At 34.6% G+C, this 143,053-nt stretch overlaps 17 protein-coding genes across 20 annotated transcripts; 10 read left to right on the top strand and 7 right to left on the bottom strand.

The window, feature by feature from the left end:
• The first annotated feature begins 1,642 nt into the window (after positions 1-1,642).
• Positions 1,643-3,426, top strand: LOC125204372. 2 transcript variants are annotated; one of them, XM_048103023.1, is made up of 3 exons: positions 1,643-2,770; positions 2,919-3,000; positions 3,186-3,426. In XM_048103023.1, exons 1-2 carry the CDS (start codon positions 1,982-1,984, stop codon positions 2,988-2,990), a joined length of 861 nt encoding a protein of 286 aa, XP_047958980.1. In that variant the 5' UTR covers positions 1,643-1,981; the 3' UTR covers positions 2,991-3,000; positions 3,186-3,426. The 2 variants fall into 2 exon arrangements, with proteins under 2 accessions (XP_047958980.1, XP_047958979.1); XM_048103022.1 differs by having other exon boundaries at positions 1,647-2,770; positions 3,087-3,426.
• Positions 3,427-17,170: 13,744 nt separating this feature from the next.
• LOC125208053 (transcription factor MYB62-like) lies at positions 17,171-18,441 on the bottom strand. The gene is made up of 3 exons (XM_048107601.1): positions 18,274-18,441; positions 18,055-18,184; positions 17,171-17,966 (listed from the first exon to the last, which is right to left on the bottom strand). The coding sequence occupies exons 1-3, from the start codon at positions 18,422-18,424 to the stop codon at positions 17,444-17,446; spliced, it is 804 nt and encodes a 267-aa protein (XP_047963558.1). The 5' UTR covers positions 18,425-18,441; the 3' UTR covers positions 17,171-17,443.
• A 6,230-nt stretch (positions 18,442-24,671) lies between these two features.
• On the top strand, positions 24,672-26,531 carry LOC125204379 (acyl-acyl carrier protein thioesterase TE3, chloroplastic-like). Its single transcript, XM_048103035.1, has 5 exons — positions 24,672-24,905; positions 25,318-25,418; positions 25,725-25,834; positions 26,039-26,134; positions 26,235-26,531. Exons 1-5 carry the CDS (start codon positions 24,706-24,708, stop codon positions 26,352-26,354), a joined length of 627 nt encoding a protein of 208 aa, XP_047958992.1. The 5' UTR covers positions 24,672-24,705; the 3' UTR covers positions 26,355-26,531.
• A 49-nt stretch (positions 26,532-26,580) lies between these two features.
• LOC125206768 (endonuclease 2) lies at positions 26,581-28,171 on the bottom strand. Its single transcript, XM_048105994.1, has 9 exons — positions 28,061-28,171; positions 27,805-27,979; positions 27,617-27,718; positions 27,482-27,537; positions 27,320-27,403; positions 27,149-27,241; positions 26,996-27,057; positions 26,832-26,905; positions 26,581-26,752 (listed from the first exon to the last, which is right to left on the bottom strand). The coding sequence occupies exons 1-9, from the start codon at positions 28,169-28,171 to the stop codon at positions 26,658-26,660; spliced, it is 852 nt and encodes a 283-aa protein (XP_047961951.1). The 3' UTR covers positions 26,581-26,657.
• Positions 28,172-29,828: 1,657 nt separating this feature from the next.
• LOC125208033 (adenylate isopentenyltransferase-like) lies at positions 29,829-31,161 on the bottom strand. The gene has a single exon (XM_048107576.1). The coding sequence runs from the start codon at positions 30,988-30,990 to the stop codon at positions 30,100-30,102; it is 891 nt and encodes a 296-aa protein (XP_047963533.1). The 5' UTR covers positions 30,991-31,161; the 3' UTR covers positions 29,829-30,099.
• Positions 31,162-47,020: 15,859 nt separating this feature from the next.
• LOC125208344 (zinc finger protein JAGGED-like) lies at positions 47,021-49,791 on the bottom strand. 2 transcript variants are annotated; one of them, XM_048107933.1, is made up of 6 exons: positions 49,532-49,791; positions 49,310-49,404; positions 48,914-49,048; positions 48,662-48,746; positions 48,238-48,583; positions 47,021-47,136 (listed from the first exon to the last, which is right to left on the bottom strand). In XM_048107933.1, coding segments are annotated over exons 1-5 (645 nt in total). In that variant the 5' UTR covers positions 49,534-49,791; the 3' UTR covers positions 47,021-47,136; positions 48,238-48,255. The 2 variants fall into 2 exon arrangements, with proteins under 2 accessions (XP_047963890.1, XP_047963889.1); XM_048107932.1 differs by lacking the exon at positions 47,021-47,136 and having other exon boundaries at positions 47,882-48,583; positions 49,532-49,790.
• A 6,923-nt stretch (positions 49,792-56,714) lies between these two features.
• On the top strand, positions 56,715-59,079 carry LOC125205676 (50S ribosomal protein L15, chloroplastic-like). The gene is made up of 4 exons (XM_048104741.1): positions 56,715-56,872; positions 56,954-57,302; positions 58,330-58,481; positions 58,680-59,079. The coding sequence occupies exons 1-4, from the start codon at positions 56,789-56,791 to the stop codon at positions 58,899-58,901; spliced, it is 807 nt and encodes a 268-aa protein (XP_047960698.1). The 5' UTR covers positions 56,715-56,788; the 3' UTR covers positions 58,902-59,079.
• Positions 59,080-64,193: 5,114 nt separating this feature from the next.
• Positions 64,194-66,572, top strand: LOC125205675 (caffeoylshikimate esterase). Its single transcript, XM_048104740.1, has 8 exons — positions 64,194-64,491; positions 64,592-64,621; positions 65,014-65,143; positions 65,216-65,362; positions 65,468-65,598; positions 65,808-65,945; positions 66,036-66,134; positions 66,212-66,572. The coding sequence occupies exons 1-8, from the start codon at positions 64,252-64,254 to the stop codon at positions 66,428-66,430; spliced, it is 1,134 nt and encodes a 377-aa protein (XP_047960697.1). The 5' UTR covers positions 64,194-64,251; the 3' UTR covers positions 66,431-66,572.
• A 9,849-nt stretch (positions 66,573-76,421) lies between these two features.
• On the top strand, positions 76,422-78,230 carry LOC125208392. Of its 2 annotated transcripts, none has more exons than XM_048107998.1 (4): positions 76,422-76,576; positions 76,958-77,165; positions 77,243-77,306; positions 77,591-78,230. In XM_048107998.1, exons 2-4 carry the CDS (start codon positions 76,975-76,977, stop codon positions 77,861-77,863), a joined length of 528 nt encoding a protein of 175 aa, XP_047963955.1. In that variant the 5' UTR covers positions 76,422-76,576; positions 76,958-76,974; the 3' UTR covers positions 77,864-78,230. The 2 variants fall into 2 exon arrangements, with proteins under 2 accessions (XP_047963955.1, XP_047963954.1); XM_048107997.1 differs by having other exon boundaries at positions 77,588-78,230.
• Positions 78,231-83,106: 4,876 nt separating this feature from the next.
• On the top strand, positions 83,107-83,573 carry LOC125203234. The gene has a single exon (XM_048101546.1). The coding sequence runs from the start codon at positions 83,155-83,157 to the stop codon at positions 83,449-83,451; it is 297 nt and encodes a 98-aa protein (XP_047957503.1). The 5' UTR covers positions 83,107-83,154; the 3' UTR covers positions 83,452-83,573.
• Positions 83,574-86,786: 3,213 nt separating this feature from the next.
• Positions 86,787-89,271, top strand: LOC125204506. Its single transcript, XM_048103182.1, has 3 exons — positions 86,787-86,976; positions 88,377-88,582; positions 88,716-89,271. The coding sequence occupies exons 1-3, from the start codon at positions 86,875-86,877 to the stop codon at positions 88,978-88,980; spliced, it is 573 nt and encodes a 190-aa protein (XP_047959139.1). The 5' UTR covers positions 86,787-86,874; the 3' UTR covers positions 88,981-89,271.
• An 8,843-nt stretch (positions 89,272-98,114) lies between these two features.
• LOC125203264 (LOB domain-containing protein 41-like) lies at positions 98,115-99,071 on the top strand. The gene is made up of 2 exons (XM_048101576.1): positions 98,115-98,326; positions 98,408-99,071. The coding sequence occupies exons 1-2, from the start codon at positions 98,137-98,139 to the stop codon at positions 98,923-98,925; spliced, it is 708 nt and encodes a 235-aa protein (XP_047957533.1). The 5' UTR covers positions 98,115-98,136; the 3' UTR covers positions 98,926-99,071.
• A 5,942-nt stretch (positions 99,072-105,013) lies between these two features.
• On the bottom strand, positions 105,014-106,782 carry LOC125204387 (zinc finger protein CONSTANS-LIKE 16-like). Its single transcript, XM_048103041.1, has 2 exons — positions 105,701-106,782; positions 105,014-105,426 (listed from the first exon to the last, which is right to left on the bottom strand). Exons 1-2 carry the CDS (start codon positions 106,643-106,645, stop codon positions 105,196-105,198), a joined length of 1,176 nt encoding a protein of 391 aa, XP_047958998.1. The 5' UTR covers positions 106,646-106,782; the 3' UTR covers positions 105,014-105,195.
• A 7,427-nt stretch (positions 106,783-114,209) lies between these two features.
• On the top strand, positions 114,210-117,018 carry LOC125204095 (protein FLX-like 3). Its single transcript, XM_048102650.1, has 4 exons — positions 114,210-114,337; positions 115,574-116,110; positions 116,305-116,438; positions 116,599-117,018. Exons 2-4 carry the CDS (start codon positions 115,584-115,586, stop codon positions 116,721-116,723), a joined length of 786 nt encoding a protein of 261 aa, XP_047958607.1. The 5' UTR covers positions 114,210-114,337; positions 115,574-115,583; the 3' UTR covers positions 116,724-117,018.
• Positions 117,019-122,135: 5,117 nt separating this feature from the next.
• LOC125207320 (ethylene-responsive transcription factor ERF118-like) lies at positions 122,136-124,208 on the bottom strand. Its single transcript, XM_048106610.1, has 2 exons — positions 123,666-124,208; positions 122,136-123,486 (listed from the first exon to the last, which is right to left on the bottom strand). Exon 2 carries the CDS (start codon positions 123,286-123,288, stop codon positions 122,383-122,385), a length of 906 nt encoding a protein of 301 aa, XP_047962567.1. The 5' UTR covers positions 123,289-123,486; positions 123,666-124,208; the 3' UTR covers positions 122,136-122,382.
• Positions 124,209-124,767: 559 nt separating this feature from the next.
• LOC125206767 (UDP-glycosyltransferase 75C1-like) lies at positions 124,768-125,391 on the top strand. The gene has a single exon (XM_048105993.1). It carries the CDS (start codon positions 124,768-124,770, stop codon positions 125,389-125,391), a length of 624 nt encoding a protein of 207 aa, XP_047961950.1.
• An 8,093-nt stretch (positions 125,392-133,484) lies between these two features.
• On the bottom strand, positions 133,485-138,467 carry LOC125205885 (alpha-xylosidase 1-like). The gene is made up of 3 exons (XM_048105059.1): positions 138,130-138,467; positions 137,381-138,063; positions 133,485-135,647 (listed from the first exon to the last, which is right to left on the bottom strand). The coding sequence occupies exons 1-3, from the start codon at positions 138,351-138,353 to the stop codon at positions 133,777-133,779; spliced, it is 2,778 nt and encodes a 925-aa protein (XP_047961016.1). The 5' UTR covers positions 138,354-138,467; the 3' UTR covers positions 133,485-133,776.
• Between the last annotated feature and the right edge of the window lie 4,586 nt (positions 138,468-143,053).

Here is a 143,053-nt window from a genome sequence, read left to right as displayed (position 1 = left end):
TTGACGAGCAAACCAATAAACCATTAGAATTGCATTAATATGAGTGTGAATAACACATAAATAGTTAGCAATATAACACTCCCCTAAACAGCAATATAATAAAAATCATAAGCATAATTTTTGTTGCTAATATTATGGTATGTTCTATTTTAATTGCATAGAATTGATGCTTATTCATGCTTTATACTCCACCTATCCTATAAAATTAGTTTTTCTTTTTTATTTTAGGGTGTCCCACAAAATTAGCCACCATCTATGTTTGGCAACTTTTTTTTCTCTCCTATTTTCCATTAACAATCCTACAATCACTTTTTCTTTTTACATCTCTCATATTTTATCAATTTTATACTAAAATTCATGTATTTTTATGCGACATAGGAAGCATACGATAATATCACTAGGTTCACTAATGGTAGATGTAAAGAGCTGTAGTTTTGTTGTTGTCATCATGATTTTGGACCAATTAGAGGTGTCTATCAATTGCTGATTCACAGTGAAGAGGGTGTGTGTGTTTTGATCTTTGAGTTTAACTCTTCATGTGACATCAATTGAAATTGAAATTTTGTTGTTGATTTTTGTCACATTATGCCTATACCTACTATAGAGACGATCAATTTTAGAGTTTCACTAGTTGGCTCTAGCATGATACATCAGGTATTTTCAATCCTCGTTAGTTTGCTATTGTATCTGGAAAAATACTGAAACAGTGAAAATATCGATTTATGGTTCAACCAAATAAACTGGTTGAATATTCACCAGTTAAATTAACTTATTGTAGCAAATATATAATTAAATATATACTCCATCCGTCCCGCTTTAGCAGTCTCATTGACTTTTCTGTCCTCTTTTTGTAAAAATGATAAAAAATAGTTAAAGTAAAGAAATGGTAAAGTTAGAGAGACAATAATGTAGATAAGACACTCATCTATATTATTCTCTCTTAATTTACCATTTCTCCTCTTTAACTATTCTTTTTATCATTTTTACAAAAAAGAGGGCAAAAAAATCAATGGGACTGCTAAAGCGGGACGGAGGGAGTATTATGAAAATAAATCAAATGATTAAGAATGACAAATACATAAAGAAAATTAAATTATCAACCCTAGTAGATTTTGGGTTTATTATTAATTTGAAAAGTAATAGTTTGATGATTTTCTAAATATTAAAATTACAGCTTCAAAATTCTTGCATTTTATTAGAAAAATTACAAAAAAATGCAATGATTTACATGACAACGAAAAAAAAGGCCAAAAATTTGTAGGAATACAATCAAATTAATAAGGATGGCTATTGGCTTCATAAAGAGCATTTGATATTTGATCTCTGAATTAATTTTCGTCTTTATACTTCCACCTAGTTTGTAAAAGCAAACTATATTCAATTTCATAATTACACAAATTAAGAGGTTGTTATGATCGAAAATTATATATGCCCTTCGAATTTAACACGCAAGATATGGATTGCTCTATAATTCGGATATATCTTGAATAATGAAATATTAGAAAAGAAGTAACCTTTTTTTAATCGTTATCAATCCGGAATAAATTTAATATTTATTTCTAAAAGAATCACATATAATATTCATGAATTGTAAAACAAGTTGACCCATAAACATAACCTAAATTGGAAAGGGAAGAAGCGCAGGAGATCATGCTAAAGTCGTGTTGGGGAGAAAAGGGATAGCCGCGCACCCAAACCATAGAGCGGAACTCAAAATGATTAAAGTTGAACGTTACGCGAGGCTCGGATGGTGGTGAATTGACGAAAGTAGCCTTCCACCTCCGTATATAAAAGTGGTTGCTTCCCCTTCCCGGCGATTTTCCCATAATTTCCTCACACCGCAAAATAGGAGATTGGGAGAGAAAACAAGAAAACGTATATAAGTATAGAAGCGAACAAACAAACCCTTGTTTGCTGAGAAATCAATCGAATTGAAGCTTGGGGATTCCCCGGAGTGTGTGTATTTCGTGAAGAAATCTTCATGGCTATGGGGACGGAACGATCCAAGGCGTTGCACAATTTCACGATGCCGTGCGGTCTGCGCTGGGGAAATCACAGGATCCTCCGCTGCATGAGGGTCAACTCCGACGGCCAGACCTCCCCGCTCCGCCGCCACGCCGCCGGATCCTCCGATCACCCAATCCAGCAGCGCCGCACCACCAGGGAGCGGGACCAGGACGGATTCGCGCACCCCTCCTACGGCGCCCGGAGATTCTCCGACGACGCCGGTGACGGAATTGCTGCGATCAGGGAGAAAGTGATGCTCGATCTCCAGACGGCGGCGGATAAGATGAAGGATGCGATTTTCAAGGACGGCCTCGAGGAAGGGGAGGTCTCCGCCTCTCTGCCGCCCCCGCCCCCTCCTCCTCCGCCGCCGCCGCTGCCGGCCGAGGGCGAGGGTTACTGCCCCTGGAATTTGAGGACGCGGCGAGCTGCGAGCAGGACGGCCGCGCTGGGGAGAAGCGGTGGTGGCTCATCCTCCGGCGGCGGGAGCGATGGCGGCGGCGGGAAGAGTTTCCGGTTGGATTTGCCGCGGGCGGCGGGATCTTCTCAGATTCGGGCGGCGGCGGGGTCGGGGCAGAAATCGCCGATGCATAGGAGTGACGGCGGCGGCCCGTCGGCGGCGAGCGGTGGGAAGAAGAGAGAGCGGGAGAAGTTCTCGGTGGCGCTATCGAAGAGGGAAATCGAGGAGGATTTCTACGCGATGGTAGGGCACCGGCCGCCGCGTAGACCGAAGAAGAGAGCTCGGATCGTTCAGAAACAAATGGATGTAAGCATCCTCCAATTTTTCAAATTCCGAATTGAACAAACTTCTTCTTCGCCTGATTTGTGTTTCATTGATCCTCTAAATTACGTGCATCACTGTTCCATTGATTGATCCAATTCTAACGAATTATTGAATTATTGAATTTGGGCAGACCTTATTTCCTGGATTGTGGCTCACCGAAGTTACACCAGATATGTATAAGGTTACTGAAGCTGCTCCATGATACTAAAGAGGTAAAATTGAAATCCTTTGCTTTCAATTGCAAGGTTATGTTGTTTGAAGTCCAGTTCTAGAGTCTGATTCATTGCTCAATTTGCAGTTTTCAATGGAGATAGGATTGTTCTTGCTCGTTACTCTGCTAAAACATGGTTGATTGTGCTAATATAGAGGCCTATTACACCAGCATTGTGAATTTCAGGTTCACGCCAAGTGCTGCATTCATTCCTCTTGGTGTTGAAGGGAAAGGTTTAGCTTCTTTGGGGATTCTGATTTTTGTTTCTTTCACTGATTATAATTGTTCATATATATGTTTCTTTTTTTCTTGGAATAAAGTTCACATAGTGGAAAAGTTGGTGAGGAGTTTTTTCTCTCTAGTTTCTCTTATTTGAACACTTATCCTTTATGATATATCCAATCTCAAAATTCTCGTTTTTAACAAATTGCAAGCCTTCCTTAGTGTCTTTTCCCTATTGATTGGACCCCCATTGTTGACGCATTTGGTGCTTTATGATATACTTAGTGATGATAGCCTGTGATTTATGCACATAGTTGCTCAGTTCGTATCAAATTTCTGAGAAATTTGATTGTTTGTTCCTGTTACATGTTAAGTAGTACTTGTTAGTTTGTGGGATATTTATGGATGTTAATTTGTGCTTGTCATTGGCATTTCTCATCAGAGATGGGAACTAGAACTCCTTTAGGCTTCAATTTCTTAGCAATGCCCATTAAATTCGACTGATGGAGAAGCCTCAAGCTTGTTCTTTTCTTTGTTTCCGCATAAACCCATCCTGATGAAACAGAGTTGAATTAGGCTGATTGACTGAAACTATTCATTCAAGTATTCAACTGTCTTTCCCAGCTACATATTTTGTGCGTTTGTATTGTCGATTTGGTCATCACCAGTGAAAGCTTCATCTCGGAACAGAAACATTTGCTGATAAGTTAGAGATGGACTTTCTGGTTCTTGAGAGTGAGTTTTCTTGATACTTCATATCTCTGTTTCTCCCATTTCCTTCCATCTTCAGGCTTCTGTCAAATAATAGCATTTTCCACTTTGATCCTAAGCCCTGCTTATGTTTCTTGGTGCATCCGTTGCCTAATTTTGCCTCTTCATTGATCTGTTTCTGCACCATTAGTAGATTTCAGATATCATGTTCTGAAATTAAAGCCCGCAAGGCAGAAGGAGGTACGTCGTTGCGACATGGCAGACCGTTGTAGGTGTTTTGCGTAACTTAAAAACATTCCCTCACACTGATTCTTAATTTGATGATCTTTTCGTATAAGATCACTATTCTGAATATTGAAATTTTGGGGTATAAATTTGTCTGTGTACTTTGGTTCCCGCCTTCCCTAGATTTGTTACTAATTATAAATTCGGATGCATCTTGAGTTGATGTGGTTGGATGTGATTTGTTTAACTTTAAAAGGAAAAGAAAAATATTTGGACTGGTAAAAATAAAATCAAGTCTAATTGGTTCGTACTTTTAAACCTAAAAAAACTTATGTGTCAATGTGAAAGAGGTGTTTTTAGTTGATAGTCTACATATGCTAGGAGTATTTATTTTGACTACTGGGAAGCAGTCATGCATTCCACCACTATGTCTATTAAGAGGTGCGCATTATTTTTTGCGTTTATTAGGCTAATCTTGATTCCCAAATTAATTATGTCACCTAATTTTGCTATCATTGATTGATTTATATCTTTCATTCCTAGTACAATTATTATTTGGTGACAGGAAATATGCAGTCAAGTCTCAAATAGCACTATTTTACATTGTTACTATTAAAGTTATTCGCAGTCGATATCCAAGAATGCGTTATCACCTAATAACAAGCATATCACTTCTGAAAAATGCAAAAAATATGAAGATATACATTAGAGACAAACCATAATTATTCAATATATTCGAAAAATTAATTATCGAGCTCGTTAGTTTACAAACCAGTTTGAGCATGATGGTGGCTGAACTCAGGATATGAATTAACCTGTAAGTTTAGGGGTGCCAAATTTATGTGTTAAAGCACATGATTATTTGAATCCCTATGAATGGAGGTGAGGTGCTAGTCAATATTATATGTGAAAGTAGAATTCAATTTATATACAATAAATCAGTGCAGATTCTTTTCTTTAGCGTGTACCGTTTTAAATGCTACGGACATTCATGTAGATTTGGGGCTTATTTAATGCAAATGAAAGCAACGCTAATTATTTCTTAATACTTAAATATTGGGCCTTGGAATGGGCTCTTTTGACCTCAATTGGGATTACCGTTCCAAGTAATTTTATTATTCTAAGGCCCAATTTATATTTATGTGTTACAGTTATGATGACTCAAAAATTGGCGAGAAGGTATTCATATCTGAGCTATCATGTTAACTCTATATTTCTCTCCTTTGTTTTGAACAAGGGAAAATAATTTGGAAATTTAATTTTATTGTCGCCTTAAAGAAATGAAAGATCTCACCATACCGGGGATATATTTGATTTAATGTTACTATGTATTGCATACTGCGTATTATGTTCCATTATTACCGATTCATTAGATATTCTTTAGATTGTATATCATGGAAAAATAAAAGCAAAGTTTTCAAAAATATAGTGTTTGGAAATTAATAAGAAAATACTAACGTAATCAATATTAAATTTAGTTTAAATAAAACCAATTCAATTCAATTCAATTTATGTAGATTTTTCTTTATTATTTATATAAGTATATTAGTATATCATTGTATTGGATGCCTTAAAAAATGTAACACACGATGTAACAGAAGAATCAAGCTATTTGGTGAAATATACGAATTAGTGACAAACTCCTAAATAATTATTGCCACTATATAATTGCCTCTCTCCAAATCGGAAGGAAATTCATTAATGAAAAAATACAGTACATTCAAATTCATACCGGAAATAAATTTTGTAGAATAAACCTTTTAATTGACCAGTCAATGTTGATGTAATTAATCATTCAAGCATAACTTTCTCTACATTGATCATTTTCTTTATTGACTTTATTCCATCCAACAGAAAAATAATTACTACGAAAATAGCCGGCCCTATAGATTTAGCTAATGTGGTATGCTAGGATTTTATTCATTTATTTAATGCATACTATTATAGCATATTATATCAATGATTATATTAACAACGAAAAAGAGAAGAAATAACCAAACGTCTTTATAACTAACTCACTTATCGGTTATCACCCATTCTTTACTTAAATCAGTGGAATTTCAGATTGCAAACCCAAGAAGTGAATGATACAGTAGGGGCGGCGCGCCGGCCGCCCCGGAATCGCCTTAGCCGCGGCGAACTATAGTGGAGGAAGCTTCCGGCGCGGCGTGGACATCTGGGATGGGGCGGAAGGCCCTCCGCCACTTACTCGCCGAGGACGCGCCGAGAGTCGGCTAGCCGCGGCGGTCTATTGTGCGGTGGGTGAGCCGCAGCGGTGCGATTTTGAATTTTGATATGAAAAGTAGGGTTTTGAATGGGTTAATTTTGGACTTTTTTTAATGAGGAAGAATATAGATTAATTTTGAGCTTTTTTTAATGGGTTTTGATTACTTTGGGCAAAATGATTTGGTTTTTGGGCATTAGTTTTAATTCTTTTTTAATAAAATTATTTTTTTTTTTCTAATTTTTTTGGCCAATAATTTTAATATTCATTGTAAAAATAAGTAAAAAAAAAAATAAAGTGAAATGTGGCCAAATAAAGCGTCCCCTATTGCTGTGGAAACTTTTTTTTATAGCCGTGGACAAATTAGAAGTGGCTGAGGACAAAAAAAAGTGGCTTGTCCGGGAAGTGTCCTCCCTATTGTGATGCTCATTTTTTTGTCAAAAGTTGAAGGCCTAAAACATGCAATGCTAGGTCAGATAGGCATAACACTTTTGCAATCATTGATCAGTACAATTTATTGGATCCCATTCAAATCTTGTCTTGATGTACAACACCACACAATTGAACTATACATACACATACTCACTTAAAAGCAAACCAACATATTTTCAACTAATCCAGAAAAGAAGCCCCCATAATTCAAAGCAAAGGGAAGAAAACAACAACTAGCTTAAAAGGGGGATTCAAATTAACCAAGCAATCATAAGAATCCTTTAAATTTGGATGCCCTTTTTCTTTTGGTTGCTTAGTTTTTAAGTTTTACTACTAGTCTAATTTCAATTATTTTATTTGCACATGAGCACAATTAGTGGACAAACACAAAATTATGTGATTATGTTCGATAATAAAATAAAATAATGAGTGAATAATTCTTTACATGTGACTGTGGATGCCCATAATGTCCAGATCAGTGGATATACAATAATTCAATCACAAGAAATATGTACATTTCACAGGACGAAAATAATGTACTTATATAATTTTATTTTCCGTAACTTGGTTTAATTTTTTTTATTCAGGCTGCATTGCTTTTAATTTGGGCTCTACTTACTATAATCGAATCAATTTTTTGAATTTATAACAACATGTGAAGACAATAAATATGTTGGAACCCGGAAAAAAATTCCAAGCATTAACCTACTATTACAAAGCCATAATAAAAACACGTTGATATCATAATTTTAGGAATGAAGTATGGTATGTACAACAAAGAATGATTATATTAGTGGTAGACATACATACGCTACTTGAAATATGTATGGTTAAAGAAAATGAATAAGGATTAATAAATGTAGTTTGAATTTTAAATTTAATAGAATTGCTTTAAAATTAGTTTTGTTCTATAGGAATAAAAAAGTGATACATGAAATTTATGATATATTTTCGTATGATTTCAAGCTTGATTTGAAATAATTATCCAATATTTAATAAAAACTTATTTTTTATGAAATAAGTAGATATAATATTTTTCTAAATTATTGCATAGTAATGTAATTTACTTAAATAAAATGATATTTATAGATTGATTTTCAATATAATTAATTTATTTGTGAGTATACTTTTTTCTTTTTCATTTCCGGCAAAAAATGGTTCTCTAGCGTTTGAGGCATAGATACATCAACTTGAATTATTGCATTTTAAACAAATTAGATATTATTTAATTCAAAACTCTAGTGATTTATTGATGTATTCGAACTGTAACTTGCGTACCAATAATGGTTTTTATTAGAGAGATTGGTATTACTAGATTTGGAGGGAGAGCAACAAAATATTCTAGATCCATCAATATGAATTAATTATATACGATGTACGTGTAAGTGAGATATGGAAATGAGGGGACATACACAAACATGATGGACTAACCTTATGTTAGCTAGGCCAGCTTAAATGATAAAAGTGATTATAATAAAATTACATTACAGTATACTATGATTCTATATTATTTCTAAAAGCAATTATTTAAATTTCATGCACGCATAAAAAACTCTTTAGTTTAATAGTTCATTGGGTGGGCTTAGAAATTAGTCATTAGAGATTGGACCACTTATAAGGCCATAGAAATTACTTTGATAGAGCCTATATTGATAGGTACTTTTACATAGTACTAACTTTATAGTAGTATTTAGATAAATTTAAATTTTTTATTAAATTTATAAAAAAAAAAAAAGTTTCGTGAGAGCTCTAGGCCCTTAACGCTTGTGCTTGGGTCCAGCCATGAGCTCACTAATACCTAATTCCTATTGCTTTTATTTTGGTTGTATTTTAAATTGTAGTAGTACATATTATAATAACATCTACCAGAACCAAAAATAACTAATACTAGTATTCAAGTAACAATGACTAATTTTTACATATATTATTATGATTGTGATCACTTCTTATATTTTCCATGGCAAAATGACTATCTTTAAAGTTGCACAAAATTAAGTGAAAATAGCTAGCTGATGTATGGAAATTGGAAAGTAAAAGGTTTTAGGTTGTTCTACATTAATTTACATACATAAATTAAACTCCAATATATTATATACAAATTAGACTTGGAAAAGCATGGTGTTCAGTTGTCGTAATCTAGGAAAATTATCAAAAATTCCAATTCTTAGTGCAAAAGCATCGCACATGGTGTAACAAGAACAACACTATGTCTAGTATATTGTCTGTCCAAGCTGGACTTTTGCACATATTTTTTAAGCATAGTCATGTTACTTGACCCCTCTAATCACATTGTCTTTGGGAGACATCACTTTAAACATTTTATTTCTTCTACAACAATGATTGATATACTCCAGTATAATATGGTTTTATGCACAATAATATAACGAGTGTGCTCATCCTTCATCCTTGTCATGATAAGGAAACTTCCTTGCTCTATTAATGGATCAGTTTGTATAGATAGCCAAATGCTGCTTCCACGAAAGATATTGATCTATATATGTTCAATGTGATAAATATAATTATTTAGTTTGAAAATATTTTTGAAGCTTATGTCGATCGTATCGACCTAGCTCAATTTTGATAAATGTAATGATCCGAAGTCCATTAAAAAGTAAAAGGAAACAAGTTTGATTGACAAGATTAAAGTAATATATTGATCTACCAAACTGATTGGAATGATAACATGTATATATATAAGTACTAGTATATTTTAAGACCCTTTAGGTTGTGTATGTTGCACAAGATATAATTTTGTAATTTAATTTATGCATCTTACATATATGAGTATGCTGTAAAGGTTGACTATATCCAACAATATTATAATTTTACGATCATAGTATATGTTAGAGTGAGATGGAGATGTGAGCTGCATTATCATTACTGTCTCATATAAATTTATTTTGCATTACCCCTACAAAAAGGAAAAAGAAGGAGAAAAAAAAAAGAACATAGATTTTGTCGTTTAATGCTTTTTATCCATTTAAACATGTTATTTGTTGTGCATCATTAGATCTTGATCATGATTCCAATTTCCATAATCATTTTCTTGATTGATATGAGGATAGATGATCGTGTTCCACAACCAATCATCTGATCACACGTGCTACTTCCAAAATGTACAGAGGCACATATAATCATGTTTGAATTCCATTATTGCAACCATGTCACATTGAACTATAAATTATTACTACTCCTATCATTTACTTTTTAATTAAAAAAAATTAATGATTATATATGAAGACTTGAAATCCTTTATAATTAATTTTTAAATAAAAACCATTTTAGTAGGAGCAATATTTGCACTGATTCGTTTTACTATGTTCCTTAATTTAAGGGACATAATTTCTTCGATAGCTAATCATATACAGTAGTGTTATTATCACATACATGCATGATGATATTATGTTAGCCATATGGTGATGTATAATATTTTCTCACCTAAAAAAGTGTCTTTTTGTGCCATTTTAGTCTTATTAAATTAGTTCATTTTTTATTTTGAATAACTTTTTCTTCACTCATTACACTACCAATAATGTTGATTTTAATATCTAATAACATTACTTTGATTATTTTTTTTCCTTTTCTTTCGTAGTTTACTAATTTCACATTAAAATTCATATTATCTTAAATAAAATTATATGCAATCTCCTGCAATAAGGCCAAAAAAATGCAACAGCGTCATTTTGTGGTCCTCTTAGGTATGATCATAGATAACTAGACTGTAAATACCAAAGAAAATGCCCAAAGTGGGCCTAACAAAATTAACGTTGTATTATGGGCCTCACCAACTAGCATTGTACAAAGTGGGCCTGCAAAATTTAATTGAGGAAAATGAGAAACCCCACAAACAATCTAACTCATTATTTATTGTTGTTGAGATCAGTTAAAGCAATTTTATTGAAGATCTTACAATATTTAAGAGATTGTGGTTGTGCCTTTTTACTGTTTCCGTGAAAAGTCTTCCCTTTAATTTCAAATTACTTAAAAAAGATAAAGTGGAGGAAAATTAATTTTGAAGCTGTTGATTTTGAACCAAATTTTATCCCAGCAGGAAACATTTTCTATGGAATCCGAAAAGGAAACTTAGCGTAAAATCTCCTAAGAATTTTCGAAACTCACGTGCACATTCTTTAAAGACAAAATTTATGGATATATTTTCTTTTCATTGATAAATTTCGATATAAAAAATCACAAGTCGCATTCTTAGTCCCGACATTATAAGTAGAAATTTCCAGTTCGAAATTTGGGCATGACTTGTGTATTAAAATAAAATTTTAACAAAAATGTTATGGATTTTTCAGTTTAAAATTGTGTTCTGTAACTAAAGTACTTTAGAAATGGAAAAGTAAAAGACAATGTGGTGTCGTGTCGCAAAAATTTAAACGGGAGATATAATTAGTTTGGAGTTTACTTTTTCTCTAACCGAAAACTTCGTACAATTAATTTCTCAATCAAGAATATGATGCATTTATTTAATTTTAATAATAGTTGCTAATTTTTTTATATACAAGTGGCTCTCTTTTGTTTCTACGGAGTAGAATATAAATCGTTTAGATTCTATCAGATAACTATTTAATTAACTTTTCTTTAGGAGTCATAAAAATTCTAAATTAGGCCACCAATCTGCATGAATATTTGTTTCCAATTTCGGCAGATTCGAACCATTGAAGCATTATGACTATGATTAATAGATATTTACAAGAAGCTGATCATCATATGTTCGATGATGTCAAGATGATTGACCTTTTGATAATTTCAATTTTAAAGTGACAGTTGCTACAACATATTCTCCGATGGAACTTCATTTTTATGGTATTTTATCCAAGAGCTAACAAAAGAGCACCATATGTAGTGGGAAATGATAGAATTCACTTCAAGTGACCCCTACTACTAGATCTAGATGTCATTCCTCCATCATAATCTCATTCAACTTTTAATAATGTCCTCACGAAAATTTCCTGTCCCAATGGATTAAAATTATATCACAAATATCACTGAACTATAAAAATTGATTAACTTAGTGGAATGTATTATTTACAACTTTTAGATGTGATCAACTAAGAAAAAAAAAAAAAAAAAAAAAATCTCAAGTTTGAATGAACTAATTTTAGGTTTCTTGATAATTGGAATCTAACTTTCCGATTAATAGACAATTTCTTATTACCCCCATTAGTCTTTGGATATGTGGTATAATCATGTTGGAGGGACTTTTGCATTACTTCTATATATTTTTACCCTTTTAACTATTTTTTGAGGAATGGGGAAAAATTGTCCATTGACTATATATCCACTAATATGAATCATTCAAAGGGTATCTGGAACGATATTAAATGCTTCACCGGGTTCCTTCTTTGTGATTTTGGTTGTAATGAGTTTTTACTTATTTTTATTATTTTTCTTCTTTTTCTATTTTATTTATTTTTTTATTCTCTAAATATAAATTTGAAATAAATTAGTTATAAAAATCTGAAACTGCAAATCAATTAAGGAAATTTAAACAATAATGACCAATAAATATGTGAATCGACAACTAATGAAAACAGCAATTCCCTTTTGAATGGTGAAAATTGAAAGTAAAGTGAATTGACTGTAACCAAAGTCACAAAGAATGTAACCGAAAAAGTATCTAATACTATCATTTTAGGTTCCCTTTAAATGATGCATATTAGTGGATATATAGTCAATAGACAATTTGTCACAATTTAAAAATATCTAAAAGGGTAAAAATATCCGGGAAGTGTGATGGCACTAATAAAATTGTCCATGTATCGAAAAGGTTATATCTCAATTGTCCAAAAACCTAAAATGTATAGTTCACTCTTTTAAGTTTAGATGCTCGAAAATTGTGTATAGAAAATGTGAATACACATATATTGTAGAGAAAATTAATATACGAAAAAAAAGGAACACAATCTCCATTGATCCATGATGAAATGGAATATGCGCGTGAGAAATTTGATGATTGCAATAAAAGGAGAATAAACATACATATAACATATTGATTTGATAGAAGAGTTGGATTGGATGCTGGATGGATAATATGCCTCTGATTTCACATGAAACCTTAGCCTGAGAGGATGATATGCCCCCATTAGAATTCTTCTTTTTTCAACGAAGTGACTACGCACACACGAATATCCATCACCTTAAATATATTAATAAAATCATCTTATATTTATATGCAGATGCTGATTCCGTCATTGAATCACGATTCATAATTAATTGACACCTTCTGTGTAGAGGATAAGATAGCATTAGCTTATCAAATCAAATTTCCAATTTTAGTTCATTTATTAGTTTAACGCCATGTTTAAGAATTGTCAACCATTGTATAACCACTTTAAATTCGAACCTAAATCGTAAAACAAAATATAGTCTTTAATGTCTATGTTTGATTTGAAACCTAACAAACCGAATTTGCTAGTGTTAATAATTCGTTTAGGGCATCCACAATGGTGGCCCTCTTGGGCATGCCCAAGCCACCATTTTTTGGGCATGCCCAACAAACTTGACCCTTGCCCTCAAAACTTGGCCACCACAATGGTGGCCCTCCGGGCCACCATTTTTTTTTCTATTTCAACAATTAAAATTGTTTTTATACATTTTTGGTATATTTTAATATTCCTAGAATAAAAATTATATGCATATAATAAGTAAAAAATGTATAATTAAAAAAAATGCATACTTTAAAAATTACTTAAAACATTTGAAATTTTTAGGGTTTAGAATGGAGGAAGATAAAAAAAATGGAATGAATATAGTATTTATAAATATAATTTTCGAATTTAAAAAAAAAAAAAAAAAAATGGAAATTCGGTGGGCAGGGCCGCGGCTCTCGGCCCTTGCAGTGGCGGGCCGAGCCGCCTGCCCAAGAGCCTCGGCCCGGCCGAGCGCTCGGCTCTCTCTCGTCCACCCCCCCGAGCCGCGGGCTGCCCTCGCCTCAGTAGTGGGGGGCCGCGGGCTGCCCAAGCCCGGGCCGAGAGCCGCGGCTCCCCCACTGTGGATGCTCTTAGTAGTTCTTCTTTTTAAATTTTGAAGGTTTTTCAGAATACCCAGAAGGGAAATCAAGGACGCGCGGAGCCAATTTAATTTGGTTAGGATCGGCGAATTCTCCGTACTCTGATTTTCCATAGAGTGAAATGCTATGATACCTAGCTTATGTGAGCATATATGTGAAAATCACTCTAATATGATGTACATTGTTATTTGTTTTATTTTATATATTTATTTTAATTTTAATATATTAGGGGTAATATATAAATTTGCAATTGTTAATAAAAATCCAAGTTCAATTATAGAGAAAACGAATAAAATAGAATTTTTTTTTTTAAAAAATTTTATACGGAGTAATTAGAAATGTCAATAACAATTTGTAATATATTAGAATTAACTAAATATATTAGAAATGAATCACTCACAAGGAAGGGTTATCCACTCTTATATAGATAACATAGGATAATTACCAAGTAGATGTAAACAGGATTTAAGATATTTAACACACACCCTTCTTATATACGAAATGGATAAATTTGATGTTAATATATATTTAATTGTATATATGTTGCTCCCAACCAATATTTTCACATGTATTAATGTACTTTTAGTCAGCAGAAAATCATGGCTTCCTCCACTTAGGCACTGCAATATAAACATGAATAGTAAAATTACTCACCTTAAATAAATTTCGAGAATGTTTTGTTGACAATATTTATTATTCTGGAATTCATGAATTTAATTATAGGGAATCTAGAATTACATAGAAGAGGTTTAACCATGATGTCAAATCATGTCTCGTAAAGTTGTTTGCAAACTATATTGACGTAAGAATCAAACGCAGAGTACGTAGTTTTTTACGTAAGAAACTAAGAATTAAGTTAAAGTATTCGAGAATATAGCTTTTACTATTAAATTTAAGTGTGGAATGCGGGGGAGGATCCCTGCTGTGGTGGAAACACAGCAGGGGCTGCTGTGCCAACTAAACGGCACCGTTTAGAGTCAATTACTACACCCCTTTCCATTATCTATTTAATTAGTTACGGTACTTACTTTTACTACACCCTTTTTCATTGTCAAATTTTTTTATTATGCTTATTTTATTCAATTACTCAAGTTGCAACTTTATTCTTCCCAAATAGCTTCAATATATTTTAGGTGGTTTACGTTGAATAATAATTTTCTTCAAATAACGATTAATTAGAACTACATTACAATTTATGAATTATTTAATTTACTATTTATAGTTTCATAATTTTCTATTCAGTTGCATGATCATTTAAACTTTATCTATTAACTATTAATATTATGATAAATTAATGCAATATTAATAAATTATTATTTAATAGTATTAGAGTTGTGATAGCAATTGGAGGTTACCAAATTCAAAAAGTCATTTATATTAAATTTTATTAATCTAAATCACTAATTGTATTATTCCTTAACTTATTTTTAGGTTAATATTGTTGAGAGTTAATATCATAAGGTATTTTTTTGGACTTCTTATTGATTTTATAAATTGAAATATAAAATTATAGTAATATTTTAATTTTTCTTAGTTGTCTCACATTGCTAAAAATAAAAATTAACATGAAAAAAAAAATCAAATATGATAAAACAACAATATAACATGGTCTCTTGATAGAGTGATGTTATTATATTTGGAGTGTTAATTAAAACATGTTGATGTATAAAAAATGATACTATGATTTTTTTTCATATCATACTTTTTAAATTTATTTTGTTATATTAGTTCCAATTTCACCATTATGGAACAATTAGGAAAATTGAAATGTTATATTCGATTAATTGAGTTCCAAAGTTATGGAAATGGCCAAAAATTCAATGAAGAATTATAATTTAATAATATTTATCCCTAAATTCAAAAATAAAATGAGTTTTCAAATTTGATAAATTTTTAATCAAAAATATATTAGAATTGTAAAAGCAGTATTCAATATATAGATATTACATTTATATAATACTCGATATAAGTTAAAATAATTTTAAGTGATAAGATTTATTTACTAAAAGTTAATATTCCACAAAGTATGATTACTCCTATGTAAGTAAAATCAATATTCAATATATTATAAAATAATTGTGATTTAACCGCCTGTGTGGGCAATATAGTAGTGCAATATTAACTTAAACCATTGATCACATAAATCATGCAGCAAGTGAAGTTAATTTAAAAAGTAATCATGTGTAAGCTATTATCCAAAATATGTTGAAGCTATTTGGGAAGAGTAAAGTTGCAGAAGTTAATAAATGAAAAAGTAAGTACAGTAACGAATTAAATACTTAGATAATGGAAAGGGGTGTAGTAATTGACTCTAAACGGTGCCGTTTAATTGGCACAGCAGCCCCTGCTGTGTTCCCACCACAGCAGGGGATCCTCCCCCGTGGAATGCTTCACAAAAGAGAGGGTAAAACAAATTGGTCTTTACTCTTTAACCTCAAACTCGATTTCTGTCGCACTAACTAAGAAAAAATGATTTCGAATTATTTCTCCATATCGAAATAATGATTAGACAACACCTTCATCTTGTGATGTGAACATTCACTTCAAATGTTGTTTCCACGACTGACTCCCCATTTTATCTTTTCCATACCACTATTGTGGTCGTGAATAATACTTCAATAGTCGTCTTTCAACACACATATGGAGTATATATTGTGTAATAATCATTAAAAATGTCTATATTTTTGGAACACTCTCTACGTCAATTGTTAAATATCTTGTGGGTTTTGAGAAATACGGTTAGTATAATCGTGTGAATCCTAATTTTATATCACTAGTACGTACTCCATATTGTCATAATAGAATATAAATATAATTAAGATTTATCTATAATACTTAATTAAGTACTGTAGTAAAATAAAATGAGACATTTAATACGAGACATATATTTTTTTCATACTTAGGGTTAAAAGCCATGCTGGCAATAAAAAATATATTGATAAAGATACCAAAAAGACAGTTCTACATATATATTCCCACTTATAATGATCATTTTACGATATCCAAGTGAAATTATTCTAAAAGAAAATTGTGATAAGTAAGGAAGTACATTTTAAATATTTTTAAACATTTAAAAAGTACTAGAAAGAGATACTAGTACTACTCTAGATATATGTAAGCAGTATTCCCTCCGTCCCACTATAGTAAACCGTTTTGATTTAATTTTGAGCACTCGTTTTGAGAAAATGAGTGCTCAAAACAAAACGTCTCTACTACAGTAGGACGGAGGAAGTATGATATTAAAAACTAGAAATTGATGATGTACAATGTACTAGATCAAAATGCAGTCCTGCCGAGTCAAAATAAGCGAACAAGCATTAAAGTGAGACAAACACTTCATGTGAGAACAAAGTTTGATTAGACCACACAAAGGAGAAAAAGTAGAAAGCCTTACATTAAAGATTAGAGAACACCCCAATCTATTACTACTACATAGTTAGAACTAATATAAAACCTAAGTTCTTGATTAAACCTAATATACATCACTTAATACAGACCTTTTTGTTGGCCCTACTAAAAGCAAGAGCCACTTAATTACCTATCAGATTAATTAAGAGACTTCCTAATTAGGTAAGTAGAAATATCTATCTACATGGATCTTCCCAATTCTGATCACTTCCTAAACTGCCACAACTCATCCGTGTTCCAAAAGGTGCTGCACAGATCCTCCCCGAACCAATCAATCTCCGCCACGTGGCAGTCTGGGACAAGGATCTCCTGCCCCTGCATGTCATCGTAGCAGCTCGGAAATCCCACGTTGTAATAACTTTCCTCAATTGGAATTTCCGGCTGATTTTTCACCGCCGTTAAGTTCATAGAGGGGCTTGAGATTTGCTCGAGCAGGATATTATTAGTGTCTGAAATTTTCACCGGATTCAGACAGAGAGAATCCGGAGGCGCCAGCTGGCTTATGGCCGGCGATGAGGGGACCGCGAAGGGAGGTGACATTGGCGGCGAAATTTGCTCCATTTTCTCCATTAATCTTGGCATCCAAAACGTGCGGATTGCTTCGAGGAATTTCTTGCTGTTGGAATCCACTTTGAGCTGTCGGGCTTGCTTCTGCACCCTTGTTCTCCAATAATTCTTGATCTCGTTGTCTGTTCTTCCTGGCAAATGCTGTGCAATTTTCGACCACCTATCATTGTAATTAAATTAAAATTATATACACAACAAAATTGTCAAATTCGAATTTATAAATGTGTTAGTATGTCAAAAAATGAGACCTATTTCCCCATTTGGAGTGGAGTTCAAGAATCAAGAGCTGCTCATGAGGGGTGAGGTTTCCTCTCTTAATGTCAGGCTTCAAATAGTTGAGCCATCTTAATCTGCAACTCTTTCCTGTTCTCTTCAGCCCTGCACACAAAATACATATGAAAATAAATTATTTATTTTTAGTCTTTTCATAAAGTTTGTATAGAGATTTAAGGAATGATGAAAAATACCAGCAAATTTGGCTAAGGAATTCCAGCGGCCTTCACCGTGAGAAGAAACATACTGGATGAGAAGATTGTCTTCTTCAAGAGTCCATGGCCCTCTTCGTAGCTCGCTCTCGCATTCATACATATTCATGTTGCTTTTTGAATTACTGTTCATTTTAGCAAAATAGAATGAGTTGTGATGAGGTAAGGTGGTTTTCAGCCCAGACCCCACAACATATTTTTATAGTGTGGTTGGTGTTTTAATTGAGATTTAAATTAAATTAAAATTAATGAGGTAAAGAAAAGATCATGGGTAGACCCCAGTTGAAAAGATATTATTTTGTTTTAGTATTAGTAGTACTAGACTTTGGAGATAGCCCACATAGTAGAATTTTCTATGATTTGAACTGAAGAGGAATACTCTTTGAGTGAGCATCTAAGTCGGCGGAAACTCCACCTACTTTATTGGAATAACTAATTGAATATCATATATGAGCGTGTATTAATTGGATTTTATTTATTCATGAGCATCGATTATTCAAAGAAATAACCAATTATAAAATACTAACTTGAGATTAATTAAGCAAAGTGTAGAGAAATTGGGTTTGACTGAAATCAATGATAATTGGTTGAATTTGAATAATCCTAAGAAAATTAAGGATTGCATTTCATTTTGTATATTTCGATACAATCAATACTTTTAAATTTACTAGATATTGGTTGGTCGGTAAAATCGTGAAAAGGGAACTTTAAAAAATTTTAAATTAAAAGGTAAGAACAAAGGCAAATTAAAACCACACACCAAGGGTGGGATTTATTGCGTGATTAAACAAGCTGCACGCTATTTGTGTTTATCCGGTTAAAGTGACATTTTATGTGATGAGAAAATAAATTATGTTGAATTAATGTATTGAAGTCAGCTGTCACATTCTTGTGGATTCATTTTTCTTCACTTCTTTAGATTCTAATCACCTCAAAATATTTTTGATGCTTAAGTAAATGTGGAAAAAACGAGGCCTTTAATTTGGTCCAAGAGAATAAGGATTATTTAATCTAGGAAATATATGTTTGATTTATATTTTTTGCACTAATGTTAGATTATTGACATTTCAATACCATGTTTTCATCTTTATATCATCACTTTATCAGAATAAAGTATTCCATTGGGAAATTAAGGTAATAAATATGTTTAGTATTAATCTCACAATACAACGTACGAGTAAATGTAATATACTATAGGGGAAATTTTGAATAAAAAATAAATTTAGTTGAATATCTTCATTAGAAATCCTTTCCCATAAACAATTGTATTAATTTGACTCTTTTATACTCCACATTTGAACTACTTAATTATACTAATCTACGTGAAAGCTTTGACGTAGAAGATTAAAAAAAAAGATGGTCTTACAAAACACATCATAGAGAAATTAGCACATTACTATAGTAATCGAAATTGTGCATTAATTGAATGACATTTATACACACACATACCTCTGAGATTGATTTGTCAACTCATTCAGATAACTGATCAAAAAACGACAAGCAAGATTTGAGTCCAACATAATTATATTATAAACGAATCAATATGGAATGATGATGTACATTGTATATAAATGTATGCCGCAGCCTCTCATTAATTAAAATGGAAAGAAATAACAAGGAAATGAGCAGGAAAAGAAAAAAAAATGAATGTTTCTAAATGAATTTGTTATGTCGTTTTGTGAAATCGATTTCTGTGGCTCTTCGTATGCAGGGAAATTCTACTTCAAAGAAACGTCCTTGACTAGCTAGTCCGGTTAAGTCTGTATTGTACCTTTTTAATTCCACAAACAACGTGCTATAATTCACGTTAATGAGTTCTTTCTGTTGACTATTAATCATTAATTAGATTAACTACTCAATTAATGGCGTATTATATTAAAAATTCAAATTAAAATCATTTACTATTATGAGAATAAGAACTATTTTCAACTCTTTGATCATGAAATTTACGTTAAAATACGCCCTATATTAATGTTTCTTAAAATTTATACTATTAAATAGGAGTATATATTTATATTTTTATACATGTAATTAATTTCTTTTATGTTGGTGCTTCTTGTATGTTAAACAATTTTATACATCACGTGTATTTTTATGAAAATTGTAGATCATAGAAAGATCAATAGGACTATAGGAGTATATTAATTGCTAATCTTAAATCGACTTAATTTGGCGATGTTCAACGGTTGTCTTAATCATGGCATCATGCTGTTTTTTCGGACTCACATTTTGAAATAAATGAAGTATGATGCGATCTATATAGAATTTTGTGTCATGAGAAAATCATGAGCTGAATCAGAAGAAAGTGAAGCAAAAACTTTTATTTATTTGTATCCACACCACATTGCATTTTGCACGTAATTGTATGAAATCTTATACCCAACGTGCTTATATATGGAGTTCCAAGCATGTATCAAAATGTGTACTTAGGTGTAGAGATCTCAATTAACAAGACACACCATACTTTTATTAGATGAGTATAGCCAGAAAAGAATGAGAAATATGAAAACTCTTAATTTCTATTGATAGATTTGTCAAATTTGACCAGGATTGAACAATGAGCAGGCTTAGCCTGACCCTACCCAAATCAAAAGGCTTCGGTCCACAAACCACCGTTAATTAGGTCGCACGACAAGACGCTCAGGCTCAGAGGCTGAGCCCAAACTTTGACACCTCAAAATTGTACTTTAACTAAATAAACCAAGGATGGAAAAGTTGAAAATGGATATATAACTAAAAGTGAGAGAGGATGAGAATCAATTATTGATGTGAGATAGCTTGACTTGATCAACATTAAAGAAGGAGTTTTCTAGTTTAGGTAGTAGGGTATGTGCACTGTTGAGATTGATGCTTTGTTTTTTATCCATTTACATCTCTTATGGGAAATTGATACTTTTCATGTGGCCTGGGAAGTGTATTTCTTGTATATGATTCATATTCCTGCAAATTTCAATAATTGATTCAGTGGAGAAGATATAGGTGGACAATGTAACGTGTATGGTGGAGTCCTTGGATATGGAGGATCAGATAGTCGAAAGTTTTTAGGTTTCCATCGCAGCGATGACATATTGTCAGGCGGCTGTCGACTTTAATAATGTGAAAATTTTAATACACGCATGATAAACAATTTTGTCCTTTTTTTATATAATCTATTTATGGATATATGGAAGGTTGATACTTTTCATGTGGCCTTAGAAATGTAATTCTGGTATTCATTCAAATTGCAATAATTGATTCAATGGAAAAAGATATAGGTGGACGTTAATGTAACATGTGAGGTGTAGTAGTCCATGGATATGGAAGATCGAGTAGTTGGAACTTTTTCCCTTGTTCATATCGGAATGATGGCGCTGTCGGCCGCCTGTCGATAATAATAATGTGAAAATTTTAATACACGCATAATATCGATCGTATCATAATACAATCAATGAATGTGTACAATCTCGAGCTCAACAAACTTTATTAGAAGTCTACTGAATTATTAGCAACAAAATGTATATGAATTCAAACAAATAAAGTAACACATTTGATTTGAAATATAGTGAGGTAATTCATTGCACCTGTTAAAAGATGTTGAACACGTTCACATATTCAAAGAAAAAAAATGAAATTACGATGGCTTGTACGGCAGTACGGGTATCATTTTGCATTTATTTGATTGAGCGTTGGTTGTGGTGACTTTAGAGTTGAGACTATAATAATTAATAAAGCTCTTCTTTCATAATTAATAACGCTGTCACACACACTGAATGCGACAAAAAGTATGATAATATCATATGGTAAAATTTCTTGCACCCAATGCGGTTTAGTGAAACAATTGATCAAGTTACTCAATCATTAGTTACTACTTACTACACATAAATTAAATCATAATCGGCTTCTAATCTATAAATAAACAAATAAAATAAAATTACATAAAATAGTTCGCGAAAACCTATGTTTAATACTTAATGTTGCTACTGTTTTAATGAAATCAAGATCGATGAGAGAATTGAGAAATAGCAAACGAAAGAAATCAATTTAAATTTAAAATTATATGGAGTATATCAAAAATAGAGATAAATATAGAATATAACTTTATACTATAAAGAGTTGAATATAGTATAGTGAAAGCATCATAAGTTTAACACTTAAAATGTACTATTAATTTCAGTATTTTTTCACATTTCGATTCATTTTTCTATCAATGAGTCATATATACGTAGTAGTTATCAAAGAATCATAATAGTACTACAAAAAAAAGAGGAGATATATATTGTGCGTGAACCAGCTTGATCACCAAAACATCAAATATAAAAACAAGCCTAAATAAAAACATATGGTAATTATCTAAATAACAGACCGGGTATAATTGATTGAATATTCAATTAACCAATAATAATCGAAATAATTAATCGATTAACCAAAAATAATCGAAATAAACTTTTGAATTTGTTGCTTGGTTTACCGGTCCCTCTTTATTATTCAATCTGCCCTCTTTCCTCACTATTATTGATGGGGGAAACTCAAAATTCAAAACATCCAACTGTACAAATTAAAGACAATTCTTCCAAGGTAAGAAGTTCAATATGCAAATGAGGTTGTTTTGGCTCAATTTGAAACCGTCCCACTTTTAATTCTCAACATCGATTCTTTACTTTGCATTTTTAACCCATTACTTGAAATGAATATATAATGGTGAACATTGTGACATTTTAAACTTTGAAGCAACACACTCAAACAATTCCACCACATGCCATCTTGATACATTCTAACATATGGAGTAGTACTTATTACTAACATTTTAATTGTTTTATTCAGTTATGAAGTACTCCATTAGTTATTGATTATTAACTTTAACTGATTTTTTTTTTTTTAAATAATCGGAATCAAATCAAAATCAAAATGTTAGCTAATGATTAATTGTTAATTATCTTATTTGGTTTGATTATCTGTTAATTAGTAACTAACTAATTGCATATGAAATACAGTATATTTGCTTATAGTCATTAATTGTTACTCCTATATAACTAGGCTGACACACAATTGTTTTTTTATTTATTATATTTTCAATAAAATAATAATTAGTAGGGGTGTGTACTTTAGTGGGCTAGAAAAAAAATTTAAATATTGTTTGGTTAAGTGTGTTGGGTCCAATAGTAAATCTAAAATAATGTTACACATAATTAATGTTGGCATATAACAACATTAATTCGCAACAATCTCAAGTAATATACAGCCTTGTTAAATTTTAGAGTGAACTGCAAAAATAGTCCTTAAACTATGCGTTTATCTCGCTAGTGAATTCTATACTTTAAAAATATCCCAAGACAGTCATAGACTAAGCGTTTATCTTGAAAATGACCCGTTTTCACTGTTTCGTGACGAAAATACTCTTTCACGGGGTTTTGGAGGGTTTGGGCAATTTGGTATTTTTACAATTTAAATCTGATATTATTTCAAAATTATCATTCTTCCTCCATTTTGTCATCCTTCACTTTGTTTCTTTATTTCAATATTATATTTAATTTTATAAAATTAAATTTTAAATTTCGATTCTTAAATATCAATAAAAAAATTTAATTATTAAAATTACTATTAAATAATAGATTAATAGTTTTAATCAATATTTGATAGCGTCTAATATTTAATCAATAAGGTACGACGACACCTTAGTTTTAATCATAAATAGATCATATAACACGATTTATTCCGAATAAATATGCATCTAATGTAAGACTAATATAATTTTCGTTTATTAATTTGAAAACAATCAAAATTAACTAGAAAATTCCAAAAAAAATTCTCATATATCAAATTTTTAGTCAACTTCATAATATTTTTAGTCAAATTCTCTTATACATTAGATGCATATTTATTTCAGAATAAATCGTGTTATATGATCTATTTATGATTAAAATTATTAATTATTGATTAAAACTAAGGCGGCGGCGTACCTTATTGATTAAATATTAGGCACTATCTATGATTAAAACTATTAATTTTTTATTTAATAGTAATTAAAAAAATTATTGATATTTAAAAATCAAAATTTAAAATTTAATTTTTAAAAGTAAATCTAATATTGAAATAAAGAAACATAGTGAAGGATGGCAAAAGGAAAGAAGAATGATAATTTTCAAATAATATCATATTTAGTACATCACAAAAATAATGCTATCAGATTTAAAATATAAAAAGACCAAATTGTCCAAACCTCCAAAAACCCCTCAAAAGGGTATTTTTGTCACGAAACAATGAAAAAGGACCATTTTCGAGATAAAAGCTTAGTCCAGGTTCGTCTGTGAATATTTTTAAAGTTCAGGACACATTGACGAGATAAATATATAGTCCAGGGACTATTTTTGTAAGTTCACTCTAAATTTTGTAAGCCCGAAACTTTTTGTCTCGCTACACACCCAAATTCTAACAGAAATGGACTGTTTAACCAATGTGGGCACGCACGTGCCCGTGCAACGCTCACGTGACAACTCCGTCGCCGTTCACTATTCGCGGCCCTCTGTATATTTTCCGGCCGATCCCCGGCAGAAAAACAGCCTGCCTCGTGTCAGCTTGTCCTACTCACGGGTGACGAGCTGCAATGCTCTGCCGTTTGACTTCGGAGGTGGAAAAGGGTACTACTCACAATTTCTTTTCCTCTTCTAATTTAATTGCTGTCAGGTTTCTTTTCCTCGAGATCGATGGCCTGTTATGACTCAATTCTTGATTTGAGATTCCTGGTGCTCATTATTCTACTCTATCTAGTCTTGATTGTATCGAAGATAATTAGATTTTTGCAATGCTCTTAATTTCTTGCTGTCTAATATCTGCAAATTTTGCTTCTATTGATTGTGCAACGGTCTGTCCATGCTGCTAATTTCGTCTTTGTATTTCAGAAGAAAATCTAAATGTTGTGTTAAAACCACAATTGGGGCAAAGTTCAATTTTTTGGTTCATTTTAACTTAATTTCATGCTGTGTTGGCAGTGGCTTATCTGGCAATGCCTAAGTCGGAAATCTTGATGCTTTACATCATTTATGTTTCCAGAATGCAAGGGTTCCATGAAGTTGAACTGAAAGTTCGAGACTATGAGTTAGATCAATATGGTGTTGTGAATAATGCTGTTTATGCAAGTTATTGCCAACATGGTGAGACTGCTTTTCTAATATCACTGCAAAGTTATAAGTATTACATTGGTTACTGCAGTGCGCATCCCTCATGTTCGAGCAGTAAAGGTTGAGGCTTTTTAAAGACTAAGTTAAAGTTATAGAACAAGAGTAATTTAGTCGACATGCTTTTTAGAAATAAACAATCGGACACACTAAAAGGTTGTTTGACTGAGCTCCAAAACAGCTTAAAAGCTATTAAACTAAGCTTACCAAACTCCTTCTAAGATAGAATTGTAGAAAGTATTATTTGGCTTTAAGTAGCTTGCCTTTGCAACACATAAGCAGGTCGTCATGAGCTTCTGGAGAGGATTGGAGTGAATGCGGATGAAGTGGCACGAACTGGTGATGCATTGGCTTTATCAGAATTGTCACTCAAGTTTCTTGCTCCTCTAAGGGTATGATATCATCTAAATATTATGGTGTGTTTCATGGATTATGCATTTTTTCCGCCACCAAAATGATGGTTGAATTTGTTTTATAGAAAGTAAAAGAATGAGTCACTAGCATTCTCATTATGGTTGAGAAGCTTATAAACCACTTGCCATTTGTTATGCCAATGTGATTTTTCTAATCATACCTTATATGTCGTATTTTAACAGAGTGGAGACCACTTCGTTGTGAAGGTGAGGGTGGCCGACTCATCTGCTGTTCGACTCTTCTTTGAACATTTCATCTACAAAATTCCTAGCCTAGAGGTATCTAATATGTGATCTTTTTTTAATCATTATTTGATACTAGCATTAGCTGGAAGCTTTCCAAGTGGCTGTTATTAATGCTCTAAACGTCTCTGCCCAGCCTGTTGTGGAGGCAAGAGCAACAGCAGTTTGGCTTGACAAAAACTATCGTCCTGTCCGAATCCCTGCTGAACAGAGATCTAAGTTGGTTCAGTTTCAAAGGCACGAAGAGGCAAACTGAACTTGGTGGAATCCATTATTGGAATTCATATGGGATGTCAATTGTGGGAAGAGACAGCTTACAACCAATTGTTTCATCAAATTTAACCTTTTTAATTATGTATGATGCTATTTATATTGATGACTCTTTGAACTCTTCTTTGAAAATTTGAAATAAATAAACTGTGATAAATTTGAATTGATCAGAACTTATGACATTCTTGCAATAAAATGATTGTTTGGGACTATCCTCAAATGGAAAGCTCCTTAAAACTGTAACAGAATTTCACCAATTTATCTGGTTGAAGGCAAAGTTTAAACATAATCATCCAAATATTCGGTTGAGCGTGGCTGCCAAGCGAACTCCGCCTTGAGCTAACCGCAGATTGACCACTGGCCTACGTGACAGAAAGTAGTCGTCTGCACAAGTAGCAAAAATTATTATATGAGGAGGATTACAAAAGATCGTTGCAGGAAAAACAGGTATGTATGTGCCTACCTCCAAGCACTGAATCTTCCTCGACGCCTTTGTATGCCCAGTCACATGCTGCTTTGATACCTTCAGATGCATATCTGCATTATAACCAAGTGTGTTCAGTTTTTAGTTTGTGAAACATCTGTTGTTTCAAAATTGATTTCCAAGGCATTTGTGCTTGCACTTACACATCTGGGCAAGATATTTTGCTGCAGGCTCCCCACGCCTTAGCTTGGTTGGACCATACGGTCTGGAATATTTCAAGGGACAGAGTGTCAGCACGACTACATAACATTGACAGAAATGGTGGGACTCTGGTAAGGTAGAATAAGGTTACTTACTGTTATGTTCTTGTCGAGTGCACTGATTAGTTCATCCACTTCAGAATTGTAAAATGTTTCCTCTGCTGTCTCAATAATGCTAGAATCCCACACCTGTAGAATTACATTGAGTGCATTTCTATGTGAAAAATGGGATCTTGAATATGCGGGTGTGTTTCGTGGAAAACTCACATGATGAAGATTTGCTTTCCTCTTGTGCCAATGAACATCAATAGTGTTAGCCCCTTTATCTGAAGTAAATCCTACATGTAGAGGCTGCATGTTTTCGGGAACGAATATTTAATAACATCGTATATACTGTGAGCTCGAAAAGAATGAAGTGGCAGCAATTACCTGATGAATGTCCCCCATGAAATGTGACAGGAAAAGAAGTGCTTCTGTCAGATTATCTGAGGATTGTAGAGTTCAGATCATTACATATTCAAGAAAGGCAAGTATTGAAACTCAGAATTTTTTCAATAGAATTACATGTAGACGAAGTATCTCGATAGCTCAGGAGCTGAGTGGTGTAATTGTTGATTGCTCCTGCCACACATATGTCTTGTATTCCATCTTCATCCTTGCAATCCCCTATGTGCAGAAAGAAAATTTATTTCATTCACATTTCAAGAATCTTTTCCTGATGATAACAAAAGGGGCTGGAATTTCATGCTCACTGTTGTACTGATAGTTGCAGAGATCGTCTGGGGTGTTGATATAATGGAGTGGCGACGACCAGTGATATCTAAACTTGACACGGTCTGCCCACGAGCACAGGCTGCCGAGATCATTTTCTGCATATGATGGCAAAAGTTGTGATACAGCATCTTCTGCTGCTTTGCTCAACCTTGGCTGCAACAGAAACACAGCCATTGAGACGGGGTTTTCGTGTCATGAAACTGAGTAAAAGGTGAAATTCAGGAAGGTAAGAACCTGTGCAAGTTTGCAGACAATGAGATGGCCATCGATTCCCCAACAATGGGCAATTGGTATGTAGAATACAAGTACTGCAAATGCTAATATCTCAATTTTGCATAAAGCCATTTCTTAAAACTGTGTCTTAAATTTGAGGTGTATGCAGCACCTTTATAACAGAGTAGCAAATAGCATAATAGTAAATGGTTTACACCAAAATTAATGTTTTAGGATTTAGTATTCTGTAAAAGTCCAATTTGAATTGGAAGATTATTTATTAAAATGTCATTAAAATAGTTTCCATAATCTTGGACAAAATTTTAGCCCCAAAATATGCAAATCCACCTTTTTTCTAATTCAGGGGTAACGGTAAGAAAATTAATTAATGCGTTCCTATTGTCACAAATTTGAAAGTTGCAAAAGGATCTCCGAATTTAAAATCAAAATCTCCAATATGAGATGGATATAAAGGATCCAATTAAAATCAATAAGTATCCTTGGGATGGTGTATTAATTGAATTTGTTATGTATTTATGCATTAACTAGTGTAGATGGATACGTCTTAAAAATCTATCATAATCCAGGTCAATAGCACTAATCACAATTCTAAACAACATTATTCACATGTTTCTTTAAATTAATGAATATGATCTTATGAATAATTATAAAAATTAGACTTTGAAATGTGGAGGAATTTTATTGGGCAATGAAATGACGTGCTCTTACACGCCACGACCTGAGAGGCTCAGTGTGCTCTATGTCCTACAATGTCGCTGGTATAGAGTAGTCCGATATGAGCTTCAAAAGTGCCGTGTTGTGCATGATCTATGCAAATAATTTTCTCTTGAAATCATAAAATAATCTACATTTGACTCGTTTTGATTGCATAGCATTTGAATTATAATTCTTTTTTTTTTGCGTAAATGAACATAAATTTAAAAACCGCGCTACGGGGGGACTTGAACCCGAGACCTTTGGCATCAGGCATCAACATCTCTATCGTTTGGCCAACTCACACACACAATAATGATTCTATATTACATACAGTGACAAAACCTGTAATATAAACAAGTCGGTATTGAAAATTTTATTATAATAATAATAATAATAATAATAATAATAATAATAATAATAATGAAATATTTATTTTACATGTAATATATGTACAATTTTTAGCTTTTTACGATATACTAAAATGATAATATTGACGAGTCAGTCGTATCTTGAAATTTTCAAAGAAAAATAAATAAATTTTGAAAACACTAAGGGAGAAAGATGATGTTATAATCAATTTCATTTGAATTGCTAATTTGCTAAGAATTAAGAAACATAATTTTATCGGGAGAAAACATTTGCTTTTCAACATCCTCAATATACACTAATAGAACAAAATTAAATTATTTAGAGGAAAACAAAATTTTGATGAATTTGGGCTTCAATTACTTCAACTTCCAAGGCTTTATTCACATACTCGTTAATGACCCCAACAATCAAATAGATAGTGGCCCAAAATTAATAAGCCCAAATACTAAAGATTAATAAAACTTTTTCGACTTTAGTTCATAAGTACATCATTGATCATTGGAACAAAGATTATAAAACTCAATATCAATGAACAAGAGTAGGAATAAATTAATAAAAATCTCTCTCGATTTGCTCGATCGAAATGCCGAATCCTAATCTTAATTCACAAAGCTCGATTTAGTAGTCCAAAGCAACATGTATATTTTTAATATAATTATATATCTAAGGCCTTCAATTTCTGGATATATATAGGTCGAGACACTCACAAAATTGTTTTAGTTTTATTCAGTCTTCAAATAAAGTTTACTACTACTATAAATTATGATCACAAAAACTATTTATGAACAATAATTTGTTTTAATAATAAGCAAATGCAACAAAATTGGTGGTCGTCCTCTGCCACCAGCAGCCTCGTCTCCGCCCCCAAAAGTTAATAAACTATAAAAATCCGAATTGAACAAAAACAATAATTAAAATGATAGTAGTAATAAAGTATTAGTAGTAGTAAGTAGTAGTAGTATATTCCAATTTAGCTATTCCCCCATCAAGAAGCGCTTCACAATATTCCTACTCGGTTCGACCACCTCTCTCTCCCAATGCTCCGCCGTCTTCCGCCCGGCCATCGCCGCCCTCAGCGCCTCCGTGGCGTCAACCCTCTTCAAGTCCCACCCGGCCGAGTCCCTCAGCCTCAGGATTTTGGCCAGCTGCCTCTTGGCCAGCTGACACGTGTTGTCCTTGATGGCCCGCACAGCCTCCACGTAGGCCTCCCTCTCCGCCACGTCACCATCCCCGCGCGCTTTTGTCTGGAAATATCTCCTGAATTCGGGGACTCCAATCGCCCTCCCCAGGCCGCGCCCACTCACCGAGTCCGACTCGCCGCTGCCGAAAAACTCCTCCAGCTCGTCGAGCATCCCCGCCTCCATCATCTCGTCCACCCGGCTGGCCAGATACTCGGTCAGCACCGCCGGCGAGGCGTCCACCCAGATGAAGCAGCAGCGGTACCTCAGGCCTTTGCAGATGGGTGAGTTGGAATGGGTGAAGACGTCCGAGTCGGGGCGGAAGGACTTGGCGAGGAGTGCGTAGATGAAGGAGTTGGATCCGCCGACGATGATGGGGGTGTTGCGGCGGGAGAGGATTTGGGAGATGAGGGAGGAGGCGGAGAGGCGGAAGTCGGAGGGGGTGAGCTCCGGGTGGGAGGGGGAGGACTGGAAGGAGCCCAGGAGGTGGTGGGGGATTTGGAGGCGGTCGGAGAGGGGGACCTTGTTGGTGGTGATGGGGAGGCCGCGGTGGGTCTGGATTTTGTCGGCGTTGATGATCTCGGAGGAGGGGAAGAAGCGGGAGGCGAGGTCCAGGGAGAGCTTGGTCTTGCCGCACCCGGTGGGGCCCATTACTATAACTACCTTCTTGTGGCGGCGGGATGCCATTTTGCTGAGTTTGTTACTTGTTTGTTATTAGGATGAATGAATGAATGACACTAGTGTGTATGGAAAAAGGAGTTTTTTGTCAGAGGTTGGAATCATTTGCGGTTACATTTATAGGACTAACTTCTGCCGTGGAAACAAGGACAGATCCCTTCATTCATTCAGATCACTCAATTATGGACAATCCAATCATACACACACAACATTATATATATATATATATATATGCTCTTCTTCTTCATTCATACATACGCATTCTCAAACTTCATAGATTCAACTTTTCCCATTGTTTTTAAATTCTGTAATTCTATTACGAATCATTTAATTCAACAAGCTTAGAAGATATGATCTCTGTTTATAACAAATCAAAATAAGTCCATCGACGCATAAATATTGTGGATTCTTAATGGGCTGCTTTTGTAACAAAGTTTGTACTAGTACAACAATGATTTCACCGACGGAGACACGATGGCGCATGGACATGGAATATTAATAAAACAATATTTTTGTAATTTGAACAATTAAATAATACTTTCTCTGCTACCTATTAATTAATGTCCCATATTTTATTTGTGCGGGCTTTAAAAATTATTTGAATTTATCAAGAAAAGTGGGTGATAAAAGTTGGTGGAATGTGGACTTTTTTTATAATAATTGTGAATAGAATGATGTTGGGGTTCAGTGGTGCACACCCGAACTTCACCCTCATGGTTTTACTCTTGGGGTACTTTCCAAAATGCCTCATACTAATGGAATTGGAATGACACATATATATACTTGCAACTCTTGTTCTTTCGCTAATGTGGGTTATTGTTTGCCCCTATAAATGAATTAGGAGAACGGAAGGTGAAATGAGATTATTTATCGGAGATAATCCAAATAATCTCGAAATAAATTACTAAGATTAAACTCCAGTTATTAAAAAGAGGAAGTCTCATGTAAGCGCGTGGTGATGGTGAGCGCATCCGTAAACATCAATTGTTTGAACGTGAAATTTATGGAGAAAACAAGAATTTTTAGTAAATACTAAGTGCCTATAACTTCAATTGCAGTGCATAATTTTAAGAATTTCAGTCAGCATGGATCTCATGTCATCTTAAACGTCAAACTTAGGACTAAACGTTGAATAATCTACGAATTCCATGAAAATGGTCCTAGTTTAGGACCTATATATATAACTAACAATACTAGGAGTATTATTTAGAGAAAGTGACTGCTGCACCTATTACAGTTTATTTGACATTTATTTCATGTCACCAAAATTCAATAAAAAAGATAAGATTTGGAAAACTAAAAGGCTAATTAATCATCGATCGATATCGATACAATGCCCAGGACTTTTAATTCCACGCAACCTAATATATATGGTGTATGTGGTAGAAAAGTATATACTCCATCTGTCCCAAGGAAAATGACCCCTTCCTTGGGCGGCACATGATTTTATGCAACTTTATGCAACTAAAAAGGAAAGTGGATCATCTTCAGTGTGACGGAGGGAGTACATGATTTAGGATATAATCAGATCCTAATCAACTCGATGTGTTGTGCAGAAATAGTTATTTTGTTCAACTTTTTAACATCTAGAAGATCTTTGAGATGATTAATTACTATCAACTTATGTCTTAAACATATTTGCGTGTCAAACATAAAAGGATCATAATTCATTATGCTTATCTTTAGCTAGGGTTCAAGACTTTCCTTCAAATCACGTGGTCAAGAGTTAAATTAATGTACTATTATTGAATGGTTCAGACTTCAGTCCACTTCAAAATGTTCAAGCTGTGCATGCATTATATGATCAACGATAAAGTTGAAGTACAATTAAGGGTTACTTATATAACAAAATCATAGTCGTTTCGATTAATGGCAGTTTTGACAGACTTCTCGTGAGAATGCGATAATCATTTTCAGCCCTCGGATTTCAAATATTTACGTTAGATCATAGATCATATGCATATTTTTATTTGATAAATGTGGAATTGAAATCCGTTCGAATTCTAAAGGTGAAAAAGTATAGTTAATTTTTTATTGAAAGCAAATATTTTGTGTGTTCAATGTACTCAGATACAGTATAATCAATCTCCTAATTCGGACATATCAAATTATAGTAATTAATTATAACAATGTTTAATTATACGTAATTCATCTTTTTTATGTACGGTGGGTGCCTTCACTGCTACACATGAAACCTAAATTCGTTCATCGTCATATTGTTTAGAGTATAACATATTCAACATGACTCACATTATTTATGATTTATGAGCATATATCATGAACACCCCGATATTAAGTCGGCGCCAACATTTTTTTATTCTTTGGTTGATGCAATTTTTTGGGGTATAGATATTTAAAATTGATTGTGTAGTTAATCAACTGAACGAGAATGAAAGTACTTCATCCGTCTAACAAAATTGTTTCACTTTGATCGGACACGAGTTTTAAAAAATATAATAAAAATTGAGTTAAAAAATTAATAAAACATGAGTCCTACTTTTATATATTAATTTTATAATAAAATATGAATAGACATAAGTTAGTGGAATACGTAGTCCACTACCAAAAATAGTAAAAAGTGAGATGAAGACAAATTTTTAAAATAGAAAAATGGGACAGATTTTGTGGGACGGATAAAAATGGAAAAATTGGACACTTTTTGTTTTAAAAAAGAAAGAATAAAATAAATAATTTAAAAGAGAATATGAGTAGAAGAAAATAAAATATGAGTGATTACACGTGTCGCTTTTTGTTATAAATAAATTACTTAGCTACGAGGGAAAACAAAAGGTTTCTATAAATGCAATTAATACAATCATATATTCTAAAGTTTGCACACTATACAATCATCTCAAACCGACAGTTGAAAGATATCGACTGATTAATTCCTTATTCAAAGTTCAAACTGTTCTATTCATCAACTTAATTACTAGCAATTTTTGTTGACATTTCAAATTCAATTGGATTCAGTTGACGCGTCACTGTTTCTTTCTGGGAGAAAATTCTGACACTGTAACCAATATTCTCCTACAAAGACGACTCCATTTATCACTGTCGATCAAACTAGAATATACATATGTAAATTAGGGGTAATATATTATATATGTGTGTATACCGTTGAGAACACTCATTCTAGCTGCTTGTCCTATAACGACTAAGAAAGGATTCTGTTTTATTTACTATTGTATAACTTTAGATAACTCTTCTCTTTTAGGTCTTTTAAGGGGTGTGTGATTCATTTTCATGGTATTAGACCAAGTTCGAGTTAATGTTGTTGAATTTTGGGATCATATATTCATTCAACTTGTTTAATTGTGAAGGGGACTACACGCCTAAATAGCCTTAGGGTTAATTACATATGGTAAGATTTACCCTAGCTGCAAATCAGGAAAAGAATAATTACAATTAATTATGAATCAATTCTCTAATCTTGCGTATCTTCTTGATTTATTTCCAACACTCCCCCTCAAGTTAAACAATGGGATCACCCATTTTCAACTTGCTCAATACTCCATGAAAACTTCTTGAATCCACTGCTTTAGTGAGGATATCTGCTAACTGATCTTCTGACCGAACAAAGGGAAGATCTATCACTTTTGCTTCTATGTTTTCCTTGATGAAGTGGCGGTCTACTTCAACATGCTTGGTTCGATCGTGTTGCACTGGATTTTCAGATATACTGATCGCTGCCTTGTTGTCACAAAAGAGTTTGCACGGTTCCTTAGACATCAATCCAAGTTCTGTCATCAACCTCTTCAGCCAGAGGATTTCAGTCAACCCACTCTTAATTCCACGAAACTCCGCTTCGGCACTTGATAGAGCTACCACCTTTTGTTTCTTACTCCGCCAAGTTACAAGATTTCCCCCCACAAAGGTGAAATATCCTGCAGTCGACTTCCGATCATTTGGGTTTCCAGCCCAATCTGCATCAGTGAACCCATGCACTTCCAAGTTCCCATGATTCTCGAACAAAACTCCATGCCCAGGAGTCCCCTTTAGATACCGCACAATTCTCAAGGCCGCTTCCTAATGATCGACTTGAGGCTTATGCATGAATTGACTAACTACCCCCACGGCATAGGCAATGTCTGGCCTAGTATGAGAAAGGTAAATAAGCTTACCCACAAGCCGTTGGTATCTAGTCTGGTGTGTCAGTTCAGCTCTTCTGTCAGTCGAAGGCCGTGATTCTGCACCATTGGGGTCTCTGCAGGCTTACAGTCAAGCATTCCGGTTTCCGCCAAGAGATCCAAAACATACTTCCTCTGACTTATAAATATCCCCTTATTGGACTGCATTACTTCAATTCCCAGAAAATACTTTAGGAGACCCAAGTCTTTCATTTCAAACTCGGTAAAAAGGTTCTTCCTCAACTGACTTATTTCCTCATCATCATCCCCTGTGAGAATCATATCATCGACATAAATGATCAGACATGTGATCTTTCCTCCTCTCTGCTTGAGAAATAGGGTGTGATCTGAATTACTCTGCTTGTATCCATATTTCTTCATCACCTCAGTAAATCGTCCAAACCATGCCCTTGGTGACTGCTTCAAACCATAGAGCGTCTTTTTGAGTTTACAAACCTCCCCTCCCTTGAACTCTCCATCAAACCCGGGTGGGGCCTCCATATAGATTGGTTTGGTAAGCTCGCCATGTAGGAAGGCGTTAGTTACATCAAACTGATGTAGTGACCAATTCTTTGTTGCAGCAATAGAGAATAGCACGCGGATTGTGCTCATCTTCGCTACTGGTGAGAAGGTCTCCGCATAATCAACTCCATATGTTTGCGTGTAACCTTTTGCTACCAATCTTGCTTTATAGCGTTCAATCGATCCATCTGGTCTTCTCTTGATTGTGAACACCCAACGACATCCCACTAATCTCGATCCCTCGGGTCTCATACATACTTCCCATGTCTTATTTTTAATTAGTGCCTTCATCTCTACAATCATCGCCTCCCTCCAATGTGGAATTCCCATTGCTTCCTCGTAGACCTATCGACAGTTCTACTCTCTCCCTGACCACTAAGGCTGGTGTAATAATATTTACACTCCAAAAAATTACAATTCATAGTAGTTATTATCTTCCTAGATGAGAGATCAAAGCACCGATAACCCTTTTGGTTGATTCCAAAACCCCAAAAAAAAACACATTTTATAGCGCAAGCGGAAAATTTTGCTCTTTCGTGTTTAGGAACATGAACATACAAAGAACACCCAAAGACTTTAAGTCGTAGTGTAAGAGGTTCGGGTACTTTGGCTAAAGAAGATAAAATTGGAGCGGAGTTTTCATATTCAATATTTTTGTAGGGAGCCGATTTACCAAATAAAATGATGTAGCAACTGCCTCGGGCCATAAAAATTTTGGGACTTTTGAGTCAAAAAATAAGGCATGAGTGATTTCTAGAATGATCCTATTTTTTCTCTCAGCAACTCCATTTTGTTCGGGGGTATAGGGACAAGAGATTTGATGAACTAACCCTTTATCTTTGAAAAAATTTGACATTTCTCGATTGACAAACTCCCTCCCATTGTCAGACCTAAGTACCTTGATTTGTGTCTAAACCTGAGTTTGGATTAATTTGTAAAACAAGACAAATTTTTCATAAACTTCGGAATTATTTTTCAAAAAATATACCCATGTCATCCTTGAACAATCATCCACAAAAAGTAAGAAATATTTAAACCATGATCACCAATAACGGGTGCAGGGCCCCAAACATCAGCATGCACCAGATAAAAAAGATTCGCAAGAAATATCCTTAAGATGAGAAAAATGAGGAAAGAGTAACTTTAAATAACCATGAGATGGGTGACCATAACGTCTATGCCACAACCAAGCTTCTCGAGTCACAGATCCGTGAGCTAGCATTGCGGCACTACTTTGGTGAGCCATCTCATCAACATAGTAGAGACCTTGACGCTCAGTGCCACGCCCAATTATCCTCCTTGTCCTGATATCCTGTAATACACAGAAATTAAGATGCATTAATAGTGTACAATTCAATTTCTTCGTCATGTGGTTAATTGACATCAACTTATGTGACAGTTTGGGAACATAGAGGCAATTTGTCAATTTTAATGTAGGCGAGATCTCAATTGTCCCACTACCCTCCACTGATGTTAATTCTCAATCTGCAGTCTGTATATGACTTTTCATGGAATCACTAAAATTTACAAAATCACTCTTATCATGTGTCATCGTATCTGTTGTCCCACAATAAAAAATCCACCCTTTCTCCTTATCACTAGGTCTATGTTGTACAATACAAGCAATAGGTAATTTTTGCAGAATTTCAAAACTATTGGGACTAACAAAAATATTATCACATGATATGGGGTCATTTTTTGAATTATGTAGAGTATAAGATCCAGATTGTAAGGCATGGGGTATTGTTGAATTTTGGGATCATATATTCATTCAACTTGTTTAATTGTGAAGGGGACTACACGCCTAAATAGCCTTAGGGTTAATTACATATGATAAGATTTACCCTAGCTGCAAATCAGGAAAAGAATAATTACAATTAATTATGAATCAATTCTCTAATCTTGCGTATCTTCTTGATTTATTTCCAACAAATATGAATCTCTTTGTCTGTGCGTGTAGAAGTCTGATGCGCTTTCCGACCCACACATACGGGGGAATGTTGAAAACCTTCACTCTTGTGACCTGGTCCCACATTGATTTAATAATTATCCTGTCTCATTTATATAATTTTGGATAACTCTAACATCTTAGAAGCCCTTCAAATATTGAGTGACTCATTTTAAATATACTACATCCATCCCATAAGAATATGCATTTTTGGTTGGACAAGAATTCTAATGTACAATTAGTAAAATAAGAGAGAAGTAGAAAGAAAAAGTAATTAAAATATTTTGTTAGTAGAGAATGAGTATTACCTTATTAGAGAGAAAAGAGTTTTCAAATTTAGAAAGTGTATATTTTTGTGGAACAACCTAAAAAGAAAAGAATGCATATTCTCGTGGGAGAGAGTATATTGTATTAAAACCTCACCATTGTGATTGCAACGCAATGACCATTGGAAAAACTTATAATTGTGACTAGTGCTCCATTATTATCTAATAATTTGATGAAAATCACTTAGGACTTGACAGTGGGTTCCATCAAATTAAAGTGGGAGATAGTATTGATATAGATTTGGGAGTTCGGTAATTACTTCTCTCAATCATTAATGATTAATATATGCATATTTAAGATGATAAATGTGCGCGTGCGAACTCGACTCGAAATTAAAAAAATTTATTCTTCTCTTTTTTATGGTCCATTAGGCATTAACAGATATATATATATATATATATATGTAAGGTGGATTAATTGAATGGGTGCCGAATTTAATAAGATTTGAACTGAAAGAAGCCTTGAGTTTTAGTTGGAGATGCTAGCAAAGATAAGATTAATTACAGACTCGTATAGTATCGTTATCAAATCATTAATCATGAGATGAAAACAAATTAAATAGGGTAAAGTCAAATCAAAAGATCGATATCTCCTACGGAGTATTATTGAATTAATCATACTGGCATCAAATATTAACAATTAATGGGAAATCTTGTCATGATTTTGTGCTTAGACGGTTCCTTTCACCTTTCATAAAAATAGAAAAAATCACATAATTTGACATGAAAGATGCAATACTGTACAAAAAAACATGCTACCGCTAAATAAACAAAAATGTGGTAAAATAACTAACGAGCATATATTTGATTTGATTTATTTTAATAAATTATTACAAAAGCAATAGAAAATAATAATAAAAATATAATTAAGTGTGTGCAATAAATAAACGAAGGTAACTTTATTACAGCGTTTAGAAACATTGTATCAGTATTCATGCAGTCATGCTTTATTGGACATTTGCAAGTTTCCATATTCTGAAAATTATTTTGATTTTATTAGGCCTATAACGTATGTCCATGTTTCCAGTCTCTGGTCTAGCCTGGTTTCTACTAGAGGCCCATCTGACGGGCTTTGTCAGCTCCGTTTATGAGTAAGTTCGGTCCATGTTAAATGGGCCCAATCACATATAACCAGGCCAGCACAAATGTTACTCCCTTCATCCCACAAAAGATGTCACACTTTTTTTTTAGTTTATTCCATAAAAGATATCACATTTCCCTTTTTGGAAAAAGTTCTCTCTCATATGAATATAAAAATTATATTTTCCCTCTCCATTTAACACACAAAATAAGATCTCCTAAAATCCTGTACCGTCCCACAAGTGTGACATCTTTTGTGGGACGAAGGGAGTACTACTATTCGTATGTAAAAAGGCCCATATTCTTTCCCTTAATCAAAAGTACAGGAATAAATAAATTTATACTATAAAATATTAAGTGGGTCCCTGTTCTTGAAGAGTGGATCTCAATCAGAAACGCATCTTTTGGATCCAAAAAGAAAGTGTTAAAAGAAAATTTACACTTAAGCTGTATCTTTCTGAGAAATGGATCTGAGAAGAAAAATATTCTTTCAAGTTTTCTTCTTTTTATTTATCTTTTTGTTTTGTCATTTTTTCTTCGTTATCTGAAGCTGACCTTTTAATTTTCTTTATAAGGTAGTTTCCTGAAGTAATTAGGCTCTCTAGTATTTTCCTTCCTCCGTCCAACAAAAAAACGGAAAAAATTATAAATAACATCAGTTTTAATATGTAATTAGTAAAGTAGAAGAGATAGATGAAAAAGATGGTAAAAATATTGTTTCTAGATTGTATGATTCACATTATTAGCATGTTTAAAATTTTCTACTTTTAGAATTAGTCTAATTTTGGTGGATGACCTAAAATAGTCTATTTTTTTATTTTTTTTTTTCGGATATAGGAGTAGTATATTAGTAGTAGGTTTGGGTTCAAATTTGCTAGTCTACAATCTGCAATCTAAGATCATTGTACAAAACTATCTAAGTGCTATATTCCTCTTCAATTCAATTAATAATATAGACATGTTGGAATCTAGGGTTTCGGTCTCAGGTTACTGAGAAAAGGAAATCTAGGGTTTAGTCATGAGGTGCACTGCACATTTAATTATTTCTTCAAATGTAGATTAGTTCCAAAAGTGACTATTATAAACCTCGAAACATGATCAAGGAAACATATATAGGTGATTTGATTTGATTTGATTGTATTTGATCTTTGCATATTTGAGTGCTCAAATATATGGACCACGTATCATTACGAATCTAAGACTACAATATATTTTGTACAACCTTTCTACATTTAAATGTTGTTTCCTTTTCAGCAATGAGTAAAACATATACTTTTGTACTACAACATTTCTAAATTTCAAAGCAGAGTCAAGACTCTAAAAGTCTCCAAAAAACCTTTGATCAATTGGATCGTTACAAACCTATGGTAACCACAATATCAAAACATAAGACCAAATTAAAGTCGTATATCAAAATTGATAGTACGAACTTATTATAGAGCATACCAAGGGTTGAGTTGTTCGTATACAAGTAATAGAAAATAATACGGGAGCTGAGTTTAGAGCGCCATCGGGGCCGAAAGTACAAAGTTGGGAAACGACCAAATGTAATCCGGATAAAAAAGATATGAGTAGTCCTCTAGGTTTTTTTGGGTTTTTGCAGCTGCAATGAATGACAAGCACAGGCATGCTTGCAAATATAATTAATTAAATAATCAATACACTCTGATGCATTTGTTTCAGCATAAAGCACACGTCTGTTTCAAGACAAAATACATTAGGTTAGATCAACTATCTAACAAAGTACCACACTACAAAAACATGATGCATATATTTCGATGCAAACACAACATGATACCATTAATAATAATAGTGTCATGTCAGCAATTAAATTGCTAACAAACTCGTGTACTATTTTCTGTCTCTTGACTTGAATAACAACTGCTGGTACTTATACCAACCAATTATTAACAATTACTATAGAAAAATTAAAGGAGCCAAATGTATCTTGAGTAATTAAGCATCTGCTTGCATGATTATAGTACTAATAAACACGAATTGAGAATGTATAAACTAAAATCGGAAATTAATAAACCCTAATTGAGGTGGATGCATACATGAACAAGTTTTTTCCAACTAAATAGAGTCCTCCATTTTAAGTCTATATATATAAAATGCAACATGTTGAAAAAGCGGAGAAGAAATCAAAAGAGAAAAACAAGAGAAATGAATGGTGCCGTGTTTAATCAAAAACCTAGAACACAAAACTAGTACAGAGTGTGGCTGTATATGAGATTAAAAAAAAGATCATTTTGGTGAAGGATTGAGAGTAGGGCAGAATAGTGCCAAAGTTGGATATAATAGGTATACTTATTCTGGTTGATAAAGTGGCATTGGTTTTGGCTAAACAGAGAGGTACAATTATGGGAAGAGAAATGTATTGTAATTGGTCACATAAAGAGGAGAAATGGAGAAAAATTATGGTACATGAAATAGCAGCTTTAAACATGTCTACAAATTGCAACACATCTTTGTAAGCTAACTCTAATATAGGGTTGTTGTCTTTTTGCTGCTGCTCGCCTACTTAGCCTACTTTTCATAGCTTTCATATAAATCATGCTGAAAAAGATGCCACAACCGTAAACCTCTTAAAATATCACAACACTTCAGGTCTTGTTCCTTTCACACATTAATTCTCAACATTTCTAGAGAGAGAGAGTGAGAATAACGTGGACATCTCTCTTGTTTTCTTCTAGTTTAACAGTAGATCCATTCTTCAGGAAATTCAAGTTTATGAATATAATGTGTGTGTGATGAGACACATACACTGATTTTTTATTCCACTAATTTGGAGCTTCAACTTTTAATTTGTTGTTTCGTTGGGGAAATTGTGTAAGAATTCGTTGAATACTCAACTGCGATACAGATGGTCTAAGTAGGTCATTGCCAAACAACATACACAAACAATATAATTTTATGGACAACCTCAGGCATTGTCGCAACGATTTCCGATTAAAATATACTATGCGGTTTTAAATGGCATACATTGGATCTTGTAATTGGATTCTTGATTTTGTGGAATCTTATGTAACCCCTTCGTCTTTCCAAAATTATACTCCCTGCGTTACAAGATACTAGTAGTTGAGACATTTTTTTGGATAGTAAGATTTAATAAATAGATGTGTTAAAGATTAAAGTGAAGAGAATAAATTTAGTATGAGAGACTAAAGTATGTTTGCTAGAAATGACGCAACATTCTTGGAACACTCCAAAAAAAATACTCTCTTCGTCCCTCTGTAGTAGAGACATTTCTTTTCAGCGCATGATTTAAGAAATTGTATTAAAAGTGAGTTAAGTGAAGGAAGAATAAAGTAAAAAAGGAAAAAGATAGAGAAATGAAGAATGAATAAAGTAAGAGAGAATAAAAGTTGGTGCTTTTTACCAAAATAGGAAATGACTCAGCTACAGCGGGACAACCAAAACAGGAATACGACTAAGCTACAGAGGGATGGAGGGAGTACGACTTAACTATCCTAAGATGGAGGGAATATTAAGTAGTGACGTTGAATATGTGATTTATGACTGATTACTTTTTTAATCTATGAAGAATGTTATACATGCAAATTGTAAATTTATTAGCCATCTTAAAATTCCCTCGATATAAGAACGATTAAATTGAGAGTTCTTATGTGATGTGCGCCAGAAACAAAGATGTGTTTTGTTAGTATAAGTAACACTTATCAAATCATTTATTTCTCTCTGGGATGTTGCAATTCATTCATGCCCACATCCGCTTAAGAAGTATGAGCTACTCATTTCTGTATTAGTGCACCGACGTTCACTCTCTATTTTTTTTCTTGGAACGTTACATTCACATCAACTTTGACTTGGTTCATCCCCAAACCAAACCGTACTATGAGAGGTTCGGCTCTAATAGTAACCCGACATCCTAACTTGCGGTTGTCCCCAATGACCATGACAAGTTTTTTCAGTGTGTTTTTTCCTCACTCACACGCTCCTGAGAATTTCTCAATGGGTCATCCATCATAGAATTGTCTAAGGCTAATCATGCTCAACTTTGGACTTCTTATGAGATTGGTGCCAAAAAAAAAAAGAAGGATACTGTCTTGTTCGTATGATTAACATCAATCCAGCCTATTAATCTCTTTTCTGTGTAGTCTTAAACACGTAGATTCTCAGAAAAAGAATTTATGTTTGGATTCATTCATATTAGAATATGTATATGATTATTATTCGCAAGTAGCATTTAGTGTTCATTTGTCTCAATAAAAAAGTTGGAATATACATGATTTTGAATTGGACAAATTAAATTAAACTTTTGCACATCCCAATGCACCTTGCATTGTCTTAATACGATTCATCAATTACCAATTCAAGTTTATTAATTTCAAATTTTAATATTTTAGTTGGAATTGACGATGAATGCTTATATATGGTAGAACAACTTATGTACCGTGGCTTATTTGGATGAGATGGATAGTATATAAGAGGAATATTGGTGGGAAATGGTTGTCGGAGCATGAATGATTAGGGCACAGAAATATGGACAAAGAAACAGGCAGCATAACCTAATGTATACTAGTGTAATAGATTAGGATAGACTGCTCTTTAATTATCTCCTTAATTCTGTTAACATAAAGACTGAGTTGACCTGCCAATTAGAGTTCATTCATATATTGTTTTTGCACTTCTAGGTACCTCACTTTCATCTGCAGCTTTACGCCGAATTCTCTGCCCTCTCTCTCTCTCCATTCTCCAACTATAAATTCCTCCACTAGATTTTATGCTGAGCGATTATGCAGCCCTAGGTTTTACTTTATCTTTTAATTAATTATTTAATTAGTATGCAACCTTTAAGCAATAATGTACAGTTAATCTTCTTTTTATGGAATAGGTTTACTTTCTCATCTACTTTTATACGTGAAGTCATTTTTTATAATGCTTTCTAGTCAGTGTTTAATCTGTATTGGATTAATCTTGACAATGCAAATAATGGCAATTAATTCAGTACATTTAATCGTGTAATTAATGCTCTGGATAAGAAACATTGTAAACTTGCACCTATTTGTATACACATGTGTAGGGGTGTCAAAATGGATATTGAGTATTGGATACCCGATATCCAAATTTGAAATATCAGATAATTGGATATCCGATACCCGATTTTTCAGGTTTCGGGATCAGATTCGAGTATAAGATTTTTGGATTATTGGATATTGGATTACCCGATATCCGATTGGGTATACCCAAATTACCCGAATTACCCAATTTTCTAATTTTATTTTAAAATTTAATAAATTATTTATTTATTCTATTATTTTAAAAATTAAATAATTACATTTTGGTAGTTTTTTTTTCTCTTAACTTCGAACTACTTCAAATTTGTATCAAAATTCGAACTACAAGTTGTATTTCTAAAAGTTTGTAGTTAGTTTTTTTTTAAATAATTAAAAAATAAAATAAATTTAAAATTGTGACTGGATACCCGATTTTTTGGGACTGGATACCTGAGTCGGGTATCCGGGTACCCAAAATAATATTCGGATCGGGTATCGGGTATTAGATTTTGAGAATTTTGGGATCGGGTACCCGAAATTTTCAGATCGGGTATCCGCGGGTACCTGATTTGACATGCCTACATATGTGTAGTAGTTTTATTTTTTTAAAAGAATTATATTCACGAGCTTTTGCACTAGATAAAGAAAGATAGGGATGACCGTAGGAAAGATAATACGGCTCTGTTCGACATTATTGAATTGCATGCGGAATTGGAATTAGAGCCTTCAATCCCGAATCTAAGAATTGGCACCCAAAAAATTTAGAATTAGAGAATTGGATTACAATTCCAATTCCTCCCAATTCCATAATTTGGATTCCATATCAAAGGTAGATCATTGGAATTTAAAATAGTTATAAAATTGGACACCTCACCCACTACACACAACACACACATGCACACACACTATATAATTTCTTCAAATTCAATTTCATATCAATTGCATCATTTTTACGGAATTGAAATAGAATTATAATTCAATTCCTTCAAATTCAATTTTAATGGAATTTTAATTTCAATTCAATTTCAATTCCATGTACCGAACAAACCCTAATGGATAATGCAAGTGGGAGTAAATGACTACCTTTTTTAACTAACAAGTTTCTACCCCACGAGTTCCGTTTGCTGGATTCGTAATTCCAACCTAAACATAAAAGCACTTGCGATTACGAATTTCAGATTCACCCTGAAAATGATAAAGATCCAAATGAATAAGTTAAGAAAGATCTACTTCACATTCAAATCTGAATAAAAAAGGAAGTATTGTACATGACGTGATTTATCTTACTTTGCAGATGATCAAAAGTGCAGTAATTATAAAAACCATACATAAATAACTGATGACAAATTTGAATGTGATTTGAAGCTCATATTTTGCAGGTTCCACTTGCACATATCTAATGATTGATCACGCATGGTCGACCACTCATGATTTGATCCAATAACCCATCAGACGACACTTGCATGGACTCTTTTCCAGATTTTCTTGAAAAGTTTTATGATATTCTACTAACACACAAATTTTGAACAATCAAATCTGATACAAATAAAATACAACTAAGAAAATTAAATACAAATAGAGAAGAAAAAGAAGAAAGAATTGTGAAATAGAGATTTAATAAAAAGAGATCAGAAAATGAGACGTCAGGAAAATAATATTTTATTCTTCATTCATTGATTAATAAACTAAAAACATGGCCATATGCTTGCACCAGAGCCCCATTCAAGCTTTGCTGCATCCTCAAACCCAACCATGTAATTTCTCACATCTGCCCTATTAATCTCTCCGATCACCCATTAATTCTGCACTTAATGGCACCATAATCCGTGATTGGGTAATTTGGGAAAATGAACACTTAAAAAAACGGCTAAGGACCATTTTTTATGCAGTTCAAGATGTTAATTTGTGTTTCTAACAATATCATCAACACTTCAAAAACTGTTCATTCTTGGTGTACCAAACAAATTTAGGAGACACAATTGAAAACGTACAAAAGATTAAAATAATTTGTCTTCAAGGTGGGAGACTAGGAGGCGCAAATTGTGGTTATATTTCAAAAAAATTCAACGCAAGCAATTACGTCTCTATTTTCGTAGCATGAGTTGCTGACTATCTCTTCTTGTTAATAGACTCTATTGTTGAATCTTGTAGTGCTTTTACATTGGGTTTTTTGGTAAGAGACAAGATAATTATTGGTCCATGTGATCGACATTTCTATGATTCCATGTTAAATTGTATTGGTACCAATACTATGTTGGACTGAATTGACATTAAGCATTGAATCTAAGTTTGTTTATGAACCCATATTGGATTGAAAATTTCTATTGTATTGTATTGAGTATTAAACTCTTTATTAGAGTTTAATTTTACTTTTACAAGAAAGTAAATAATACACTAATCCCAATCTTTAACTCATTCATATATTAATTACTTTCGATTTGTTATATTGATTACTTTTGATTCTAACAATTATGAGTATAACAATATAAAGAAATTGTATCAAAACTCAACTCATAGCGACTTACGTCTGATTAGAAAACAAAACAAATCTTCAAGAAAATGAAAAATGAGATATTAAGCTATCATTTCGATTAATATGGAACTAATGATTAAAAGAGGCAATGGTATAGGGTATCAAAAACAGAATTTTTCATCATAGAATTTTATAACTTCAAGGACCACATGTTTTAAGACAAGAGCGGACCCATTGATTCGACGGGTCTCTACAAATCGATCTTTTTCTTTATGTCGAAACCAATCTGGATTTGTTATTCAATGCTGTATGATCAAAAACTAGAAATGTAGTTGGATTGCAAAAACTGTACAGTGTTCGAATTAATTGGCTTAAATTAGTCGCCTCCGAGTTATATTATACTAGTAATTTAAAAAAAGCAAAACTGTTTCTAAATTTTCATTTGGAGGTGGATAAGTTATCGGCTAAAAATAAAATGCTAAGAATTAATTAATTGTTAGTGTATTTTACATCAAAATGTAAAGTTATTGTGCATTTCCAGTGGAAGACTATACCATCTGTTATATGAACAAAATGAAATAGATGGATGTGACCGATTTAGCCTATAGGTACCTCCAATAGCTAGCCCTTGATTTCTTCATAAATATTCCACTTAGCTAGCCTGCACAGGAGAAAACAAAAAGTTCATCAAATACATTCAATATGAACATTATCATGTCTCACCGTTAATTTCTAAATACATGTCACATGTATTCGATATTGTCTTCTTATAAGACTATATCTTCAAATTGTTACTTATCTATCATAATACGCAAATTCACTTGCTAAATTCACATCACTTGATAAATTTAGACACTAGATATCAATATTAAAGTAATCATAAGGTATTTTGAAACAAATATTTTCATTACTATTATTTTTATTTTAAATTAAAAGATAATAGTATCATTTTCATTCCATTTTTCATAAAATTATAGGAATAATGAAGGCATTTACCATATCAGTTTCTATTTCGCCAATTTGATCTGATAGGTTTTCTTTATGCTATATACTCCTACTTATTTTCAAAATTATTCTTAAAAAAATCTTTCTTGCATGTCCACTTAATGTGTATATTACTCTCACAGTGAAAAATGAGTAGGCATATTATGGTGCATCCACTTTAACTATCCAAACGCACTTAATAAATTCCAATTGTGGCCAATATACCATGAATCCATATATAGCTACACTTTTGTGTTAAAAAAATAAAGCATAACATACGATTATGAAAATGTAACAAAAAATATCAGACACACCAAAACATCAATTAAGTGTATAGAAGGATCGTGTTTGTGACGATCACGCATATGATATAAGTGGCGTCACCAATACACAGATGAAATGCAAACTAACATACCTTTTTTAATCAAAATAACATATTTATTTCATGTGTAAATAACATTCAAAATCATATTATTCCATGGACAAAACTGTTTGAGTTGTTGGAAAATGGTTTCTTCCTAAGTTCTTGTCCACCTTCAACTACTACATACCTATCCCCACCAAATAACAACATTCTTCTGCACCAAACAAATTAATTGCAATGCAAAAAAAAACATAAAAAAACACGCACCAAACACACACACAAACTCTCATTCAGTCCATTAAACTATTGATGAGAGCTGAAAAAAGGGTGTTATCCAAAATCCAGAACTCTTCCTCTCTCTCTTTCTCTTGCAGAACAACAACACACACAGAGAGAGAGAAAGCCAAAACAAACCGAGAATGGATCCTTCATCTACTTCCGGCCCCAATTGAGCCCCTCGTGATCCTGATTGTTGCCTCCGCCATCGAGCTGGCCCCGAGGGGTAACGGGGGCGCCGACGCAGGTGTAGTAGCTCCCGTTGGTCGGGGGGCCGCCGTAGCACGGGTTGGGGAGGACGTGGCCCACGTAGTAGTCGTTGTGAGGCGGCGGAGGCACCGGGATCAGCTGCGGAGGAGAAGGGAACCCGTACGGCGCAGGAGAAGTGGGGAACATTCTAGAAGGTGGATACATGGATCTGAAACCATCGTCCATGCTACTGCTTCCTTGATGATACCCTCCTTGCTGAATTGGCTGCCCTCCACTAAATATCCATCCCAATATTTAATTAAAGTGATTTTATTACTACTACATGGGACTTGATCGAATCTGAATTTATTACCTCGAGACGTAACCTAAGTGGGGCGGAGGTACATCGTTGCTGAAAACAAGCTGTCGAGCCTTGTTCAGTGTTTCTGTCTCCCTCTCTGGAACACAAAATACCAACTAATTCAAAATCAAAAAATGATTAATTTCAACAATGGCGGAGTGTTCTAGACCACATATGACCTAATAAGCTATTAGTATTTTAAAAAATTGAGACTTGTGCAACTAATTGTGGTAAAGAAAGGGGAATTAATGGATGAAAATTTGCCTTGGCGGTGGCGATTCATGTGTCCCCCAAGGGCTTGAGATTTGCAGAACTTGAGGGAACAAAATCTGCACTCATAGACTTTCCCAGCTTCATCTTTTTCCTCATCAGCGCCGCTTTTCTTTTTCCTGTATCCGCCTGTAAATATACTAATTTAAGTAAATTTCGTGACACTCTTTTCATATTTGTATTCCAACCCTAATTTCCCCTTTTAGTCAATGGGTATTCAAGTCACCATTCTTTTTCTCTTTGTCTCATTATTGTCTAGGGTTTCTTTTTCTTCTCAAATCCCCAGAAAACAATTTAACATTAACCAAGAATTGATTTTTATTCATTTTTACACACAAGAAAAGCATAAAATAATCAATTTGAGTAACAAATTCCTTGAAGTTAATGTACCAGCAGATGAAGAGCTGTCGCCGGAGACCTGTAAGCCGTCTCTGGTATAATCTTCAGGTAGATTATTGAGGTCTAATGAATTTGCTTCTGATCTCCTGAAAAAAAAATTAATGAAAGAGGGAGTTAGAACAAAAAAGAGGGTCCAAGAAAAGTGTAATGTTAAATGAAAATCAATGAGATGCAGAGATAAAAGGGGGTTTCAGTGGGGTGAGGTCTACATACATGGAACCGACAGAGAAAGACAATTATAATAAATATTTATCAAAAAAGGGGAAATTGAGATGGAAGAGAAGTAGATAGAGAGCTTGGGAAAATTGTAAGACTTTGAGTTAGGGGACTGAAATGTGGAGAGGGCTAGTTGGAGTGATGGTGAAGAAAGTGGGCTTGAAAGTTTTCTATCAGTTTCTTCTGCCAGCAGACATATCCCCTTACTTTCTCTCTCTTTCTTTCTCTAGAATTGAAAGAACAATAAAGGGACAGAGGGTCTCGTGACTTTTAAAAGGAGGGAGTGAGGGTTTTGTGTGGGTAGGGTGCATGCTAGTGTCATTTGGTTTGTATTGAGGTGAGGAGAGAGAAAAATGAGAGGGACGTTGCCTTATTTCATTGGCTCAGCTAAGGTAGCCAGGTTTATCGCCCTAGACATACTAGGGCATCATGCACAATGACAAACAACAATAATCTCATAAACTTTGTAGTAGTTGTAGTGTTATTTATTGTGCAAAAGTGAGGCATATGTATACGGGCCTCCTTGTGCCCAATTCCTTACCACACGACCCAACAACTTCACACAGCCCAGCCTCAACCTCTCCAGCTAGGGGCGGAGCCAAGGAAATCATCTTGAGGAGGGCAAACTTATAATACTAGTATAAAGAATTTGAGAAGAGGCATTTAGTGAATAGATATGTGACATATGTTTAGTAATGAAAATAAAGATCAAATATATATGCCCCTCCTGCTAGTACATTGGATCCGCCCATGCCTCCAGCCATGATCGAGCCAATCACCAGCATCGACCAAGTCGAGCCTGATCCGCAACCATCTCGACCGAAACAGAATATCACGCGCGGCCTCCATCAAGATATATGGATTATATTGGAAAGATATGTGGAGATCTTAATCTTATATCCCTTTGTCTGCCATTAATTGTCACAAGTTGACCCGACTCGGATTTTAAGCAATGTAAGTCCTATTTTTATATGTCGATTTCATAATAAAATATGAGTTAAATGAATTAATAGAATTTGGGGTCTATTAGAATTAACTAATAGTAAGCATGACATGTATTGATAGACGAAGAGGGTATTATAATCTTTCAGATATTATTTAAATTTTGTAATTAAAGTCTCAAGGAGATTGGTAAAATCTCTTAGAAATAAAATATTGTTATTCTCATTCCAGTTCTAGACGATTTAATCCCTAGCACCTAAACTAGGGTATCACAATAATTTGCCGTGTTATTGCATGACAATAGCAGCAGAATATTTATGGGTTTAGGATTAACGGTTGGATACATGCATTATTATTTAATAGTAGGAGTAAGTTGTTTTTATTTTCGTATTTTTATTTATATTCGAAAATTATAATGTAAACTTTGACTTGATATATACAGACTCCATAGACATAGTCATATTGCCTAACCAATCAAGTAATAATTCTCTTTGTGTTCTTTATTAATTTCCGTGATTGTGTATGTTATATTGCAACATAATCATTGGAATTGGTATGTGAAATTTGAATTTGAACTGGATTGGTATCTACTGATCATAAGTTATGCAAGTTGAAAGTAATGAGCATCTGCAGGCTGTGCGGTGATCTAGGTTTTTTTTGGGGCACATTTTCTTCATTTGGGCTTGATGCATTATTTTTTATTAATTGTATATAGAAATTGAAGTAACGCTAGCTAGGTAGTGTCGTACTTGTGGAGATGAATTTGGTGACTGATTCTCGTATATTTCAATTGATTAAAGTAATTGTTTTATGCTTCAATTTGTAACAACTCTATGCACATGACAAATGATGAGCATGATCACGCTATGTAGGGTATTCGTGTGAATGAGAGTTTATTGTGGTGAGGGGGCATGGGAATGTGAGCTATATAAGGTAGTTGGTGGCCTAACAAAGAATATGGCGCAATATACCTTATGGAGCTTTGGAGACAAGGATGTTTGAGTGTAGTCTTCAAGAGATGGTGGTGGTGGAGATTATTATGATTCACAACTAGGCTATATTTTTGAGTTGTTTCTATCAATTAGTTCTTGCAATCTCTTCGGACCTTAACTTTTGGTAATTTATCACTAATCAATGATTGTTTCAAATCAATCCAAATATCCATATTTTCGGGATACACTTAAGGGAAGATAGTTTTGTTAATCGAGATGTTTAGTGACTTTCCAGTTATGTTACTAGAGATGCATGATACACACTTTCAATAGTTACGTACGGTTGATTTGAAAAGTTATTAAAAAAAACTCTTAAACTCCTTTTGGAATTGAGGATATATAAATTAGAATTGGAATTTTCAATTCTAAATATAATGTTTAGTACATAAAAAATATTTGAATTACAATATAAACTCACACAATTTTACAGTTTGAATTACATATTCAAACTAAGAAACTTGATATTCCAAAAAAATAAAATATTTAGACGTTTTAACACACTGCACACCCATGTGCTAGCACACATCCACCCATTACACACACTCACTGCATACACATACAGATTGCACAAACGCACACAACACACTATACATACACTCACAAACAATACGGACACTACACACACTCACACGCATACACAACATACATATTGCACACACACAATCTTACACATAGCATGCACACAGAACACGTGTATACATATATAATGCACGCCTACACACACTACATATCCACATTGCAACGCACATACGGATATAATACATACAATTAACATAAAACACACAAGTCACAAACTGTGCACCCTCACACATAGCCTTCACATACACACACTAAAACAACACACACACAATATTCACATTGTGACCACATAAAAGAAGCTAAGTCTTCTCTACTTTAATTTTACTCTTACTTTATTCTCTCGTCATTTTAACTAGTATTTAATTTCTCTATTCTAAAACGCGTGCAAAAATGAAGTGACTCAACTACCTTCGGACAAAAGGAGTTTTTTTTTTTCTACTTATAGGGAGGGCTGATAATTTTCTACAAGGCACGAAAACACACAAATTAACGAGTTTGGGTCAATTCTATTGGATTTTTGGTCTAATCTAGTTAACTCATTAGGAACATGATAATTCTGGATTGGGTTCGGGTTTGGTTGAATTCGGATAACTAATTAAAATAATACTAATAATAATTCTTTAATAATTAAATTATTAATATTCACTTTAAAAAATAATACGTACTCTAATTTTATTCTCTAGGTTTGTGTAAATCAAGTTTTATTCATGTTAATCATATTTAAAAATCATGTTTAAACATGTAATATCGGATTTTTATTGTGTAATATCATATTTTAATTGTGTAAATCAGGTTCGGGTCGTTATCGTGCAATGTCATCTCATATTATATCATGTCGTTAACAAATCTGTGTCGTGTGTGAATTGTGTTCAAGTTTAGAGGTAGCAGGCCATGTTTGTATTTCTATTGAGAATTCTTTAACATGACGCAAGACTTATTAGATTGGATCTTATTATATTAATCCAATAACAACTCCGTGTGATTTGCCACCCATATCATATCGTGAATTTGTACCATATTAGTAGATATAATAATTACACAAAGATGCAATATACAAATATTTTTTTTATCTAAATTAGATATTTTTCATTGGCCGGCGAGCAAGGACTAACTTTATCTTGAACCAAGTGTAAAAATATTAAATTAATAATCCGTTATTTCATTTTCCATTACATGCCCAAACTTAAGTGTAGTCCACCCAGCCCACTCACTTTAAGCCCAAACGACAACGATTGTTCAGCTTGGCCCAAATTACCGGACCTGATGTAATACCTAAGTTTGACCCGAGTTTGATCTTTAAGTAACACACACTGTAGTAATACCATATGCTTCGTCCATGAGAATGACTCATTTTTTTTGTCATATAATCTCAACAAAGGTCATTTATTTTTAAAAATAAAAAAATGAGACATTTAATAGGTGATACCACAAAATAAAGAAATAGGACACAAAAGTATCATTTATATTTATAATTTCCTTTTTATCTCTTTCAAAAAAAAAAAGAATAATAAGGAGTATTTAGTAATGTATCACTAAAAGCCCATAAAGCTCCAAACCAAACCAAAATGAAATTTTACTTTATATTTTGGGTGTAAAGTGAACCCAGTGAAAGAGAGAGAGATTAAAGATAGGGACACCATATTTGAATAGGATTCGAATCCTCTGATCGATGTGGAAGATACAATTTTCAATAAAGGAGATTGTGCATAAGAGCATTTGCAGCAGTGAAGGCTGCGGTGCTCGTCCGTCCGTGTCGCTGAGCACGGTGCAGTCCGTCTGCCGATGATGCTCGTCCGTCCATGCCAGCGGCACGGCGCTGCTCTTAGCTAAGAGCATGTCCATGCCGCTGAGCAGCACACGTGGCGACATCTCATTCGCCAACGGCATAGCCGTTGGCTTATTTAAATTTTTTTTTTTAAATGCGAAATTAATTGAAAAAAATGTTTTTAAATAAAAAAAATATTTTCCCACTTCCCAAAAAAAAAATATCCGTTTTCTTCTCACTTTTAATTTATTTTTCAATTTTTTCTCCCCAAAATTCACATTTTCATCTATAAATACCCCCACTTCAACACAAAAAAATCACGTTCTCATCTATTCTATCATCATCTACATTCTCTCATCTTTTTTCCTCATACTCTCTCATCTAAATTCCCACCACACTACACAATGTCGAGTTATTGGATTTAATCTCATGAACCAAACACACTACAAATTTAATCCTGGATACAATCTTGCAAACCGAACACCCCCTTAATCTACATACTTAATTCAAATCATATTCTTTTTGTTTGTTTCACTTGTCCAAGAAACTCACTAACATGATGTTTCCAATAATGTTGGATGTTTGAAATTTGTTCTTATCCATCAATTTTAAGAAGGGAAATTGGTCTCTAAAATCATGAACTTTGACCTAAAATTTAGTATTTCCCATGAACTTTGAAATTGGTATATAATATCACGAACTTTGCATTTTGTTTGGTATTTCCACGGCATGTTTATTGCTATATTTGACTAACTTACGACTTTTTATCATACTTGCGCACAATTAAATCAACGTGGTTTTCAACGTGACTTTTTATGCTACATGTTATGAACTTAAAAAAGTGGTTTCAAATATTATAAAACATATCAAGGCGGTTGCATATGTTAAATAAGATTTTGATGAAAATATATTATTTGAGTGAGTTTGGGAAATACCAAACAAAATGTAAAGTTCAATGATATTATATACCAATTTCAAAGTTCATGGGAAATACCAAATTTTAGGCAAAGTTCATGATTTTAGAAACCAATTTCCCTTTTAAGAATTGCATAAAATTATTACATAAATGTTTACTGCGATTCATATTTTCTATTATTATTCTAAAACTTCAATCTTATAGTATTGAATTTTCAAGACCATCGTTAAATGTAAGCTTAGAGCATCCGCAGCGGTGAAGAAGACGCTGCTCGTCCGTCTGTGCCGCTGAGCATGGTGCCGTCCGTCCGTCCGCTGGAGCTCGTCCGTCCGTGCCCGCGGCACGGCGCTGCTCTTAGCTAAGAGCACGTCCGTGCCGCTGAGCAGCCCTACGTGGCACGCTCTGATTGGCCAACGACATAGCCGTTAACAGAATTCGATTTTTTTAGTTTTTTTTTTTTAAAATTCGAAATTTATTTAAAAAAATGTTTTTTTAAATAAATAAAAATATTTTCCCACTTCCCAAAAAATTATATCCGTTTTCTACCCACTTTTAATTTATTTTTCAATTTTTTTCCCAAAATTCACATTTTCATCTATAACTATATTCATCACTTCAACAAAAAAAAAAAAATCACATTCTCATCTATTCTATCATCATTCATCTACATTCTCTCATCTTTTTCCTCATACTTTCTCATCTAAATTCCCACCACACTACACAATGTCCGCATTCGGCGATCACCCTCCGTGGCACAAGTGCCGTTGGAACCACGATTGGTTCGACTGGCGTCTGACATGGGCCCGAAACCCAATTTACGGTGCCTCCTCAAACTCAAGGTTCGCAAGCTCCGGGTGGCTACCGTCCTTACCCGGTGGCACGATCAAAATGCCTCCGGGTTCGGGTGGGTACCCAAACCCGGATCGGGAGGGAGCCAGCCAGCCTCTACTCCTACTCCTACTTCTGTTCCTACTCATCCCTTCTACTCGTGGCACCCGCACCCCGCACACTGAGTCAACTCTATATGAACGATACATCTCGGATGACTCCGGATCAACTTGCAACACATGAGCAAATGATCCGGGGTCTCAAGAGGCAATTGGGGATAGAGGACTAGTCTTCCATGTGTGTAATTTTTAATTTGTAGGATTTTAATTATGTATTTTTTATTTTCTAGGATTTTAATTATGTATTTTTATTTTTTTAGTATTTTAATTATGTAATTTTTTATTTTTTAGGATTTTAATTTTGTAATTTTTATTTTTTAATGTATTTTTATAATGTAGAAATGTTTTAAATAATTGGTGTATTTAAATTGAATAATAGAATGGTGGGACCCTTGAGCTTGTCCTTAGCTAAGAGCACGGATGTGGGTGTTGTGCTCTTAACTAAGGATAGGGAGTAAAAGTGGATCCGGGCCCACCTCCATGCTCTTAGCTAAGAGCACGGATGAGGATGTCTTATATAAAATGGTTTTTTACACCCCAAACAAAAAACGATTGAGATTACTAACATTTGAGTTATACCGCTAATTTCAATTGATCAATTTAAGTTTAACTAAAATTTAATTTATATAAATAAGTTTTCCACATGCTATGGTCATAATTTAATTCTTTGTGTAAAATAATTAGCTACTCCACTAAAGAATTTTGGTAAATAAAATCATTTTATCACTCGATTGTGCAAGAAATGTGAGCGAGAAAAATAATTTAAAAAATTCACAATTAGTTTATTAAATATATTAAACTTAGTTTAATGTGAGTAATAAATCAATATAATTTGAGTTGAATTTTTGTAGAATAAAAGTATAAGTAAATTTAGATTATAGTAGTAGTAAAAATTATCGAATCTGGAGTACAGAAATGGATTGAGATTTAGTGTGTCTATTAAAAAAGTGGAGGATATTGCAGCTTGAATTTATTGATAAGAAGATAGAAATGCGAGAGTAAACTAATTTGTTCAGAACGGCGTCGTTTTGAGCCTCTGCTGTGTTTCTCCCAAGGCAGAAAATCGTATCCAAATTGTAAAAAAACTGAAAACATTAACATTATCTTGTTTCCATGGCTGCTTCCTTACTCTCCATATCCTCCTCCACCCCTTCCACAGCTACTCCTCTTCTTCGCTTATTCTCTTCCCATTTCAAGGTATTTTCTCCATCACATTCCCTAAACAACAAAAGTTGACACTTTTTTCAAGTTTAATTTTGTGTTTTTTTCAATTCACAGGGCAATGTAACAACTCTGAGGGCGAACCCATCTCAATTTCCGTCCATAAGCCTCTGCCAACACAAGGCCAAACCGCGGAAGCCGCTTACTGTTCAGAATTCCGCGGCTTCTGCTGCCCAAGAAGCTTCTGGAAGTGCTCGATTTCGGCTGGATAACTTGGGCCCGCAGCCGGGGTCACGGAAGAAGGCGAAGAGAAAGGGTCGAGGGCATGCGGCTGGGCAGGGGGGAAGCTGCGGGTTCGGAATGAGGGGTCAGAAATCGAGGTCCGGTCCCGGCGTCAGGAGGGGATTTGAGGGCGGCCAGATGCCCCTCTATCGAAGAATCCCCAAATTGAGGGGAATTGCTGGAGGTTTAATTTCTCTTTTAACTAGTTTCGCATGTGAATTTTCCCAATTGTGTTTAATTCTGTGATAAATATGACTATTATCGGATGATTCTGATAGGCTTTGAGAGTTTGTTCTCAGCTTGGTTGCTTTGAATTTACATAGTGAAAATTAAAAATAAATTGAAATTGCTAGTGACACAATAGAAGAGTGGATTATTTTTGTTTTCCTCTGGAATTGAACTTTTCATTACATTCACAACTTTTAAGGGTAGAGTATAAGCAATGGCGTTGCTTGATTTTTTTTGTTTAAGGTCATCTCAAGTACTACAGTCTTAGACTGAGTTCCATATCATAATCTGTGTGTGTGGAGTGGACAGTATTCAGCATTGGGGCTAAGTTGAAGAGGGCTTCCTTTTCGTTCGACTTCTTAATAGCAAAAATATACTTAGGATAACGTTCTTGCCTAATATGTATATATTAGTTTTCTAACTCTTGTTGAGAATCAAAGTAAGAGGATAGATGATATTTATGTGTTGGTTGGTTACCTTGATTCGAAACCTTCTCCGAACTTTTTGTTTAAGATGTGTTTTAGTTTTTACAAAGAGTAGCCTGTGAGTGCATTCACAGATACAAGTTGCAGGTGTATGCAATCAGGGTATGCTTGTCAATGATTGTCTTTTTTGGCTGTATTTTTGTTTCAAATGAAGTTTGGGAATAGGTAGTTGATTATCTTTATTCAACTTGTTGGAAGTTGGTTGCTTGATTGGATTTAATTTAGCTACTTTCTTCTGTGTGTTCATTACCATGATTTTTGGATTCCATGAATGCTTATTAAGCATTCTCAATTTTGGACACTACTATTCATTTAGCCTGTCGTTTCTAGTAAGCTAGTGCCATTCAAAACTTTGTTTAGATATCAGTTTGCAATATCTGAAGCTTCATATTTGATGACCAATAATAGTGCATGAAGCATCCTCTGATACACTCGACTGAGACCATTATATATTTAAGTTGTGCTGATACTAATATGGGGTTGCTTTCATATATTCAGGCATGCGTGCTGGACTACCAAAGTATCTACCGGTGAACTTGAAAGATATTGCAGATGCTGGATTTCAAGATGGGGAAGAGGTTTCCTTGGAGTCCTTGAAGAAGAAAGGTCTAATAAACCCATCGGGTCGGGAAAGAAGGCTCCCTCTCAAGGTAATGTACAGTTATATGCTAAAATGTTGGGTAATTTTACTTGAAGAAGTTATACAAGTCTTTCGAAATCGTCTAAAACAGCATACTAATTTCATCTCTTTCATGATTACTGGATTTGTAAAGGAAGCAACGTATGTGGTCCCTTATCATATAGTATCTGCATATTATGTGATCTATATTATATTACTCTTGTTTCAGATCTTAGGAGATGGGGACTTGACTGTGAAGCTCGACTTCAAGGCCCGAGCTTTTTCAGCATCAGCAAAAGAGAAGATTGAGGCAGCTGGTTGTTCATTAACCGTGCTTCCTGGGCGAAAGAAATGGGTGAAGCCATCTGTAGCGAAGAACCTTACCCGCGCTGAAGAATACTTCGCCAAGAAACGGGCCTCAGCTGACTGGGTCGACACACCTTCTGCTTGAGCCTCAATTTTGCCAGCAACATAAGATATGTAAAGCAACTATTCATTGTTGTATGCTCAAATGTTAACTTTGTTAGTTTTCGACCAAATCCTAGTAATTGTTGAATCTTTGTAATTGAATCATTGGGTTCATACGGCAGGGTATTTGGTACTATGTTGGAACGACCTTTTTTGTTTCAGATTTCCACTTCTCTCTAAGTTTATTAAGAATATATACCTTTTAAGGTATTGAGGGTATTTTCGTCTAGAAAAAACTTAGAAATAGTAAAAAAGTACTTCAAATGATATTGACCCACAATTGATGGACCTCAAATAATATTTTCAAAGTTCACGGATCTAAAATGATATTTTGGCAAAGTTCGTGGACCAAAAAAGATGTTCCCTCTTTTTTTTTTGAGATAAGCTTTACATTAAGAAAAGGAGAAAGAAAGGTTTACGTGGAATTTTTTGTTTTATGAAGTTTGCTTAAACAGAAACGGTGTCGTTTGTGAGTGGTCGTGGCATTGTCATTATTTCCACCTTATTACTTCCTCCATCCGCGAATGGGAGTCCGCATTTGCCATTTTAGTCTGCCTGCAAATAGGAGTCCGGTTCACTTTTACCATAAATGCTAATAGGGTTCCACCTTCCACTAACTCATTTCACTCACATTTTATTTAAAACTAATATATATAAGTGAGACTCATATTCCATTAATTTTTTGCCATCCACTTTTTTTAACATTTCTTAAAACTCGTGTCCCCAACAAATGGAACTCCAAATGGCAGACGGAGTGTGTAATTTTAATCGCACCAAAACATATCTGTTTCCGTCAAGGTTGAATTATTTTTATTGACCAACTATGTACTTCAATAAATAATTTGAGAATTTAATAAAATTCGGCAACTAAATTGCATTCAAATGTGGCGCGTCATAAGATTATGACATGAAATTTGATTGCTGGATTCAACGTGAATTATCGCAAATTAATAGCTCTATTATGGAGTATCAAAATTTCAACACTTAAATAATTCTTTGATTTAAAAGTTCTTTATAATTATTGGGTCCATGTCTTAGTCTGGGTTGGTTCATAAATTCAAGATTTCCAATTTTGTTAGAGCAAGTTTTCAGAAATTCCTTTTTCAGTCAATGGAAACAGGGAAAGGGCTCATTTAATTCCTTTACCATATTATATCATCCATATTGAATTATATAGATAGTTTTAAATTATTAAACTGTAGAGGTGGCTATTCTTGACTTGATGTATTAATATAATAAGGATATGATGCATTTAATCACTCCTAGTGACTTATAGTCATTTATCACATAGTACATCGTAATAAGGATATGATGTATTTAATCATTTCTAGTGACTTATAGTCATTTATCATATAGTACATCATAGGGAATGATAACCATATTTATGGTGATAACTTATTTTATGGGTTAAAAATATCATTTTTATTAAAAATGATATAAAAATGATATTTGTACACTATAAAATGATATTTTTTCAGCATGCACAAAATGATACTTTTAAGATATATTTCATCCATAGAATGATAGATTATTAGGTTATCACCATAAATATGAGTTATCATAGATCACATCCCAATACATCATATATGTAAATGGCCAAAAGAACATTCAAATTTTGGTTTAATCTATAATTTTTAAAAATTGTTAATTGATATTTTCACCAATTATTTCATAATCTATGATATGGGGGAAATTATAGACATGCTTTTGGCAAATGAAAAATATCATGCGAATAAAACATTCGGCTATTTAAATGACGTTATAAATGCATTTAGTCAGTTATGTCTTTAAATTTTACATATGTACGTATTACGTTTATAATGTTAGAAACATGGTATGGTGAAATGTTTTGCTATGAGATAATTGAGAAAAATGTCAAAGTTAATATAATTGGCACATCTGAAAATTGCGGGATAAACTAGAACTTGATCAAACTTCATGGCTTTTTTAACCATTTAGAGCACAGTAACGTTGATGACCCAGACTCGTCTAGCCAAGACGAACCTGCATCGAACCAGCGTTCCAGTCGTCGCGTCTCGCAGAGGGGCTCGCTAGGGGGGGAGGGGAGTTGGCGAGCCAATAGTGTTGCCGGAAGCAGGAGTTTGGTGATTGGAGAAGAGGCCGATTATGGAATTGAACTAGTTAGGACGTTGGATGATAGATCTATTTGCCGGAATTCCTTCGTAAGGTCTATTAAGAGCATCTCCAGTGGGCGGATGTCCCCCACGGACCTCCACTAGTACTTTCCAAAAACACCTCCTGCCACGTCACTAGGACTTCTCGAACCACTGCCACATCACTAGGACTTCCCCTGCACAATCCGCCCTTCCCATCGCCCTTACCGTGAGGACTTCCCGCAGTAAAAAAAATCACAATTATTTAATTACGCTACAGAATTAAAATTTCGACATGGAATATGGGAAAATTGTGAATGCTTCATTAAAAAAAACTTACATAATAAAAAAAAAATACATAGTCATAAAAAAAATGCAACCCAAAGCCAGTCTCGGCTCACTCTGACTCCTCCGCGTTGTCCCCGTCGCCCGTGCCGCCCCCGTGGTCCCCGTCGCCCCTGTCGCCCCCGTCGCTAATCTCGGCGCCATCATCTCCAATAGGTGGCATCCCCAAATCGCGCCGACATCCATCGATGACATCCTTAAACATCCTTTTGTACACAAGATCGGTCGTGCTATGCCACCTATGCATGGTCCGTATCAAGCTAGTTGTTAGCTGCGCGCGGACGAGACGGTCATACTCTTCTGGGGGATCAGGGGCCTCCGATTGGACCTCGAAGGACCCGCTGCGGCTGCTGCTTCCCCTAGCCATCCGCTGCGCAGCCTTTTTCCTAATCGGGTGACGACGACAGTGGGAGTCTGATTGAGGTAGCGGGGCCACTTCCTCAGCTTCGGGGAGCTCGTGCGAACCAGCAGTGCCGATGTACTCACCGGAAGCGTTGATCTTCGTCCGCTTCGGCTAGCCCGCTTTGACACCCGCACAAAACTTTTGGGAATCCTTCACCACGAGATAGGCCTCCCACTGGTCGAAATCTTTGAACTTCAAGGCTCTGTCGGGGAACTGCGCCAAGGCACGGTTCTTCACATCCTCCTCGGACATACCGCTGGTTGCCTGGCGGAGGTTGTTTTGGTAGAGGCCGGCAAATCGACTAATCTTAGGCCTCAACCGCTCCCACTGTTTCCGGCATTGCTCTGGACTGCGACGCTTCCCCCCAACCGGTTTGTGTGTGAGGTAGGCTTCACTAATGCAATGCCACATTATGTCAATATGCTGGTTAGCACCGACATAGGGATCCTCGACTACACCGACCCAGGCCTTCGCAAGCGCGACGTTTTCCCACGCGCTCCAGACCGTCCTCTTTCCCATCTCCTCCTCATCCTCCTCCTCTGCCACCGTTCGCAAGGAAGAACCCGGGGCTTTCCCCTTGCCCTTGCCCCTGCCCCGGCCCCTGCCCCTTGCCGCTGGCCCCACCTCATCGGGAGTCTCCCTGACTGGAGATAGCCCCAACTTCTCAAAAGAGAAAGTTTCGATGCCGGTGAACTGAGTCTCCGGAACAGTACTGGAGGGGAAATCACTAAACAATAAATCCATATATGGGCGATAGACATTTTCCCCAGGTGTCTGAGGGCCCTTGCCACCCCCTCCCCCAGGCATGGTCTGCATCATTCCCGGCATCATCCCACCCATCCCCATCCCCATCCCCATCATATTTGGTGTCATGCCCCCCATCCCCGCTGCCCCGGGCATCATCCCACCCATCCCACCCGCCATTTGGGGATGCATCCCCGACATTGTCAGAACCGTTGCCGCATTTCTGCTAAAGTTTTCCTCCAGCCCGGCGGGAAACGTCGATGTGTGTGACTCGCTCGTGGCGGGGGAGTTCCTGTCGTTCTCCATTCAGTAGAAATGAAATTTGTAGATTTAGAGAGAGACAAGTGGTGTGAATGAAATGAAGTTCAATGAGCCGTATATATAGAGTTTTTTTTTTTTAAAATAAATATTAAACTCGGACGTCCGCGGCTGACGTCCGCGACATGCCACAATGGCGGACGTCCGCCCGCCCGTCGCCCTTACATCCGAGGATATCCGGTGTCCTCCCTGGAAGTCCGTATCCGCCATGCTTCGTTCCAATGGCGGACGTCCCCGGCGGAACATCGCGGAAGTCCGACCGAACGTCCGCCATTGGAGATGCTTAAAGGAGATTTTACAAAACTCCAAATTTTGCTGCCGAAATGCTCTAATTGTGATTTGTTGACCAAATTCCATTTGAGATTTTTTTTTTTTTTTTTTTTTTTTGCGATACTTTTAAGCGAAAATTAAACATTGAAAACATTTTTTGCAATTATCCTAAAATTGAAACATTTTTACTGAAACACCTCAAGGATTGGCCAAAATTGAATATTTGGTCCTCTAATTTAGTGTGAGAATAGCAACACATGCAAGAAGATGTAGGCACCAGCTTTCAACTAAAAAAAGTTGGTGTAAAAATGTGGGGCACACGCATTAAAACAACTTCAATCTAACAGCATAAAACATGACAAAAACATAATTACTTATGAATATTCTATATCAACATACATATGAAAATTTTCAAGCATCCCAAATTCAAATTATTACCGAGAAACACCGTCCACGCTCCACCCCAAAGTCACAGACGCCGGCAACGTTGGACTATTCTAGAATACTTGAACAAATAAAAGATGTTCAATCAATGGCGGATCCACAACATGGATTCCGTGGGGTCAAATATAAAAAAATAAAAATTAACTACATAATATATAAATAATTATTAAAATTAAATATCAATATATTTTAAGTAGTCATTGAATATCGTATATACATTAGCAATTCAAAATTTTTAACACCAAATATTTAATACTCCCTCTATTCAACAAAGTTTATCCCAATTTAATTCGACACAGGTTTTAATAAATTGTTTGACTTTGTATTAAATAGAGGTGTGTAGTGGAATAAGGGTCCTACGTTGGGAAAATTGAAGGGTATATTTAATATCTGGAAATATCTGAATTGGGACAAACTTTATGGAATGAAAAGAGTACTTGATAATTTAGAAAAATAATTAAATAATTTATAAATATAATGAAACTGTAGTTATGAAACGAAAATTATACTCCAATTAAGTAATTAATATCTACTCCATATTGCTATTCTCTTATTCCGACCACTTTCCTCCACTGACTGAATGAACAGTGAACACGTTTTAAAATACTTATAATGCATTTGATTATTTAATGGCAGAATAAAGTGGTTTAGTTTCCACTTTGTCCATCTGCTCTGCATCAAGATTCCCCAATCCCATGGACCTCGCGCTCGCCTCAACCTTCCACCCTCGCCTCCAATCTACCCACTTTCGCCGGAATATTCCGCCCAAATTATTGCGCCAAAAAGTGATCCAGGCGGCTCAGAAAAAGATCGATGGGGTGAGCGACGAGCTCAACTCCATCGCATCGCAGAATTTGGATCACGCCCCCGCCAGAAGGAGGGTGCGATCGGCTTTTGCCAACGTTCAGCAGCAGCTCGATCATATACTCTTTAAGGTTTTCTTTTCTTCAAATTCAAATTTAAAAAACACAAGTCTTTATTGGTAGTAGTACTTATTAGATTACTAAAGATTGTCAAATATTGCTTTGTGTGCAGATGGCTCCAGCTGGGATCAGAACCGATGAGGTGAGTTGTGATCTTCACAAAACTAATTACAACAACTCCTGAGCTGAAATATTGTTAATAGTAGTTTTATTGAAAAGATTTTACTCTAGAAGCCTTTTCTAGCTACATTTTGTTGAGTTAAACGGTATCATTAATTGATCCCTGCTGCTTCAATGTCATAACACTCTAATCAACATTCCTGTATTTGCATAAAGGCTGAAAATTTGATGCTTGGAAGTTGAATTTCCAACTGATAAGTGTATGGTGATGATTTGATTCTATGTGGTTTTGATTAGTTGGCGAGATATGAAACTCCATTTTGTGACATCAAACAGCATGTTTTGTGTACTGTCTATTAGTAATGGAAGCTTATTCAAACAGCATTGATGATGACATGATTAACTTTGATTTAGTGGTATGAGGTGAATTCGGAAGGTCAAGAGATTTTTTGTAAAAGCTGGTTGCCAAAGCCCGGTGTACGGATCAAAGGAGCCTTATGTTTTTGTCATGGATATGGTGACACCTGCACATTTTTCTTTGAAGGTTTGTCATATCTCAAAAGAAGATTAGCCACTTTGATTTAGTGAGCTTTTCTAATACTATATGGAATCACAGGCATTGCCAAGCACATTGCTGCCTCTGGTTATGGTGTGTACGCCATCGACCATCCTGGTTTTGGCCTCTCTGAAGGATTGCACGGCTATATCCCCTCGTTTGATGCTGTGGTCGATAATGTCATTGAGCAATTCAAGATAATGAAAGGTAAAATCTACCAGATTCAATCAATTGGACTGTGCTTATGAGAAACTTGCTTACTCCTAATGTAAATTCAAAGTCCAGTTATTAATCTTGTGTTCTGATGCACAGGAAGGCCTGAGATTCGTGGGCTGCCCCGTTTCATATTTGGTCAGTCCATGGGAGGAGCAATTGCTATCAAAGCACTTCTAAAGGCACCAACGGAATGGGATGGCATAGTGCTTGTTGCTCCAATGTGTAAAGTAACCATCCCTCTTTTCACTACTATAATCTATATGTACCCAAATTTATCATATGGATTGGACATGAGATGTTTATTTGTTGATCTTGAGAGTTGTGTGTTGTTTCTGTTTAGACAATTTGATGAAATAATTGACCATATAGTTACATACATAGGTTGATATTGTGACAATGTGAGTATAATCTATTTACTAGTTGGCATGTTCTTCAGATATCAGACGAAATGAAGCCCCCCGTTCCACTCCAGCAAGTACTCATCTTCCTATCGAAGCTCATGCCACAGGCGAAGCTCGTGCCCCAGAAAGACATAGCTGACTTGGCTTTCAGAGAATTGAGCAAGAAAAATTTGGTACTATATATATATATGGCCTTTTTCCCTTTGTAGAATAACAGCGTTGTCGTTGAGCTTGCAAAGCATTTCCCTGACTTCCTCTTGCAGGCTCCATACAATGTGATCAGCTACTCAGACCAGACGCGGCTCAAGACTGCTGTCGAGCTCTTGAATGCCACAAAGTACATCGAGTCTCAGGTCGACAAGGTGAGTACTATATAAACTCGAAACCACTTTGCCTCTGTGTTGGGGATGATCATTTATGGGATTAGAATCCATGCCAGGTCTCGACTCCAATGCTGATTCTTCACGGGGCTGCTGATAGGGTGACGGATCCCCGGATTAGCCAGTTCTTGTACAACAACGCATCGACCAACGACAAAACGTTGAAGCTATATGAAGGTGGATTTCACTCTATTCTTGAAGGGGAACCGGATGATATAATTTTGACAGTTCTCAATGACATTGTTTCATGGCTTGATTCTAGGACAACTTTAAAATAGATTTCTTTTATTTATTAGTATTAGTTATTTTAGTAAAATCTAATTGACATGGGCTTTGATATTTTTAACTATAGGGCCGAGAGAAATATGAATGTGTAGCTTAGTTAGTTATGGAATGTGATGATTTATCTTTTTGTGCAAACCCCTCACTTTTACAAGGAACAAACTTATTTATTGAGTCTTAATTCGGTGTTCCTCGAGCGGAGAGGATAACCTATGGCAAACCCTAATTCATCTTTTAATACATACACACGTACATAATAAATGATGGTGGGGTCTATCACTCATGTATGTATGTATGTATTAGGAGATGAATTTGAATTTGCCGGAGGTGATCCTTTCCGTCCCTCTCGAGTTGTTCCAGCTTTAATAAGACAATATTTTTGTGACCATTTGGTTACATGTATTCGGATATAGAGTATTTATTAAAAGTCCAAGAAAGTGCTTCAGTCAAAAGGCCCCCAAACATGCGTAATCCAACTTGGAGCCCATTACTTCGATTTATTAATTTATTTGGAGCCCCACTCACAGCTTCAGTCAACCTAACTAAACTTAAATTATGGAGTACTACTATAATTTTCAGATTTTAATTGTATATTATTAGATTATTGTAATTTGGACAGAGTGGTAAAAATATTAGGTTAATCTCCTAACAGTTTCTAAATCAAGTCTGCTTTTTAGATTTAACATTACAGTATTTAAAGTAGAGTTTTCTCAAATGGAAAATTACAAACTGCCATGATGTTTTTGTGTCGGTGAAAAAATGAATACAGAAATATTTTACCAATTTACCTTTATATAGTGTTCAATTTCTTCAAGAATTTGGGGAGGTCCCTTGTTGGATTTCATATAGGATACTCATTTTAGTACTAAAAAAATATGATTACTAAACAACTGTCCAAATTAGAACGACAAAGATTAAAAAGGTTGATTGAGAAGTTAGAACCAAAAAGACTCTGGTGCAATTCTTGTACTACTACTAGTAACTCCTACATCTACACAATGATTTTTTTAAATTCTATCATGAATATTGCTATTTTTCACTTGTACAATAACATTATAAAAAGTTAAATACTCATGCACAACGATTAACTCAATTTGCTTCTATATATAGCTACATTCATTTTGGTATAAAAATCAAATTATTATCCTTTTAGCAATGCGCATTTTTGCTTAATTTATTTCTCTTATTAGTTATTGCCGCGTATCATGCAATGTTTTGGTACTCGATCATTAATAATGGATATCATATTTCGATATATATGTAAAGCAAACTATTGATTATTGTATTCCACCAAAAAAGGCTATATAAATATTTTTGTAAGTAAATTGCATTTGAATTCAATCGCGTAATTTAGTTAAATCCACCAAATGAAAAATTGTGGTCCAAAGGGAAAGTGTTTGGTATTGCAGCAACCTATCAATTTCAGATTAAAAGTCCATTAAATGATCTGCTGCGCTTTACCATTTTCTGTGGTTGCACATGCACTATTATTCCACAAAAATGATTTATGAAAATTGATGTCATATGTGGGATATCCTTATTCCTGAACGTGAAATTTCTCTCTATTTTATTAGTCTATACGTGTACTCCACCATTTAAAATAATGGCAAATGTAGATTTCAGACAGTAATTTTAAGATTGTATTTTATAAAAAATAAAAAATAGCGAGAGAGAGAGAGAGAGGATTCTCCGCCCTGACTTAGATAAGAGTGGGAAATTACATCATAAAACTCTTTATGATAGTTATAATTTGAATTAACCTGTATATAAAATATTTTTTTATCGTTTGATTGTACTTTAAATTAAATCATGCTATATAATCACTAATGAGTAGTAAGTGTAGTAGTATCAATATTCTAAAGAAAAGATCCGTTTGTATAATGACGTATTAACGTGTATGTTATTAATGTTATATAAATTTATAACAAGTTAGAATGGTTTAATTGAGACGACAATTGAGATTAATTGTGGTAGACAAGAGATTGTTTTGACATACTACATAAGTCTCAACCACAAATATATTTCCTCGATATTTAATTTTAACATGCGGTGCCTAACTAAGACAGCCAGTCTCTCCCACCTTAAATCAATGCCTAATCACCAATCAAAAATTCTAAGTGGAAATCATGCAAAAACATCTCATCCAATCAGTGGCGGAATCATCTAAAATTAGCCCAATATACATTTCAAGAAAAATAAAACGTTGAGGATTTTATAAAAACCAACCAACTATATATTTCAAGGATATAAACGTTGAATATACATTGAAAACTAATGGCTACTAAGTAGCAGCCAATGTGACATCTCACATGTCGATGGGTTATTAAATTTATGTATTTTGGTAGATTTGACAAGTCGATGAAAATAATTGAAGATATAATTTTAATGCTTTATCATAGTGGTACTCGTGTTTGGTAGTATTAATTATTAGGCTATATATATCATAGTGGTACTCGTTTTAATGGTAGTTCAGACCTTAAAGAAATCTACCCTAATCAACCTGAAAGTTTTAAAATCAAAGAAAAAAAAATCATATGTGCATAAGATGGAGCATGAAACCATCTCATAAACTATGATACACCAAGACCACTTTGAAGTTGGAACGAAGATCTTTGGTGAAAGAAGATCAAGAAGCCCAAATTATCATAAGAAAAAATATATTGAGAAAGTTAATGAAGTTTGGTATTAATCTGGTTAAAAATATTAAGTTACCAACATTTTTTTGAGTAAATACCATTGTTAAGCTAAAATAAATGGAACAAATGTACTCCATGTATTGATATAACATAAGAGTTGTTGGAGCACCATCAATGTATGCCACGAACCAGACTTCGAATCATATAAGGACTCGATCACATCGTTATTGACTCTAAAGTTATGCAACATACCGCAATTCTAACTACCTCATAATCCAAATCGATTATACACCAACTTAAGAAATTTAAAATATTACTACTCTAATTGTGTGGTGCTTTAATGCTCCATGATTGCGGGTGTAAGAGCACATATAATGCTTTTGTGCTATGGGATTTAGGTAAAAAATTTGGAGCTCACGTTGCTAGCTCTAATGATATAATTACATTAAACTTGAATTCGATAAATTTATAAATTTAAAAAGTTTCTCTCTTAGTATGATCTTTTTTTTACTTTAAACATGAGCCGCGTCAGTTGTGAGGCCGAGCTGCCCACCACAGTGTAAGACAGAGCCAGAGTTCGAGTTGTGCCTGAAATCATCCCCACCCACTTTTACTTCATGTTCTTAGGCAAGAGCACAACACTCATATTCATGCTCTTTCGCAAGGACAAGCTGAAGGGTCTCACCATTCTATTATTCAATTTAAATACTTCAATTACTAAAAACATTTCTATAAAAATACATTAAAATATAAAAATTATATAATTAAATCTTAAAAAATAAAATTTACATAATTAAAATCGAAAAAAATAAAAATACATAATTAAAATTCTAAAAATTAAAAATTACATAATTAAAATCTTAGAATTTTTTTGTGTTGAAGTGAGGGTATTTATAGATGAAAATGTGAATTTTGGAGAAAAAAATTGAAAAATAAATTTAAAGTGTGTAGAAAACGGATATAATTTATCGGGAAGTGGGAAAATATATAATTTTTTATTTAAAAACGATGTTTTAATTTAATTTCGGATTTTTTTTTAAAAGAAAAAAGAAAATTGCCAACGGCTATGCCGTTGGCCAATCGCGTGCCACCACGTAAGCCTGCCCTGTCATTGGCACGGACGGACATCGCGCAACGGCGGACAGCGCTCGCCTTGCCGCTAGCACGGACGGCGTCCGTTGGCAAGGGCGACCGCTGCGGATGCTCTAAAAGCTCTTGAGCCGCAACATTTCCTATTTTCTTAAGAAAATAGTTGTATTAGTTATTGTATAACTGTAATTAAGAAAAGGGCTTTGTAATTAAATTGACGGGTTAAAAACGTTAGACATTTATCATCTTTACAGAGAGAATCATATAGTTTCTGTTGCAAAATGTGATGTGAGTTGACCTGGTATAAAAATCTGAATTTGGAAATAAAAAGAATTTCAAATATGAGAATATGATCTTTTTTTTTACACTTTTGTTAGGTAAGATTCTTTGGAGTGAATTACAGCTGCTGTCAACCCATGCTTTCATTCTCCAATATACAATCAATCTTTCGGCTGTAAATCAAAATCTTTTACAGATGATGGCAGTGAGAAAGAAGATGCATGATAAATCATTACACTTTCATTTAAAATTGAATTTCACCTTTCTTTTGTTTTACTCTATGTTATTATATCTTTATCGTTTTCTTTTATGCCTTTTGCTTGTTTTTATGTGCTTGTAGTTGTAGAAATTTCAAAATCATGTTTGCCATAAAGCCCTTTCGAATTATTATGTAGCCATAATTGTCAATTTGGATAAATGCATTTGTCTAACTGGATCAGTTTGTAATTGATTATGATTGAGATGAGAATCTTATCATTCCATGTAGGCTGTAGCATTAATCAAATTAGGCAATTAGCGGCAGCTCTTAAGAGAATTTTTGTGGATTGTTATTCTCTTATCCTAATTTTGAGTATTAAAATAGTTTAAAAATTTTATTGAGAATATATGTGTATATCATGTCATTAAGTTACACTTGTATGGAGATTCCATTATAGTGTAGCATGTCGGAGGAGCGGAACCATGAATATTAAATAGAGGGAACATCTTTTTTAGTCCATGAATTTTGTCAAAGTATCATTTTAGGTCCGTAAACTTTAGAAATATCATTTGAGGTCCATCAACTATTAGTTAATATCATTTGAAGTACTTTTTTACTATTTCCACATTTTTTCTAGACGAAAATACCCTCAATATCTTTAAGGGTATATATTTTTAATAAACTTATCATATACTCATATTTTTTTATAAATATCTTTACTATATATTTTTTATGAATTTTCTAAATATAATTTGACCTTCAATATTATAACTTAATTTCGTGACATGCAAGAATATATCATAATTTAATTTTTTATTATTAAAAAAAAGTTCTTTATTGAACCTTCAATATTAACACTTAATTTTGCGACATGCAAGAAAATATCCTTATTTAATTTTTTATTATTAAAGAAAGTTTTTTATTCAATTTTAAAATTCTTTAATATAAAAAATTGAAGAAGCAATTCTACTTGCATGTCACAAAATTAAGTGATAACATTGAAGGTCAAATTATATTTAGAAAATTCGTTAAAAATATATTGTAAAGATATTTATAAAAAATATGAGTATATGTATGATAAGTTTATTAAGAATATATACCTTTTAAGGTATTGAGGGTATTTTCGTCCAGAAAAAGCTTAGAAATAGTAAAAAAGTATTTCAAATGATATTAACCCATAATTGATGGACCTCAAATAATATTTTCAAAGTTCACGGATTTAAAATGATACTTTGGCAAAGTTCGTGGACCAAAAAAGATGTTCCCTCTATTAAATAAGTACTCCCTCGGTTCCAAAGAAGATGACCCCTTTTTTTAGCGGATTTTATGCAACTTTATTTTGTGTGTTAAGTGGAAATAGTAAAGTAAGAGAGATGAAATAAAATTGAGATAAATGGATTTCCAAATTTAATAATGGATTATTTCAATTGGGACGAATAAAAAGAAAATGTGAGTCATCTTCAGTGGGACGGAGAGAGTACTTAATATTAGTAATAGTGTACGGAGATAGTAGCTAAAGCCTAAAGTTGTAGTAATTGATATAAATTTTAAGCACAAGGACGTTAAAATAATTTAATTTTGTAAAATACTAGTGTAAATTATAGTTAAAAAATGAAAAAGGACCCGGCTCCCTATTTGGCGAATTGGCTCCATACCAAAAAATTACCAAAATTAAGTTCGGAGATTATATTATCTACTATATCATTATATGAAAACATTACAAAAGAAAGTACGGAAATTCTACTGGTGAGGATATTTAGGCTCTTAGTTATCGTGAGACTAAATATTAAGTCATGCCGAACGACATTAAATATATGGACATTTATTTGGTAATTGATTGGATATTTTTAGTCGGCTGTCGGTTTAAATATTTCTAATCGAATAACAGTGCACATATCTAAATTAACCTAATTAGTTAGGTCGAAATAATCTGGTTTTTAAAGTATTATTAATCACTCAACGGTACACCATATCAAAATTATTAAAGGGAGATACATGAACATTATTTAGAAATTTATAAGCCAACCATTTTTATTACTCTCATAGGAGCTAAAATTTGATTTTAATAACTCTATAATAATATTGCAAAATCAACATATCACCGTCTTCTTACTTTGCCTCCAGCTTCAGATTCCAGTGCGATTCCATTCCCTCTAATGGAGGACTAAGAGCATCTCCAACCATTCCACTAAACTCAAACTCATTTTGATGTAAATCTCATACTAAATATTGATTTTACTCCAACCATTTACACTAAACTCCAACTTAAAATAATATTTTCTATGTTATGTCTTTTTTACTCACAAAATTTGAAAAACTTTTAGATTTTGGTTTAGTATAAATTTTAAAATAGGTAGTATTTTTTTTTCTCAAAAACCAAAAATAAGATTGGTTTTTTAGTACTATTGGATCTAAAGGGGAGTGTTATATTGCTAACTCAATACCTAATTGCCAACTACAACTAAATAATAGCCATTAGATATTCAAATTAAGGGCCTAGATCATCAACCAAGAAATATCAATACGATCAACAAAAAACGTCAATAAAGCCATAGGATTAATTCCATAAAATATCAATAGGGGTATTAATGCCAATTAACTACATGTTTAGTTATAACTAACTTTTAAAAGAAATCTCAAAACTTTAAATTTATATAACATATATCAAATTAAAGATAATTTTATAAGGATTCCAACGATATCATATATGCATATGTTCCGACGTCAAAATTTGAAAAAAAATTCAAAAAAATTTCAATTTTTTCGTAAAGCAGAAATGTCAACATACTATATAAAATATGTCAATATAATACATGTAGAATGTCAATATAAATAATGGGTTAACATTCTTAAAGCATCGTGTTGACATTCTCAAAGCATTGTGTGACATTTTCATCTAAAACCCTAATTTGACGTTTTTTTTTTTATCTTTTTTATTTTATTAATAAAAACGAAAATTACACGTGGCAAATTGTAGACCACACGTTTTCTAAAATCCTATGGCCTTAAATTAGTTGTAGTTAGCAATTAAATGATGAGTTAGCAATTGATCACTCCCCTGGATCTAAAAAACCTATCCTATTTTAAATTTTAGCATAGCCTTGGAGATGGTCTAAAAACACAACTAAAATGCAGCATTTTTTATTAATAGTACTCCCTCCGTTTCTTCATAGTTGAGTCATTTTTCCATTTCGGGAAGTTTCTTCATAGTTGAGTCATTTCTATATATGGTAACTTTTTTCTCTTTCTTACTTTACTCTCTCTTACTTTATTCACTTTATACTTTATTCTCTCTACCTTTTTCTGTCTCTTGCTATTTTATCTATTTATTTAACACACCTAACATTCATTTCTAAAACTCCGTGCCGAAAAGTTCCGCCTCAACTATGAAGAAACGGAGGGAGTACCAATTTTTAATTGTTTATAACACTACCAACAACTATATATTTCATCCATCCTACAATTACTTGTACTCCATTATTTTTCATTTTGCCCTATTCATAAAACTTAGTCCAATTTCATTTTTCATTTTCTCTTTCCTATTTGTTCGATTACAATTAACAATATCCTACTAATTGTTTTTTCTATATCACACTTTATTAATTTATAGTATTAAATTCTAGTATCATCCACTGATATGATTATTGAAAAGGGATGGATGGATCTTTTGTGTCATACTCCCTCCGTCCACGAATAACAGTCTCGTTTTTTCATTTTGGTCCGTTCACGAATAAGAGTCCCGGTTCATAATTACCATAAATGGTAAAGAGACCTCACATTCCACTAACTCATTTCACTCACACATCATTTAAAACTAATATATACAAGTGGGACCTTTATTCCACTAACTTTCTTTCACTCACTTTTCTTAACATTTCTTAAAATCCGTGCCATTTAAAAATGGGGCTCTTAATCGTGGACGGAGGGATATTTGATATTTACATTCTTATTTAAATTTGCATGTAGTAATTGATAACTTCAGTAAAAAAAAATTATGTGAAGTACTATCATTAACTTTAAATTTTGAATATAAAATATTCAATTTGAGGATTATTAATCTACTACTAGTACTCCAGTATTTGTAAATATACTAGAGTAGACTGTATTTGAATATTTAAAAGAATAAAATAAACATTAAAAAAATGTTACTCCAAGAATAGCGTGCAATTCCCACCTAATCACCTATGTCCCAAAGTTGGTCTGTGATACTAGCAAGTAGCAAACGATGCAACCCTTCCCCACGTGTCTCATTTTACAGCCTGTAACTCGTTAGTCGTTACGTCATTTTCAGAAGTTAAAATTTTGGTTCATATTTTTACCCCACTGTTTTTTTGTTAACGAATAAAATAAATAAATAAATATATGTACTCAAAAACAAATGAGACAATTCAAATTGACAAAAGAAATAAATTAATATCGCTACCAATATTTGGGTGCGGAAATCCACCGATTACTAATTTTTCAGTTAGAGTTTATGATTATATAAGATGTCAATAAATTAATAATCATATTTGTCATTGTACTAGTAAAATTTATCACCTCGTGATTAAGTTGTTATTTTATTATGCAATTATATTTATTTAAATCGTTTTTATAATTTAATTTTTTTCATATATAAATTTAACTAAATTATAGTATAAAATATATAATTCAAAGTTATATGTAAAGAGATAAAATTAGACTAATGAATATTATGAGTTAAATGTTTCATACTAGTATTTCTAATTTTTTTTATAAAGATAAATCATGATACAGACCGAACAGGAAAACTCATCCCAAAAGACATAGACTATTAGGAGAGAAAACTTATTTAGTTTATATACCACGTACCAGTTGTTCTCACCACCGATATGAGAATTGAACCTGTAACATTCAACCCTCTTTAAAGGACCAACATCCTCGTTAATCACGGCCACATTGGTCACGGTTGGTTCATTGTTAGGCCACCACTATGAGTTCTCGTTGATCACGTCCACGTTGGTCACGATAAGTTTGTTGCCCGGCCACCACTCCGAGCCGTTTGGGGCTTTGGTCTCTAAATGAAAGCCCACCGGTTGTTCTCACAACCGATGTGGGAATTGAGTTCGTAACAAATCGACAATAATAACTTGAATTCCCGACTTATCGATTGAAAAGGAAGCATCTTAACAACTGACCTGTGTTTCATTGTCTTGATACTAGTACTACTACTATTTATATTAGGTGCTAATTGAAGAGGGAAAAATAAGTATAAAATCAGTAAATATGCATAAATAAATATCATTATGATGAATTTAAATTACCATACTAATCGCATGTGGGTGCATAATTCTAATTTCTAGGTTTGAAAAATAATCCCAAACTTCGGAAGTATTTAAAAAAAAAAAAATCTTTCTATTCCTATTTCAATTTTCACTATTAGGAGTATAATCTATATGGGATAATTTTATACCATAATATGAGGCTCTAATGCATTGGTACATCCAAAGCAACATCGTATTTTAGAAATATCGACAGATAATAAGGTTACTTCGGCAAGTCCAATATGTGGCGGATTTGAGATTCCTAAAGCGGTGTAGAAATCGAAATTGTATAATCCAGACAAATGCAAACATACATATGATATTAAATCTGAAAATCCATAGACCAAACAACATTAGATTAAATAAATTGGCGTTTAATTGTAATACTACGGGCCCACGCGCTGATATAATTAAATTGGAGTATTTATTATTTATAATTTATTTCATCGATCTCATCTCGACTCACTGTATATAATCCCACGACTCCTTCACCCCTCTTCTCCTCGCCATTGCCATTTGCTATCTGTTTTGTCTCTCTATCTTTTTTTTTTTTTTTAATTTAGCGCTCACTTTTATCATTATCATTATTTTTATTTTTTTCTTTTATTTTTTCGTTTCTTCTCAAGGAGTCTCGCAATTTTTGTACAGCCTCTTCAGGTAACATTCACCTCCTCCGCCTCTTTAGAAGTAATTGAGTTTTTTATGATTCTGAAGCTCGGTTTGAGGTTCATGTCCGATATCTATAGTTAAGGTTATGAAATAACAAGTAGATCTGGTAGGCTAGGTCTGCAGAAAAAGTTGTTACTATAGCTTTGTGTTTTGTAGTAAATCCTAACGCTAAATCGATTTGTCCGCAAACTTGTTATCTCTCCAAAAAGTTAGGCGACTTATAATTTTGAGCCGACGTTGACCAGGTCATAAATTTATGTGTTGAAGGCTGATTGGGTTTCATTTCATGTCATAAAATTTCCGTTATTCACAGATCTGCAAATTTATGGGCTTGAAACTAACTTGATCCGAATTTTTGGTAATTTACAGGTTTTCCAAGGTAGGAAATGAACCGCTACGCAATCCACCAAAACAGCTTTGCTGCCTACGAGGAGATGAGAGGCAACGCCGCCGCCGCTGCCTGCAGATCTGTGGAGATGAAAGAAACGGTCATCTGCCCTAAGCCGCGGCGGCTCGGCTTGCTCCACACCACTCTTCACGACCCGTCTTACCCGAGGCCTCTCAGATGGCACGCTAGGTAATTTTTCTAATTTTTTTTAATTTAATTTCATTTTTGTGGTCTAATTTTTCTTCTTTTTTTTTCCTTGTTGACAGCCATCACCAAGAGGTTTTTGATTCCAAAGCTGGAAGCGAGCTTCTGGACATCATCCTAGCAAAGGTTCGCCTTTTCTCTTAATTTACCCTTCATTATAAGTAATTCCAATTTCTAGAAAATTTTAAAAAATTAGGACATACATCATCATCCATCCATCTCTTACCTAGTGCTAAACAACAAATCAGGAATATTTCTAATTCTTTGTTAGGTTGCTTTATGTCAAAAGTGCATCATACCAGATTCTATGCCTCTTAAATAAAAATTGTTTCTTTAATCACTAAACCAAGTATCTATCTCTCCACATGACTCTGATCTAATCAAAATTTGGTACTGAATTTCTTTAGCAGGGTGGTGGTTGTGGTAGTGATCAAGCAGTGCCCCCATTTTTTTCCGGGTCGCCGCCGAGCAGAGTATCTAACCCACTAATTCAAGACGCGCGGTTCGTGGCCGAGCATAGCACCCCTGTCCCCCCACACGCAACCCCGGCCCCTTCCCCCTCCTCTACCCGCAAGGGGGGCTGTGTCCGGGCGAATTTTGGGAACAACCCGGCCGTGAGGGTGGAGGGGTTCGACTGCCTGGACCGGGATAGGCGCAACTGCAGTATCCCTGCCCTGGCATAAGGTTTAGGAGTTTTCAAGATTTTGATCTGCTAAGTTAAGTGGATGATCATTCAAAACATGATTAGGTAATAGTAGTGTATATATATGGATGTTGTTTGCTGTAAATAAAGGGGTGGTGTATGTATTGAGCAGGAAATAATTTTAGGGTTGTTCGAGTTGAGGTGGGTTGGGCCCCCCTTATGCTGTAAGTAGAGAGGTGAGAAGGGGGGGAATATGAAGTGCGTTTTGATGTCAATTTTGAGTAGGGCGGAATATGTATAAAGAATTATGGATATATAGCTGGCGCTGAGTCAAGATGTTCTGTAGTCAACAAAATTGAGTTTGTAAAACATTTTAATATTATAAAAATTTCATGTTTTTTTGGGTATCTTGTGATATTTTGTCCTGGTTTTGTTAATCGTGTGGTGAAGATATGATGATGCCTTGCGTGGTAGGCACGCGAAGCGTGGATAAGCCCACTCATGAATCATGATGGTAGTGGGCCCAATTGGGCTGGGCCTCAGTATTAATTATGGATAGTCGGCATCTAGTCAAGCATGTGTTATTTATTTAGTAAGAAATGTTGCAGATTTTAATTGACTAATTATTTAAAATTTAACCAAAGAAAGGCTTACCTTAATTAAATACTTGATATTGACTAATTTTCTAAGTATATCAGAAACCATACAAATATTTGACTTTAATGTGAAATATAACTCCGATCTTCTCCGCTGATCTGATAATCGAGATACATAACATTCAATTGATTTTTTAACTGACTTGACTATTACATAATCCAATAATCTGTTAAACTTATAGGAGTACCACAGCAATAAAATAGCTGTCCATGTTTGGTGTGTGACTTGACTATTACATAATCCAATAATCTGTTAATCTATTACATAACATTCAATTGATTTTTTAACAGAACAGTGATCCCATAAACTGTGACAGAATGTGAGCTTTGGTCGAAACTATTCTCAACTTTGGTACTAGTAGCCCACATGGGCATTCACTTTACTGTGTGTGTGTGTTTTAAGTTTGGTGTGTCTCATTTAATGAAAGCAAGTTGTGTTCAATTTCAAACAAGAGATGGACAAAATTGTAACGGTCATTATCGCTAATGAGAATATAATGAAGCTGATCGGAAATGGAGGGCTGCTATAAGCTGTAAATGGAATTGTGGAATGGCACTCGCAACCTCTTATCTATATTTCCAAAACTAACCCTACTTATTCATTTTAGTGAAATTAATTGTTAGGGTGAATTAAACGTGTGTATTTGATTTTTTGTAACATGTTTTACTTTAGATCATTAATTTCTTTTAAAATAAATTGAATTAGTTTGGAATGTTACTTCGAATTGATAGAAAACAGAAGATGATACGGAATGTTTGAGTTCGTATACTGTTCAACAAGATAGAATAGAAAACAAGCCAAATTTGAATGGGATTACTCCAAAATTGGGTGTACGAATATGATGATGCAATTGACTTCTTTGAAATTAACGTGGCTAATTTAACGAGTGAAAAAGGGCAAAGGAAATTAAATATTGTTGTGGCTAAATAGTGAAAAAGGGTAGAGGAAATTAAAAAGGGAAGGAATGGATCCCAAAGTACTACTACTAGTATACAAAGTATATAAATTTTTTTATACATCTATTTAATTTATCAATTGTCGTTAATATCACGACGTATATAGTATATGCATATTTTAATTTCTTGTCTGATTAAAAGAAATCGATATTTAAACGAATAACCGCTGGGCTGGAGCCACCGCGGCGTGCCACATTACTACAATTAATTGAATTACAATGAACGAGATAAGTTTGAAAAGGTATGTGACATGCTATAAATACATATGTGTCACAATCAAACTCGCAGATTTAATGTATAACTGAGATCAATATTATTCGGAGCAACGTGACATGGCCAGTCACACAACTAATAAACGGTTACAACAAAAGATAAAATTAAAATCTGCAACATTTCTTAAAGACTCAATTTCGAATATACATAGGGCTATACACTTTTATCGAATTTCTCAAAGAGTGATAGGTGATAAAAGGCCAACACATAGCCCGAAATCCTAGATCTGACAATGAACCAAAAGTCACTATTAGAAATTGTTCACTTATCAGCGTTAACACACTCCCCCCTCACGTGTGAGTCGAATTGACACATCAGACTTCTATCACATGGATAGGCAAGAGAAGAGATAAAGAGATAAAATCTATCATCGACTTGGACCCGCTCTGATACCATATTAGAAATGGACTCGAGTATTTGGAGCTCGAGAATAAAAGAGATGAGGCAATAACTATCATGCCTCTACATGTATTTATTGGAGCTCGAGAATAAAAGAGGCGTGGCGTGGAGAAAACATATTTGGTGGAAACATATATATTTATTGGATTATCATGATCGTTTGTGGAAACATATTTGGTAAGATTGGAATGTCTGACTTTCGTTCATGGCTCTATTAGGATATTAATTAATAGTATGATAAAAAAGAAGACTGAGAGAGATTCGATTGTGAGAATAAAGTTCAAAAAAGAAAAAAAATGAAAGTAGGGTCAAAGCATTAAAGTGAATAATCTCACAAACAAAAAAGGAATAAATGTCAATGAGTTGGCGAATGTCAAGTAAAAATTTGTGAAAGATTAGGCGCGCAGTAAAGTTTAAAAAAGAATTATCTTCGATTCTCCAAGTTTTCTTTTTTTGTCATTTTCTTTTTTGCAAATAAATATTTATATATAACATGCACTCAAGTGTGAAGAGCTTAATTACAATTTTCCAGAAAAATCAAGACAACAAAAAATGCAGTGGAAATACTATTCTTATAGAGTCTAGTTTCGATTCAAGGCTTGTGAGAGTGATCTGTCCGAAATACAAAGTTGAATTTCAAAAACAAAGTAGAGTATATCGGCCCTAGCATTGCACGTTCGTGGCTCAAACTTTCCATATTCGTACCACGGGTAACAGTATTGAGCGCGTTCGGGTCTTGGCGTTACGAACCCTACGTGATACGCATGGCATGAATTTTTCATATTTGCGAACCATGCCTTGACATTGCATGATGCCCTGTCTTGTTTCCATTTTGGTGTCAAAATTTTGAAGTAACATCTATCTAATATATTAATCCTAAGAGCACTCCCAATGCATCGGCGATAAAAACCGGCGTTAAAACGCCGGTTATCGCCGAGTTTTCGCTGGCAATGGGGTTCAGTCGGCGTTTTTCCGGCGTTAATTCTACCGAATTAACGCCGGTTCCCGTTTTAACGCCGATTTATCGCCGAGAATACGCCGGCCACTGTAGGGCGCGTTCGGCGTTTTTTCAGCATTTTTTTTAATACCCAACGGCTATTTTTACTCCCCTATATATAATTCCTCCTCCTCCTCCATTCATCACACACAATCTTCTATATTCAATCTTCAAAATTATGAGTTCAAATAGGAAAAATTCCTGAAAAATTCCGAGATGAGGCCATCCAGATGTATAGTGGCCAGTCGAAGGGCTTCAAGTATTGGAAAATCTATGATAGGCTGAAGGATCTCCCCAAATTCCGGACGGAGATGCACAGCGCGCTGCACGGGAAATCGGTGCGCTCGCGACTTAGCGGTGCGGAGAGTGAGGGCAGCGCGATCCCCATCGACTTGTCTGAGGATGGTCCGCACGAGCGCCCTGTGGGAGCGAAGAAGGCGAAGGGGAAGGGCACATCGTCAGATGCCCAGTCGGAATCCCCGTTCTTACAACAAGCCACGTTCTCTTCCAATGCCGCCACTCTGGCGCAGTTGTACACGCTGTACTTCACCGGCGGCGGAACCCCAGAAGAGAAGCAGTCCCTCTGGTCGACCATCCAAAATATGAAGATCAAGATGGGCCTCTCGCCGGACGCTCCTCCCTCTTAGTTTTTTAAATCCTTGTTTTTTATGGTTTTTTATTTGTAGTTTTTTTTTTCTCGTTGTATTATATTTTCCAATGATTAATACAACGACGAATTGTTCATTTATAAATCTATTTATTAAACACATTTGTAGGGAAAATTAAATAATATTAAAAATGATGATGTAAAAATGAAATGTTGAGTTAGAGAGAAATAAGGGAGAAACCATTGGAGCAGTTGGCTAAAAGTTGGCTAAAAACTGGGGATAAATTTTGGTGCTGATGTGGCAGGAGTTAGGGAGAAATAAGGGAGTTTTTAGGGAGAGCATTGAGAGCGCTCTAAGGGCATCATTTAAAATTGGAGAATTTTGAGATTGCAGCCTCTTTATTAAAACCAAATTTCCAACATATACCACCGATTGAGAATACTTCAGCGTGAAGAATGTTTTGGCAAATAATTTCTAGAGTTGGATGTTTCGTACACAAGTTTCTATGGTTTATTATAAATAAAACGTAATAGCGTCAACTAGATATTATTTTTATTTGAGTTTTGTTTTCCTCCAACCTTTTCTTACTCCAACAACATATAGCTGCATGCACAGCAGATACGTGTTTGCATTACTATCTCACACCAAACATTTCTATGATGCACTACCTCCGTCGTTCACAAAGAAAAAATGTTTTAATTAGTGAAAAATGATAATCCATCACACAATTGGAGTTACTCTTATTATAGGCACAAGATTTAAGAAATATAAAGAATACTGAATGGAGTATTTTTTTAAATGAAGATAGTATAAATTATGTTTTCATGTGACTTGTAAGTTAACATATGTAATTACTTATTTAAGGGCGTTGCACATAGTGTGTAAACCTGTGGCCTGATTTCAATTTTTTAAAATAGTTAAAATCATATTTCTTTAATATAAGAACGTAACTGATTTCGGTTAATGGGTATATAAGTACCGTAGGAGTAATAAATATGCATACGTGTTAATTCTAAATTTTTTGGTTTATCTTAATTATTTAATTTTTATTATTTTACTGACATATTGGTAAATCAGTTTAATAAGAAACGTAATAATGAGTGATACGTACGAATAAAGTGTGGATATAAAATTAGTAATGATTAATAAACATGTAAAAATATTTTGTGTTAGGTTTATAAATAAAATATTTTTGGTGGTCAGCTTTAAACAAACTTAATAATTGAGTTTAAAGTTTGAAGTGGAAACAGAAAATGAAAAATCGAAGTTTAGCGGTGGAAAAAACATACAACCCCCAAGAGAGTCCTGCCACGTAGCATCACACAACATCAAGCTCCAATATTAAACCGCCACTCTCCCATTTTTCAGCTATATATATATGAATACAAATTAAGGGAATTTAATATATCGAATAATAATTAGGAAACACCTATGATTAAAAATGAAGAGGCAAAGCGGCAATGATGGGAAATGTGATGAGGTTAATAAGAAAGTGAGTAGGAAAAAGAGCAAAGGCGTGGCGGCGAGCGACACGAAACAAGTGGCGGTGGAGAAGGCGGAGGAGGAGGAGCGGAAGGAGGTGGAGGAGGAGTGGTGGAGTGGGGTGTATGAGGAGATGCCATGGGCCACCAGTTGGATCCCATTTTGGGAGGTCGAGGCCTATGATGCTTTATATGGTGATGTTTTGTGGGATTTTGATATTTGGGATTTCAATGGACTTCCTCTCAATCCATCTTAATTTTCTTCTGTATTTTGCTTATGTACTCTCTGCAAAATGTTTACTAAGTAGTTCGCTCTTCCTTGATGGAATATATGTACATTTAGGGCTCGTTTAGTTATATGGTCTGGATGTTAATTTCATGGCTTGGGTTTCAAGATACACTTTTCAAGATGTTGATTGGTGCGTAAATAATAATTGTAAAGAATAAAAATGACCTTATGCGTAAAAATTTTCTATAAATTGAAATAATGAATCATTGATTAAATTATCTAATTTTCAAAACATTAATTAATTTAAATTAATTATAATTGATTAATGACATATATTCGATGAATAATTAAATTTATAATCAATTGGCCCTAAATTTAGGCTAAACAGAAGGCCGAACAGTATAAATTGGATGCCCTAGGAGCCAAGGGCGGACTTTCTGCTTTATTCTTGGGCCTCATTGAAGTACTTTGAAAACAAACCAAACAAATTTTGTCATTTATATGCAAACCATGAGAAAATAGGGTAGGGAAAAAATTGCTCTACTATGCAAGTTTGTAGGAGTAAGACTTTTGCAACATCATCAACTCTGAATTGAAAATGTAGTGTTATGTTGCAATTTAAAATGACAATGAACACCCGTTGCTTTTCTAAGTTAACATACAAATTCCCTATTTCAGAAATGTCAATCAGGATAGTTTAGAGAATTTTGGTACAATCCTGCTTGAGTTTCAGGCTGATCGAGCTAGTTTTTTATTGTGTTATAAATTTACTATCCCAACCATTAATATTCGAGTTCGGGTTAGTCCAACGGACTAATTAGGTTACAACTATTAAGTACAATTATTTTATTAGTTTAGCTGGTTTTGAATCAATCCTGTTTAGATTCATGCTAATCGAACTAGTATTTTATCGGGAACAATCTTAAAGGACTCGTTTGATTAAAAAAATGGGATTTGAGAAGATATATAAAATAATATAAGAAATACAGGTTCCATGTCAAGGATATGCAAATATATGATTTTTTTGTTGTTGTTTGATTGAAAAGAAATTATCTAAATTTGTAAAGTATTTTATATAATATGGCTTAATTTAACAAATTGGTGGGTTACATAAACATAGTTAAAGTTATAATTTTGGTAAGACTGGGTAGGGCTCTTGTCTTATATTGGGCTTTGAGTTAAGTTTAACTATGATATCAAACAATTAGAAATGTCGATATATAATTCTCTATCTTGATATTACTAACTTATCAAACACGCACTAACACTAAATATTCGGGTTTCAAATTAGTCCAGCAGACTAATAAAAAACTATTAATAAAATTGTGTTATTTATTTATAAGTGATAAAGATATACTCCTATTTCTTGAGTTGTGATCAATGTCGAACCAATTTTAAAGACCGAACTAGAGACCAAATCTGGGCCACTAGATCTAGTTTTTTTGATGAGATGTGCTGCTGTGAAAATTTTTTCGGCTTCATTACTAGCCCATTTTACTTCATTGTATAGGTTTATTACTTCATTCTGTACGTAATACCTTGAAACTACAACATGTTTTTACTTGTTTCCAGTAAGTATTGAAATGATTCAACATATGCTTCATTCAAATTCATTGACGTGGGTTTTTGCTTGATTAACATTTAAAAATGCAATTTTTTCAAGTGAGTTTATTACTTCATTCAGAAACGTTATTACTTCATTTGATAAGATTTTTACTTCATTGGATAAGATTTTTACTTCATTCCAGTAGGACTTCAAATGCTTCTACACATACTTCATTCCAATAATTTATTCCATTATTCCATGTGTTTATTAAACCATATTAGCGCCATGGCGGTGGTGATAGATATTGTAGAGAGAAAGAACGGCACGCGACGGCGAAACCACATTTACGTACTGGAATGAAGTAAAAACCTACTGGAATGAAGTAAAAACCTACTAGAATGAAGTAATATATTCTGGAACGAAGTTAAATCTTCGTAACATGTTAGTATGACTTATTTACTTTCGGATGAATTAAAATAGGCTTATGATGAAGGCGAAAATAATTTATAAATTTCTATATCTTATCCATAAAAAACTAGATCTAAAAGCCCTAATTTGGTAGGGTTCGGTGGTTCGGTCTTTAAGAGTGGATTTGTGGATAATGAGACTCCCTATTTCTTACCGTTAATATATACACAATTACGTCATTTAACAAAATTAATATTATAAATAAAATTATATTTAGCATAAATTACAAATAAAAATCGAAAATATAAAGTGTATATAAGAAAGGAAAATTCGTAAGAAAATAATAATATAAAATTTTTTTGTTTATCTATTTCTTTTTAGTTTAAGACAATTATAAAGTTTCATCCTATCTCTTACCTAATAACTTATATTTTTCAGAAAGAAAAAAAAGAAGAAAATGTGAAAGAATTATATGAATGAAAGATTGTAACGGTAACACATGAGAAACGAAAAATAAGTAGTAAAAAATATTACTCTCCTTGTCATTTAAAATAGAACCTATTTCTATTTTGTTTTATCCCTTTAAATTAGAAACTTTTTAAGTTAGGAAATCTTTCTCTCTAATGAAATGGAATCATTTTTTTACTAATAATACTTCAACAAGTTCTTCTTATCTCATTTTTTATTTTACTAATTATGTATTAGATCCCGTATTATTGTCAAAGTTTCTATTTTTGAAGGACGAATATAGTATTTTCGTATAGCCAAGCATGCTAGCGCGGTATCTAATTAAGTTGTGATTTTTTAATCATAATCCTCTAGTTTTAGCGGGCTAATTGGAGCAGCCGTTGGGTCATGATGAACTAACATCCCTATTTCCAACTGGTGCATTCTACTATCTCCATCTTTTATAGAAATTTTTAAAATGATACGGGTTTAATGCGCAACTGATAAAATAAAAAAGAGGTATAAAGAAAAATGATTATTGTATTGTTAGTATAGAATGAGTCATACCTCATTATGATAAAAATAATTCTATAAAATAGAAAGTTTCAATTTTTAATGGATGAATCAAAATGAAAATTATTTTCGTTTTTAAAGGATAACGATAGTAATTTTTTATCTACATTTTTCGTGAGACTACATTTAAAATTTGTGTTTATTTGCCAATAAAAAAATATGGAGCATTAAATTCTAAAATGTCTAGATTGGAAAAAAAAAGAAAATTAATTACTTTCGTTCATAATTAATGTGTGATTAATATACCCGTTTGTTTTTCAATTAAATTCCATTAAATATAGTTTGACCAAGCGTGCAACGCACTTGCTCAAAATCACGTCAGGTTAAAGAATTTACATAAAAAGCGCTTTTCGGATAACAGCGTATTATTGTTTCTTCTTTTCCTACTGTGCTTTTCCATTAATCTGCACAAACACAAACACTCTCTCTGTTATTTACACCTCAATTACCCTGAGACAAAGGAGCGGGGAAGCTGATATGGGAGAAGGCAAAGGGTCGTCGCTCGTTCATCTCCTTGTCATTGTTCTCAGCTTAGTTGCATTTGGATTCTCGATTGCTGCGGAGCGCCGCCGTAGCACTGTAATTCATCCGATCTCTCTTGTCTATCGCCTTTTCTGTTCATTTCGACACATTCCAACTCGATTTTAGTTGATGATTGTGAAATGCTGTTGTTTCTTCTTCTGGTATCTGTGCCTTTTTGTTTGTGTAACCTTACTTGCTTTCTATACTTGGCCTTGCCAGTGTGTGCGGTTTCACCGTGTGTGTCCTTTTGGGGAAGGATTGTTTTTGTTATGTTTTCATGAAATTAATAGCTTGTGACACTTGATGAGAGCATTTTCACTTGAAATCTGTAACCTTTGATTTCTACAGGTTTTGGATTGACTATAATTATTTTAGAAACCCTCGGAAAGTAGAGAAGGGTTTTTAGATTTTGTTTATAGTTCGTAGAATAATTCGTTGTCGATTGATTAATTGTTGGTTTGCAATGTTGCTATTTCTGTGGTTAATTATGGTCCTTTATATTGAATGTCCCTTTTCTTTTCAATTTTTGTCATTTGAGAAATTAATTTCTGATTCCGGTGGTAGGCATTAATGTGATTTCTGGTATTTCGTGGATGTATTTAAGCAAAAGCAAAATTTGTTGTGGCAGATTGATGCCTCAGTGTTTCAATATGTTAGGTTTGTTATAAAGATTCCTTTTTTGTACGAAGCAAAACCTTGCAAACTTTTGATTACTGTACTTAAATAAATTTTGAAGAAATCATGTTGGGCTGGATGTTGCTAGATACTTATCGTTTATGAGCAACCTTTGGTAGCCAAGAAATGTGTAGTTTACTTCTCCTATCTCGGAGTGCAAGTTTTCTTTTTCCTCTGCTTACTCAGTTGCTGCTCTTGGCTGTGTATCTCCTATAAAACATGTTGTGAGTTTCCACATTGCTGTGTACCCTTAGGGCTTCAATTGGTTTTAATTGGCCACAGACTCAGATATTTTATGCATTTATCCTAAACTAAGATTTTAACATAGTATTTTGTCTTACTTTATTGTCCCATGTTGTTCTGGTTTTAGCTAGGTGTTGGTACTTGGTATAATAACCGGTTGATTCTTATTCTGGTGATCTTCTGCTTCACTGCTTTATGTTTTTACCTGTCCAAGATACGTATGCGTACGTCTTTTCAATAAAAACTTTGAATTACTTGATATTTATACAGTCCTAACTTCGAAACATTGTGAAACATGTTTTTGTACTCCAAACTATATTAGTGCTTTTTTGGTATGTTGGACTACATATATTCTTAAATACAGTTATCAAGATCCCAGAGACATTGTTCTAGCATGTTGCCTTGTTAAAACTATTGACTAATGCTAGCATTCAATATCTTTACTTCATAACCTGCTTCCTAACTTATTTACTTTTCATTATTTTAGCTGCGCAGAAATATAATTATGACTTGCTTTCTTATCTCTCCTTGCATAACAGGGTGAATTACATACGGATGCTGCTACTAATCAAACATACTGTGTTTACCACTCAGATGCTGCTACTGGCTACGGAGTGGGGGCTTTCTTGTTCCTTCTCTCAAGCGAGTCCCTGCTCATGGGTGTCACAAGGTGCATGTGCTTAGGAAGACCTTTGACACCCGGAGGAAACCGTGCTTGGGCCATAATATATTTTCTCGCCTCATGGTATATATAAATTATGTGTCCCTTTATTTTCACAGGACTCGGGAATTATGATATGTTGAATCACAGCATAGTAACTATTGCTATATCGCTTACTTGACTGGATTTGTGAATGATTATTGCTGAACTTTCACAGGGCGACATTCATAGTGGCCGAAGCTTGTCTGATAGCTGGTGCCAAGAAGAATGCTTACCACACGCAATACAGGAACATGATCTACGCAGATAATTTCTCTTGTGAGTCGCTACGAAAGGGCATATTCATCGCTGGAGCTGTCTTTGTGGTTGCAACAATGATTCTCAACGTCTACTACTACGTGTACTTCACGAGAGCAACCACTCAGCCAGCGAAGAAGCTCAACCATGCTGGTTCGGCTGTTGGCATGACAGGGCGTGTATAGGGAGGTGAATCGTGAAGAGTTTTTCTTGCTAGTGTGAGTGACTGTTATAGTATGTATACCTTAGGCGACGGAGATGTGATTGTTCTTCTTGTCTACAATATCTGTTGACTGATTAATGGTGAAATTCAAGCCAAAATCAGATCAAGCAGTGGAATCTGATTTTGGCCTGTTTAGATTTTGTCTGATGATGTGTCGTTGGGTCTGAAACAGAAATGATGTCTGGAAGGAATCTATGATATTTGATATAATGTCTTACAGTATTGATCAGTGATTAATACTATTGTTATGCAAGTTACCTGTATCATTGAGTGAGTGAACATCGAAAAATTTCACATGTAATACTCCCTTCATTTCCCATTAGGAGTCTCATTTATGAGCGACACGAGTTTTAAGAAATGTTAAGAAAAGTGGGTGAAAAAAATTACTAGAATAAGAGTCTCAATTGTATATATTAGTTTTAAATGGCATAGTGAGTGGAAATGAGTTAGTGGAATGTGGGATCCTATTACCATTTATAGTAAAAGTGAACTGAGACTCCTATTCGTGGATGGAGTAAAATAGAAAAACGGAACTCCTATTCGCGGATAGAGGGAGTACTACTGTGTATGAATTCTAACCATTCTCATCAATTATAAAAACTATAGAATTGCAAATAAGTTAGGCCAAAGGGGCCCAACCCAAAATCAAGTTTGTGCTGGCTCAATAACAAATAATCAAGTCCCACCAACACCTCAAATGTATTCATTTTCAAATGTGATTTGTTGGTCACTTGTTTGGTTACCTCGGTTTGTTCATTCTGTGGGGGTTGGTCACTTTTGGGCCACCCACATATATCATCGTTTATGGTTGTAGTGGATGATGATGCCTCTTTGGTTTCTTATAGTTTGGTAGTAGTGCTCGATATGTGGGCTTATTATTTAGTATGGTTTTATATTTTTCTAGTTCAAGTAACTTTTGGACTTGGACTTACTTGATCTTTTGTGAATAAAATTCTTAAAAAAAAAAAAAACTAATTTGAATAGACATATTAAAATGGCATAGATAAACTATTTTTTGGGGACACAGTATCATTCTCCCAATAGTAATACTCCGTTAATACCATAGCTGGATAGCCGACCAACCCAACAGCTGGATCAACCGAATCTATCGTCTCTGCAAATCTATGTTATTTTTAATTGTCAATTAATAAAATAGCAGTAGTACTACTATAAACTTCATATACATTAGCCACTGCATTGTTTTATAATCGTATGTACGAAGTGACATGTGATCAAGATTTTGTGCAATGTTGAAAAATGAAACGGGTGACGGGTCTTAGAGACAATTTAACTTTGCTAATGCTGGTATTAGGAAACTTAATTCTAACTGCTTCACATTCAATATATCATCTTTTATATAGATTTAAGAAGTTGGTATGGATTTAAAATTCGATGATACTTAAACTATTAACTAGAGATTTTGAGTGCTGAGGATGATTTTGATATTTATTTATTACTAATAAAATAAAATAGTAGGTAGTACAATAATAAGCAACTTGAAGTCTTTTATAGCAAATGGCAATTTACAAAACCACACAACACGGGGACCCTTGGACTAATTAGAGGACCAGAAGCCTATACATTTGTTTGTTTATATTATCGATTTTCGACATGTATTATTTTTCTTATTCATTTGGTCTACCCAAATATATTATCGTACGAAATCAAGTCAAGCATATGTCTATCACAATTCACAGCCATAGTTGAATATATGTGACAATGCAAATAGCCGCCCATCCTCCACGTCATTTTTAACGTGTGTTTTGTTAATTATTGAAGGGCCTACTAGCACTAGTACAATCTCATCATGTGAAGGGGTCAATTATAAGAGTTTATCGTTCTCCCTCTTGAATAGAATCAATCACAACTTCGTAATCTATTTATATAGTACTTCCTCCGTCCCAGATTAAAGTCACTTTTTGCCCTAAAAGTCCGTCCCAGTTTAAGAATCATTTTTAGAATTTTCCATATTTGGTCATAGAATTTTACCTCATTTTTCATCAAAATTATATAAAAATGTCATTATCTACCGTCCCAACCATCTCATTTCATTTATTACACACTTCAACTCTTTCTTAAAACCCGAGGCATAACAATAAGTGACTCCAAATGTGGGACGGAGGGAGGAGTATTAATTATCCTACTTGATTAACAGTCACATATAACTCAATATCAAGGCTGGGAATTCGGTTGATTCAGTTAGAGTCAATTGACCACAACACCCCAAGTTTCCAAAAACGAAGAACTGGAACCGAAATGAATTAGGTTCCTAATCTATATACACAGTTTGATTCGATTAATCAAAGAGAAACCAAATTGAAAAAATAAATTAAAATTGGTGTTATAAAACATTGGACAATGTGAATATTAAGAGGTTCATTACTTTTTTATTTTTCCCACAAATTTATCTAAATGACTTTCCTACAAAACCGTTCAGGTATTAAAAATTTAATGATTATTTAAATAAAGTGAGGGTTATAACCTACCTAAACTCATAGAAAATCACAAAAATATAACCAAAGATCGGACTCATTCAAATCTATAGTAAAATTCTCTAAATAAAATAAAAATAACTTAAACACAGAAATTTTAATTAATTATTTTTGCTAAATCGATTCTACTATTAGTTGTAACCGATAATTATCTCGTCCTTAGACATGGAACCAGGACTGAACCGATCCCGACTGATCCTAGATCAGTTATTTGATTATCATCGATCTTTTCAATTCGATTATCGGTTAACTGAATAACCTATATGGCTATACCTAGTGCTACACAAGATTAATTTAATTTTTTTCTAAAACCTGATTGTGACTTTATTTGATTCCAACAAATTTCTCCATCGACGTGTGGCGTTTGGAGAGTGGGGCCCATCCCTAGCAGTAAATTGTAAATAGCTCCCTCTACTCTCCGCCATAAAAACACAACAACAAAACCAGCTAAAAAAACCGGAGATTTCCTTACATTACATGTATGATCAACGACTCCACTCTCTCTCTCTCTCTTCTCTAACATGTAAATGGAACATTTAGCCGTCAATTCATCCCATTCTCTCTCTATCTCCAGAGCGAGAAAACAGCATCAAAAGTGATTTTAGTGAAGATCAGAAGCCTCCGTATATACCCCGCCGCCGGCAAGAAGAAGAAGAAGACTCGTTGGGGGGCTATTTCGGTAATCTCGCTATATGTGGGCGCATCCCGATGTCACTTTCCGGTAGAAAAAGACTGTTTTGCCCACCGTCGCTGGCGCTGCTCCTGCTTATCATACCTCTTCTTCATCTCTGTTGGATTTCAGCCCAAATCCAGGTAGGGGCAATTCGGTCATTCCCCGCCCCCAGAATCAATCAAACCCAGATTTTCACAGAGTATTTCAAATCCAGAATTTCCGGTCTCAACACCACTGCCACAAACACTACTTTTCTTGAAAATAAAAGGAGAATTCCTAGCTGCCCAGATCCTCTCCACAATTAGTGTTACTACATTTAATTTTCCATTATTTTTCATTTCTTGGATTTTTTTAATCCAAAATACCCACGTTTTTTCTCGTATCTCAGTTCACGATGATACAATTTGTATCCCCTTTTCCAGATTTATTGTTTATATTCCACGGGCTAAACCGTGGGTATTTTGGGAATTCAAGATTCTTCCTTTTTTTGCTTCATATATCAAGTAGACGATGAGGATCATATAATCATGATGCACTAATAATCTCTAATTAATTAGTTCTGATTTGAGTATTATTCTTAATCTTAATGGAAAATTCCAAATTTTGGTTATATATGTTTTCAAATTCTAAATTATTTCACTATCACTGTGACCCCCTCAAAAAAAATGTTTTTTGAAAGATATAATCAGTTTTGAGAATATCACAGATACTATTGTTTTAGTGTTTTCACTGTTTCGTCGCTCAAGACCAAAATTTCTTTTTAGTGAGAATTAATTGGGGCACAGTTTACATTTTTGGTATTGCTTAGAGCATTTTGCTCTTCTATGAGTGAATTTTTTTACACTTTGGTAGACTTACCTCATTTTTCCATAATTGGTAACTGCAGATTCTGCACACACTTTACGTTTAGTACGCCACATACATTTATACAAAAGTTACCTTTGCAAAAAATTTACTTCTATTTACTGTGATCAAAATTTTTATGTGTATGATTGAATGTTGCTTGAATTTTCCTTTCAAGTGATGCCGTTGCTAAACAGTTTTGATTTAGATTTATGCTAATGGGTCCACATGGGAATTTTCATGAATTTCAGTGGATTTTTTTAGTTATTTTTGAGGTCTTAATTTTGTCATGGTGTATATATGGTTTTTGGCATATTAAATTAAATTATATATGGACAATCGGAAGAGAGAGAAATAGACCCTCGCTCAATCAGATGACCTTTTTTTTTTCTTACTCGTATTTAGGAATTGGGATGTCAAGAATTCTGGTGATATTTTAATTACTTGATGTATGTCTTTGGTAATTCTTGTCTGCAGCTGCGTTACTTGAATTGGGTGAATTTTGGGCGTGTAAAAGTTGTTTTGATTTAAAAGCTGTAGTTGTAGTTTACTTGGATCTGTTGTGTATTGAATTGTTGCTTTAACAATAAATTTGATTTTCACTAATATGGACACTACTTGTACTGACACTGACTTCAGAAATATTGTTATAAACGTATGGTAAAAGCAAATGAATACGGTTTCTTTAACAAAATAAATGCACCTTCCACAAGATTATAGACCATATTGCTATGTATCAATAAAGATTAGCAAAATTATGTGGATTAATCGAAAATGAATTTGTGGCAATTTTTTTCATGAACTGATGAATTGTAAGATGTGAGACTATACAATTCAACTTATTACTCCACTAATTAATTGTGCACACACTTATTCACTTTATACTTATAATGTCTTAACAACTAAATTTAATTCGTCATCCATTATATGAGAAGACCAAGCCATTGATCTAAAATGGTGGTTTCCTAGTATAATAATTTACAATAAAGCTTAAATACACTACAAATTCACAAGTACTCTCGGAGACTGTCACAATCTTGATATGTCTAAAACAATTTCTCATTACTTTCAAATGCATATTAAGTTTATGTAATAGTGTAATATATACTACAAATGGAGTCAAAGGAAATTTGTCACATGGGTGTCTTAAATAAACATAAGATGATTGAGAAATTACATGAAAGAAGAAATAAAAAAGAAATGGTGAAGCTATTATTTTACCCAGAAGAAGTTAGATAGATTGACAGGAAGGAGCAGAGGGTTTCAACTGTGACATTGAGAAGATGGATCATTACATCCATAAATCTGATGCAACTTTAAAGGAAGACAGATCCATTCCACAACAGTTAAAATTTGGTCCACTTCACAATCAAACGCCAAAGTTTGGCTGAAATCCATATAAATATACAACCTCTTTGTCATTTTCTTGTAAAAATTGGATGTAGACAAAATACATTACCAAATGGAAACAATGCTTACAGGATTACGATTTACGTCAAGCTCAGGGGTATTATAGTAATATTATTGGTTCAGCATTTCCTCCAACCCGGATATTGCACTAAAATAATAGTAGTATGATAAAGCTAAAATCAATTTTTCTTTACAATACTAAACTAGTACTACTATGGAAATATTTCTCAAAATATACTGTACTATTTCCTCCATGATCAACTGTCTCAATTGTTTTTTTTTTTCAGTCCATTCATGATTAAGTGTTTCCTTTATTTTTTTACTACTTCAAATCCCACTGATTCATCTTAATAACATTTTATTATTCAACAAAAGTAAGAATTATTTTCTACCTAAATTTTTGTACCACTTTCTATTATATTTCTTAAAATCTTAAGTCACTTAATCGTGATCGGAGGGAGTAGTATTCGGAGGACAAACTATAAATTAAAATCCATACAACTTAGATATGCATATACTATTGGTACCAAAAAGGAACATCATACCCCGCCGATCCCTTCTTTAATATTTTTTTTTACTTAACTAGTATTTTTGGATAGGTTAGGTTATGTAAAACTTGTGTTTCATAATATAGATCTAATGAAGTTTAAGTATAGAGTTAAATAGGGTTAGAAAATTACTTAAAATGCTAAGTAATACTAGTAAAAAAAATAGAAATAGACAAAAAAATGTTGGGATTCAATTTTGATAGACAAAAAGTACAAAAAAAAGGGAAAATAAAGAGATTTAATGGGGTTGTGCGGCGGGATAGACAAGCCCAGGGTTGAAAAAGACTCATGTTAGGATTTGTTTGGTAGTTTCTTGGATTGGCATCAACTTTTGTCCTTTACATATCTTTTCCTCCAAACACGACTTACTACACTTTGATTTTCAGCTAGTATGTGTTGTTAATCCTTATTTTAGTGTTTCCAACTTCCCATAAATTATAAAGAAACCCTTATAATTGTTGGCAAAATAATGGGTTATTATTATGTGTGATACTAAGTCTAACTCACATGCCAAATTTCTATAGGATAGTAATTATGTTTTAATACAAATATAAGTTTCAATCGCTTAAAAAATTTACTCCCTCCGTCCCATAATACGGCATAGTTGGAGAATGACACGAGATTTTAGGATATGTTGTTTTGTGTGTTAGGTGAAGAGAGAAAATAGTATATTTATATTAATGTAAGAGAGAATTTTTTCCGAAAAAGAAAATATGACATCTTTGTGGGACAAACTAAAAAAGAAAGTGTGACATCTATTATGAGACTGAATGAGTATAGTACTACTATTGCGTCTTGCCGTCGCGGGTGGTAATTTGACATATCCGTTGATATTAACCTAAAATTAATATCCACCAAAAAATTCTTTGTCGTCATGAGAATTTAGTCTTTTATAGTACGAATTATACAATCTGAAGAAACTATAGCATTCACATAGTTTCTACAGATGTTGTTTGATCATTTAGTTTAAGTACTAGTACTAGTTTATAGTGTATTAATAATATTCCCTCAAAAAATGTGTTGTTTGATCATTTAGTTTATGTACTAGTACTAGTTTATAGTGTATTAATAATATTCCCTCAAAAAATGTCTATTAATAGGCACTTTACACTGTTTAACCCAAAAGTGTATTGGGTCATATTAATAGGTGTAAGGCCCATTTACAATGTTTAAATTTTACTTATTTGAAAGCCCATTTATATTTCGCCGAGAAGGCCTCTTTATTGGCTCACACATTCACACCCATCTTAAGATATGGATATAGTTACAGTAACTTAAGAGATGCAGTACATTCGAATTGTTGTTAATTAGGTGTACAAAATAAAAACATGTGATACTACTACTACATGATATAAAATCAAACACTATCATATTTGAGAAACTCTATGTTTTATGGCGTCATTTATTTCATAAATTTCCATAGGAGTATATTTTTGGAGGGGAGGGGTTGGGCAGAGAGAGTAAATATGAAAAAGGTAAATATTACTCCCTCTAATTTTGAAAAAATAATTATAAATAGTTAAAATGGAGAAAAAGTAACATAAAAAAGATAATATTGTAGATAATAATCTCCTCTATATTATTTTCTTTCTTACTTTACGCTCTCTCCACTTTAACTATTTAATATCATTTTTTTAAAACGAGTGCAGAAAATGAAATGCTTCTATTACCGTGGAACGGAGGAAGTAGTGCTATACACTTTTAAACTTCAAACTATACATGCTCTGAAAACCTTATGAATAATAACAATATTTAGTTAAATCATAAAATATTGACTCTGATTAAAAAAATATCTTTGCGTCTATTTTCCGACTCTGAAATCTTGACTTCGCTCGTCGAATGTCAATTTGTAATTTTTTTAAATGACAGTGCATAAAACAACATTCTTTTGTACTCCGATATTTAAAATTATTACGGATCCACAACAACATTATCAGGGCCCAAAAAAAACATGATGATTTTTATACAAACATTATTTCCTTTATTCCTCGTTAATTGTCTTTTTTTCTATTTTTGTTAGTCTCTTATTAATTGTCCATTTTCATTTTTTACCATAAATAATAAATAGTCTATATATTCTAATAATTGTTTTGCTTCATTTTTATTATAAAATTAATACTCGTAAAAGTAGAATTCATATTTCATTAACTTTTTCAATTCACTTTTTCTTACCTTTGCTATAATAAATGTTTGAAGAACCAAAGTGAACAATTTGGAGAATATTTTTTTTACTCCTACACAAAGTCTTGTTTAGATTTAAGTGATTTTTACTGTATAAAAAACTGAGTTTAATGGAGGGAAACCAGGGAAAATGGGCAAGGCGCACACGCGGCTGTGCCAATCAACGTGGCTATCACGCGCCGCTTGTTCCTAGCATACTAATTTTGGGATCAACTCTTAGCTTTAATTGGCTCAAATCTCAACTTGTCATGCCTTATACCAAAACAATACACGCTTTGCTTGTGAATTTTGTTTCAAAACATGGAGGAGAATTAGAACAGAGCACATCCAGAACTTGTTAGGAGATTATAGAATATGAATTGTTGTGACATAATAGAGTAATTGTGTATCCAGACAAACAGAAACGTAAAGAGACACAAATTTACATAACGTTGTGTTGGCTACGTCGACGGGCAGGAAACAGAGAATATATTGATATAGATTGTTTTCGGATTACAAAGTTATGTACACTACTTCTATATAAATAGGCACATAGACGACGAGCTAGACCCAATAAGATAATTATAGCATTAAACAGAAACATAACATAACAAACTATACCGAATCAAGACATACTAAAATGAAAAAATAAAAATTACTGCTCCTTCCGTCCCCCATTAGGAGTCACACTTATGTTTCTGCACTCGTTTTATAAAAATGATAATAAATAGTTTAAGTGGAGAAATGGTAAAGTTTTCTCTACATTATTCTCTCTCTTACTTTACTATTTCTCCACTTAAACTATTTATTATCATTTTATAAAACAAGTGCAGAAACGGAAGTGTGACTCGTAATGAAGGATGGAGGGAGTAGTAGTATATATTTGAGTCACAAATTCGGGTTCCCCTTTGCAAATAAATACCGCCGTCTATCTCCTCCTCTACATCCCTATATACATTTCATAATTCTCTCTCCTCTCTCTTTTACTGAAAATGGGATTAAGCTGCAATGGGTGCCGAGTCCTCCGCAAAGGCTGCAGCGAAGACTGCATCCTCAGACCTTGCCTCCACTGGCTTAACTCACCCCAATCCCAATCCAACGCCACCTTGTTCCTCGCCAAATTCTACGGCCGCGCCGGCCTCCTCAACCTCCTCGCCGCCGCCCCACCCCTTAGCCGCCCCGGTATGTCCACCAAAACCTTTACACATTAATACATACTAGTTACTTCAAAATCTCATGACATTTTCCGTTTTTTGTCAACAGAAATTTTCAAGTCACTCCTCTACGAAGCCTGCGGACGGATCATCAACCCGGTCCTCGGCTCCGTCGGCCTGATGAGCTCCGGCGAGTGGCCGCGCTGCCACGCCGCCGTCGAGGCCGTCCTAGGCGGCTCCCAGCTCATCTCGCCCCTACAGAGCTGCGACATCCGCCACGTCTCTAAAGGCTCAGCCGCCCGAGCCGGGAGCCGATGCCGCCGCAGACGATCCGCCTCGCTGGCTGACTCGGCCGCGACGACCGAGTATGTTAGCGAGGCGGAGGCCAAGTTCAGCATCACAGGGTGGGACGATAGCAAAGAATTGGTGATTGGTGAGAAATTTACAAGGGGTCCGAGCCATGACTCGTTCTCGGTTGAAACGGTCGAGCCGAGTTTAATGCTGTTTGATAAGGGAACGGTTCCGGAAAGTGGACTCAGTGAGGTGGAGCTCGAGTTGAGTTTGGGGATGAATCCACTGCTGCACACCTACTTATCTACACTCATTGACATTTCTGATAGCGAATAAATTAGAGAAGCTAGAGTTTAATTCCATAAATAAAACTAGTAGTATCTTCGATCTGGTATTTTTAGATCATAGTGATTCAAGTTGTTATTTCGGAATTTGAGTCTATGTGTTTATTTCAATGAGATTGCTTTGATAAAGAAGTGATATTACCGCATGGATTAGTGTTTAGTAATCTTCATTCATATTAATTGTGAAGTGAGAAATTTAAAGTTTTAATGATACCTTATGGAAATAGGCAGTGACTGAGCCTGGTAAATGGTAAAAGAGAAGGAAAGGAGATGAGGTAGGAGCTAGTACTTTCTTATGGAGTACTCCCTCCGTCCCCGATAATTTGGGATACTTTGACTCGGCACGGGTTTTAAGAAACCTAATGGAAAGTGAGTGGTAAAAATTGGTGGGATGTGGAACCTACTTTTAAAGTATTAGTTTTATAATAAAATGTGAGTAGAAATGAGATAGTGGAATATGAGGTCCACTACCAAAAATGGTAAAAGTGAAATGGGACAAATTATGTGGGACGGCCCGAAATAGAATATTGGGTTGAATTATCTTGGACGGAGGGAGTAATTTTTAGTGACTTAATCTGCTTGAATCTAATCATTATGTGTTGAGTAGGAGTATTAATTAAAGCTAGAATAAGTAGGAAAAATATAAAACTTTAATGTAAATTAACTAACATGGCTGGCGTGGTGGTCTGGCGTTTCATCACTTAAGCATGAGATCAGATGTTTGATCCCTACTCATGTGAATGGAGCAAATCATTTAATCAGTTTTCTAGTAATCCACTGGAATGGGACCTGGTTCCGCATTTCATCACTTAAGATGAGATCAGATATTTGATCCATATTCATATGAATGGAGCAAACCATTTAACCCTAGCAATCTACTGGGATAGGACGAGAGCTAGGCAGGAGGGATAATTTGGGGGAAAAAAAATACTAATAGTAAATCAGTTGATACTAATTCTTGATTAAATTCTAACGCCACTAAAACTGAAGATATACGGAAAAAAAAAATCCTACAAATATCGAAAAGTTGCCCTTTTGGTCGTTCTAAAATAGAATAGTCTGTAAACGTTGTTCGTTCGTCGCATAATTAAGTAATTAAGAAACATACGTATGACTTCATTGACATATGACAGATTTATTTATTACTACTTTTTTAAACATTATTGAGGCAAACTTGTTACTTTTCCACCCAACTTGACATGAACACCAATTAAACGACCTTCAAGATTCAAACTTTTCTTCCATTATTTAATTTTGGATGCAACATCGACCACGAAAAACAAACCAATTAGATTCCATTTTTCATTTTAGAAAGTCAAAAATTTCTAGATTCCAGATTTAATTATGTCAAATATATATTGAATCTGGATTCGCACCTTTCAGTGTGTGTTTGTGTGTGAGAACACAATTAATCCCTTAACATGAGCGGGACGCCACATATTCGTAATTAATTAAAAACTTAAAATAATGGTTGAGTCGTTGTCTTAGACATGGCATGTTCACATAATTAATGTACGGCTTTGATTGTATTCAATATACTAATCTGGCAATCCATGATCTTTTTCTTCACCAAAGCAGTTAGTTATGCAACAATGCTTCACTAATCAGCTAACCATTCTACAACTATAGTGGTTGTTGTGTCAATTTCCATATCTTTGATGTTTGAAAATAATGCCACCAACATATTCTACATTAAGTTTGTTTGTTTTTATACACAAGTTAAATAAATGAAAGCTTCTTTTAGAACAATCTTATTGTTAATTATTAGTAGTATCAATTATAATTCGTGCTACCAATAATTAATCTTGAGTTTACTTTTTTTAGGCAGTGACACTTTCATGTGGAGTTTTGCAAAACGCTGGCAAGAAGTCGCAGCAGATCTACCAATAAATAATGATAAAATTTGAACTCTTGAAATTAAATTAATTCCTCGTAATAGGATGTCAAATTGGATACATGTGGATATTCAACCCCAAAAATTAAGAATCCACCCCCGAAATTTGTCTAAATACTCCACCTGATACCCAACGTGAAACATACTATTTCAGAATATGTACATGTGTGGGTATCGGGTTGGATCGGGTATTCTCGATACCCAAACCCGAATAGATAGCCCTACCTGCTCATAAAAGACCGGTTTAAGTCACAAACTTTCATTTAACTTATTTATTACTAATATTATATTACCTTAATCAATCATTAAGACGTGGCAGTTCAATGAATTTGTTCAATAGTTTCATTTATTGCTATATAAATATATGTTGAGAGAGAACGTACGTCTCGTTACAACTTAAAAGATCATATAATACCACTACTTTCGTTATCAATAAGTCTTTGATTATTTATAAATGACCCACTAGGGTCGTGGTTTACTTAATAGGCTTAGTTACATTGGATTAAATTATCCAAATGGATGCTACAATCACAACAACACCCATGATTGTGAGAGATTTGTGGTCAAGATCAATTTTAAATATACTAATATGAAAACATTACATCACTCACCCCATAATTATTTAATCTCTTTCTTTTTGTACTTGGAAGTTATAAACGGTTAATTAATTATACTTGTCGGAAATATGCAGAGTTTCCTTCTGCACATGGGACTGAAAGGCATCTTTGATCACCTTGAAATAGAACTCAATAGTATATTAATAAAATACAAATATTTTTAATTAGAAAGATATCTTAAGTTGTAAGTATGTGGCACCGATTAATTAGATGTATTAAATCGTTTTTATTCCTAGCCTAAGGGTAATACTACTAATTAGTAGAACGGAATTTAGTATTCCCAAACTCAAAATTTGATTTAAATTTTTTATTAAAAGTATTATTACTTGAACCATCTGAATGTTACCAATAATTAAACCAGAAATATATAAATTTTAATCATTGTAATTAATTCAAAATATTATTTCACGATTATTTTAAATTAATGTATCAATTAACACACAAAATAAAATATTAGTATATGATGAAGCTTAGGAATGAAGAGTCATGCAAACATTGTACTGAGACTGGTTGACAAAATGGCAACTACGTGGAAACACGAAACCTCATTATTATATTGCACTAGTATCAAGTATACAATGAGAAAATTAATAAGTAAAACTACATTTCCTATAACGAATGCCCTTATCAAATTATTTAATAAGTCTAGCTAGTTGGACGTGGTACGATAAGTACACAAAATTATTGAAATCCCAAAAGTGCAAATTACGTTAATTTTTTCAAATCGTGCACGTGAACTTGAATAAAAAAGTTACTCCATACTAATAAAAACGAAATAAATATGAAATGTTTTACGTATATGGGCCATTATTTTGATAAAATGGGCCAAACCTAAGCTAGTGATTGAAGCAAAACTTTTGGGCCGTAAAAATGCTAGATATCCCATCTTTATGCACAAAATCGGTGAGATGAATTTTTAAAGCTGTATTATTCGATGGTAATCATAATCATGGGATAAATCGTGTTGTCATGCTACATGTCTTTCTCATTAATTTTCTTATTAGTGAATTTTTTTACACGCATGAGAACAAGAGTATGAGGATTGAATAATACATCCATTTTAAGGAAATACAAGACAATGAAGCGCATCTCAGTTGATAAAATGTTTACATTCTAATAAATAGGTCGAGGGATTCGAGTCATTACAGGGTAGATGGGAGAACCATTGTTTACTAAAAAAAAAAAAAAGAAAACTCAATTATTTGTGAGATATTCAGAAAGACACTTAGATGATGCATTGGCATCAAATGTAATTTTGGGCTCTTTTATATTTCTGTCTGAACTAAATACTGTACTACAATTATTTTAGTGAAAATAATTGTGCTTAGCTTCCATCTGTATAGATTAGTGGAATATACTAGGAGTGCATCATAAAAATTATGCAAATTTGGGTAATAGTAGTACACTTCACTAGATAACATTCATTTATACTACTATCAATTCACCTAAGCCATATTTGGAAAATGGAAAACCAATAATATGTCACAAAATGATCAAAATCAAGTCTTTTTCAACTGTAAAAAATGTCAATGGGAATGAGCATTAAATATCTAAAAAAACAGAGTAATAAAAAGGGACCACTTGTGCATGTCAACCACGCATAGATCAATTATTAGAAAATGCCACTTCTCAAATTTAATTTTAGGGCCACTCTAGCCACTATGCTTAAAGAGTGCCTTGATACTTTTTTTTAATTGTATTCTTCAAAATATTTCACTCGATAAATGGGAAACATTGTCAATTAATATTTGCGACTAGTGCTATTGATTACTATCATACTCCGTTAGAGCATCCACATTAGTTATTACTACTCTCCAATAATCTAGCACTAATACTAACCAAAAACACCTTCTGTCACACGTTACTAGGACATTCCACAGCCTGCCACATCACTAGGACATTCCACAGCCTAATAATAGGCTAGTACTAGGACTAGCCGACGCGCCAATAAAACAAATGCACAAATTCACGAATATGGAGAAATTGCAACCATTTTATTTTTAAAAAAACTTACATATTTCAATTAAAAAAAACATAGTGAAAAAAAAACCATCTCCAAGCTTCACCACATGCGGTCCTCGTCTCACTCTTCGGAGTCCCCTTGGCCATCCCCGGCGGCATCGGCATCTCCAGTAGTTCCCCCAGCGGCACCCCGGTGGGGGGGTGTCAGCGCCAAACCGCACCTCATACATGGATGAGGCTCTCCATGAAAGTCCTTGTGTTTGGGGTCCTTTGCCGCGTTCTGCTCATGTATGGCCTTGAACAAGTTCCTTTGCGCTTGCATACGCGCGAGGTCGGTAAGAGAGGCACTGGGCTCGGCGTTTGTGATTCGCTCGTGGCGGTAGTCACTGTCGTGATCCATTTATCTTCAATAGAAATGAGAGTGAAGAAAGAGAAACTCGTTAATACAAGTGTGCAAATGTAATGAAGTGCAACTAGCCGTATATATAGAGTTGAAATAAAAAATAAAATAAAAAATAGTGCTAGGCGATCGCATCATCACAATAGCGGATGAGCGATCGGCTAAGGCCATCACACCGCGGACGACCGCTCGTCCATCCCGCTTTCGCCGACTGCAATAGCGGATGAACGCGACGCCCGAGCCGCTAGCCGATTGCTAGGACGTGCGTTCGTCCGCTATTGTGGATGCTCTTATGCTACACTTCGATGCGGTTATATCTATATTATAAAGATGGGAACTAGGTTGGACTTAAAACTATTAATTTGAAAATTTTGACTATCACAACTATTAGTACCTTAGTGATAGACATTTCTAAAGTGGAATTACTCATGAAGACTACGATCTAATTCAGATTGATGAGATAAATCTATAATAGGCATGAACTGATCCTTGACTAATTTGTTTTGTCAGATTTAAAACAATACTCCAGTATTTTAAAATTGAGAGTATAATTGAAGAAGGTATATCTCCTGGGATACAAAATATAAACGTGTTTTATGAATGGAGGTATTATAATTCACTCTTAAATGAAGGTGCATTTCCTTAAGGTGAGACCTGAAAAAATTGGGATCATATTTTTTAATTCCTGAACAAAATTTATTCATCAATAGAGTATTTCCTTATGAATTTTAATACAGTATGCGTAGCGAAATCATAATTTGTAAATATAATATGAATTAATCGACACCAAATATAAATGCAATTGATAGAACTTGGTTCCATGAGTTTTTAATTTATAAATTACAATGATCTCGGATCCATTATCACAAGATTAATAACTCAAAATATATAGCTATAAGTATACTTTGAGTGACTAATCCATTAAGTGATTTTTCATCCTTGTAAACAAGATTACAAGAACGACATGTCGAAATGTATATAATCGCTTTTGATATCAAAATAAAAAGAGATAAGGGTGCAACAATATTAACAGACTGTAACACTCATATTCTCATCACATTATGCACGTTTTCCCCTCGAAAACTGCAAATACAAATTAAGAAATTTCCAAATCCTATAGTAAAGTCCAGTTGAACGTACCTATTTCGACTCCATTGGCATAACAAAACACAGTATACGGACCAATGGCATAAATTGCATACAAGAATTCAACATAAATCAAACACATAGCTAGCAACAAATATCCAAGATTTACACATGATTATTAGTTATTTCACTTACACACACATTTATACATATGCCTAGTTTTATCAATTATTCACATGAGAAGCCTGCAGATTGTTTCCAGCAGAAACAAGTCGTAGTTAACAGTGTGAGTATATATACTTCCTATTTATTAAGCAAAGGGATTTCTCTCTTCACGAATCTCCCTTTCATTCTCGGCCGCTTCTCCGCATTCAGTTTCCGAACCTCGTACCTTATCTTCTTCGAAAACAACCTCGTCCGCCGCTTCTCCCTATACCTAGACACCCTCGCTTCTCTCCCTCCATCGCCCCCCGCCCTCACCCCGCCAATCTTCATCGCCATCTCTCCGTATGCATGCATTGTCCAACTTGTACCCTGCAAATTAGTTAATTCCCTCCCATATTAGTTTGTACATTCAAAAAAAACATAACATGTTCAATAATCACAAATTACCAAAATATGAAACTACATCATTAAAAAGGTTTAATCAATAAAATAGTAAAATAAGTAATTGAAACCACAAAGTGCACCACAGTTGATAAGACGTTCACCTCTAATTAATAAATTGATAATTTGATTACTAGTGTTTTGTAACTCTAATAATAATAATAATAATAATAATAATTCAAATTAAATGGATTAGGAGTACCAAGGTGCAGCAATCAGGCCACCATTCGCCGGAGGTGAGCTCCGGCCGCTCCCCGCTCGTCCACGGTGACCTTTTGTGGTCCCAAGCCGACATGACGCGGTCGAAGTCAAGTTTCAACAAGGCCTTACCAGAGTCATCCTTTTCTCGAATTCCGGCTTTATTATCTTCTTCATCTTCTCCACATGTGTTAATCGGAGACGCGTAGTCGAAATTCAACTCGAAAGTCTCCCTTCCCAAATCAATCTGAAGAAAATCACGATCCTTCTCCCCAATCTCCTCATCCTCAGCTTTGACCCTCAAACACGGCGCTTCATCGTGATCGTCGCAGTCGAAAATAATCCCCAATCCCTCCATATCATACGCCTCATCCTCCAATCCCTTCCCCAGCAAACTCTCCACATCCGCCGCAAACTCCGATTCCGACGGCATAATCCCTTCCAAATCATTCATCTCCACTTTCGCACAACGCAACGCATTATTTTCTCCGTAATTCTCAACGTCGAACACAGGCACCCGATAAAGCAGCTGCTCCTCGCTCTCCTCCTCGCTGCAATTCTCCTGCTCCGGCACCAGATGCTGCGGAATGATAAATTCGCCGCTCTTCTTCTTCTTCTGGCCCCGCGGAGTTCGGGGCTTTTTAGTGAAACCCTCGTGCCACGAGGGCTTCGTGTCATCGCCGCCGCCTGGGGATAATGAAAGTGAGATTTCATTTTCCTTTGAGGGCGGCGATGACGTGATTTTGAGGCGGACCCTGTCGTGCCTGCGCGCGAGAGGGTTCGCAGAGTGGACGGAGGAGTCGCAGGCGTCGCAGAGGAAGGCGTCGTCTGCAGCGCAGTACCAGCGGGCGCGTTTTCTGACGCAGTTGTCGCAGGCTCTGACGGATTTGCCCCCGACAGCATGGGCTAGTTTGGTGTCGGACACCATGGATTGTTTTGGTTCTTGCATATGTTTAGTTGTGTGTGTTTGTGTTTGTGTCTGTGTCTGTGTCTGTGTTTGTGTTTGTGTTTGTGTGTGTGTGTGTGTGGGATTGGAATAGATTGAAATGGAGGAAGGAAAAAAGGAGAGATGGGAGTGTGATAGTTTGATGTCTGAGTGCAATTATTTAATCACTGACCCACACTCACACTCTCACACAGATGGATCCACTTTTGTAATTAAAGTATTATTTTAATGATGTAGGGCTTTTGTTGCATGCACTTTTCGACCTTTTTGGAGAAGTTTTTTTTTTGTTTTGTTAAATCGGAAATCATTCAGAAAATTTCATTGCTTTTTAGTGTTTGGACTTTGTTCTAGAGTAGACATACAAGTTGTAGGTGATGTTTGTCTATGAATCTATGATCAAATCATCACCATTTAATAGTATGTGTGTGTAATACATACCTATGGTGTTGATGAATGTAGGAGTTTGACCCTAATTAATAAATGTTGAATTTAATTGCTTTTTGTTTTCAATGTGTTGAGATGATTTTATTACAAAATCAGAGGATTAGTGTGAATGGATATGTAGGAGGTGTTATTGTCCACGACTAATTGAGAAGATAAGTGCCTTTGATCTGTCAAGGAAGGCCTCAATTTTCACAGCATATATACTGCATGATTGGTTGGCATCACTAATAGATAGGGCTGAGAAATTCATGATGTCATATGTAATTTTTTAATAAGAACCTATCTGAACTATAAATATGCTACTCCATTAAATATTGAATCTTATTCATGCCTGACTCATTTTGTGTTGGGGGAATATTCGAACTCGATGTAACACTACAAGATGGAGTATTAACTAGGTTTATTTTGATGGGTACGTGTCTATTGTAAAATTTTCTAAAACTTCAAGGTAGAACCATGCATTAAGTAGTAAGTTAAGATTAATTTTATTTATTTACAATCCCATTGTTGGATTGGATATAATTAAGACTCGTCAGTTAGAAAAGTTATGTGATAACAAATTTCTTTTGCTATATTTTCTATGTGATGACTATTCAAACGAATAGGGTTTAGATTAGATTTCTGTAGGTGCTAGTGACTGTTGATTGTGAGCTCAAGCCGAAAATTTTGAATATTAACTTCTAAATATGGCTCCTTCAACTATTTTACCCCTTCAAAGTAGTATATTCCATCAGATAATTATTTACTTAATACAATAATCATATATTAAAATTGGGTAATGATTATATCCCAGATAAGCAAGATTATGATTTCAAGTGTCAACAAAGAAAGGTGGCAATGGATTTAATTTAGAAGGGCCCGAAGTGGGGACCCATAATCTTCTCTCATTGGCTGGGCATAAAAACTTAATCCTAAGTGCGTGAGCTGATTGGCTGCATTTCTGATTATTGGATTTTCTGTAGGGCCTACCACCCCTCTAGGCATGGATTAAGGCGTTGTTCCAATCTATATGCTCTTCACTCTCTATTGCTTGAAATAGACAGTTTTGCTACTATTTGCCTCCTTTTCTGTTGTACGTATTTGAAGGTAACTAACACTCTGAGAATGAGCTTGGTCCCCTCTTCCACCAAAACTATTCAAATATTTTTTATACATATATTGATCAAGGTAAAATAGATACAGTAAAGTCGATGTCCATGTGGATAGAGTTTATAGTAGTATTTGCTAGAATTTAACGAACTTCCAGTCCAGGCCCACACAAGATGCCTGATTTTCACACATTACTAGTACTTACAACATCGTTTTAAATTTCTGTGCAATTAAAGTTGATCTGAATACTACCAATTTTATGGTTTATAAAATGCAATAATACACTACCATGCATGAGATTCAAAACCAAGACTATAAACCCATTTCACCATATTTGGCGAGCCATTTTGCGAGCACCGGTCAATGTGCTCGCAAATTTTTCGGCATGTGCTTGCTACAGTGCTCTCAATATTTGCTACAAGCCTAATGGGGAGCACCCTTGCTGCTCGCAAAATGACGTTTTGCAAGAATATATGCTTATTTGCAAGCATTTTGGCGCTCGCAAAATAACTTTATTTTTTTTAAGTGTTTGTAATAATGATGAATTCATTGTAGGTTTCATAGTTGGAACTTGGAAGACCGAAAATTGTTCTAAAATTGATACTCCTATTTGTTAATCCAATTTATGCATATGTGTGACGCACACACAGATAGATATGAATGTGATCAAATGAAAACTCTAAATATTGTACAAACTCAAAACTATGATCTGTACTTATTGAAAAATGTCAACAGATCATAAAAAAAAAGCATCAACAAGAAAATATCAATAGAATTTCAACGGTAGTTAATGATTGATCTTGTGTTGATATTGTGTTGATACTATGTTGACATTAAAATTTTGAAATTTTACAATGTGTTGATATTGTATTGAAATTGTGTTGAAGCTGTGTTGATGAGTTTTGAGTTTGTACAATATATAAGTTTGCATTTTATCACTACCCCGCAGATATGATAGTACAAGTACTACATATTATTGATCTATTAATCTACATTAAAAAATTGAGTATTATGGCGGTTGGGTACTATATATTTAAATTTTAATCATGGCGAAATATGATCTTGGAGGAAGTTTGAAGAAAATTTGAAATTGAGAAAATTGATTATATAATAGTGATGTGACACCATAATGGCAATTAAAGCCGAATGCTCTAAGTAGTAGTACATGTATTAAAAGTATGAAGTATTCAAATATAGTAGTAAAACAAAAATTCTTAAGAAACAGCTCATTTTCCCTTGCCAATGAAGTCGGGGCTTTTTCTTCATATTCCAATCAAAGCTGCCCATTTCTTGCAGTTCAAAAGCAACTGTAGACCTTGTACTACTATTACATATAATAACTCAAATAAAAATATTGGCATTATAATAATTAATAACCAAAATGATTATTCTAGTTTATAATCAGAACTTTGATCAGCTTATAATTTCAGTTTGATATATAGCTTATTGCATAGTGTGAAAAAAGTTTCAATTATATAGGCAAACTTTAATTTAGATTTAAAAGTCATTGCAACCGGTAAAATTGGACGATATGAAAAAAATAGAAAAAATGGATGAGAGAGGATTCCACCACTAAATTGATTAAGAACGATTCACCAATAGGGGTGATAATTGTCTTATTATCTATAAAATTATTCACGGTTGAATTGGTAACACGCAATTCGTAATTGGTTCTATATCCACTAGAGGATGTGGTTGTAATTTTTAGAAATCGTGTGCATCAAATTGATTGAGCTAATTAATGGTGTGAATCTAAAAGGTTTGGCATGATAAATTCCCAATTAATGCAGGTGGATATATTGATGAAGACAAAAAACAAAAAGATAAGACCATACTATATGTTTGGTCATAGTGGATAAATAAGATTAGGAGTTATCCGTTTTAAAATCTTACCGCAATTTTCAGAAGAAAAAATTGGTTTATCAAAATATGGCACAGTCATGGAACTGAAAACTAGGGCTGGGGAAAAATACCGAAATACCGAAAAACCGGTCTTATCGTACCGAAAAAATATCGAAAATACCGTTTTTTTGGTATACCGTGACTTTCGGTATGGTATGATACCTTACCGAAAGATTGCGGTAAGGTAACGATATGAATTTTCAAATACCGCGGTATACCGCTGCATACCGAAATTCGGTATATACCTTAGTTTACGGTATATACCGTAAATTAAGGTATATGCCACAATAATATAAACACAATTGTATATAAAATATATTTTATATATTTTTAAATTATAAATCTATTGTGAAATATAAATATAATTATGAATAAATTATATTTAATTTATTTTTAAAATTATAAATTATAAATAATATTTTAAAAACTCTAATTTTCTATTTTAATTGATGTTGAAAGTCAGGTATACCGCAAAAATAAGGTATACCGAACTTCGGTACGGTATACCGAAAATGAGGTACGGTATCGGTATGGAAATTTGTCATACCGAATATAAGGTATACCGAAGTTCGGTATACCGAAAACTTTGGTAAGGTAAAGGTATGACTTTTTCGCATACCGTATTTACGGTAAGGTATACGGTATGGTGGTTTCGGTAAGGTATACCTTACCTACCCACCCCTACTGAAAACGACTCCATCATTTTCTCACATGCGATGAGAAAAATAATAATTTCACTACTATTGGAGTATATTATAAACAATAAATCAGACATTTTATAGTACAATACTCTATTCCATGTACAGTTTTTATTGTGAATTTTTAAAAGATCTAAAAGTACTTTTTTTGTATAATGTTGATAATAAATGATTTAAGATAAAGAAAAAACATTAGATTGACAAAAATGTTAGTATTATACAAATAAGTAAAATAAATTAAAATTTATAATCAGAAACTAGTTAAATGTATTTCTCATATACTCCTGTGTCAGAGTATGTATTTACATCTCAACTTGAAAAAGAAAATATCAAACTGTGATTAGAAAAGAATACTAAATAGAGACAGACAGTCACATGGTAGAACGAAAGTAAGACAAGTAGCCCAAAATGTAGTTTTCATGAATAGAAACCAAGTAAATGCCATAATTTGCCCATCATCCCAACCAGCCTATAATTTCCAATTAATTTGTACTCATTTTAAAATCTCAACATCAAATGCACTCCTGCTTCAACTAATAAATTATTCTTTACAACTTACTGTACAAGTTGCAACCTAGAGCCAACATTTTATGCCCAAGGACCTGTTCAGTTTTCAAGTTATGCCAAAAAATAAGTTCAATTATGTGGAATTTTAGATGTTATGTGTATAAGAAATCTTTCTGGGAAGCCCTAGAATTAAGTTAGGTCCGCACTTTTCAATGGAGGAATAGTCGAAAATGAAATTTTGAAGATGATCTGTTTTTTGTAACTGCATTGAAAATCACACCCAGAATTGAAGTCAAGATTCCTTCTTTACCCCCTCATATTTTCATTTCTCCCCGCTTCCTGAGCCATGGCCAATCAAATATGATTCCGATTGAAATTCGTAAATGCACTTGCACCAATCTATTGCCCATTTAGGCAGATCATATGTCTCACAAGGAAAATTCGCAATTCGGCACAGAAGAAATGTCAACCGGCCGTATTGTTATCAACCAATTGAATCAATAATAAATTTAGACATTCATGATATATACACAAAATTTTGAAAGATCCATCATTTCTCGTAGAAGTTATTATGTATTCCAATTTAAAATGTATACTTAGATACTCATCTAACAAAATGTCTAATTATGTTTACTAAGAGCTTGTGAATTAGTATATGATAAATGTCAAACTCATTAATCTATAGAGTACTAGTAGTATCTTACAAGCTAGCTTAGTTCACAAGTCACAACATACAAGCCTAATAAGGAGGGAGCTGATCAGCTGAACATCGTCAAATTAAACTCTAACTTGTTCTTGAGTGCTTTTGTTTAGAAACTGATTGTGGAGCTTTATTGTTCAAAGTCAAACAATAAATTCAAAATTACTAAGGGATCGGTGAAAACACTATAAACATACGATGATACAAGTAATTAATTAAAAATTGTTGGTAGACTCTGAAAGAAATAATAACTATAGTTAAAGCCCGGCCCAATCCGAGCGAAGCCTAACGTAGGAGTATAGTTAACAATTTCAATCCTAGGAATAAACTTGTGGCAATTACACTGTTGACATTGCTGGAGTAGTATAATATTTTCACGGGAAGTGTTATATTAATAACTTATAACTTAATTGATAGTTACAACTAAATAATAGTCATTAAATATTCAAATTAAGGGCTTAGATCATCAATTTCTAAATGTCAATACAATCAACGAAAAATGTCAATAAGGCCATAGAATTAATTCCAAAAAATATCAATAGGGGCATTAATGTCAATTAACTACATGTTTAGTTATAACTAACTTTTAAAAAAAATCCCATAATTTTAAATTCATACAACATATATCAAATTAAAGATAATTTCATAAGGATTCCGACGATATCCTACATGCATATGTTCCGACGTCAAAATTTGAAAAAAAATCGAAAATTTTAAATTTTTTCGTATAGCAGAAATGTCAACATACTATATAAAATATGTCAACATAATACATGTAGAATGTCAATATAAGCAATGGGTTAACATTCTTAAAGCATTGTGTTGACATTCTCAAAGCATTGTGTTGATATTTTCGAAACACTATATTGACATTTTCATCCAAAACCCTAATTTGGAGTGTTTATTTTATTTTTTTTTATTTTATTAATAAAAACAAAAATTACACGTGACAAATTGTAGACCACACGTTTTCTAAAATCCTATGATCTTAAATTAATTGTAGTTAGCAATTAAATGATGAATTAGCAATTAATCACTCCCCATATTTTCATTCGGTCACCAGAAATTTGATGGTGTTAAATTTTTAGACATTTGAACCATCGATTTAATTTATTTCAAAAGGGGATAAATTAAACAATTCATTTAAAATTTTTTGTTGTTAAGTATCGGATGTTTGACAACATAAAGGTATGGTTTGATAGCTATGATAATTGTAGATTAGATTATGTAACTTATATTATTCATTATTTGGTAGCATAGAACACTTACTTTTAAAACCTATGATTAAGGATGAGCCCAATATAATAAACTCCCATATTATATATAAATTATACGGTTTCCATAGTCTGATTATTTATCTCCATCAATTTTGAAACCTAACAAATCTATGTTCTTACACAAATGCTATCATATTAACATATTTTTTAAATATCCTTTGTTTTTATTTCTCTACACCTATTCCACGATTCCATCATTCACAAACTGATCTCAACTCCACGACAAAAATGTGCAGATTGGCAAAAAAAAAAAGTATATGAATTAACAATTATATAATTTTAATTTAACTATTATTGTTTAATCTTTGAATTATGTAATTTTTTGTTTTAATTATGTAAACATTCATAATTAATAAAAAAAACACATTCCATAGTATAAAATACAAATGTAAATTAGATCAAAGCTTAGACACACACCTCTCCATCCGTTGCTCGAGTGATATAGACACCGATTGATTCCTTTTTAAGGAGTCGCAATTAAAGCTTAGACACACACTGCTCCATCCATTGCACCTCTTCGTAGATGGAATTTCGAAACTAGATAGATAGGAAGTAGATGAATAATATATTGACAATTCAGAGACGATTACGAGTCTAACAATATGACATCAATTGTTAGTCGAACAATAGAGAGAAATCGGAGGTAGAACAATGACGACTTGAGCACAAACGATCAACGGGTAGTACAAAAGTTAACATGCAACTCGATGATATTACTTTTACACGTAGCGAAGTTACGTTAGGAGTGGGGGCATGGTATCTCATTATTATATTCTCAGCTTCGTTATGGTTTTACATTACACTCAATCTTCACAGCAAGCTTGAAAGAATAATTTATGGAGTATATGGTAATTTAAATTTTTTGAATATATAATATATTTTATTTTATTTTTTTGTGTATGAATGAAATAATTAGTCCTAAGAATTCAATTGCGTTGAATTTAATACAGTACTGTATGACGTAAAGGGCAAACGACGTCGTAAATCGGAGTCTTCTGCATTCAGCAGTGGCAAGTAGAAACCCTCAAACGATCAAATTCACAATTTCAATTTGGTTTAAACCTCTTGCGATTCACAGGTACGAATTTCCTGAACTTACATCTAAAAAATCTGGAAATAGCTTAGCTTTATTGTCTCAATTTTCTTTTTCTAGGTTTAGTTTTCTTCGTCGAGCTTACGGTTTCGTCTGTCAAATTCGCGTATTGCTTTTCTTGTTGCCTGTATTTCTTCATGCTGATAATGACTTTACCCGAAAGTTTTTTATACTGTTGAGAAATTTGCATAGCTGCTGAAGTCTTTTAAGATTTAAGCTTTGATTTTTTTATGTTTCTCTTTAACAATGGTTAAAATTGAGTGAGTGGAATTGAAACGAAATTAACCCTACGTTGTTTTTTATTTTACTGATAGAAAATTAAAACTGCAGTAACGTTTTTTCGTGCCTGAATTCGTATTTTGCTGTATAAAATTCCATATAATAATATACCTCGATGTGTTAGCACATACTGGGAGGAATTAGGAAGGTAGAGAATGATACAATTGGAGTAGAACCTGTCCCTCACTAGGTTATTGTAACTGCTATTTTACAATGTATGAACAAAAATGATAGCAGGCAGTATAATTTTCAAGTCCAGCTTATGCCCCCATCCCTTTCCGCTGTGATTTTGCTTCTTTGTGCTGTAAAACTCCCTTAGAACTATGCAACTTTGATATAAGAAATGGCTTCTCATAACTAAAATCTTATTGTAACTTGGCCTTTTATGCAGCTTAGAGATTGTTGTACTCAGTCTATATGTATTTCCTATTCGTATGCCTTGTGTCTGTTATGCTGCTTCCTGCTGCATATCTATTAAAACACCTTATATGAACACCTATATGTCTTAAAAACTATATTTGCATTCATCCATGCCACTATTGTGTAATGTAGATTAGAATTATGCAGTATACTTCTGCTTCTCCTTTTTCCCTTTCCTGGCCTTCAATTCATGCGTAACATACTATCTTTCTTATACCTCAGCAAATGTTGGATCTTCATTCTTTCAATGATTATTACTACAATTGCATATCCTGTCATAGTTTCGGGCTTAGTCAATTTTGTGGAGGATAGAGTATTTTTGAATGACCAACAGTAAAAATATTACAAAAACATTTGAACATTTAATATTAGTTATTGCAGTCTCATAGATGATGGTAGTAGTGCTTGCAAATCTGTAAGTGGGAAGATCAGTTCAGAACCATTTATTCTATTTTTATGTCGTTTCTGGCATTAATTCCAGTTATAATGTTTACCCATTACTCTTCTTAACGGCTTATGCAGTCTCCTCCTTATGGCTGGGAGAAACCGGATGCCCCACCACCCTGATAGTTTCCGAGGTGCCCATGAAGATCCACGTTCACTTCCACACGGGATGCCAATGCCACTTCCTCCACATCCTGCGGTACTGGAAGAGGAACTTGAGTTCCAACACAGAGACATTCAGAGGCTCCTTACTGAGAATAGACATGTCATTGATGACAATGTGATGCTTCAGAGGGATTTGACTTCTGTGAAAGATGAAATTCACAGATTGAATCAGGTTATCCCGAAAATGCATGCTGATAAAGAGGCCAGAAGAAGGGAACTGATCGAGAGGGCAATGAAACTAGAGGCTGAACTTCGCTCCGCTGAACCTCTGAGAGTAGAGATTGTGCAATTAAGGGCGGACACACAGAAATTGAGTGCACAAAATAAGGAACTATCGTCCCAGGCTCAAAATATGACAAAGGATATTAATAGACTTCAATCTGAAAATAAGCAAGTAGCTCCTATGAAGTCTGACATTGATAAGATGCGCAAAGAGCTGGTTGATGCGAGGTATGAAATGGGCGTATACTTGATTGATTCTGCTATAACTACCCTATCATTTAATCGTTTATCATGCTAGAGTGATGACAGAGAATTTGAACTTGTACATAGAAATAACCAGAAAATTCGAAAGCGATTTAGCTGTAAATTACTAAATAGGTTTGGTTTCTGAATGAATCTTCTGCTGCCACATCATTATTCAGGAGGGTATATGAATATGAGAAGAAAGGAAATGAAGAGTTGGCAGAACAAAATAGAGCCATGGAGAAAAACCTTATTGCAATGGCTCGAGAAATTGAAAAGCTGCGTGCTGAACAAGCAAGTGCTGACAGGAGGGGTAAGAATCAGTTGTTTCACATATAGCCTGACTCATGAACCTCTCTACTCACTATCTCTCACACACACAGGAAGAAGCATAGAATTACGCTTGAAAGTTGAAACACTTGGTCAAACCTTAAAAACATTGTTTGTTAGCTTGACATTTATTGTTTACCCAGGTGCTGGAGGATATGGACTTCTGAATGGGAGCCCTGAAACAAGATACCCAGGCCCATATGGGGATGTATATGGCCCTGGCCCCTGGGGATCATACGACAAACGCGGTGGTCCTCCACGACGTTAATCCTTGTTCAGGGTCTGAATTATGGTAACATAGTTAATTCCCTCTAACGAAGTCATGAAATGGGAGTTTTACTTTTTCCGGCCTGGTATTGTTTACGGCTTTCTGTTATGAGTTATGACAATAATCCCAATGAGTAAAATACTAGATGCAAATCTGATCTTTGGTGCCAAGTATAAAGGGAAAAGAAAAACATATCTTTGTGTGTAAATTTGGTAGAGGACGTTCCATAGATTTAACTTTTGCTACTTCTCTTCTTGAATTTAAACAAGAAAGTCTATGCTACTCCATTGCATTATGTCCTTTGTTACATCTTTCTTATTTCACCAATTTCGCATCAAAACATGTAATATTGCCAAAGTCCTTATTTTTATAGGACGAACTTAAAACATGTGACATCGCCAAAGTCCTTATTTTTATAGGATGAAATTAAAATATGTGACCATCACCAAAGTCTGTATTTTTATAGGACTGAAGGAGTAGTTATTTATTGCTCATGGCTTGGCTCAGTTAAATTGAAACTTTCAAAACTTTGATTTCGGTTTCTGGTTTGCTCTTTATTCAATTTTCATTAGGCTTAGTTTTTAATTTTGACAAATGAGAATGGTCATCATACGATTGTATTCATACAAAATTGAAAACAAAAACACCAAGGAAAAAAACGATTATTTACAGAGTGGCTCAGTTGCGTTACAAGTTACAAGAAATCAAAGTTAATCTTCCAAAACGACGCCGTCGTCCGCTGTGGAAATGCTGAGATCATCCACCTTGCTGAATTCCCCAACAAGAAATCCATTCCGATCAACAATCTCCACGCCGCAAAGACCAAATTCTTGAAATCATCGCCGCCGCAGGATCCCTTCCTCCTATCACGTGTCAATTTCATATTTCCACGGAAAATCTTTAGCTAGCAGCGGAACCTCATCAGTAGTTGTGATATCAATTCCAATACTTTTTTCACATTAATCGAGCATATCAAATATCAAGTCCAAATATTAATAACCCATTCCTCATGGAGTAGTATATAGGCTATTAGGCCCGTTACTCCACAATAGTATCAAATTTCATGTTTTAAATCCTTTCAATTCTTCTATTTTGATGTTGTTATCATTTCTGCTTTATAAAATTCTTTGTTAGTTTGTTAAACTTGATGTTTTCGAAATCGGATCATTAAACAAATTGACGCAACATTGTACCAATCTGATCACTACTTGAGTCCAAATAATGTTGTAGAATACAAATCTTAAATCTCAATAACATTACATTTTCAACAAATTTACAAGTTAATCAATAAGTTCAAATACAAAGTTATTAACACAAATCATTTCATTCAATAATAATCTCTTTTACTCACGTTTCTTATTACTAGAATCAAAGACGATACCGGTACTTTAGTTCGTTTTTTTTAAATCTAAAATAATTTTAAAAAGTCAAACAGATTCAACTGTTGGCCGGTTCATTTTATTTTGTTCTTAATCAACTCAAACGTTAAGAGAGATTCTCTCCCAAGATATCCCTTCCGAACGATTCCAATTCTATTAATTTTCGTATACTTCCTGCCACTGGGACTTTCCACAAAAACTTTCTGCCACATCATCATTAGGACTTCCCATTCTACTACCACATCACTAGGACTTCCCACTAGGACTTCCCGCGATAAAATTAAATTCACAATTATTCAATTTACGGAATTAAAATTTCGATACGAATACGAACGGGGAAATGCGAATATTTCATTAAAAAAACATACATTATTCGGAAAAAAAAATTACATAGTCAACAAAAAAAAGCAACCACATCAACGTCCACCCCTCCGCGTCCAAACATTTTCGATGATATCCTCCTGAAGTCGAATATGGGCATCTCTTTGCCGCATGTCGGCAAATGCGCGCAACCGCTCAACCTCTCCATGAGGTACCCCCATGTTCACATTCGCGCTGGCCACGCCGTGGCTTGGACCGGCACCCGTATCATCTTCGTTGGTCCACTGAGTCAGTTCGTCACCTTCACTTTCGACAAGCATGTTGTGCAAAACGATACATGCGTACATGATGTCGCCGATGTTGGGAATATACCATCCGTGAAGGACCCTTCACCATCGCCCATCGACTCTGGAGCACACCAAATGCCCGCTCAACATCCTTGCGCGCTGCCTCCTGACGGCTCGCAAAGTAGGACTTCTTTGGTCCGATCGCATGCTTGATCGTCTTCACAAAGATGGGCCAGTTTGGGTATATCTCATCCGCCAAATAGTATCCCATATTATGTTGGTTGTAGTTGGCGATGAAACTGATGGCGAGACCAACGCCATTGCACTGATCGTTGAATAGGGGCGACGACTGGAGGACGTTGAGGTCGTTGTTCGATCCGGCGACTCCAAAATAAGCATGCCATATCCACAGCCGGTAGTCAGCTACAACTTCAAGGATCATCGTGGGATGCTTGCTTTGAAGCCGAAAGTGTGGATCCCTTTCCAGGCGGCGAGGCAGTTCTTCCACTCCCAATGCATACAATATATGCTGCCCAACATCCCAGAGAACCCGTGCATATTTATCAGCACTGCTGGCAGTCAGGGGCTCGGACTCCGAAGATAGCGATCCCCGAATATCGCTCTAACGCCCGCGCAAAAATTCTGCAGACACTCGACGACCGACGACTCGCCAATGTGGAGGTACTGTCGAACATGTCGGCCGGCCTCCGTACGCCAGCTTCCGATTGCGGCAGAAGTGCACTTCAGTAAGGGCGTGTGTCCGGGTTTGCCAGCCCGCATCCTCCCCGATCCTGAAATACTCATATCTTCTCTCTAAAGCACCCACGATATGCATAAACAGCGGACGATGCATCCTAAAACGTCGCCGGAATAAGGCATCCCCAAAACACGGCTGCGGAGCGAAGTAGTCCTGATACAACCGAAGATGTGCAGCAATGTGGTCTCGAGGTACATGACGTCGGCGATGGATCGGCCAAGGTACCACCGCCTGCTGCCGTCGCTGCTGCCTCTGCCGTAGCAATCGATCAATTGCCCCTTCCACAGCGAGATCCAATTCATTATCACTATCACTATCACTATTACTATCACTAGCGCCCCCGCCACTACCATCCGCACGACTACTAGCCATTTTAGATATACTTGAAAATAGAGTTTAGAGAGAGAAACTTGTCAACACAAGTGGTGTGAATGAAATGAAGTTCAACGAGCCGTATTTATAGAATTTTATTTTATTTTTTTAAATCAAATTTAATAGGACGTCCGACCCACGCCACAGTGGCGGACGTCCGCTCGGACGTCGGGCGGATGTCCGAGCCCATCCGACGGGTAAATGGGACAGGCGTGTCCTACCATTTCGTTCACAGCGGCGGACGTATGATCAGACTTCCGAGGCGTCCGCCGTTGGAGATGTTCTTAATAACCAATTTACCATGTTTAATCTTCTAACAATTTTTCACAATCTTCTAAACTATCACAAGATTCACAACTTATTCTTTCCTATTGTTCGGTAATTTATTTAGGTAATGATCCGTGCTGTTTTCAGAAGAAGAAAAACGTGTCAATTCTTTATTCAATTAAACGTGGGAGAGGATAAGTGTTTATTCATAAATAGAACTATTTTAAAGGGTTTTTGTAAAGAACTTTTTGTGAATGCAATAGTTTCTTTTTTCCTATTTTGAAGATAATGCACTAGTATTTATCTTTTACTTTTTTCCTTATGTAGAAAATGTTTCTTTTATCTTAAATAATTATCTTAAACAATTTCAGCTTATACTTTAGTTTAAAGCTTTCTTTATTAATTTGTTGTCTTTTTAACATTTTAGGGAATACTTCCCTATTTTGGGTGAATCGCGTTTTAAATTCTCTCTCAAATCTTAAAAATCTTAATTGTGAATCAATAACTCTTAAATAAGTACTAGTACTATTGATGATTGCTAATTAGGTTAGATGCATCATACATTTAAATATGCACTAATTTATTCAACAAAACACCAATTTGCCTACAAAATAGGAAGAAGAAAAAGGAGGAATTAGTCGTTAATAATTGTACAAATTAAATACGTATAGTGAGGTGGTAACCTATGAGAATAAAGTCAGCAATTAAATCGACGATGGCGGAATTAAGTTTTACTTTTCTCTTGGTTGATATTTCTTTCAAATTTCAACCACCACTTTTGTGTATCTAGAAAAACATGTGTCGACCAACACATGTTCCAAACCCAACATTATCATTATTCTTAACTACCAATAACAACGCACGGAGCTCAACATTTATTTTTCATCTTACTTTAGGTGAAACAACAATTTCATCAAATATCACAACTTATACTGCGAGATATCAATCATAAATATATACAGCCATAAAATCGACCCAAAAAGTACTACTAGTTCTTATTCCGAAAAATAGACAAGTGCAAGAGTCATACAATTCAATTAGAATTCTTTTCAAACATACTTATAAATTTTACGTAGTCAAAATTCACTACACTTGCATTATATATTTAGTTATGATTTCTAATTGATCATTGTACAGTAAAATTTGTTGATCTAGGAGGTTTGCCTTGGTTTATAAGACAATAAAAAAAAGGTTATAGATAATCCAAAATTAGTTTGTCAAAAATCTAAGAACAGTTGGTGATGAAACAGTAGGGAACATTTCCCAGATATTTCCATAATGTCGGCATACTAAAATAATTAAATTGAACAAAAAAATCTTGAATTTGCTGTCATGTGTGAAGAAAATTAGAGTGATACTCGTTTTCTTCGTTGCACAATCCGCATTACATTGACCAATTTTAACTTTAATGAACAATAGAAATAACTTTTGTAAGTTATATCAAATTAAAGCCGGTCTCACCGTCTCAGCATATAAAGACTATATCAAAGAACAATCATGAAAAATTAACCAAGTCCTAAAGCATAATTAGAAGACATATCTCCAACAACTCCTACTAAATTAAAAATGGAAGGATGGAATTAAAAGCACAAAAATCATTTGAAAATCTTTTTTGTTTATATATCGTTTTAGTTCAGGGCTATGAACTAAATCTAAAAATGACCTCCTTCTGAACTAAATTGGTCTTAAAATAATATTATACTCGTAGATTATGATTTACTAGTTATTTCTTGATCACAACTTAGGCCAATGTAACAATTTCAAACAGTAAATAGGGATCGATAATAGTAAAAATATTTCTAATACTAGTATATGTTCTCGTAATCGAAACAGAGTGAAACAGATGAATTAATGTCAAATTAAAAAGCAAAACTTAAATGCAGTTGGAATAAAAAAAAAAGTCAACAAAGTGTGTAGCAGCCTAAACAGTGAAGCCACCACAACTCAATCAACTAGCACAGCTTTTTCATAATTGCAACACCACCTAAATTCAGTCCCATCAAAATCAAAATCAAATCAACGCTGCAACTCATAACAACATATCAAGTTTCATTACACCTCAAATTTAGATCAAAAAGCGAGACATAGTAGTAGAAATTCAACACACACAACTCAATCTCAATGCCTTTGGACGGCTACAACAAAACCCAAAGGGCTCAACTTCAACCTCACAAAATCCTCAAAAAAAAAACTCATTTTCAGAATAAACTTAAACGCCTCTGCTATAATATTAATATAACTAACAACAATAATAATACTATTACTAGCTGCAAAACTTATGGGCATGCTATATTGAGGGGCGCCGCTGCTCCGCCCATCACCGGAACTGCTGCCTCGTCCATCCACGACACCGCCTCCACACAGTTAAAGTCGAAGCTGAAATCCGGCAACGCCCCAGCCCGATCTCCAGCACCAAATCCGCATATCGGGAGATCATTCAGACCAAACACAATATCATCCAACGGGTCGTCCGCCATCATAAGCGAGTCAAGCTCGAATTCGAGCTCAATCTCCTCCCCAATCTTCGCCAACGCGGCCAGCTCGTCGTCCATCACCTCATCGAGGGCATCCTCAAACTTGCCCGCCTCCGTTGCCAAGTCTGAGCTAGAGGAGTTTTGCGACGCGTGTGAGGTCAGCGAGACGATGCTCCCACTGGAATCCTCGGAGGCGGAGACAGCATCAGTCAGCTGCTGATCAGTAGCAACAACCATAGTGAAAACAGTCTTGCCATCGGCATTACCGGTCAGCGCATCGAATTCCAACCGCTTGCGCTCATACGCATCGGACGCCTCCTCCGCGGTGTTGTAGGTGCCAAGCCACACCCTCTTCTGCTTCACCGGATCGCGGATCTCGGCCGCCCATTTCCCCCATTTGCGCTGGCGCACGCCTCTGTATTTCCCCAGAGTAGAGCTCAACTTCCTCTCGCTGCTGCTACTCTCCTGAATCGAAGAGCTCTCCAAATCAGGGGTTTTCGAAGCAGAGCCGTCTACGGGGAAGCAGACTTCCCGGACAATGCGCTTGACCCGCTTCACCACCGCCTCGTCGTCGGAGGAATCGGTGGCGTAAGGGTCGTTGCAGACGATTCGAACCCGGCGCATAGGTTTGAAGGGAGGAGGCTTGACTCTCGGCTTTCTAGTTAGGTTTTCACGGTTTGAAGAAATTGATTTTCGCGGCTCTGCCATTTTTTCTCTGATAAACACCTACCAAAACCTTGCCCCCCTCAAAATTAAAAACTCAAAAACAGAAAATCGGTTAACAAAACTTTTTAAAAGGGGGTTAATTAAAGAGATTGTTAAGTGATGAGAGGCCCTCGCAAGAACAAGAAGAGATTGAACCGGTTTATGTGATAACCCCCAAAACACTCAACTCCAGAACTAGTCCTGCAAATGAAAATTACCCATACAAACCTTAAATTATTTATCAATTTGATGTTACCATACAAAATTAATTGAACAAACATGCATCAAATGAACAGATCTGGCTCATAAAAGCCAGCAATTGAACAAGAGAGAGAAAGGGGGAAAACCCCTAGGGTTTAAAGAGGGAGAGAAGAAAATACCTTTTGGGCCTCAAACGCATCGAAACGGTTGGGGCAAGAGAGAGAGCGCTCTGCTGAGGTGAACAGCAGAGGGATTCGCGCATGCAGCGAGCAGAGAAGAGCGAAGAAGAAGAGGAGAAACAGAGGTTCGAGGATGGAGACCCAAACACAGCAACCAAATCAAAACTTGCCGACATAAAATCTCCTGGTCCAGACCTTGACGATAAACCCTCTTCCTCTTCTTCTTCTTCTTCTTCCTCGAAGGGGAAAGAGAGAAAATTGGATCAGATGCACTTTATAGAGAGAAAAGGATACATATATGTATCTATTCTTCCAAGGAAAAGGAAGAAGACGTTTTTGAAGAGTGAAAGGAAAGTGGATGAGAAATTAATGGCTGTGAATTTGACCCAAGTGATGGAAGATGACAAAGGATTGGATTATGGTAGTATCGAAGAAGAAATTTGCTGGAAAGTACAGTGAGTGAGACCCCTTCTACAGCTATCCCCAGAAATTGAAAATGGAAATGGAAATGGAAATTGAAATGGAGACTAATCTCTAAAACCTCATTTGGTGGTTGGTTGTGCGTCTAAATTTGGACTCTATTATCACTCTTTCTTTTTCTTCTTTAAATTTTTTGGTTGGTTTCGAAAAACGGTGTTTACAAATTACGTATCATTCGACGACGATGACTGGGTGATTAAATTTAAATGCGTTTGTTTTATTGAAATTAATTAGTACAGTATGTATTTTTAAGAGAAAATTTTTGGCAATATATTCAGGTGAATGCAATTGAAAGTAGACTAAAGTCTCTTTTTGGTCCATAACATATGATGATTTTTCTATTTTAGTCCATAACATTATCTTTTGAATTATTTAGTTCATCACAAATAAAAATGGGTCACATTTAGTCCGAATGTGACGGAACTGTTAAAATTTAACAGTCAACGATTTTTAAATCGATTTTGACCGGATTAAGTTAATAATTATATTTAATTAATGTCTAATATATATTATCTAATAAACTTGGGGATCTACGTCACCTTTGCCGGCAGCATCTCCGTGTGCCGGTGCTTGGCAGACACCAAGGGCCTAACCTTCCTTGGCTTCGACGACGGATACGACGATGGTTTCAAGCTCAGCTACGACACCAAAAAAATTCATGACTAGTATACGAAGCAACGGCTCCAAGGCCTTGAGAGAAGCCATCGCCGCCGCAGCGGAGGAGGCCCGCCCCGTCACATGCCTAGTCTACACGGTCATCCTCCCCTGGGCGACCGAGGTGGCGCGTGAGCTCCACATCCCCAGCGCGCAACTCTGGATCCACCCCGCAACCGTCTTCACCATATACTACCACTATTTCAAAGGATTTTCCGACGAAATCACCGAGAAATCGGATAATCCAGGCTGGAAAATCCAAATCCCCGGAGCTCCGCCGCTCTCCAAAACCGACCTTCCCTCCGTCCTCCTCCCTTCGTCCTCGGAAACGCATAATTTTGCGTTTGCGGCGTTTAAGGAGCAGTTCGACTTGCTCGACGCCGAGCCGGGCAAGCCCAAGGTGCTCGTGAACACCTTCGACTCGCTCGAGGCGGAAGCGCTCGCCGTGTTCGGCCGTTACGAGCTGATCGCAATTGGACCGTTGATTCCCTCCGCCTTCATCGGCGGAGAGGCTCCGTCGGAGGAAAAGTCGTTCGGCGCCGACCTCTTTGAGAAATCCGAAACCGCAGTCATATTTCTAATATCTAATTAACCCTAACCTAATTATATATTAGACATTAATTAAATATAATTATTATCTTAATCCGGTCAAAATCGATTTAAAAAACGTTGACTGTTAAATTTAAACAGTTCCGTTAGATTTGGACTAAATGTGACCTATTTTTAGTTGTGATGGACCAAATAATTCAAAAGATAATGTTCTGGACCAAAATAAAAAAATCGTCATATGTTATGGACCAAAAAGGAACTTTAGTCTTGAAAGTAATATTAACCCTGCTTTCTTGAATTAGTAGATTCGACCCCATACGAGTAAAACTTTTTCTAAAATAATCATTTTTAAAAGTAAAAATATGAAATATTGGACATAAATTGTTTTTTAATATAATTGTGCATATAAATTGGTGTATTCGGTTATGTCAAACATTAAATAGAACTGCTACCTTTTCCCTAAATTAATGATAGAAATACAGAATTCAAATACTCCCATATTTTATTAAATTCTTGTGCTTTTACTTTGTCAAATTAAATTCTTAGATTTGTAAAGTTCTGACTTTTTATAAATGCAATTGTTTCAATATACAATATTAAATCCATGAAATTCAAAGGATTATTTCGGGTCTCAATTTTGAAATTTGAATACTAAAATAAAAAGGAAATTAAAGGAACCTCATAAAAGGGTTCACGATTTTTATAATAATATCATTTCAATTAAATCTTACTCCATTTAATCACAACCTCTCACTCACTCCACTATATCACATGTTTTGACTTTTAAATTATATATATTTAATTTAATATAAAATTTTAAATTAAATAACAATCTTATAAATTTTCTTATAAAATAATTACAATTAAATTATAATTAATTTACCTAAATATCCTCAACATTCTACTTATTTCTCTAAATACCTCCCAAACTCTCCTTTTAAGTATCGTATAAATGTATAAATTTCACAACATCAATTTGAGTGACCAATAACGCAAATCTCAAGAAAGAAAAAATCAATTTAAAAGTAAAACAAACAAAGGTAAGCCTCCTCCACATTTCTGTACATCTGTCGTGCTGTCTTTTATTTTAGCCTTATCCGTTTTATTACCCCTCACTCACTGATCGGACGGTCACTTTTTGTTGCTGTGGTCAAAACGGCAGTGAAAAGGCGGAATGTAATGGCGTGGTATTTTTAGCGTATATACAGATTTTGCCTGGTATATTTGGGTATGCGCATTTAATGCATGATGACCCACTGATGACCATGCCATAGCTCATGCATATCATCCATGCCCATCGCCGGCTGCTCCCTTATGCTACACTATCACCGCATCCATCCGTATTAATTTTAAATTCATAAACTCTTCAAAAATCATCTAAAATGTCAAGATTTATTGCATAATATCCGTGGATTTGGATTTGCACAATATGTTTGGATTTAGATTTTGTAAGATGTCAAACACGTTTAATTCCACTTTCTCTCTTCTGAAAATCACCACTAGCTCGAGAAGAGAAAACATGATTTATGGATCTATCATGACATAATTTTGTTGAATCGAAAATATAATGATATAATAATTGATTCTAAAATTGGGATCGTTTATTAGGTTACACCGGCTTTGAAAATGATAATAAAACAAATTTTTAGAGGAGATTAAATATTTTCCGTTTTTGTTCAAAAGGAGTATGGCGTTGTCATGTTTAAAAGCGTTCACGTTACAAGTTTGAGTGGCATAATAAATTGATCAATATTAGTACTACAACCACGTACTAATAGTGTGACACAAATTCTGATAAAATACGATTAGTGCATTCCTACGTAATTTATGACAATGAGATAGTATAAGAAAGCAAATGGGCTATGAATATGATAAGTTCATTATTGCCGATAGTAAGCACAGATGGTCTATAGTCTATTTACTGATGCGGTTAATTATCTCAAATGTGCATTGTCTATCTCAAATTTAACCTTCCTAAAACACCCAGAAATTTAATCAACCAAGGAATATAAAAAATTCGATCCTCCATTGTCTAGAAAATCGCCCTTTTTAACATAAATGATGTCGAATATTGCCATAAAGTTTTGAATAATACTCCAAGATTTTACCCAATATTATGCTCAAAATATGAGTCTGAAATTGCTCCAATATTTTACACAAATTACGAATAGCACACCAACAATTAGATCCTATTAACCATACGTTTTCTTACAAAAACCAACAAATCGTTCTGTAAGTCATGCAATTATTTCCCCAACTACTATGTTTTTCTTTTTAGTTGAAAATGAATCATGAGAACCTTGCAGTCAATGTGAATTCTAAATAAAAAATAGGGTACAAAACCGAGATGAGTCAAAGCTCATGAATTATATGCCCATTAACTCTTTCTTTTGACATGATTAAATAAGTTAATTTAATTTAATATAATACTTTAAATTCACAACATATAGTTACGGCGATGTGCGATGCCTCGTAATTCACCTATTGGGTGGAATTTGGGACTGTGTGGGTTGTGCCACTGACTGTGAAAACGAGTCTTCATCTTATTTCTGTATTTTGGCCAAATAAATCTTGAGAAAATATAAATGACACTTGCATGGAGGATAAGAACACAAAAAATGCTTCAACTTACCCACTTGTTTGTTTATACTCTATGCCAAAAAAAACTTGGTACCACTTCTTTTCATTTTATCATTGTTGGCTTGAGGAATTGAATCGATACTTTCTAGAAAGGAGTCGTTTAATTTATGTTCTTAAACTTTTTTAACTGTGCTCACTGGTGAATGGAAAAAAAAATTACATAATTTTTATGTTCAAGTGAACCGTAAATGAAATACAATGATGAATGTTTAAGTGCATAATTGCATAATTTTTATGTTTAAGTGAATCGTGAATGAAAAAAAAAATTCAATGATGAAATACAAATATAATTACAATGTCAAATCAACGAGACAAAGACAATCATTGTGCATTTTTAGAAAAAACTACAAGGATCAAGTAAAATTTCAAACACTAGAACAAAAACATGAAATATGAAATATGAAATATGAAATATGAAATATGAAATATGAAATATGAAATATGAAATGTACCTAACTTTGACATGCAGATCGTAATCCTTGCAATACAGGAGTATTTTTTATTTAACAAAATAATCCTTAAAAATGAAAAATTAAAAAACAAGGCTTATCTTATTAGAAATTTAAACTTCCTGAGGATATAATTGCACTTGATCATGAACGTGCCAGAATTCAGAATTGCCATTTTCCCTTTTTTTTTAATTCTCGAATGCAAAATAGTTAGGCGCATTATTTTTGGTAACTAAATGATTTACTCCCTCCGTCCCACTTTAGCAGTCTCATTGACTTTTCTGTACTCATTTTGTAAAAATGATAATAAATAATTAAAGTGGAGAAATAATAAAGTAAAAAAGAGAATAATATAGAGAAGAGTCTTATCTACATTATTCTCTTTTTTACTTTATTATTTCTCCACTTTAACTATTTATTAGCATTTTTACAAAACGAGTGCAGAAAAGTCAATGGGACTGCTAAAGCGGGACGGAGGGAGTAACTTTTAAGGCAATCGACTCTATCTCTTATAGCATCTCCAATGCAAATAGGTCAGCCATAGCCAAGCCACTCTCTTTCCCTACCACGTCAGCAGCACTAAAAATCCACCGCCACATCGATTTAGGCCAGCCGCAATAAAAATAATTCAAAATATACTACATTTACGGAATTAAAATTACGATTAAATTACCGAATTAAATTTACGAGATATATACGAGAAAATTCATTAATTTTTATTTAAATAAAAAAAAGTACATTAACTAAAAAAAATAAAAATTACATAATAAAAAAAAATTCGGACTTCCACACACGAGCCACCGCCCCACTCTACTCCTCACTAATTTATTAAAAAAATACATTAAAAAATGTTAGTATGCCTTGAATCCGTTATAGTTTGTCGGTGGTCAAGGGGGGCGACGCTTGCCATGGGGGTCCGGGGGCGCGGAGAGGCCCCCGGCCCGGCGGTATGACATGTTTCTATTTTAGGTCTTAATTTTGTATTGGGCTAGTTGTTGTTGTCCATCGCTAGATGTTGCTCTTGTACAGAAATTTAGAGATAAAGAAAATCGCGTTTATATAGTTTTTCAAAAAATAAAAAAAAGAATTAAATTTTTTTAAAAAAAATAGCGCTGGCCGATCGGCACGCCACAATGGCGGCACCAGCGCCACGCCATCGGCTAGCCCACGCCGAAATTTCGGCCGATTTCCCGCTGGCCTACTCCAATGGTTCGGCTAGCGACGCGAATCGCCTAGCCGGTTGGCTAGCCGGCATTGGAGATGCTCTAACGTAGGATTTTCTCTCTTTTCTAAGAGAATAATACTATTAACAGGGGATCGACTTATGAATTCTACTTCATAACAAATAATGAAATACGTTAGTTTATTGCCTGTTCAGATACTAGAGTTTCAATGTCACTCCTTTCCAAATAGGAATTTGATCATCTAATTTCTTATCTTATTGGGTATTGCTGAAAGTACACAACGAAACCGCGACCAAAACTAGTTAGATTTGTTACATGATACACGAAATTATGAATTGTAGATTCGCAATTTCAATTAGAATATAGCAGAACAAATGTTAGAATCTGATAAATATGACAAACTATAGCAACTCAATAGTATAATTTGTTGTACTAACATTTTTTCATGTATTTCGACAATATAACCAATTATACTAAATCAAATGGATTTCGAGCGAATTCCAAATGATTAATTTTCAAATCTAGTATAAGCTAGTGCGAACCTAATTTATAATCTTCTTCCTTATGATATTTTATATGCAATATTGTACCCCTTGGATTTTAGATACCTCCTATATTTACCTTCTCGTCGTTAGTTCATGGCTTGCCATGCTTTTGATTACTGTTTTTCTCTTTCCAACTCTGTCTTTGCACTTATTATGCTGCTAGCTTTGTTAAATTTTTAGCTTCGTTAAGTTTTTAGCTTCTGATTTTTCAGTCTATTTACTTTTGATGATGTTGTACTCTACTTTGTCACTTCTGGGTAATTTGAGATTTTTTATTTATCGTGAAAGATGCAAAATGGAATTAGTTTAATAGATTTATGTGATTAGTGATTAAGGAGGAATTAAATGAAAATAGTCCTTACCAGTACCTTTTTTAAAATCTAATAAAAATATTTTATATGTTTATGTAGGGCGTGATCTCTTAAGAACCCTCTTAAAGAAAAGAATATAGAATCAATCAATTTTTGGACTAGAAATAGATATTCTAGATCTAGATCCATTTGTTAGTTATAAGTATATATCAATTCCATGATAAAAATTTTAAAAAAACATAGGTGACGGGTCCTATTCTAATGCTTTTAGCACCCAAATCCAAAATCAAGACTAAATCTCTACTCTTAGATTTTAAAATGAGTAGATGAGATTAAAGCTCACAAAATCTCAATAAATAGTAGACAAAATATCAACAAAAGGGTAATATTGTTATTATGTTATCATATGATAATTTTCGTAAGTGTTTTTTTATATCAACATTGTGTATTACAAATATCAACAATATGACATTGGAAGAATTTGACATTAATACCCTTTTAATTTAATTAATAATTATTTAAATTTAAAATATATTACACTTGGCATCATATTAACCACAAGATCTTCTAATCTAATAGTTGAAAATTGGTCTCAATTTGAAATTAGTAATTAGTTAGCAATTGATTACATCCCATATAAGTGATAATTAAGATAACCACTTTTTTTATAGTTTTTGAATTTATCATATCACTCTCTTTTAAAATTATTTTTTTTAACTATTTATATCAAACTAAATTAAAGCTAATTTTATGAAAATCTAACAACATCCTAATTATATGATCATATTAAGAAATTCGCTGCGTGGAAATATATTTTTAGTTGCTAATTAATAAGGTCATAGTATTGAATTTAAGGAGTAGAAAGGCAAGTAGTGAAAATTAGTAATAGTCACATACTGACAGACACACGCTGCGAGTTGAAGGGCGGTGGCAAGTGTAGGAGAAGGGGGAGTGGCAGGAAAAAAGAGAGTGAATTGTGGGCCCGGATTTGGCTTGTTTGGTGTTCCCGCCAATGCGGCGAAGGGCCCCACCACGCCCCCTCTTTTCCCGCCAAAATCTTAGGTGGTACCCAAAGTATCCATGCCACGTGTCTTAGCTACTTGACACTTGTCGCCTAGTGATGCGTCATGAGTTAGCAGGTGTATTTTTATTTTATACTCCCTCCGTCCTATATAATTTTACACAATTTGACTTAGCACGAATTTTAATAAAAATGTAATAGAAAGTGAGTTGAAAAAGTTGATGTGATGTATGTCGTACTTTTAAAGTATTGGTTTTATAATAAAATGTGAATAGGAATGAGTTAGTAGAATATAAAGTCCACTACCAAAAATGGTAAAAGTGAAATAGGTAAAATTATGTGGGACGGACTAAAATAGAAAATTGGGTAAAATTATGTGGGACGGACTAAAATAGAAAATTGGGTAAAATTATGTGGGACGAAGGGAGTATGAGTTATTTTTTCTATCACTTTATACTACCTCCGTCTCCTAAATTTTGATACACTTTGACTCGGCACGAGTTTTAAAAAGTATAATGAAAAGTGAGTTGAAAAAATTGATGGGATGTAGGTCTTACTTTTAAAGTATTAGTTTTATAATAAAATGTGAGTAGGAATGAGTTAGTGGAATATGTGGTCCACTACCAAAAATGGTAAAAGTGAAGTGTGTCAAATTTTCAGAGACGGACCAAAATGGTAAATGTGTCAAAACTTGGGGGACGGAGGTATTAAGAGCATCCACTGTAGGGGCGACGCCCCAGAATCGCCTTAGCCGCGACAAACTATAGTGGAGGAAGCTTCCAGCGCAGCGTGGACATCTGGGATGGGGCGGAAGACCCTCCGCCACTTACTCGCCGAGGACGCGCCGAGAGTCGGCTAGCCACGGCGGTGCTTGCGGCGGTCTATTGTGCGGTGGGTGAGCCGCGGCAGCATCGGTTTTGAATTTTGATATTTTTTTTTTCGTTTTCTAAAGGAAGAGAGAAAGAGGAGAAGAATGAGGGAGAAGATGAAAAATAGGCTTTTGAATGGATTAATTTTGGGCTTTTTTAAATGAGGAAGAATATAGGTTAATTTTGTGCTTTTTTTTTTAAATGGGTTTTGATTATTTTGAGCAAATGAGTCCAATCAAAATGATTTTGTTTTTGGCTATTAGTTTTTATTTTTTTATTAAATTATATATTTTTTCTAATTATTTTTTTCCCAATAATTTTAATATTCGTTGAAAAAATAAGTAAAAACTAAAATAATGTTAAATGTGGCCAATAAAAGGGTCCATTATTGTTGAGAAAACTTTTTTTGTGGCTATGGACAATCAGAAGTGGCTGAAGATATAAAAAAAAGTGATTTATCTGGGAAGTATCCTCCCTACCGTGGATGCTCTAATAAAATAGCAAAATCACCCCATCTTTCAACCAATGAGTGAAAACAATTTTAGATCCCTAAATAATTGAGATTTATTTTTTCGATAGTTTTATTTGCATCATTAGTCCATAAACATATGGTGTAATTATAATCATATTAAAGGAATTTTTACAATTTTCAAATATTTTTACACTTAACTATATTATTTTTTAAATTGAGGAACAACATTATCTATTGAGTATAAAAATCTAGCGTTTGTGGATTCAATGCGAAACTTATTAGTATACTCTTCTACTCAATAAAAATAAAAATAAAAAAAATTCTATTTTAACTCGTCCCATAAATATAAATCATTTTTTATTTTTAGCAAGTCTTTTTTCTCTAATTTCATTTCTCTCCTAAAAATAGAAAATTTTAAAATATTATAATTTTAATATAAAATTAATAAAAAAAAAAGTATGTTAGTAAAAAATAGATTCTACCTAATTAAAGAAAAAAAATTTCATGCTGACTTAAATACTTAGAAAAGAAATTAAACCCTAAACCCTAAAGCCTAAAAAGAAATTGATAAATGCACAGGCAGCCAATCGCATAAAGCGAGCACTAGGATTGCAATAGAAGAGCTAAATGCACAGGCAGCCAATGTACTTAGTAATTGATATATTTCCATATTTCAAGTACTTATTCATCCATAACAAACATTCGCTAAACAATAGTACTAAGTACATTGTAGGCAACTCCCATTTAATTCAAGAGAATAAAATGAAGTGTTGAAGCGATTAAATGGAGTGGGATGTAAAATGTTCCATCATCATCTCCTCCCCATTCACAACCTCTATTCACCACTCAATATCAAGATAACAAATAGGATATTAATTAATTAATTGCATAATTATCCAGCAAATACTCCTATGAAGTACGAAGAATGAAAATATGTTCAGCCTTTGATTCCCATCTTCCACGTCATAGCAAATTTCTTCCCCACAGGCAACTCCAGCCCTCCGATCTCCACCATCACATGCTTCCTCTTCCCCTCCTCCGCCTCCATCTCATGCTCCGACGTGCTCACCTCCACCGCAGAAGCATCTTCCACCGCATTCCCATCAACCTCAACATCCACCGTGCTAGCAACACTACCCTCCAACCCTAGCACAGCCACCTTCCCCACAATCCAGCCCTTCTCCAAAGCAAACTCACCTTCTTCAACATTCGACCACACCTTCACCGCGCCATCACTAATCTTCGCATATAGCTCCACGTAGGTTGATGACCCTGCTGCCACCTTCATCTCCGGCAGCTCATCATCGTCGAGGAAGAGACTCCCCTCGCACTTCCCTTCCTTGGCTCCGAGCGGGAAGGCTACAACAAGCGTGAAAGGCGTGTTTCTCGCTTCTTTAGATATCAACCCTCCTTGTTGCATTGGGATTATGGCGTTTTCATACACATGCACGTTGATCGTGTGCAGTGGCGCGTGCAGCAAGACATGGCTCGATTCTTTCGACACGATCACCTTTGCAAGATCAAACATGTTGTACCAGCTTCCGGGAGGGAACACGGCCTCCACGGTTGTCTTGTTTGGCTCAAGAACCGGGGACACCATCACATTGCTACCAAGCAGGAATTGAGTGCTTAAATCATATAGTTTGACCTCGTTCGGGAAGCTGAAGAACAAGGGACGGGCGATGGGAGCGCCCGTTGTGTGAGCCTCGTAGCTGAGCGTGTACAGATAAGGCAGAAGCTTGTATCTCATGCCTAGAGCATTTCTTGCAGACTCTGCAACTGACTCCCACTGGTAAAGCTCTTGTCTTGGCGAGTAGAAGTTTGCATGATCTCTTGAGAAGGGGTAGAAAGCCCCGAGCTCGATCCAACGATTGCAGAGCTCCTCTGTTGGAGGAGGGTAGAATCCACAGATGTCCGATCCTACCATTGGAACTCCAAATATGCCGAAGTTGAGCATTGTGGAGATTGAGTACTTCAAATCCTCCCATGTAGCCTTGTTGTCCCCTGTCCAATGTGCCGCGTAATGCCCTGATCCAACAAAGGTGGAACGGGTTAGGATGAACGGGCGCTTCCCCTGTAGGCCCTGCAGCGCCTTGTGGGTGGCGATCGCCTGTGAGAAGCCATACAAACTGTGAGCATCATACTCCAACACGCCATTGTAGTGATAAGCACTCGTTGCTATGGTCTTGTAGCCTATCGGTGCTTGTATGCCCGATGCGTTGATCTTGTAGGGCGGATCGTCCCACCTCGTTTTGGTGATGTTCTTGCAATCAAGGCAGCACTCCCACCCCGGTCCAGTCCCATTTGGGCATATCCTGTCTTTCGGGATCGTGCATAGGCCGTTGCAGAAGTTGGAGACCTCATTCATGTCGATCCAGAGGCCATCAACAGGAACAAGCTCGTGGAAACGGCGGATTTCATCGCCCCACCATTCGACTGTTTTTGGGTTGAGGAAGTCAGGGAAGTTGACAGCTCCTGGCCAGACCTGGGCGAGGAAGGGCTGGCCGTGGTACTTGATGAAGACGTCGTTGGCAAGTCCACGTTGGTAGACACCGTAGGTGTTGTTGACGCCGATCCCAGGGTCTATTATGACAATGTACTTCATGCCTTGGGCATGGATCTTCTCTAAGAATGCTAGCAGCTTGGGGCGAGGGTAGTTGTGAGGGTTGAGAGTGAAGTCCTTGTGTCCGTCCATGTGATCGTCGTCGTTCCATATCACGTCGAGTGGGATCTTCGCCTTCTTGTAGCTGTCGACAACATCTTCTACAACTGATAAGTTGTGGTATCCCCATCTGCATTGATGGAACCCTGCCCAAAAATAGTTAGGATATTCATCCTTTTTAGTTACATGGACGTTCATATATAGTACTATTATGCACAAGATCGGACAATAATGGAATAGTTTGTATGTCTTCTATCAAGAATTAATAATGAGAAAGAACAAAAGGAATATTACTAACAATAAGGTTGTAATTAGCCAACAATCATAGCATAGTTGGAGAGCAAAGATAAACGAGCCAAATTGTTCTACCCGGCCCAGCCCATTCCCATAGGGCTTAAGTTTTCGTTCAGGGTCAATCAAGCCAGCCCATTGAGTGGGGCAGGAATCAGCAGCTTTAGAGAAAGCCCATGTAATGGTCCCCTTGGAAAATAGGATGTGAAGATAAGGTTATTGTCAACATTTGCCTACCTTTTGTTTGGTGAGATTCCTGTGTGTAGTGGTGATATTATTAATGTAAGAAATAGAGAAATGGAGTACTTAATAGGATAGTTGAATATATATCAATTTAGAAAATGGGAGGTGTTGAGCATCTTTATTGGTGTTGAATGATGGAAAGTAGAAAAACAATATGAAATGCATGCGTTTATGTGGGCCAATAATTTTTCGGAGGGTCATGGTCATAGTCATGGACAAAAGATCTTTGCTGAGAAAGTATATATTGGAATAGTACAGTAAATGATTCTCTCACATGGGTAACTGTTTTAGTTCGAAACTCTCAACTTTGGAATGCTAACTTGTCTGGAAAAAAATTACTACTAGCAATTTCAAGAAATTTCTATCTACCTAAGAAAACGATGCCGTGAAGTGTGAAACTATGGGAAAAAAAACGAAAATTACATAAAACAGATTGGAGAAATATGCAGCATATAGCAACAGAGGGAAAAACAAGCATGAAGACAAATGAGCCTAAATAAAGATGATGGATGTAATATGCGACGTGGGCAAGGTGTCGTGACATGTTGAATGAAAGAAATAGTTCCACGTACATAGAAAGTTAGAATTGCTAAATACTCCTGTCTCCTTTTAATGATTTATGTATAGCCAAGATTATTCAATAAAGTGCTTCTGCACTATTATAAAATATTTCGCCTAATCATAAGCACATAGTACTTGTTTATGACTATTCAATCTTGAAACCATCAAGTTCTAATTTTACTTTCCACAAGGAACTTTTGAGACAGAGTAATTTGCAAATATACTACTTACACAAAGATCTAGTACTTTTTTATTTTTTAATAAAAAGGTAAATCTTCCAATCAATCTCATCCTCATTAACATAGGTCACAGACAAAATGTGGTCCTAACTGCAACTAGTCATGTTCAACTAAGGAATTTAATGTTCATCTAAATACGGTGTTCATGCCAAGGTCCTAGTATGGGCATGAGAGAGAGAGAGAGAGAGAGAGAGAGAGAGAGAGAGAGAGAGAGCTTAATCATAAATTTCTAGTGATAACATAATCTAGAGTAGGTGAAGCATATCCATTTCTTAATATGAAACAAAGCAAAAGAAATCCCATACTCAAAGCTCTAAATAATTCAATCTAATCATTAAATCAGCAATCCTAGCTCATTAAACCTTATAAACATTCATTCTACACTATTTAGTCATATTATTATTATCTACTAACACATTATGCATTACTCAATTAAATACGCCATAAATGCACAGCAATCAAAAACTGGTAATTTCGGAATAACCCAACAAGACAAACAGGATTGAAAACAGAGACACAAACAGGGAAAATAAAAAAAAACTAACCAAAAGCCCAGTAAGGCATCGGCGCCGGTCGGCCAACAAACGCCGTGTATTGATCGACGACAGCGAGCGGCGTGGGACCGGAGAAGAAGTAAAGGTCTAAAACACCCCCGATAACCTTATACGTGAGAGAATCGCCCCTGTAGAAAACATCCATGCCGTTACTGTTCAAGAGCAGAACCGCGTGAGCGCGCGCTTCTCCACCGGCATTCCTCAGGTCCATGTACACCGGGTGCGACCCGTACAAATCCGCATTCAGGTTAATCGCCGAAATATCGGTGGTGTAGAGAGTGTAGGGATCGTTGGGGTACAGCTTGATGCCGTGGGGCTGCGTGTTCTCCCCCAAACCATACAGCGACGCATTTTTAGGCAATTTTGTCGACATCTCCACATACTGCTCTTTGAACACCAAATCGCTGTACGGATCCGACGCCTCCGCGCGGCTGTTGAACAGAACCTCGCCGTTGGATTTCCGTTTCACCGCGAAACTGAAAGGATCCTTCGTGTACGCGAAGATAAGCTCCGTCCCCACGTATTCCGTCGCCGTAAGCGCGTCCTTCCTTGAAGAGGCGAGCGCCTGTTTCAGCTGCGGAGGCTTCTCCCGCGGAAGGAGATTGTACGGAACCTCCCATCTCTGCTTCTCCGCGGCGGTGATGTGGACTCTCAGACGGCTGCCGGTTTCGTGCCTGCGGAAATTTGTTAATTAGGCCGCAATGCAGCCACTAATTTTGGGGGAAATTGTAGAGACTTACTTGACGGAGAGCTGGAGGTGGGGGATATCGGCGCCGTAGATGTTGTTCTTCTGCTTGAGTTGAAGTAAGCCGACGAGGCCACCATTGGAGGACTCCTGGATGGAGACTAAGCGGTAGCCATGGCCGACTTTTTTGGGAACAGTTTCAGCTCCGGCTGTAGCTAAAATGCAGAGCAACAGTAAAATAGTTGGAAGTGGAGAGGAAGAAGGGGAAGAGAGGGACATTTTTGTGGTGTGATTTTTGTAGAAACTGTGTTAGGGTTTATATAGAAGAAGAGTGGCACAGATGCATAGGTATGGATTAGTGAAGGGATGGTTTCTCCGTTTACATGTGACTTGTGATTTTTTCTGGATTAATGATGATTGATTACAGTATGTAGGAGTATTAATTTTTTGATTAAGGCAGGCATGAAATCTTGTCTTTCTTAGCCAATCAACGCAGTGACTGACTACTCACTGTGTGTCCCCGTCTATGTATACGCCAAAATATATGCTGGGCACATCATTTTTTATTTTATTATTGGGGATGGTAAAAAAATTTCATTGAAGACTTCTACTCCATCTCTCATACTCTCATTCATGAACGGATTATGTGACACTAAAGATGGTCTGAAAAATTGCAAGTGCACCGTTTTGAACTACCCAATGCCATATTAACAATGACCATACATGTTTAATTGATAGTACATTAATATCTATAGCAACTAATGTTATCTCATAATATCTATATTAATTCATTCTCAGAAAATCACCTTCGTGATATATTACACGAGTTTTATGGAGTACAAAACTAGTAAAATAAGATAAGAGATAAAATCATAGAAAGAAAAATTGGTTGAAATAATAAATGTGGAAATCATGACCCACTATATTAATTTTTTTTATCATAAATGTATAGGGACATATCAAAAGAGGAAAATGAAACCATTTTTATAAAAAATTTGGTCTAGTTAAAGTACTACCGTTATCTCACTTCACTATCGAAGGAAAAGTAGTATAGTACAGTATTGTTAATTATGTACCTAAAAACTTCGAAGTTTCTCAATCTCAACAGAGAAAAAGTGAGAACATTGAAGCAGTAAAGTTTTGGATGATAATAGGAGACAAGACTATTAGCTACGTTGCATTAATAGCGCTATTTTTCAATCCTCATGGTTGGTTTGATGTTAGTTTTAGACTTGTGGATGTGTATAATATATTTATACCGAAAAGTGTTCCATTTAATATGTACACATTCGATTTGTGGTACAAATCAAACCTTGGTAAATAAATGAAGTATTTCTATATAAATATAGTAAATCACAATCTTTTCAAACGTGCAAAATTATATCCAGATTGAAAACATATTATCACTCCATCCATTATTATTTATTAATATTTTTAATCGTAGATGATACAAAATTTTAATACAAATTTAATAAAATAAGAAATAGATATTTGAAAAAATGATTTAATATAAAATTAATTTAAATTGGTAGATGATTAATTTTGATCGGCAATTCAAAATGAAAATGTAAGTATTGGTTTTGATGCATAGCAGAATATTGAAGTTGAAATCCAAAACAAAGGGCCAAATTCAATACCGCGAAATGCGGCCAAAAGGAAAGGGGAAAATTCACGGATCGACCTCTAATTGGTTCACAAATTTTATGCGATAAAATCAACATAGGTAAATGAGTAATATATAAAAAAAATGTATTTTATTACAAGTATTATAGCATTAAACTATAAAAGTGGGTGGCAGTAAGGCCAATTAAAAATGACGCATTTAAGAATTATTGGTTTTGGATGAATGTATGCCCTGTTGTCTGCCTTACTGTATAGGTTCTACTTTAAATTTGAACCCTGTAATTCATTATAGTATTGTGTATTGATTATAATTTATGAGTTGTAGTACAACTTATTTTTCACTTGTCGACCATAATAGAGTTGAAAACATATTATTCAGTTATCCAATGTATCACACGGGTATATTGAGGCCGTTTCCCATTTTAATGTCGTGAAGTAGACGACAATAGCACATATTGCATGGAATCATGGAGATTAAATTAGTAAATTTTAAATATTCATAAATGCTCGATTTATTGATGACTAGTGACAACTATGCTATTAGTACTATAATTGTATTACATGTGTCGTATGTGAAATTTTTTCGCAACAGATTGCTGCAGATGCTTAATATTATCATCACCTTCATTTTTTCCTATTTGATATCATTTTCAATGCCGCATAGTATTACGCAATTATTTCTACAAATGCTTAATAACAGAATCTCGATTTTATTAGGCTTTTCTCATTTAACTTAAAAAGGATTAATATATAGTGAGCTTGATTACTTTTCGGAAAACCGGATATATGTAATAATACGATTTATTTTTCTGAAGGAAGACAATTTTTATGCTATGTGAGTATTAATTAATAATACAATATGATTAGCAATATGACCATTGAATATGAATCATGATATGATTCTCTTTGAGGAACAAAAGAGGGCAATAATTTGGTTATCATGATCTCTCTTCCCCTTTTGAAAACTGATATGTTTCCATTACCTATTATGGGGCAAACACTCGTGGAGAATCCTATGCCAAATAATCTCCACCAAGTGTCTGAATTTAAGCAAAGTTTGATATTTTTTGTACAACACTTTTAAAGGGAATCTGGAAAATTTGATTCCCTTGACAGCTCTGATGATTTTAATTTATTATCAACTCAATGTGGACTATTGTAACTACCGCATTGTATATTGGATGCTTCCTAATGGAGAATTCAAGAGTGTGTTGATTGGTTAAACTCTGGAAATGGAACATCCCCATAGATGTGATTGGAAAAGGAGACAACATTGTTGGATTTTGGTTTGAGAAATGTGGGATTTCAAAGGAACTGAAAAGGACAATCTTCGAGGCATCTTGTGGCCCAGACAAACTAGTAACGTGCCTAGAGGTGGGGAGTTTCCAACAAGTGGGAAGAAGTTGAGAGTTGGAGTTCCTGTCAGAAAGGGATTCAATGAGTTTGTCAAGGTGAGTTTGTCAAGGTTGTAAGTAATCAGGAAACTAATGCTGTTGAAGTATGTTTTTGAGGAAGTCATTAGATCAAGGCCTTATGGTGTTCTATTTGAGTATATTCCTTATGAAACAACAAATGGTTGGAGTGGTTGATATTACGACGATCTTATTACTCAAATATATCTTGATGTAAGCAATATTGAATCATAAAGAGGATAGGAAGATGGCTGTGGTTACAAGAAGATGACTTGGACCACATAGTTGCTCTGTTGATGGGTTGCAAAGGCTGTCATCAATATCATCAACAGCTCTAGGCTCTAGCTATATTCTTCTCCACATTTCTTTATTCAATCAAGAAAAAGCTTATGATCATTTGCTAGACCCTTTTTAGTTAAGGAAAAAGATACATAAATCAGATAGCAGAGGAGAAATAGCAACATAAAAGGTTTTTATCTTAACATAATCTCAAAGAGTCGGTAATCTAATGCTATAATTCATTTGCAGAGTAACAAATTCATATATTATCACCCCTAATAATTTCATTGTCACAAGTGGTCAATATTATTGTACTACCAATAAGCCCACTTCATAACTTCACATGTGTGATCAACATCTTAAAATCACTAAACCTATTAGAAGCCTTTTTAGATCATGGACCAGGCTTCATGGTTCAATTTTGATCCATTAGTCCTAAAATAGAATTTGTTGTCTAAATACGTCACACCCATATATAGAAGTTCCATCTTAATTTGGTCCTAAACGTTATCATAGTAAACATTTCTGCTTGAATATTAGTTTTAAAATAAATTAAAATTTAATAATTATAACAAATATAATCACATTTGACGAAAATGCAAATAATAAACATAAGATTGGAAATGAATGCAATTATTGCCTATACATCGGACATACACGGATTTTGCGTGTTTTTAAGGGCAAGATTTGACTCGTTTTAAATGTCAATATCATGCAAATTATGTTCTTAAATTGCATATGTTATACATTTGATATTTTTGATGTGTTTGTTGATAAATGATAGAAAAAGATAGAAAAATGTGCAAAAAGGCCAAGGTGCAGCAGCCTCAATTCGAGCCGATTATCCAGCAGATTTGGAGTCCAATCAGTGATTAATGCATATCATTTTCTTCCTCTTCGAACTAGTTTCGCGTGGATACCTTGAACGTCTCAATCGGAGTTATGTGGAGAATGTTATGACTATTCTACGAATATTGCGCAGTGCAGTTAAAAGTTACGGAAATTAAGCAAAAATTCAAAAAATGAAGAAATTATTGCCCAAATCTCTCCTATTTTAATTAAGGAAAAAAGATAGATAAATCAGAAAGTAGAGGAGAAATAGCAACACAATGGTTTTTACATGACAACTATGCATCTCATCATAAAAAACGATGATGAAAAATTATCTTAACATAATTTCAAAGACTCGGTATCTAATGCTACAATTCATTTGCAGAGTAACAAAGTCATATATTATCACCCCTAATAATTTCATTGTCACAAGTGGTCAGTATTACCGTACTACCAATAAGCCCACTTCATAACTTCACATGCGTAATCAACATCTTAAAATCATTATGGAGTACCTAATAGAAACCTTTCATAGAACATGGACCAGGCTTTCATGGTCCAATTTTGATTCATTACTCCTAAACTAGAATTTGTTGTCTAAATATTGGTCACATACATAGAAGTTCCATCTTAGTTTGGTCCTAAACCTTATCATAGTAGACATTTCAGCTTCAATATTAGTCTTAAAATAAATTACTATAATATTTAATATTTATAACAAATATAATCACGTTTGATAATGCTTAAATAATAAACATAAGATTGCAAATGAATGCAATTATTGCCTATACATCATACATGTATAGGGAGAAAGAGTTGTGTGAGGAATTTTTA

The sequence above is a fragment of the Salvia hispanica genome, chromosome 2 (genome assembly GCF_023119035.1).
Source record: "Salvia hispanica cultivar TCC Black 2014 chromosome 2, UniMelb_Shisp_WGS_1.0, whole genome shotgun sequence".
NCBI classification, from domain to species: domain Eukaryota; kingdom Viridiplantae; phylum Streptophyta; class Magnoliopsida; order Lamiales; family Lamiaceae; genus Salvia; species Salvia hispanica.
This window is presented reverse-complemented; position numbering and strand designations above follow the sequence as displayed.

What these genes read in the sequence shown, in the direction of transcription:
- LOC125206767 (XM_048105993.1), top strand. Translation starts at nt 124,768, where the DNA reads ATGGTTTCAAGCTCAGCTACGACACCAAAAAAATTCATGACTAGTATA.
- LOC125204379 (XM_048103035.1), top strand. Translation starts at nt 24,706, where the DNA reads ATGGACTGTTTAACCAATGTGGGCACGCACGTGCCCGTGCAACGCTCA. An exon ending in AGTTTCTTGCTCCTCTAAGG is followed by an intron (nt 25,835 to 26,038) that starts GTATGATATCAT and finishes GTATTTTAACAG; the next exon opens with AGTGGAGACCACTTCGTTGT. An exon ending in ACAAAATTCCTAGCCTAGAG is followed by an intron (nt 26,135 to 26,234) that starts GTATCTAATATG and finishes GTCTCTGCCCAG; the next exon opens with CCTGTTGTGGAGGCAAGAGC.
- LOC125205675 (XM_048104740.1), top strand. Translation starts at nt 64,252, where the DNA reads ATGGACCTCGCGCTCGCCTCAACCTTCCACCCTCGCCTCCAATCTACC. An exon ending in CTGGGATCAGAACCGATGAG is followed by an intron (nt 64,622 to 65,013) that starts GTGAGTTGTGAT and finishes ACTTTGATTTAG; the next exon opens with TGGTATGAGGTGAATTCGGA. An exon ending in AATTGAGCAAGAAAAATTTG is followed by an intron (nt 65,946 to 66,035) that starts GTACTATATATA and finishes TTCCTCTTGCAG; the next exon opens with GCTCCATACAATGTGATCAG.
- LOC125208392 (XM_048107997.1), top strand. Translation starts at nt 76,975, where the DNA reads ATGAACCGCTACGCAATCCACCAAAACAGCTTTGCTGCCTACGAGGAG. An exon ending in CCTCTCAGATGGCACGCTAG is followed by an intron (nt 77,166 to 77,242) that starts GTAATTTTTCTA and finishes CCTTGTTGACAG; the next exon opens with CCATCACCAAGAGGTTTTTG. An exon ending in TGGACATCATCCTAGCAAAG is followed by an intron (nt 77,307 to 77,587) that starts GTTCGCCTTTTC and finishes GAATTTCTTTAG; the next exon opens with CAGGGTGGTGGTTGTGGTAG.
- LOC125205885 (XM_048105059.1), bottom strand. Translation starts at nt 138,353, where the DNA reads ATGTCCCTCTCTTCCCCTTCTTCCTCTCCACTTCCAACTATTTTACTG. An exon ending in CACCTCCAGCTCTCCGTCAA is followed by an intron (nt 138,064 to 138,129) that starts GTAAGTCTCTAC and finishes AAATTTCCGCAG; the next exon opens with GCACGAAACCGGCAGCCGTC. An exon ending in GATGCCTTACTGGGCTTTTG is followed by an intron (nt 135,648 to 137,380) that starts GTTAGTTTTTTT and finishes ATTTTTGGGCAG; the next exon opens with GGTTCCATCAATGCAGATGG.
- LOC125206768 (XM_048105994.1), bottom strand. Translation starts at nt 28,171, where the DNA reads ATGGCTTTATGCAAAATTGAGATATTAGCATTTGCAGTACTTGTATTC. An exon ending in TTGTCTGCAAACTTGCACAG is followed by an intron (nt 27,980 to 28,060) that starts GTTCTTACCTTC and finishes TTTCTGTTGCAG; the next exon opens with CCAAGGTTGAGCAAAGCAGC. An exon ending in CTGCAACTATCAGTACAACA is followed by an intron (nt 27,719 to 27,804) that starts GTGAGCATGAAA and finishes TTCTGCACATAG; the next exon opens with GGGATTGCAAGGATGAAGAT.
- LOC125204372 (XM_048103023.1), top strand. Translation starts at nt 1,982, where the DNA reads ATGGCTATGGGGACGGAACGATCCAAGGCGTTGCACAATTTCACGATG. An exon ending in TCGTTCAGAAACAAATGGAT is followed by an intron (nt 2,771 to 2,918) that starts GTAAGCATCCTC and finishes GAATTTGGGCAG; the next exon opens with ACCTTATTTCCTGGATTGTG.
- LOC125208033 (XM_048107576.1), bottom strand. Translation starts at nt 30,990, where the DNA reads ATGGCATCCCGCCGCCACAAGAAGGTAGTTATAGTAATGGGCCCCACC.
- LOC125203264 (XM_048101576.1), top strand. Translation starts at nt 98,137, where the DNA reads ATGGGATTAAGCTGCAATGGGTGCCGAGTCCTCCGCAAAGGCTGCAGC. An exon ending in CCCACCCCTTAGCCGCCCCG is followed by an intron (nt 98,327 to 98,407) that starts GTATGTCCACCA and finishes TTTTGTCAACAG; the next exon opens with AAATTTTCAAGTCACTCCTC.
- LOC125204095 (XM_048102650.1), top strand. Translation starts at nt 115,584, where the DNA reads ATGGCTGGGAGAAACCGGATGCCCCACCACCCTGATAGTTTCCGAGGT. An exon ending in AAAGAGCTGGTTGATGCGAG is followed by an intron (nt 116,111 to 116,304) that starts GTATGAAATGGG and finishes ATCATTATTCAG; the next exon opens with GAGGGTATATGAATATGAGA. An exon ending in AGCAAGTGCTGACAGGAGGG is followed by an intron (nt 116,439 to 116,598) that starts GTAAGAATCAGT and finishes TTGTTTACCCAG; the next exon opens with GTGCTGGAGGATATGGACTT.
- LOC125208053 (XM_048107601.1), bottom strand. Translation starts at nt 18,424, where the DNA reads ATGAACAGTAATTCAAAAAGCAACATGAATATGTATGAATGCGAGAGC. An exon ending in TTCCTTAGCCAAATTTGCTG is followed by an intron (nt 18,185 to 18,273) that starts GTATTTTTCATC and finishes TTTTGTGTGCAG; the next exon opens with GGCTGAAGAGAACAGGAAAG. An exon ending in CACTCCAAATGGGGAAATAG is followed by an intron (nt 17,967 to 18,054) that starts GTCTCATTTTTT and finishes TTACAATGATAG; the next exon opens with GTGGTCGAAAATTGCACAGC.
- LOC125208344 (XM_048107933.1), bottom strand. An exon ending in CATGAATCGCCACCGCCAAG is followed by an intron (nt 48,747 to 48,913) that starts GCAAATTTTCAT and finishes TTTGTGTTCCAG; the next exon opens with AGAGGGAGACAGAAACACTG. An exon ending in CACTTAGGTTACGTCTCGAG is followed by an intron (nt 48,584 to 48,661) that starts GTAATAAATTCA and finishes ATGGATATTTAG; the next exon opens with TGGAGGGCAGCCAATTCAGC.
- LOC125207320 (XM_048106610.1), bottom strand. Translation starts at nt 123,288, where the DNA reads ATGGCAGAGCCGCGAAAATCAATTTCTTCAAACCGTGAAAACCTAACT.
- LOC125203234 (XM_048101546.1), top strand. Translation starts at nt 83,155, where the DNA reads ATGAAGAGGCAAAGCGGCAATGATGGGAAATGTGATGAGGTTAATAAG.
- LOC125204506 (XM_048103182.1), top strand. Translation starts at nt 86,875, where the DNA reads ATGGGAGAAGGCAAAGGGTCGTCGCTCGTTCATCTCCTTGTCATTGTT. An exon ending in CGGAGCGCCGCCGTAGCACT is followed by an intron (nt 86,977 to 88,376) that starts GTAATTCATCCG and finishes CTTGCATAACAG; the next exon opens with GGTGAATTACATACGGATGC. An exon ending in ATATATTTTCTCGCCTCATG is followed by an intron (nt 88,583 to 88,715) that starts GTATATATAAAT and finishes GAACTTTCACAG; the next exon opens with GGCGACATTCATAGTGGCCG.
- LOC125205676 (XM_048104741.1), top strand. Translation starts at nt 56,789, where the DNA reads ATGGCTGCTTCCTTACTCTCCATATCCTCCTCCACCCCTTCCACAGCT. An exon ending in TATTCTCTTCCCATTTCAAG is followed by an intron (nt 56,873 to 56,953) that starts GTATTTTCTCCA and finishes TTCAATTCACAG; the next exon opens with GGCAATGTAACAACTCTGAG. An exon ending in ATTGAGGGGAATTGCTGGAG is followed by an intron (nt 57,303 to 58,329) that starts GTTTAATTTCTC and finishes TCATATATTCAG; the next exon opens with GCATGCGTGCTGGACTACCA.
- LOC125204387 (XM_048103041.1), bottom strand. Translation starts at nt 106,645, where the DNA reads ATGCAAGAACCAAAACAATCCATGGTGTCCGACACCAAACTAGCCCAT. An exon ending in GGCCTGATTGCTGCACCTTG is followed by an intron (nt 105,427 to 105,700) that starts GTACTCCTAATC and finishes ACTAATTTGCAG; the next exon opens with GGTACAAGTTGGACAATGCA.